The 121,896-nt window shown below is 44.2% G+C and overlaps 1 protein-coding gene across 1 annotated transcript; it reads left to right on the top strand.

The window, feature by feature from the left end:
• The first annotated feature begins 22,876 nt into the window (after positions 1-22,876).
• Positions 22,877-79,203, top strand: SH3TC1 (SH3 domain and tetratricopeptide repeats 1). Its single transcript, XM_075857560.1, has 18 exons — positions 22,877-22,968; positions 26,660-26,969; positions 32,034-32,126; positions 34,921-35,042; positions 37,095-37,200; positions 39,882-40,025; positions 40,684-40,876; positions 41,076-41,146; positions 42,895-43,093; positions 43,563-43,699; positions 50,147-50,182; positions 59,995-61,674; positions 65,421-65,601; positions 68,599-68,749; positions 70,271-70,393; positions 75,294-75,444; positions 76,577-76,773; positions 78,732-79,203. The coding sequence occupies exons 2-18, from the start codon at positions 26,711-26,713 to the stop codon at positions 78,978-78,980; spliced, it is 4,092 nt and encodes a 1,363-aa protein (XP_075713675.1). The 5' UTR covers positions 22,877-22,968; positions 26,660-26,710; the 3' UTR covers positions 78,981-79,203.
• The last annotated feature ends 42,693 nt before the right edge of the window (positions 79,204-121,896 follow it).

Genomic DNA, 121,896 nt, shown 5'->3' with positions numbered 1-121,896 from the left:
AGTTATGCCCCTGCTCATGCACATTTCAGAGCCATAATATGGCACCTATGGAAGTTTATAGGGCTCTACTGTCCCTCTGTATCTCTCCAATTTCATATCAGAATCATAACATGTTCCATTGCATTCCGTATTACGGAGGTGTTCCCCCTTTGAAGTATTTCTTCCAATAGGGAATATTTCTGTAGTATTCTGTCCTTCGGAGGCATGCTATGGCGACACACAGCGTGCCTATTGCTCTGTGGCACAGAGCTGTAGGGAATCTCTGTGCCGCTGTACAGGTTTTGTGTACCCGGCTCTGCTATGTACATGAGGCTAAAATGATAACTAACTTTTCAACAAACTTTGCATAAATCAATAGTAGAAGCAAATATAAGAAACTTTGTAATGTATCTTATTAGAGAAAGTACCTTTTTCTCCACTTATCAGGCACCCCCTCCCCCCATTCACGCACTCCGAATTTACTGATTTTACTGTCTCCTCAAGACAAGACTGGCTATTGCTCACGGAAGGATAAGGTTACTGCTGCCTATGGAAGTCTATGGAGAGGTGATGGGAGGGGGGGGGGGGAAGCAGAAGCAGAGAGGAGACGAAAAACAGGCTGCTGGTAAGTATTATATGTCACACCAGTGCTGGAATCCTAACTACACTGCTAAATATGGCTGTATAATCTCCTCCATGTTACCACAGCTTCTAGTAAGTGTTCTAACTCACCCCAGTGCTAGAATCTCAGCTACACTGCTCATTACAGCTGTGTAATCTTCTCCATGTTGCTGCAGCTTCTAGTAAATGTTCTATCTCACCCAAGTGCTGGATTCATAGCTACACTGCTCCTTACTGCTGTATAACCGCCTCCTTCCTGCTGCAGCTTCAACATATATGATAGACAGAGATAGGAGAGCTGGATTCTCATATTCTATGTGCTGTGTATAGACGACATGATAGCAGTTGGGCTCTGGCCACTAGCTCATAGAAAACAGAATTAGAGATAGAGCCTGCAGAGGGGAAAACTGCTAAAAACTGCAGAATACAAGTCATGTAATGGCCAGAAATAGTGTTATTCCCATACCTCCTAACACTCCCAGATTCAGGAGGACAGTCCCAGATTTCGGGCGGTGTCCCAATGTCCCGGGTGGCCTGTGTTATGTCCCAGACTTCCGATGTCAACTGTGTCTGCATCCTCAGGACGCAGATACAGTTGAACCCAATGCTGAAGCAGGGAACCATCAGCTCCCTGCTTCAGCATTAGTACAGAGGATTCTCAGGCACAGCACTACTTTAAGCTCTGTGCTCATGGAAGCCCTTGACGTCACTGTCCATATATGGACAGTGACATCAGTAGCTCCTCCAGGAGTGGAATCCCCTGGCAGAGTGTTGCTGACACTCTGGCCGGGGATTCCGCTCATAGAGGGAGTCCCTGACACCACTGTCCATATATGGAAAGTGATGTCAGGGGCTCCTCCTGGAGCGGAATCCCCGGCCACAGCGTTGCCGATGCTCTGGCTGGGTATTCCGCCAGGGGGTCCCAATGGCTACAGGGAGGGGGAAGTGCTATCTACAGGGGGGCTGACACTATCTTTAAGAGTGTGTGGCACATAGGCACTGTAGCACTATCTACGTGGGCACTGACACTTTATATATGGGCACTGGCACTAGGGGCAGCTAGGGGGAATTATACTGTATGGGGGCAGCTAAGGGGGCATTATACTATATGGTGGCAGCTAAAGGGGCATTATACTATATGTGGACAGCTATGGAGGCATTATACTGTATGGGGGAAGCTATAGGGCTATTATACTGTATGGGCAGCTGTGGGGGCATTATAGTGTATGTGGCAGCAATGGGGGCATTATGCTTTATGGGGCAGCTATGGGGCATTATACTGTATGGAGGCAGCTATGGGGGCATTATACTGCATGGGGGCATCTGAGTGGACATTATGCTGTATGAGGGTAGCTGTGGGGTATTATGCTGTATGGGGGAAGTTGTTTTGGCATTATACTGCATGGGGGCATCTGTGTGGCCATTATGCTGTATGGGGTATCTGTGTTGCCTTTATACTGTATGGGTGCATCTATGGGGGCATTATACTGTATGGTAGCAACTATGGGGGCATTATGCTGTATGGGGCAGCTGTGGGGACATTATACTGTATGGGGAAGCTATGGGGCATGATACTATATGGTGGCAGCTTTTTGGAATTATACTGTGTGGGAGGCACTATGGGAGCATGATACTGTGTGAGCTGAACCGGGTGTGTATGGGCGGGGATTGTCCCTCTTTGCATTACTTGAAAGTTTGCAGGTATGTATTCCTCATGTACACACATATGACAGCTTATTCTGAAAAGTCACCCGAGGTACGCTTTAACACGTCTCTCACAAACTTCCTCCTCTGTTTCAATGAAATCATTCTTCTGTGATAAGATGGAAATATTCTGCGTATCTGCTGTTTTTGCGCAATTATTTTTTTTAGAAAACATTGCACACTTACAATATGTGACTTGAAATAATTCGAAAATATTTCTGTTGCCACTTTGACACCAATCCTAACAAAAAGACAAAAATTCTCTACCTCACCAAGCCCGGGGTTACATTATACATTTTAAAATTGTTTGTAGTCTGGCCTTAACATATTGGGGAAGATTTACAAAAAACGTTTGTATGCACATTAAGACTGGAGTTGTACGAAGGTTGCCGTTTTCATTTAACAATCTGACTTAGATGAGGACTGTAATGTGATTGTCTGCCACAAGCTGCACTGAACCATTTCTTCCAATATTGTCGTGTTTTCTCCGTGTAGCAGTTGTTCAATAGCAGCTGCAAGTGTATAAATGGCAAGCTAAATTAACCAACTGGTTTATACCTTTCACCCCTTCTTTAGGGAGAAATAGCAACATATTAGTCATAGGATAAAATCTTTCTGCCTCTTGCTGCCACTAGGGGGAGCTCCTTCAGAGTCTGAAAATCTTCACATGCCGTATATTTGTCAGGGCTGCTAACAGTTTGCTACAATGGTATCCAGTCTAAGCAACATCTGAGCTAAATAACCAACAAATTAAACTTCTATCCTAAGGGTTTGCTACAACAATGTATCAGCGTAAGTAGAATATATCAGCCTGGAGCCCAGGATGTTTCAGCGGATTGCCTAGGGAAGATAATACCTAATATCCCTTGTGATCTAGGGTGGTTTAGGGGTTAATACACATTATATGTAATGCCGGCACTCTGCGCTCGTCGGCGTACTACTTCTCTCAGCAGGCACAGCTGTCATGTTACCGTTGGTAAAAGCTGTACACTTCTTGGATCTCCACACTCAAGGCGGGCGCGGGCTCATTTCCTGCATCTTATACGGCCAGCGGGCTCACCCAAATTCATCACTATCCAGTCCCTGTCAATCACTAGGTATATTAGTCGGCTTCAATGGACACACCTAGTTATCCTGCGAAGTTTCCTGTGTGCGCATCTGTTTCCAGTCCGCTATTGCTCTTTGATATCAGCCTGTATCCAGCTGTCCGCTACAGCCTGTATCCAGCTGTCTGCTATAGCCTGTATCCAGCTTTCTGTTATCAGCCTGTATCCAGCTCTTTGTTATCAGCCTGTATCCAGTTATCCGCTACAGCCTGTGTTCTGTTATCTGGTACCAGCTTGTTTCCTGTTCTCTGTTATCAGCCTGTGTCCTGTTACCCACTGCCAGCCACTACTCTCACTGGTGGAGTAGCCCAGTGGGTCCACAACCCATAACAGCTGATCGCACAGGGGGAAGGGGTCAAGAAGTCGAATCCACAGCCATCGTTGCGCCTCCTTTTTGAAAAGGGATTATCTTCATGAGGCAACCCCTTGAAGTGGTTATCCCGGATGTAAAAAAACATGGCTGTTTTCTTCCAGAAACAGCACCACACATGTCTATGGGTTGTGCCTGATATTGCATTTAAAATCTATTGAAGTGGATGGATCTGATCTTCATGACCACATACAACCTGTGGACAGGTGTGGCACTGTTTTTGTAAGAAAACAGCCACGCTTTTCTAATCCAGGACAACACCTTCAAATTATTGTATCCCTGGAAGCTCGCAGGGGTACACTAAGCCCCTATGCACCTTTCTAGATGTCGCATTACATTACGGCTTAATACAGAACATAACCGTAATACAGTCGTGTGCATGTGGCCTTTGGCGATCACGTTTAGCTCGGCCTTCCTATTGGGTACTGACCACTGAGATCAGCGCAGGGCAGGAGATAGATATGATAAGTATATGAGCCGCGAGGTGCTCTCTGTGGTCAGGTAAACGCACAGTATACGAGCACTCTGCCCGGGCACTGTACTGGGGTAGGCAGCTGTGCCTTTCCTCAGAGATACCTGTGGATGGGGTAAGAGAGGAGGGTTGTTATATGGGTTCCCAGCCACCCATGCAATTATGAGCTGGAAGTATTTGTAGCCACGTGACCTGTATTCTTATGGGCTAGCAAAGATCTAGCACGCACATTACCCAGCGGAAGGAGTTGGCTGCCATCTTGCTTTGAAATAAGGGAATTACAAGTATGAAAAATGAATCTACAACATTCGAGTTTCTGGTTGACATGTCATTTATATCCAGATATCTATTATACTGAAGATAATAAATCAATCCTCTTACGTATCTACATATCTGCCCTGGAATAAGTGATGACACGGTGGGCCTTTATCTCTGTTATGCACTCCAGTGTCCAATGTGACTGTTGCCTAAAAGCAAGTAATAATTGATAGCAGTGATATAAAAATGTCCAAATTAATATAATGCTCCACTCGCCCCTACTAAGAGGGTAGCTGACTATATAAAGCTGCCCCAGAACTAAATGGGTACTCTTGTTGTGGCATTTACCAGCATCATGGTCAGTCCACCACTTGTATAGGGTGTATGTTATAAAAATTGCAATTCCGTGTTCCAGCCACTGGGGCGCTATTTCCTTCTTAGCACTACATCAACAATCTACACTCCAGCAATGGAGCATTGGTATAAAATACAGTATCAATATGCACTACTACCCCTTCTGTTGTACAATAATGCCAGCTACGGATCTCCACAGGAATGAGGCGCCCCCTGCAGGTGGCTGATCTGTTTCTCACCAAAAACTTTCAGTCTGAGAGTCTCCCTACTAAGCAATGAAACCGTGAAACGTCTGTTTCCATTTAAAGAATGGCTACTGTATGGTTTGGAAATATGTAAGTCAGTATATGAGGGAATTGCCTTATTGCCAATTCCCTAATAGGCTCAGTTCACACACAGTGTAAATACTGCAGATTTTCTACAAAGGATTTAGTTGCAGAAAATTCGCAGCATAATACAGTAGCAGAAATGTGGGTGAGATTTGAACAAATCTCATCCACACGCTGCATAAATGAAAACACAGCAATGACTTGCAGTGCGTTTTTTTAAAATCCGCAGCATGTCAATTGTATTTGCGTAACCGCTGATTTTTTATTGCGAATTTTCCACTTTGAATTCAATGGGGGAGGTAAAACCTGCAACAAATAGCAGACGTTGCGATTCCGCGGCAAAAATCGCAGCTCAGGAAAATATAAAAATCGTGCACTTACCCAGACTTCTGTGCTTCTTCTTCCAGGCTTGCCTCCTAGGATGATCATCATCCCATGTGACCGCTGCAGCCAATCACAGGCTACAGCGGTCACATGGGATGAAACTTCATCCCAGGGCTGCAGAACGTCAGGACGTCGGAGAGACGCGTTGCCATAGTAATTATGTTGATTTTTTATTTTCGTGCAGGATTTCTGCAGCGGACATTACAGACGAAATTCGGCTGGAAATCATGTAGGCAATGAACCGTTTAGGAAAAGCGCCAGGGTCTGCAAGGGATGGAGGAGGAGAGGAGAAAAGTTCATGAAATGTGCAGGGATCCAGGATTGGTTACAGGGTGGTACAGGAGTACAGCCGCCCTCCCTCCCTCCCTCCCCTGTGGTTATGACGGTTTTGAATGATAATGAGTACAGTGGTTTTGGCGTTTTCCTTCGGCTCTTTTTCTTGTTGCAGATGTCCCAGCTGGCGGAGTTTAGCCAGGAAGGAGGTTTAGTACCCTACATGCCCGCTGGAATAGCGGTTCGATGGCATCTCAGGCTTTGGAACAAATAACATTGAAGAGGATAAAGCCTTCAAGCTGAATTTAAGTGCTAAATTATTCAAATAAAGTGTTTTGAAAATAAAGCTGTGGCCACTCCACTTCCCAATAAAACGTGTCCTAGTTTTATTATAGAATAAAGAGTAAAGGACCCTGGGCGGTGTGATGGTATGAAGGTGGATATCCTTGCAGTCCTTGAGACCTGGTGTGAACATAGCCATATAATTTAATTAGCAGAACCTGCAGCTGTCGAAGTTCCTGTCGTTTACCATAAGGCCGGATTCACACGAGCGTGTGCGTTTTGCGTGCGCAAAAGGCACTTAACAGCTCCGTGTGTCAGCCACGTATGATGCGTGTTTGCGTGATTTTCGCGCAGCCGCCATCATTATGACACCCTGTTTGTATGTTTGTAAACAGAAAAGCACGTGGTGCGTTTCTGTTTTCATTCATACTTTTCACTGCTGTTGCGCGAATCACGCGCGTCCCACGGAAGTGCTTCCGTGTGGTGCGCGTGATTTTCACGCACCCATTGACTTCAATGGGTGCGTGATGCGCGAAATACGCACAAAGAACGGACATGTCGTGAGTTTTACGCAGCGGACACACGCTGCGCAAAAATCACGGACTGTCTGCACGGCCCCATAGACTAACATAGGTCCGTGCGAGGCGCGTGAAAATCACGCACGTTGCACGGACGTATTTTACGTTCGTCTGAATAAGCCCTAAAGTTGATAGATCCTCATATCATGATGCAGCTATCAAAGATGTAGCAATTTTTTTCATTGTTCTGAGGGCCATCATTTTTTAATTTTTCCGACAACATAGCCATATTAGGGATTGTTTTTTGGGTCATGAGTTTTAGTTTTTAATGGCACAATTGTAGGGTACATATAATGTATTATAAAGCTTGTTTTAGCTTTTTATTGGGGTGGAATGGAAAAAAACATCAATTCCGCCATTGTTTTTTGGGTTTTGTTTTTACAGCGTTCACTGTGCGGAAAAAAAAGACGTTAATTTTATTCTGCGGGTCCTTAGGAATACAGCAATACCAAACGTGTGTAGATTTTTTTAATGTTTTACTACTATCACACAATAAGGATATGTTCACACGATTCCCTTCAAAACAGCTCCTGATTTTCAGACGTTTTTTGAGCAACTCGCGTTTTTCGCTGCGTTTTCACAGTTTTTTCGCTGCGTTTTTGGAGCTGTTTTCAATAGAGTCTATGAGAAAACGGCTCCAAAAACGTCCAAAGAAGTGTCCTGCACTTCTTTTGACGAGCTGTCATTTTATGAGCCGTATTTTGACAGCGACGCGTAAAATGACAGCTCGTCTGCACAGAACATCGTAAGACCCATTGCAAGTAATGGGCAGATGTTTGCCGACGTATTGGAGCCGTCTTTTGAGGCGTAATTCGAGGCGTAAAACGCCTCCATTATGCCTGAAAAGAGGACGTGTGCACATACCCTTATAGCACATTTCACGGGAATAAAAACGTTTTTACGTCGCCACATTTCAAGAGCCATAACTTTTTATATTTTTTTGTCAGTGTAGCTATATGAGCACTTGTTTTTTTGCGGGATGAGTCATATTTTTTCATAGAATCATTTTGGGGTACATATAATTTACTGATCAACGTTTATTAATTTTTGGGGGTGGAATGGAAAAAAAGCAATTCTGCCATTGTTTTTTGTGTTTTTTTTACGCTGTCCGTTGTGTGGTTTAAGTAATGTGTTAACTTTATTATAGGGGTTGTTACCATCGCAGCAATACCATATATGTGTATTCATTTTTTGTAATACTTTTGGTAAATAAAACAATTATTATTATTTATTTTTTTAAAGACGTATTTTTACTGTAAACTTATTTTTTCCTAATAAACTTTATTAAATTATATTAATATTAAGGCCGGGTTCCCATGGGTCGGTTGCGCTGTGTAAAAATCACGTAACATGTCCGAACATTGTGATGCGGTTTTTCGAACAGAATTTCCGCTGCGGAAGAAGGCGCTCATACTTATCCCCTCCCTCTTCTCTGCGCATAGTCCGGCCTCCTACGATGATGTTGCAGGCCATGTGACGCTACAGCCTGTGATTGGCTGCAGTGGTCACATGATATGAAACGTCATCCCATGAGGCCAGGCTGCAGGAAGGAGGGTGTTCTGGGTAAGTATCATTTTTTTTCCGTAGTTGGGATTTTTGCGGCGATTACGACGCAAAAGTCGCAATACTTGGCTTTTTGCTGCGGGTTTTGCATACCCATTGAATTCAAAATTTAATTAAAAACCTGCAACAGAAAATCAACAAAAATGCAGCATAAATTGACATCATGCGGAATAAAATTCCCCACCGCAGGTCAATTTATTATCGTTTACACTGCGGTTTTTTTCCGCAGCGCGGGCATGACATTTTCTGAATCTCACCCACTTTGCTGCTACTGCAAATGCTGTGGAATTTTCGCACACAATTCCGTTGCGGAAATTCCGCAGCGATTACGCTACGTGGGAACCCGACCTAAAAGTAAAAAAAAAAACACCTTTTACCATTTTTACTCTAGTAATGTAAAAAAATTAACAAAATTGGTATCGTTGCATCCGTAAAATGCAGAACTATTACAATATACCATTACTTAACTCACACGGTGAACACCGTAAAAAATAAAAAACTTTATGGCTCTCAGAATGTGGTGAAACAAAACAATTTTTTTAGCAAAGTTTTTTTTAGCAAAGTTTTGGTATCACCGTAATCGTATTGAGTAAAGTTAAGTTGTCCTTTTTACCACACGGTGAAAGACGTAAAAACGAAACCCAAAAAAACAAGGCGGAATCAAATTTTTTTCCAATTTCAGCCCGCAAAGAATCTTTTTTCAGTTTCCCAGCACATTATATGGTACTTTAAATGGTGTCAATAGAAACGACAACACCTACCGCAAAAAATAAGCCCTCACACCGCTCTATTGATGGAAAAATAAAAAAGTTATGGCTCTTAGCAGGCGGGGAATGAAGAACGAAAATAAAAAAAGCAAAAAAAACAGTTTCAGTGCAGAAGGGGTTAATCAGCAAGTTTTATGGTTAAAAAATATGTAGTAAGAGGATCTGATAAACAACATGTAGGCAATTTTGCAGCGAAAATAATTTTGACAGTATACAGATTGGTTAAATTAAAATGCAGCCTGCCACAAACCTGCCACATGTGATCGAATTTTTGGAACCCCCATAACGGTGCCGGTTTATGTCACGTGACCTCTGCAATGATTGGTTGGCATAGTCATTATTCAGGTCAGTAGGAGCCATATACAGCTGTATACTGATCTGCCCCCTAGTGGTGGTGACAGCCAGTGGAACAGAGCACCATACCCATACCAAGTATTTTTGGATTTATTAAGAGAACGCTGCACAATGAAAGAGCGAAAAAAATGCACAGCTCTTACCACAAATTAAAAAAATAGACATTTATCTTTACCACAAAAATATTCTTTGTTGATGAGTCGCTGTGTATTGGGGGTCCCTAAAATAAAGGAATATTAATAAATGGCATCACCAACAATTTTCTGATATATTGTCAAAAACAGAAAAACTGGGACTTGTATCTGGTGCCGGCAGATATTTCTCTGGGTGTTATTCTGTATTTTGCTGATCGAGGTATCGCCAGAGGAATGTGACAGGGATGACTTCTTTTCCTGTTTATGGAAGGACCAAGACATTTCCAGGATTGAGCAGCTCTTTCAGGAACCTCGTGCTTTATTTGCTGAGTTTGGAGCTTTGAGAACAATGTCTGGATGTTCAGGATTTGCAGAATAGCGATGACTGATAAAAGTCATGATCCTGCAGATTTTGTACGTGCATTGTAAGGGATGGATGAGATATTTTAAGAATGTTCTCAGATGCCCTTATTCGTGTGTCAATGAGGGGTAAGGCTTTAAGGGGTTCTCCTGGCATTTTATATTGATGACCTATTATTAGGATAGGACATCAATATCAAACTCCAACTCCTGGCACCCCCGCCATAAGCTGACCGAAATGGCTGTGGCATTGGTCGCCGCAGCCTCTTCAGTGTTTTCCAGGCACAACACCGTACACATCTGGAGCGGCTTGCCTGGGATTGCAGCTCAGTCCCATTCACTAGAATGGGATCGGTACTGCTATCCTAGGTGCAGCCGGTACGGTAGTGTACGGTGTTGTGCCTGTAAATTATAAAAAGGCTGTGACGCTCGGCGCTGATTGGCAGGGGTGTCGGAAGTCGGACCCTACCGATCTGATATTGATGGCTTATCCTAAGGATAGGCCATCATTTTAAAATGTGCGGAGAACCCCTTTAAGTTTTTATTAATTTTCAGTAAAATTCCTTTAAACTGAGGGTCTGGGAATCCCATATGTACTGCGGATGTTCCCGATGTATCTGTGGAGTGGGCTCAGGAGCTGAGCCTGCTCCATACGCAGCGGTTTTCAGCTGTATATTACAGATTACAGCCTTCTTTAACGGCCGGGATTGGAGATAACTCCGATAACAGCCGTTTAGCTACTAAAATACCACGGCAATAAAATACCACGGCATCTAAGTGTATAGAAAGTGGGGGCGACACTGGTGGCCCATAGGTTGTCATAGCACCAGGGGGCCTAATAAATGCCCTTATATCTGCAATTGTGGTCCTCCTATTGCCAGAGGCAGGGTATTGCAGAAGTCCGCTAGTGGAACAAAAAAAAATAATTAAAATAAGTTTAATAAACGTAAGAATATATATAAATAAACATTAAAAGTTGAAGTTACAAAGACCCCCTGACACAAGTGACAGCGATAGATACAGGGATCTATGTCTTTGTGCTAGCAGTACATATTCTAAATACTGACTTTTGAAGGTCTGGACAAGGCTGTGGCTTCCAACATCCAGTATAGGCATGCAGGATTACCACGGCGCTATACTGGATTTTTTTGCAATGGTTGCAAGGGAGGTTTCAGTTGCATCTAGCATTTTAATTGCGTTGCCAAAGTGTGTAAAGCCGTTTCACTGTGCAGGCCAAACCTTTATTGGACACACATATAGATGAACAACTTGAATGAAATCTTAAGGTTTTGGCACCTCTGATTACCTATAACAAGATGAAACTATTATGGTATTAGGAATATAACCAATGCAGAAGAGTTATATGATAAAATTCTGACTGCCTGAAGCCACCACTAGGGGGAGCCTAGGAGCTTACTGCATTCTGTTTTATTATTGAGTTCAACTGAAGCATTATAAATCCTGGCAGCGGGGACGAGCACCTTTATTCGAGTGATCAGTGCATGTCCCGGCTCAAATATCCAGTGATAATATTTTCTGACATGTCCCTATATTATATCACAAGATAGGGAGAGGTGGACTGTGAACAGTACTGACTTTGAAGAAGAGGAAAAGCAGAGAAAAAGGCGAAGGTCCCATAGTTGTATGTAGAAATTAATAATCTATAGCTTTCTAGTGCTGTTTCCACAGTTGTATATTGATCACTATTATGTTGAGTATTCATCATCGCAAGAACCTGCATTGCATCTAAAGGAGTTGACAAGTTTTAAAAACCTGTTATGTTAAAAAAAAGCTCCCTAATTAATAGGAGTCTAGGACCACACAACTGGTATCGCTGGGTGAAATGAGCAGAATTGTGAATGCAGTTCTGAAGTACAATACAGTCTGTAAGGCCCCATGCACATGAACGTGCTTTTGCGGCCGCAATTCCCCTGAAAATCCACGGGAGAATTGCGGCCCCATTCATTTCTATGGGGGATGCACACAACCGTAGTTTTTACGGTCTGTGCATGGCCCGGACCGCAGAATGAATGGACATGTCTTATTACGACCATCTTCTGCGGTCCGGGCTCATTGAAGATAATGGCCGCGGCCATGTGCATAGCCCGCGATTTGCGGGCAGCTTGCGGCTGACAGTCCGCTGCCGGCCAACCTGAAAATCACGGGCATGCACATTGCTACGGTCATGTGCATGAGGCCTTACTCAGGAATACTGCTACATAAGTAGTAGTTATTCCCAGGACCATATTTAGAGTTTGTGCTGCCCTAGGCACTTTTAGGGATAACACAGCTTTTCCGCCACAAAAATCGCAACATGTACTAATTGTTGCGGCTTTTACCTTCCCATTGAATTCAATAGGGAAAACCTGCAACAGAAAACCAGTGATTCCACAACATAAATTGACATGCTGCGGATTAAAAAAAAAGCAATGCAGGTCAATTTATGAACAGTTTTTCGGTGGGTTATTTACGCAGCGCGTGGATGAGATTTGTTCAAATATCATCCACTCTACTGCTACTGTATTATGCTGCAGATTTTTCACAACGTGATCCGTTGCGTAAAATCTGCAGTGTTTACACTACATGTGGACATACCCTAAAAGAAATGCTTAGTGCTACTCCATTAACATAATTCATTTAGGAATTTAGAGGCACATTTTGAATTGACAGCGTTGTTTGACTTTTTTTTTAGGGTATATAGGGCCTCGTACCTTGTGGTGCGGCCTCTTTGCCGGAAATTCTCTTCCTGGACATGGATCGTCAGGAGCTCCTTCAAGCGCTGCGGGGCACAATCGCCGCGGAGGCGAGTGAGTGGCTGCAGTCCCTGCTGCGGGAGACGGCTGCTTCGGCTCCCTCCCAGCTAGAAGGTTGGCGAAGCTCTGCCAGGTCCTCTCGTCCGCCGGTCCGGCTCTCTCCCTCCAATGCCGGTAGGTTGCGGCTGCGGGGGTGCCGGGGGCCGTTGTGGGGGACGTGGTTCCCCCGACACAGGGGACCAGTGGATCCACGGGTGTGGTGGGTCTTAGGCGCGGGGCTCCGGAGGACAGACCTTAGCCTCAGCCTCAATTTTAACAGCGGCGGCTGCTTCTCCAGCAGGAAGCGTTAGGCTGGGTTCACACGAGCAGATTAACGTCCGTAATGGACGGACGTATTTCGGCCGGAAGTCCCGGACCGAACTCAGTGCAGGGAGCCGGGCTCCTAGCATCATAGTTATGTACGATGCTAGGAGTCCCTGCCTCTCTGCAGGACAACTGTCCCGTACTGTAATCATGTTTTCAGTACGGGACAGTAGTTCCACGGAGAGGCAGGGACTTCTAGCATCGTACATAACTATGATGCTAGGAGTCCGGCTCCCTGCACTGAGTTCGGTCCGGGACTTCCGGCCGAAATACGTCCGTCCATTACGGACGTTAATCTGCTCGTGTGAACCCAGCCTCACACTGCTCCTTGTCTCAGAGGGGAGAGCCGGAGAGTTGGGAGGTGAGGAGAGGGGGCCTGATGAAGAGTGGTGGACTATTCGGGGAATGAGGACGAGGGCTCACAAGACGGCTCAGAGTTATTTTTCTCTGGCCGGTCGCTTAGGCGGGTGGCCCGTCAGGCGGTGGCCCCTCCCGCTGATGTGGTGCACGTCCTGCCCGGGCCTTTGGCGGTGGCCACGGGCTCTTCTTTGCGGCCCGATTCAATTAGCTCGCAGCGCTCCCATAGCAGACATGGGGCTAGTAGGTCTGGATCGGGTCGACGCCATGTTCCGGTCGAAGTCGGTCGCGGCGACATCGGCGTCGTCACTCGCGGAGGTATAGGTGGTCCCCATCTGTCTCGTCGTCGTCAGACGTCTCCTGGGATAGTTGGCGGGCAGCACGGAGCGGTAGCAGGAGTATTCGCGCTGCGTTCCTCGGTTGGAGCACCAGGTGTCGTGCCCCCTATGCCAGATGTGGTTTCGGTGGTCCCAGCTGCCACACCGGCTGAAGTGTGTCCGTCCGCGCCAGGAGGTGCGTCTGCTGGACACGGTGAGTATGCCTGCCTTCGGGCTTGGAATGCTGATAACATGTCTGCCATTGATTTATTGTCTGCTGTGCAATCTCTGGTGGCAGGGGCCGTTTCTTTGCCCGCGGGACCGTCGTCGCAGGCCGTGGTTGCGAGGTCCACGGCGGAGGCGTCCACTTCCATGTCCACTCCTTCGGTCCCTGCTTTCAGAGATTCTTATTTTTGTAGCGTGTCTCCCTTGGGTGCTCATGTGTCTGAAGAGATGCGTGAGAAAATCGGGAAGTATGATTACATTGATATTTGGTCTCTTTTGTCGGTCGACTCGTCGTCCGGTCAACAAGGAGCGGGGGGTGTTGGGTAAGCCTAAGGTCGTGCGGTCGTTTAATAATTGGGTGCAGGCCTTTGCTATTTGGGGGGGGGGTGTTTAGTAAGGCTCGGCCTGAGTGTGCGGGGCAGTTGTTTGTCTATTTGGACACTATTTTTAGCGCGTATAAATCGCATGGTGGCACGGCCTGGTGGCGGTACGATGAAGAGTTCCGTAGGCAGCTGTTTCAGAGGCCGGAAGTCGGTTGAGATACGAAAGCGACTGATGTTTGGTTGCGATTGATGATGGCGCAGCGGCCCTTTCAGCCCGCCGCCCCCGCATCTTCCCCTTCCGGGGTGGGCGGGGTTGGTGGGGGGGGGGGGTTGGGGGTGTCCGGAGAGCCTGTTGGCTCTTTAATGAAGGACACTGTAGATTTTATACCTCTTGTAAATTCCGCCACGAGTGCTCCTCACGTGGAGGCACCCACGCAGCGGTTCGGTGTTCCAGTCGAGTTGCGGCTGTCGCCCGCCCTGCGGGTGTTGGTCGAAGAGAGGACGCCGGTACACGTGTCCGCGATGCTCTTGTGGCTAGACCGGTATCCCAAGATGGCATAAGGCACCCTGCTTAGAGTTGTTTTTTGTTTTGGGTTCTTTATTCCGTTTACTGCGCAGGCGGACCCGGTTATGTCACGAAATCTGAAGTCGACTGAGGAGTTTCCAGCTGCCAAGAGGGAGAAGGTGGAAAAGGAAGTTGAGCTTGGCCGGATGGCCGGCACATTTTCTGCTTTGCCCTTTCCTAATCTTCGGGTGTCGCCCCTGGGGGTGGTTCCTAAGAAAGAGCCTGGTAAGTTCCGTCCGATTCACCATCTGTCCCATCCTAAGGGGCGGTCGGTGAATGACGGGATTGACAGTGAATTGGCGACCGTCTCCTATGTTTCGTTTGACCGGGCAGTCGACTTGGTGTGTCGGGCAGGGGCGGGTGCCCCTATGGCCAAGTCCGATATTGCGTCCGCTTTTCGTTTGTTGCCCGTTCATGCGGATTGTTTTCATTTGTTGGGCTGTGTGTTAGAGGGGTTTTTCAATTATGATATGTGTTTGCCTATGGTCTGTTTGATTTCTTGTTCTTATTTCGAGGTGTTCAGCTCATTTCTGGAATGGGCGGTGCGGGATCTTACTGGTTCTGGGTCAGTGACTCATTACCTGGATGATTTTTTGTTTGTAGGGCCTGCTTCTTTGGGGCAGTGTCTGTTTTTGTTGAGGTCCTTTCAATTTCTTGCTCAGCGTTTTGGGGTCCCCCTTTCTGAGGAAAAAACGGAGGGTCCGGTGACGGTATTGTGTTTTCTGGGCATTGAAATAAATTCTGTTGCTATGGTCTTTCGCCTCCCGGAGGAGAAGGTGGTGAAATTGCGTGCCGCATTAGATAGGGCTTTGGCTGCGCGGAAGTTGGAGTTGTGGCAGATTCAATCTTTGTTGGGATTGTTGGTCTTCGCGGGTCGTATTATGCCCATGGGACGGGTGTTTGCCAGGAGGTTGTCCTTAGCTACAGGGGGTGTTTCGGTGCCTTCTCATCATGTTCGGATTTCTAGTTCAGTTAAGGCGGATTTGCGCGTCTGGCGCACTTTCTTGGAAGATTACAATGGGCGTGCGTGTTGGAGGGCGCCGGCGATTTATAGCGTAGACCTGGAGTTGTTTACGGACGCGGTTGGTGCGGTGGGATTTGGGTCATTGCTGGGTTCTGCGTGGTGCTTTGAAGCCTGGCCCGATTCACAACGGTTGGTGTGCAAATTTGACATTGTTGGAGCTCTTTCCCATAGTTGTCGCCATTGAATTGTGGGGGGCGCGCCTCTCCAACAGGTCTGTGGTGTTTTGGTCTGATAATATGAGCGTTGTTTTTGCTGTTAACCAACTTACTTCATCCTCAGGTCCGGTTTTGCCTTTGCTTCGTCACCTGGTGTTGCGTTGCTTCGAGTGTAACATCCGTTTTCGAGATCGCCATATTCCAGGGGTTCACAATGTTTTTGCTGATGCTTGATCTCGTTTTCATTGGCAGGTTTTTCGCTCCCTTTGCCTGCAGGCGGAGCTGGAGGGAGCCAGCTGCCCGGAGTTCTTGTGGAGGCTGCTGGATCGGAGTTAATGCCATTGGTGAGGTCGTCACTTGCGTCCTCTACCTGGGCTACTTATGGTAATGCGTGGAAGGAATGGTTGAGCGCTGCGGGGGATAGACTGGTTTGGGGAGGATCTGGTGCTGCGTACGACCGTGACGCTCGAATATTTAACAGCTTTGCACGAGCGTGGTGTTTCAGGGGTGGTGGCGCAACGGCGTCTGGCCGGGGTTGCTTTCTTTTCTAAGTTAAGGGGGTGGTCGGAGGGAGTCGCGTCGTCCTGTGTCCTTTTCTTTATTGCAGGAACTTATAGCGGCGCTGCCGTCGGTTTGTTCTTCCCCTTATGAATCCGTTTTATTTTCCGTTGCGTTTTCGTTGTTTTTTTTTTGGGGCTCTGCTTATTTCGGAGCTAGTTCCGATGAGGGCGGCTTGTCCGGGGGGTCTACTTTTGGAGGATGTAGTGGTTTCTTCGGTGGGGGTTCGTTTGCATATACGGCGTTCTAAGACGGATGTGTTTGGACGTGTTGTTGGGTTTCGCTTCGGCCTGTCCCGGGCGCGGCTTGTCCGGTTGCGGCGGTGTCGGCTTTCCTGGGGGTGCGTAGATTGGGGGTTCAATTTTTAGCACATTCGGATGGTAGGCCTCTTACTAGGTTCCAGTTTGCATCGATTTTCCGTAAGGCTCTTGTTCAGGTTGGTAAGCCTCCAGGGGAGTACAGGACTCATTCTTTCCGTATTGGGGCAGCCACTATGGCCAGTGAATTGGGGTTATCTGATGAGTCAGTGAGGCGCATCGGTAGGTGGAAGTCGAATTGTTTTGCTGGTTATATTCGCCCTGATCTTATTTTGCATTAATTCAGTTTTCGTTTTAGGTCCAAGACCATCGGTGTGGATTGTCGGGCACTCCTATGTGTTCTGGGTGGAGTGTCGGTCTGCTATACGCCCTGGTGGACGAGCGTTGGGCTTTGGAAGTGCCGTAGTCTACTGGAGAGGTTTCCGGGGCCTGCGCTGGTTGCAGGCACTGCCCGAAGTGGTCGACATCGGCTGGTACCAACTGTTTTGGTTGTGCATTAGGGAGGAAATGATTTGTGTTCGGTTAGGTTGGGAGAGTGGATCTCGCTGATCCATTTGGACTTGGAAAGGTTCGCTTCTTTTTTCCCCCGATTGGTCTTAGTGTGGACAGAAATTATTCCTCGGTTGGTGTGGCTTGGCACGAGGAATGTGAATGCCATTGAGCGGGCGAGGAGCCTATTGAATACCAGGGTGTCTCGGTTTGTCTGAGCGAGAGATGGAGTGTTGGTTCGTCATCGGGAGTTGGAAGGTGACAACAGGGGATTGTTGCTGCCAGACGGGGTGCACCTGTCGGACATTGGACTGGATATTTTCTTGTCGGGGTTGAAAGATGGGGTTGAGCAGGCTCTATTTTTGACCGTGTAGTTGAGGAGTACACGGTCACCTTATGGCGGTATTAGAAGGGGATTTACCTACATGTCCTTGGGATAGGCAGTCATATGGTTATTGACCTTTGTTAAGGTCATTTAGTTATAATTTTTGGAAAATGTTATTTAATTTTGTATTGTATTAATAAAGCTGTTGCCAACCCCCGGGTCAACCCCACTTTCAAAGAGATTTATGTGTCGGTGGTTAATTTATTTCGAGATAATGGAGAGGAGACTAGTAGGGGTACATAGATTGCTATATGCATACAGTCCCACATTTTTTCTAAGCCGTTGAAGCGAATGCAAAAACCGCAGACAAAAAAGCACCAAACGAGCGGCGCAGGTTTTTTCTGCCTCCTGTTAATTTCAATGGGAGGTCAGAGACGGAAACCACTTGAAGACACCCACTCACAGTAATGACCATCACCCCCCCACTCACAGTACAATGACCATCAGCCCCCAACTCAAAGTAAAATGACCATCAGCCCCCCACTCACTGTAAAATAACCATCAGCCCCCCACTCACAGTAAAATAACCATCAGTCCCCCACTCAAAGTAAAATGACCATCAGCCCCCCACTCACAGTAATGACCATCAGCCCCCAACTCACAGTAAAATGACCATCAGCCCCCAACTCACAGTAAAATGACCATCAGCCCCCCACTCACAGTAAAATGACCATCAGCCCCCTACTCACAGTAAAATGACCATCAGCCCGCAACTTACAGTAAAATGACCATCAGCCCCCCACTGTAAAATAACCATCAGCCCCCCACTCACAGTAAAATGACGATCAGCCCCCAACTTACAGTAAAATGACCATCAGCCCCCAACTCACAGTAAAATGACCATCAGCCCCCCACTCACAGTAAAATAACCATCAGCCCCCCACTCACAGTAATGACCATCAGCCGCCCACTCACAGTAAAATGACCATCAGCCCCCCACTCACAGTAAAATGACCATCAGCCCCCCACTCACAGTAATGACCATCAGCCGCCCACTCACAGTAAAATGACCATCAGCCCCCCACTCACAGCAATGACCACCAGCCCCCCACTCACAGTAAAATTACCATCAGCCCCCCCACTCACAGTATAATGACCCCTCAGTAAAGAGACAATAAGCCTCCTCCAGTAAAGTGACCATCAGCCTCAGCCCCCCCCCCCAGTAAAGTCACCATCTTTTCAGTAGAACACACCCCCCCCCCCCCGATAAAATTACCATCTGCCCCTCTAGTAAAGTGACCATCACAGGCAGAAAGTGTGCTTACTCCTGGGGAGGGAATAAATAAGGAGGTATAAGAACAACAACTCTCAGCATGTCCAGGCTATTATTATGTGATCTCAATGGACATTACAGGGGGGAGATATAAGGGGAGAGAACTACAACTCCCAGCATGTCCAGGATGTTATGTGATATCAGAGAAAGTCTACAGCAGGAGGAGATAGAAGAGGAGAGAACTACAACTTCCAGCATGTCCAGGATGTTATGAGATATCAGAGGACACTACAGGGAGGAGGTATAAGAGGAGAGAACTAGAACTACCAGCATGCCCAGACTGTTCTTATGGGATATAAGAGGACATTACAGGGAGGAGGTATAAGAGGAGAGAACTACAACTACCAGCATGTCCAGACTGTTATTATGGGATATCAGAGGACATTACAGGGAGGAGGTATAAGAGGAGAGAACTACAACTCCCAGCATGTCCAGATTGTTCTTATGGGATATCAGAGGACATTACAGGGAGGAGGTATAAGAGGAGAGAACTACAACTACCAGCATGTCCAGACTGTTATTATGGGATATCAGAGGACATTGCAGAGAGGAGGTATAAGCGGAGAGGACTACAACTTCTGGCATTCCCCTGGCACCATTTCTCAAACAACTGCTAACAAACGAAAGAAAAAAAAATACTTACCCTGCACAACGTTAATGACTCCTCTCCCTCCGTCACGCTTCTAGTGGGAAGCGGTGGGCGGTACTCGTAACAGACGCTTGCGCGTCACGTTTTCTACAACGTCGGGGGCGGAGCTTGTAGCAAAAAAATGTTTCTTTTTTTTTAACTTTTTTTTTTTTGCAGTGGATGAGCGGAGTGCCGCGGCACACCGGAACGGTTCTCGCGGCACCCCGGTTGGGAACCACTGGCTTAGAGCTTAGTTTACTGTCACAGACTCAGGAAGGTAAGTATAATAATCGTTTTGCTTTTTTAGTTATTAGTGTTACTAATGTGTTTTTTAATGTGTTTTTTTTACAAGTTCGGTTGTTGGACTACGTCGGATTCGAGAACTACTTTGATGACGGCGTTTTTATTTTCAATAAAATGGTTAAGGAGGGTTGAGTGGGGGCTTTTATTTCTATAAAATATTTTTTGTGTGTAGGTGTTTTTTTAACTTCTTTACAACTTCCTTAGTAATGGCAGCTGTCTGAAAGACAGCGTCCGTTACTAAGGTGGGGCTTAGTGTTAGCTAGTGAAGATGCTAACATTAACCCTCCCCATTATTACCCCGGTACCCACCGCCACCAGGGGTGCTAGGAAGAGCCGGTTACAGTCCAGTACCCGACCATCTGAAATGATGGTTGGGTACTGGGGCGGATGCAGGCTGGTATTATTTGCCTAGGAAACTATTTTTTCCCACCCTGGTAATGCTAGGATGCAGCTGCTTTATTGTATCTAGCTGGTTATGAAAAATAGGATAGCCACCATTACTAAGGCAGTAGTAATATAGTTATAAAAAAAAAACAGACACAGAAAAAATATTTTATTGAAATAAAACCCCACACACAGCCCTCGTTAACCAATTTATTGAAAATAAAAACGCCGTCCTCTAATCCGTCGTAGTCCAACGACCGAACCTGTAAAAAAAACAACACAAAAAAACATTTGTAACATTAATAAGTAAAAAAGCAAAACCATAATCATACTTGCCTTTCTGGGACTGCGACAGTTAACTAAGCAGTGACAGCTTGTGGCTGTCATTGGTTAATTTACATCATGTGGTCCCAGGTTACCTCAGTTCATTGGCTTACTTTTAAAAGTAGACCAATGAACTTAGGTAACTGGTCACCACATGGTGTAAACTAACCAATGACAGTGACAATGACAGTGGCACACGGGTGCGTGTGCCACTATAAACCTAGAGCGGGGGCTTCAGGGACAAAGGAATCCCCGCACTAGGAGTTACTGGGCTCAGCAATAAAGTTTCCGTTGATGCAGGCCTGGTCTTTTCTGATCAGGCGTGCTCCAGCGTAACGACGGCAGGGGGCGCGATAATGTCATCGCACCGCCTGCGCCACAAGAAAGCGTTGAATGATGAGGAAGGGTTCTAATGGTTCCTTGCTTCACCTGCGCTTTCAATTGTATCTGCTTCCTAAGGATGCAGATACTATTGAAGACAGTATATTACATTAGGGTTCTCACGATACCAGAATTTTGACTTTGATACCGATACTTTGTGTAGTATTGCGATTCTCGATACCAAAACGATACTTTGCCAACAATAATAAAAAAGTTCTTCCATTTTCTGAAGTGGGTCACTTCGCTTGGGAAACACAACATCTCATGAAATAATGTAGTCGCACGCCCTCTCCAGTTCTATTTACAACGTGGAGCAGAAAACTGAATCCCATATTTTGGATGTGGTCTAACTGTTATATAGAGTGGTAATATTACATTGGGATCACAGGTTTTAATTCACAAATCAAGCTGGGCCGAAAAAGTCTCAGGAAAAATCTTCTCCTCTAGATGGAATTTTTTTTCCATTGTCTTGGGAGTCAAGGAAAAATTGTTAAAGGAGATTGTCCGGGCACGGGGTGGTTTTTCATACTGATAACCTATCCACAAGATAGGTAATCCGAATATGATCCAATACCCAGACCCTGCATGATTAGCTGTTGCGGCAGCCAGAATAGCTGATCAGTGCGGGGTCCGGGTGTCAGACCCCCACCGATCATATACTGATGACCTATCCTGTGGATAGGTCATCAGTATAAAAAAATGGTCCATGCTCGGACAACCGCTACAATATCTGCAATGACAATGGAGCTGGCCATAGATGAAAGATTATTGTTACCAATTCCAGTTATTTTGATATCATTCTTGGTAATCGTTGCGTCGACGGTCCTACAAACAATCCGTTCCAACTGATGTAAACCTGCCTCAGTAGTTAAAACATTTGTCGTTTCAATATTTTTCTAGTCATTAGTGGTTCATTGTATAATCCCAGCTTTTACATAACTCTGTGCTGTCTATGAATAGATAAAAATGTCTGCTTCCTTTTTTTTTCAAGAAACAGCGCCACTCTTGTCGAAGCACCGAGTCTAGTATTGTAGCTCTTCCCTATACACTCCAATAGGGGTGTGCAATACCACACACAGCCAATGTACAAAGGATCCTCTTTAGTAATCTTGGACAACCACTATAACATAATAAGATGATTGTCCATGAAGAAAAGAAAAATTCATTCCAATCCTGCACGCTCCTTTCCAAAAATTGGAACTCTCATTATTTTGGAGGTAAACTCCATGGTAGCATGTCCCAATATCAATAATCAAAGTGTTTGTTCAGATCAATATCTTAGCGTACGACAAATTACCTGGTTGCCAGCGGCTGCGGAATTATCTTCAGAGAATTTTTGTGGATTTTTACATGTATGACCATCACTCATGAAGACAACCCCTTCCATAAAGACATCAACTCCTGGAAACTTAATATAGTATTACATACTGGTCACTCAAATGAATGGCAACCATGCAATACCTGGATAGACTGACTCCATCACAACAGGAATGGCTCTTACTTGGCGGCTCTCCGCTCTGGCTCATAGGGTGTTCTGAGCGGGGGTCCCCTTTATGACGTCTATATGCCCTAATAGAGCATATGGAAAGGGGTTGTCTTAATGAGGAAACACCTTTAATGCCTCTGCATTGGGTACATTTACATTCCACTGTAACTAGGTGCCCAAATCTTGCCCAGAGCTTGTGTAAATTGGACATTTTGCAATGTATAGTGAAAGTTAATGCAATATAGTGTAAATGCCATGGTCACCTGGATGAATTGTTAATGGTCAACTCTTTGTTAGTTCAGGGAGTCCGAGCTAAGCTCCGGGTAGTTCAGTCAACAGGAAAGGTAAAGAGGTCACACAGGAAGGGAAGTATCACAGGCAGTTCCTGCAGTCCTGTACACAGCACTGTGCTGCAGAGCTGCCCTCATACTTCTCAGTCTGTTACTGGGAGCCAGCACAGAACAGCAGAGGTAAGCGATAATCATTCTAAATTAAACCGAATCCAACCTTTAGATTCAGCAAAGCTGAGTTTGTCAGCGGTAGGAGGCTTTGGTTTGTCATTTGGCACAACATATGATGTGGTTTTACATAGGACTGCAGGTAAGCCAACTGCTTTACTTTACCTTATCCTCATGCACAACAATAGAAATTCTGAACGTTACCCTATATGCACTGTAAAACAATAGTATATTAGAAGTGTAACTGTTACTTTAAAAACAAGTCAGAAGTTTTGATCGGTAGGGATCCTGGTGCTCAGACACCGATCGATAGAGCAATGGCCAGGAGTGTCATGCACAATGTTTCTGCCCCTTCCTTCTAGAGATCATGGGGGTCCCAACACCCAGACCTCCACTGATAAAAACTACCAACATATGACAAGTCAGAATGTATTTTTATAAGACAGGTACAAATTAAATCAAACTTATGTTATATGCTATGGATACAGATATAGCAGAGCTGAATTTGTCCACTCTGATAACTCACTTAGCATGATGGTTAGCATAACGCAATATGTTTACTTGCAGTTCTATGGAAAGTAACTTGTTACAAATTATGAGTTTATGAGGAGTATTGTAAGACGACAAACTCAGCTCTGAACATCCGTATTTGATACATTCATTTCCTATGCGTCGATATAGTGTAAAGCGGCCTATACTAATTTGAGTTGTCAGCAGATCCTCCCATCTTTAGCACTATATGACAACCATCTAATGTATCAACCCCGCGCCGTTCATACGTATAATATTCTCGTGTAGCCATGGTGATGGGGGATCAGACGGCAGTTGTGGGAAGTGTAAATTTTGGGTCCCATTATCTTAATGGTAGACTGTAATGCTATAATCTACAATTGGCTGTACTACATCTGGAATCCAGTTATTTCGAAAACTTTTTTTTTAAATGTCCAAAACTTTCCTGTCACGCTAAATAGTCTGTCCCACTATATCAGGATATAAATAAATCTGAATTATTTGTTATTCTGCTGTTTGTTACTGAGAAGCAAATAGACAAGTTAAAGAATAACCGCAGGAAGAAAACATTAGCAAGTTGCCGTTGTGAGATTAATATGTAGCAATGTGTCGCTGCTTTCTATTTGTTTAATAGAATAAACTGCGAACGTGAACATGTAGAGGGAAGCCGGGTCAATGTCGCACTGGTAAAGGGAAGGTTAATGGATTCTGGAAACATTTGTGAGCTTGATTATATTAATTTATACTTGCAGTCCTATGTAAAGCCACAACTAACACATTGACAAACCTAGCACTGCTACATCTTACAAACTGAGCACTTCTAAATCATTCCGCTTTCTATACCTGACAAATTCAGCATTGATACACCTGACTGACTCAACTCTGCTACACCTGACAAACTCAGCAATACTACATCTAACAAATTTAGCACTAGTACATCTGAGTCATAGATAGGATTTACTTCACTGAGTTTTGTTACCCTAGCCCTGTATCTGAATCTGAATGGCTTGTTGGCAAACGCTCATTCATCTGAATGACTGAATGGCCGCCATGTAATACTACATTTCTCCTGCAGTGGCCGCTGCAGAAGAGATATCTGGCTGGTTGAGGCTTCAGGAGCTGAATCCACGGTGATCGACTGATTGATACACCGGCTCCAATATGAGAGGGGTTTTCTGTGATGAGACAACCCACTTACCTTCCTCTAAGACCAAATTATACCCTACAGTATACAAAGTTATTTAGTTGTCTAAATTATTTACAATATGGACCCCAAAATGTCGCACAAAATCAGTTGTAAGTTCAATGGTTCAAACTGTAGAGAATCAACGACAAACATTTCTAGAAAGAAACAGAAGAGCCAAAGACCTCTCCTAAAAGGTGGGAATCCCAAGTTTGGACCCCCACCTATAAGACACTTATGGTGATGATATACATTAGTCTGACTACCCCTTTGAGTAATTTCATAGAATGTAGAACTTTATTTTTTTTGCAACTTTCGTTTTATTTAGCAATTTCCTTATTAAGCAAAACACAATGAAAAACTAAAGATGTAAAAACATTTCCTATAATGACAGTACTAAGAAACATTCCTTCAGAGACAGGAGCATTTCCTATAGAGACAGTACTAGAGACATTTCCTATAGAGATAATACTAGAAACATTTCCTATAGAGACAGTATTAACATTTCCTATAGAGACAGTACTAGAGACATTTCCTATAGAGACAGTACAAGAGACATTTCCTATAGAGATTGTACTAGAAGCATTTCCTATAGATATAGTAGTACGAACATTTCCTATAGAGACAGTACTAGGAACATTTCCTATAGAGACAGTACTAGGAACATTTCTTATAGAGACAGTACAAGAAACATTTCCTATAGAGACAGTACTAGAAACATTTCCTTCAGAGATGGTACTAGAAACATTTCCTATAGAGATTGTACTAGAGACATTTCCTATAGAGATAGTACTAGGAACATTTCTAGAGATAGTACTAGAAACATTTCCTATAGAGACAGTACTAGGAACATTTCCTATAGAGACAGTACTAGGAACATTTCCTATAGAGACAGTACTAGGAACATTTCCTATAGAGACAGCACTAGAGACATTTCCTATAGAGACAGTACTAGGAACATTTCCTATAGAGACAGTGCTAGGAACATTTCCTATAGAGTCAGTACAAGGAACATTTCCTATAGAGACAGAACTAAGAATATTTCCTATACGGACAGAACTGAGAACGTTGCCTTTAGAGGCAGTACTAGGAATATTTATTTTTATATAAAGACAGTACTAAAAACATTTCCTATAGAGACAGTGCTAGGAACATTTCCTATAGAGACAGTGCTAGGAACATTTCCTATAGAGACAGTACTAGAGACATTTCCTATAGAGACAGTACTAGAGACATTTCCTATAGAGACAGAACTAAGAATATTTCCTATACGGACAGAACTGAGAACATTGTCTTTAGAGGCAGTACTAGGAATATATTTTTTTTATATATAGAGACAGTACTAAAAACATTTCCTATAGAGACAAAACTGACAACATTTCTATTTACTATCAGTTTCTGAGAAGATAGTACAAAAGTGACAACCAGTATCACTGCACTTCCTGTTGTTACTTTTACAACAAAACAGAAAAAGAAAGATGTGATTATGTCTGTACTAAGAGAAACATGATGACCCAATTTGACATCTGATTTACTAATATATGAACAATTTTGTGGGTGTTCATTGGCAAATTAGGGGTTTACAAATCTTTTGCTATTTGGGATTCAAATGTTGCTTAATCTGAAGCTGTATACTCATAGTTATCTTCTGATGACGTCATCATTGTCACTTCTGGACATGCAGAAACAACAGTGTGTGAGATACTACAGTTTTTGCTTTCAGCAGGGGAACTAACCATTAGAATACTGCAGTGAATTGTGGGAGAAGAAAGAATTATTGAGCAAAAAATATTAGTCAGTAACTTATTCTATCTAAATAACGCATTTCACTCAGGGTCATTTATAATGCTCTAGTTTAGTGTTGACTAGAGGTGAGCTGTAACGTGGTACAGAGAATGCTATTGATTGGTGTCCAAAGATCTCGTCCTGTATTTAAAGATCCTTTACTTCATTTTCTTCATTATTTTCATGATACCTTAGTAAATGGACAGGCTGATTTTCAATTTACAGGCCAGATCTGTCCATTATTACAATGCAAATATCGTAAGGCCAGACTAGACGATGGAACCCGATGTTGTAGATGGCATCTCCACTTATACCAAGGTTCACATACTTCACCCAATTGAAGAAGACGATTCAGAAGAAATTGAACCACCGATGGAACCTGCAAAACGATCATTATCAGACGCTAAGCGTCCAGAACATTTAGAAGAATGCGCCAATGGAGAAAGTCAGAGGTGTGGAGATACAGCGACTGTTCAGAGCTCCCGATCCATTGTTGCTTCGATTCAAAAAGTTATATCCTCCCTAGGACCCAATGGTAAGAGATTGGGCTTCATACTTAATGATTATTATTATTATTTGTGTATGCATTTTTAACAATGGCATTGAAGAATGGATGCGGACCAGCACTCCAGCCATCCGCTGTAGGTGTAAGTAGCATTTGATGACCCTAGTCACACAACTCTATGGTCATCTAAGTTTGGTTTAGTAGACCCATGGGTGTTGCAGCTGTTATATGGTCACTAAAATGTATGACGGCCATGTGAAACCGGAGTTTTTTTTGTTTGCCAGTAAGGACAGAGCCTTAGGCTTCATGTACACGACCGAATTACGACTCTATACATCCTCCAAGTTGTACTGAGACATAATTGGGCACGTATAGAAATCTTTGGGGCCTTACTATACTTCTGATATCAAACAGAGATGCCTGGAGGTCTTTTTTAAATGATTCCAAATTGTGCCATGTGCCACTGTATTATGGAGGTATGCTCCCCTAGAAGCAATGCTTCTAGGGGAAAAAATATTCAAAATACTGTTGTATGGAACATCTTGTCGAGGTACACAGAGTGACTCCATACAGCCTCCTGTCGCGTGTATGAGGTATAAGACTGTTTTTGGGTTAACAAAAATCATAGACAACATTTTTTTTTAAAAAGTATGCACTACGTCTTCTAATTCTGATAAGTAAATCCGCTATACAACAATCCAAAAATTCCAATAGTCTGTCCAATACCCCTTTTAAACTCCAGTCAAAAACGAAAAATTTACATTGGTTTTCATGAGACACCTGCAATTATGTACAGGTAAAAAAAAACTTGTAATATGTCATAGAAAGTTCTCATTGACGGTAGTTCCAGCACTCTGATCGTCACAATAACTAGAAGGAAGGAGCTGCAACGTTCTTCAGAGCACTCTGCCCCTCCGGCTCAATCAGCTGCGAAAGGGGTTTTCCAGGATATAACATTTATGGCCTTTCCTTAGGATAGGTGATCATGGTATGATCGCCGGGGGTCCCACCAGTTAGCAGAAGAAAGGGGAAGCGGCGCTTCAATGAATGGGCTGAACCTGGTTGAGCTGCCGTACTAGGGAGAGCCACACTCATATGGATGTTGCTGTGCTGGTACTGCAGGGAAGGGGCTGCGGCACTTCATCTAGCGCCACTGCGCCTTTATTCTGTTGATCGGTGGGTGTCCGTGGGTTGGTACCTCCACCAATCATACAATTATGGTTATATTCTGTAAAACCCCTTTAATGACGATTTCTAATGATATGAGGTTTTACATAGCGCTTGAATATTGATAAACCCATCCCATTGTGTATACATGTAATCCCTCTAAATCTTCCATGTGGGCCACTCCATTGCTAACACTAATTGGGCACTTGCAGCAGTGGGTTTTATGGATGTATGAATCTTAGACTTTTTATAACAGTTCATATACAAGGAGCTTTCAATCTAGAAATCCATCCATGGTTTGGGGTAAATTGTGGGAATGTATTTTTTGCCAACTGTGTTTTAAAAATAAGCAATGGGACTGGGCTGTTCATGATTAGATTGTATAGAAACATCTGTACGGGCTGTGCAGATAGGGCAGAATTTATTGGCTTCTGTCCTGTAATAACAGCATATTCTGCATGGCTGCCAGACTATAGGACATCTGCTTAGGTTCAGTTTAGCTGACACAACTTTGTTTTTGTTTTTCTGCTCCTGATAAGAAAATACTGTTGGATGTGGGAGAACAAGCTCTGTGTGAACCTTCTTGAGCTTTACTTTTTGATGACTGCATACACAGTATATGTTCACCTTTAATCACCATTTTAGTTATGGAATTAATCTACATAAAAAAGTTCATTCACTTTATAAATGCATTACATTATTTATTTTGTTTATCCTGAGTTACATCCTGTATTATACTTCAGAGCTGCATTCACAAATCTGCAGTCTTCAGAACTGAAATTTTCCAGCATCGGAGGTGTAGGTGCGGTTAAAACCGAATGTAAAATACACACACGAAAACTGCATGCATTTTTAACCGCAATGTAACACATCAAACCATGGTAAAAACGCATGCGGTTTTCGAAAGTGATTTTTACTGCACCTCAATTGCAATGTCTGAATACACCCTAACAAATGTCTGTATGCTAATCGAGCCGGACATGTGGCTGTATTCACATTACTTAGGTGCTGTGGACACGGTCATGTAATCCTGATTGGCCAATCAGCCAAGTGGGATGGAAAACTAACGTACAAAGTGCACTCAGGAGATCAAGACGCCACTCAGTGTGTGCAGTAGCACCGGCTGGCCGGTTTTTCTTAGGGCATCTGTCAGATATAAAGTCCAGACACCCTAATGGGGCATATGTACATGGGTTGTTATGAGACAACCCCTGTAGTCAAATGTTGTACACCATTCCACAAGGGTCCCACCTCTTTGCCTAAATGGGGATGTCTGGTTTTATCAAATTAAAGAGTTATTAAACTTTTAAAAAACTTCTGACATGTCTTAGTGACATGTCAGAAGTTTTGATTGGTGGGGGTTCGAGCACTGAGACCCCCACCGTTCGCTAAAACGAAGTGACAGAAGCACTCTGGTGAGTGCTGAGCCGCTTCTTCGCTGATCGGTTTTCTCGGAAAGCCGAGTAATTGGTGTAAGGACTCAGTAGAAAGTCTATGGGCCCGTACACCAACTGCTCGGCTTTCCGAGAAAAGCCGATCAGAAATGAAGCGGCTCAGCGCTCACCTGAGCGCTTCTGCCGCTTCGCTTCCACAATCGGTGGAGGTCTCTGTGCGCGGACCCACACCGATGTCAGAAGTTTTCTAAAAGTTTAGTTACCCTTTAATGTTATCTTTTTTTTTATAATTAAAAGTTATACAATTTTCCAATATACTTTCTGTATTAATTCCTCGCAGTTTTCATGATCTCTGCTTGTTGTTATTCAGTAGGAACATTTCCTGTTTACTTCCAGTTGATACAATTCTGTCCATGGTCATGTGATGGACACACAGGTGCAGGGATCCTTAGAAGACACAGCTCTGATACACAAATTGTAACGAGCCGTGCACCAGTGTGGCCATCACATGACCATGGACAGAATTTTATCCACTGGAAGTAAATGTTCTTACTTATTAACAACAAGCAGAGATCTTGAAAACTCGAAAGAATTAATACAGAAGGTATATTGGAAAATTGTATAACTTTTAATTATACAAAACATAACATTCATTTGCTGAAACTGGACAACCCTTTTAAATGCGTCTCAAAGAAAAAAGGGAGAAAACGGAATGATAGAGCGAAGATATTGAGCAGTTGTGTGTCTCACTCTTTTGTCGTATTACCTACAATGAGATTGTGGGAAAACTCTGCCCAAATCTACAGTGTCACTACAGCAGTAACACATATGGACTCACATGTGATGAGTGTGTATAATCATGGCCGCCATCAGGAAATTCTAAGCCCCCTACAGCCAAGGAGTCTGAGCCTACCGCCTCCCATCATTACTGGAGGGGCAACAGAACGTGGCGGGAGGGGAGTCAGGGGTAAGAAACAACCTGTGGAGGGGCAGGGCAGAGACAATAGGGGGTCAGGGACTCTTGACTAAGGGTATTTCCGAGTCATACCGAATATGAGTTCTACCTATCTCCCACACCACCCCTTCCCCTGTAAGCCCCAAACTTTCATGAAGCAATAGACAGACACGCTGAGTGACAGTGGAAATTTATGGCCACAACAGCCTCTTTATTAAATTACAACCATTTGTAAATAACCATATATAAACACAAAACAAACATATATACTGTATATCTCAAAACATGTAAGCATTCACAATATATATACACACACATAGCAACAATAACTACTCCTAGGGAGGTCTATTAGGGCACCTTGTTGCATAGTACCAGAAAATTGCCCCCCCCCCAGCCGCACCGCTCCGACTCGGGAGGTTGACAAATATGTCGCAGGTACTGCACACTTTTAACCCCAGTCCCCCGGGAACTATCCCTGTGGGGAAGACCACCGTTCCGTTACAATCCAAAATCCACCAGCAGGCGGCCCCCTTTCCAACAAACGGCTCTTTTGAAAGTGCCCTGAAAGATCTCCCTAATGCAGGCTGTCATGGCAGGAAGATGGAGATGAAAAGCCCTCACCCGGACACCAAGATGCTCAAACCACAGGACGGGTGGGCTGTTGCTGGTCTGAATGAGCTGCTGCTTCTTTCCTCCTGCATAAGAAAAAGACACAAACAAAGAGAGAAGGGGGCCAGTTTCTTACTTCTTATTAACCAATACCTTCTCTCTAGCTCCCCCTCCTGCTACCCCTCCCTGACCTGACCTTGCCCTGACTTACCTAAAATTGACCTGGCTTAAACCTCTATTCCCTGCTAACCCAGTCATGCCGGGCCTACACTATACTGCGCTTGTTCTGTGCCCTCTCTTTCAGGGGGCAAGGGGTAGAGACTAGGTGGCAGGACTCTTTCGGGTGGTTGGAGAGAACTGGAAGAATAGAAAGTAGGTGGGGTGGTAGGCGGGCCGGGGAAGACGCAAGCAGTCAGGGGCTCTGTGGAGGGTTGGGGGGGACGACAGTTGGGCAGGAGCTCTGTGAGATTGTAGGGGGGGGGGACATTGAAAAAAAAATCATTGCACTGTACCTCCTGCATGTACAAAGCCCAATCAATCACCAAAGTCTTTGTCTCCTCCTCACAGATGGCACACTCACATCACCTGCGTCGACCCAGACCACATGCCAAAATTAATTCAGAGCAGCACCCTCAAAAAATTCAGACCCCAGACCAGTCCCCTATGTACTTACCGCTCCTGCTTCTGATACTGGGCCCGTTCCTTTATCCTAAATAACTACTGCTGGGGCTCTGCTAAAAAGTTTCACAAGATACTAAAGTTACATGCGGCGGCGGGTGGCCCTCTTTTTTTAAATCTTTGTCATCGGGTCCCTGATGGTAGTACCAGCCCTTTTTCCCTGATGGCGGCTCTGTGTATAGAACGTATCTTTCCACTACTAATATTAATACCATGTGACTGAGCAGATACATTAAATGAGTTCCACCATCTTAGAAGATGTCTTACCAAGTCTAACATTTTTCTTTACAGCTGCCTCTTCAGTTCCAGATTTCATTCACATTAATGATTGCTTTAAAGATAGGTCGGAAAAAATCCCTGATCAAAGAGATGCTTTGGTATCAGGTAAAGATTTTCTTATCCATAAATTTGGAAGCTTCTGTTTCTTAGCCTCAGTGTGCGCCAGTTACCTGATCATTTAATTTTTCTGACTGCTAGTTTGTTGCTTGTAATAACCTGCTGTAATGTAATGTAAATCATTTCTCCATAAACTGATGTCCTGGGGAAATTGCGCATGAACAGTCAGTCTAAACATGTAGAGCTGTAGTGTAAAGCATGAGGGATGGACAGCAGCAGCCTAAACCGCTAATGAACCAAGAACTATTATTTAGAGTTTCCTACACCTCCCTTAGATAATGCTGCTAAGTTGCAGGTAAGCAGGGGTATTTATTTTTGGAGAAGTCTGGCAGGGCGTATGTCCTGGGCGTTGGTAGAAGCTTCCACCTCTAGACTATCACTTATACATCATAGTGATCATAGAAAAAGGAACTTTCCCATAAAGGAATATTTTTTAGGGTATGTTCTGTGGGGTGACCTGGTGTTTTAAAGATAAAGGGAACTTAAGATGAAAATCCATAATTGTTAGAAGGGTCCCTTGACAATAAGCTGTTCACCAAGATCATCCTGAACAGAGGACCCCCCTCTATTAATTTAGAATTCCCTAATAGGATATATGAAAAAAAAAAGAACATTTAAACTGGGGAACCCCTTTGACCCAGACCAACAAAATAAATTATTAAAATGTTGCCAAAATACATCAGAGGACTTTTGGTACTTGTAATATACTGGGATTAAACTGAGATTTGCATGTGGATATTTTGCCTTTTATATGTGTGCAGGGTATAAAGTTGGCCAATATTTCCATTATATCACTAGTGTCCCTCACTTCATTTCAAAGAAATACAGAGATTTTCTCTTTGTCAGATGTAAATCAGACATGTCCTAAAACTGGTATTGGTGGATTCCCACTTTTATTGGGTAAATGGCAGTGCATGTACTCGGCCTTAATGGGTTGAACACCGCACAACACACTTTAAAGGGTATTCCCATCGTAGATTTTTATGCCATATAAACAAAATATGCCATAAATGTATAAGTACGGGTCCCACCTCTGAGGCCCGCTCCTATCTCCATTCAAGATTCAGAAACTCCCATATTAATTTGTCGTAAATGGAGCCACATTCTGCACCTAAATAACAACGAGGCAATGAGGTGGGACAGGGGTCGGGGACCCCTGTTCTGAGCTACGGTAAGTAAGGGTCCCAAATGTGGGACCCACAGCTATTAGACATTTACGGCACATCCTGTGTATATGCCATAAATGTCTATGATGGTAATATCCCTTTAATGATTGATATGAAATTACAATTAGGAGCCAAAGGTCTTTTTTGAAACTTCGGGGGCCCCAATGCAAAATGTAAAAGGGGTCCCCACCTACCATGTGCAATTTATAATACATTGTGGCAAAGGGGCCTTTGAGCTCTCACAGGCACCAGGGTCCATGTGCAATGGCTACCACTGTACCCTCTATACCCCCAAAATATACAAATTCATGCTCAGCTTGCAGTGATAAGAGATCTGCACGGCTACATCCCACAAGATTAGGAGAACTAATTTATACAGAAAAGGAAGTGTTTTTGTCATTAACCTCTAAGGGAAGGAAACTGGCCAGGAAATTAATGTATTTCACAGGTCCTGATATGACACAACAGTCAGTAAGTCTGGTAAACAATGTAAAATGCTGACAAATATAGTGTCTTGATCGTATATAATAGTATAATACCTAGAGACCCAGTGCAGTAAGATATGCATAAAATTAAAAAAAACATATACTCATATGCTGCAGTGATTTCAGAAAGTATTTACCCTCTTTCAGATGTTCTTATTTGTTACACTTAATCTTGGTCCTTAGCCTGGGGCTTCGTGGGACTTTTTGTAGCACAAATTTCCCAATTTTAACTAACTATCCGGCCATATGATTATAATATTCCTGTGGACTGCAGCTCGCACTCGATGGGAGTCCCATAGCAAAAAAAACGAAATTGGGGCCATCTGCTGTGGCTGATTTATGCATCATCCTTGCAGTAGGAGGGCCTGATGCTTGATGCCCTCCACTACCCCATTTGCCATCCCTCAAAGTAGAATAAAAGGACAAGACCTTTAACCCTTGTGAATAGGAGGAGCCTCGTGGAGGGAAATTTGGGTAAATCTTACCTTTACCGGTCTGCCCCCCCCCTCCCATTTCCCAGGGCCCCCATAGCAGATGCATTCTTGGATGCAGGTAAGGAATCCATTATCTGGGATTGTATAGAACCTAAATAGATTGTCAGTAGTCACCAGATCATTCTCCATCTCAACCTGTCTTATTAAAGGGGTTGTCCACTTTCCGAAAACTGATGACCTATCCACCGAATAGGTCATCACTATATAATTGGTGCGTGTCCGACATCCGGACCCCGCACCGATCCTCAACTCCAGCTGCCTCAGTGCACCGAATGTTTGGAACGGTATGCAGTAGATGGAGCCGGAAGTAGATGGCTCCAAACACTGCATATCGGTGGTACGGCAGAGCGGCAGCTCTGCTCCTATGCACTTGAATAGGAGAAGAGCTGCAGCACTGCAAGCTCAGCCGCTATTCTTTGACCAGAGCCATCTGCTTCTGTCAACATCGTCCGGCGTCCAGAGGCAGCTGGAGTGGCGGATCGTTGCATGGTCCGGGTGTCGGACACGCACCGATCATATACTGATGACTGATCCAGTGGATAGGTCATCAGTTGTCAGAAAGTGGAAAACCCCTGTGATGAATTTTTTCTAAAAATAACATGTTGCAGATAATACAGTCAATGCTCGTTTCTCATAGATCTCAACATCCATCTTGTTATGGTTCGAAGAGGTGTCCCTGATCCACAACTGCAAGAAGAGCTCAGGAACAGACTCCGTCTACTGGAGAATGACAACAAGGAGGTGGCGGCAGTCTTCTGCGTGAGTTCAGATGTTTCTATGATGGGGCCTCTCATATCTTCCTACTTAATAATCTTGAAGAGAGGGATACAATGGCAGCTGTCAAGACTGGAAGTGCTTGCGGCAAATATTATTGGCTAAAGCTACGTTATCTGCTGTTTTATATGGTGCCAACTCATTTTGGAAAATGTGTTTTTGAGATTTTGATTTCTTCAACCATTAATGGAAAATTACATCAAGGAGACAGAAGTCATCACTTTTACCCAAGTCTAAAGCACCTGCATTATGTACACTAGTGCTGGGTAATGGTGGCCATCTTCCCCTGAGAAATCCAGTGGGAAAACGTTAGAGGTGCATCATAAAGATCAAAAGTTTTGCAGAGTAGTAGATGTTAATAAAGTGGAGAAAGGTGCTCTGAAGTTCTCCCCAGCTCCCTACTGTAGGTGCTTATAATTTTTGGACTTAGCCTAGAAAATAGTGTGCAATGAAACTGTTCGTTAGGCAATCTAAATTACTTTTTGTGTAAAAACAATGGAAATTCTGTTTTAATAGAGTAGAACCCAGTCCAGTATCCTCATCCAAGTAGCTGCAAATATTGTCTCTCACCCTGGAGGAATCAGCACAACGATGCATTACACAGAGAGCCCATTGAATTAAAGAGGCTCTGTCACCAGATTTTGCAGCCCCTATCTGCTATTGCAGCAGATCGGCGCTGCAATGTAGATTACAGTAACGTTTTTATTTTTAAAAAACAAGCATTTTTGGCCAAGTTATGACCATTTTTGTATTTATGCAAATGAGGCTTGCAAAAGTACAACTGGGCGTGTTTACAGTAAAAGTACAACTGGGCGTGTATTATGTGCGTACATCGGGGCGTTTTTACTCCTTTTACTAGCTGGGCGTTCTGACGAGTAGCATCATCCACTTCTCTTCAGAACGCCCAGCTTCTGGCAGATCACGCTGTGACGTCACTTCCCCAGGTCCTGCATCGTGTCAGGCGAGCGAGGACACATCGGCACCAGAGGCTACAGTTGATTCTGCAGCAGCATCGGCGTTTGCAGGTAAGTAGCTACATCGACTTACCTGCAAACGCCGATGCTGCTGCAGAATCATCTGTAGCCTCTGGTGCCGATGTGTCCTCGCTCGTCCGACACGATGCAGGACCTGTGAGTGACGTCACAGCGTGATCTCTCGAGAACACGGCTGTGTCTGCACTGTCAGAAGCTGGGCGTTCTGAAGAGAAGTGGATGATACTTCTCGTCAGAACGCCCAGCTAGTAAAAGTAGTAAAAACGCCCCGATGTACGCACATAATACACGCCCAGTTGTACTTTTACTTTTCAACACGCCCAGTTGTACTTTTGCAAGCCTCATTTGCATAAATACAAAAATGGTCATAACTTGGCCAAAAATGCTCGTTTTTTAAAAATAAAAACTTTACTGTAATCTACATTGCAGCGCCGATCTGCTGCAATAGCAGATAGGGGTTGCAAAATCTGGTGACAGAGCCTCTTTAAGTGGGAACTGCTGTAATGCTTATTTTCTCCTATTGTGGCACTGCAGGGAAATTGAACACTTCCTGATGGATTCCTTTACAGATTACAGATGATCGCTGGGGGTCCCAGTAGAGGGCCAACTTGTAAAGAGTTAGAAGGTTCTTCTAATAAAAACGTATTGTCCAAAGCAGATAGCCCTTTTAAGTTTAAAATAATATAAACCGAAAAGCCTCTAACAAGGGTAAAAAACGGGAAAGATTTTCAATGAGTTGTCTAAAACGTCATATATTCTTCCTATGAGTACTGTCGCACTCTTCAATGCAACATTGATGGGTTTTTCCACTGAACCAAATTGAATCAGATTGGTGGGGTTACAGCAGCTATCCTAAAAATGTTATCTGTTTTTTATTAGTGAAATTTATTAAATAGTACTCTAAGTCTGCTGCTACTTCTCCTTTCCAGCTAGTGGATTATCAGGTGGTTTCCTAAACTTTACTTACCAAGAATTAAGTTCATTTATAGTTTACACAGGATGTTAAATAAAAGTTCATCAAATATTGTCTGTTTCTATTTTATAGGAGCTTTCGGCTCGCCTGTTGTCTATTGAGAGTGATAAGGACTTAATAACTGTGACATTCAGAACGTTTGAAGAGATATGGAAATTTTCCACCTACTATTCCCTAGGTAAAGAAAAAAATAATAATAATTTTTTTATCAAAGACCTCCAGTGGAAACACAACTTTTCATGTCTGCATTTCCCCCCTGACTGTATATCACACTCTACACGTCTTTTATGTACACTGTACTTACTTTTTCCACTGCTGCCTTGTCTGTGCTTTAAAAAAGCCTCCATCTTGATTCTTATATTTTCCCAGCTTTCTCTTCCTCTCTGCTTTGCTATAAATCCTATGATGCTTCAGCACAGGATCACATGACCAGCTAAGGACCATACCATTCCTGCATGCTGGGGAACACTGTAATCATCATTCTCTCTATATTCTCCCAAATACGCTGAGAAACCATAAGTATACAGACAGGGAGGCTGCACTATATTCTTCTACATTATACCTGTGTGACAGAAACCTTTCTGAGTATCAGTGGTGGCTGATGATAGAAGTTTCTGTCCCCCACTGTGCAAAACTAGTGTGGTACAGGAACTGCTGAAGCCTGTGATGGGTGACACATAGATCTCAGACCTCCATAGACTCAAGTAGAGAAAGCGCGTTACCGAGCCGGATTCACACTGCTGATAAGCAACCATCCCAGTCTGATATATAGAGATAGAAGCAGCAAGAAAAATAATAGGTGAGAGACTCACACATGGAATACCAGAATGGTACACGAGTATTCGTTTGGGAAAGTTTAGTTTTGCCGGAGTGTCCCTTTACAGGATTATTCCCACCTGAGACATTTGTGGCATATCAACAATATATGGAATAAATGTTAGATAGATGCGAATCCTGTCTTTGGGACCCACACTTATATCGAGAACGGAGGCCATCCAACCCCCATCCTGCCTGGTGAGTCGGCTTGGCTGTTTCCATTACTCCCTTATAAAATAATGGAGAGACACGCATGCATGCATGGCCCCCTTTCCACATAGTCCCTGCCTGGAATCAGCGGCCGGTGGCCACCTCACTAGGCGTAACGGGGGTCGGGTGACCCCCATTCTAGATATAGATGTGAGTGCCAGAGGTGGGACCCGCATTTATCTGACATTTATGGTATATCTTGAGAATATGCCATAAATGTCTGAGATGGGAATAACCCTTTAAATTAATTGAATCAAAATTCTATAGTACTTGTACTAAATCTTTCTTAGGACTCATGCACATACCAGAGGGTATTACCTCCATATGTCTCTGAGGTTTCTTATGTCAGGTTATGTCTGAATTCAACAGTTAAACAAATTGTGGTATGTCCTATTAGAACATTTTTGTAATACAGCTCTGTATGGTGGCACCATACAACGGCACACAGAGTCCCTATTTTTTACACAACATTATGACTGCTGTACATGTACACCATGCTTAGTATATCCCCCCAATATCTATAAAGTAGGCCAGTGCTTCTTATACTATGGGGTGGGCCTTAAGGTGGCCATACACTTGCAATAGCTGACGACCGACAGTTGTTTTTTCCAACCTCCCCATACACATGAATGTGTTCTCTATGGAGAGAGGGGAATAAGCCGCTGCCAGACACCTCTGCTGGTTGCTTATCTGCTTTGAGAAAAAAGAATCAGGCATGTTAAAATTCAACAAGCCCGATCCTTTTTTTGCCGACATCTCCCGAACGAACATTGGGCGAATATCTAGTACACATTAAATGGTCGGCCGCTTTCGCAGATTCGATTAGTATAATGGTTATGTCCACCTTTACTGATGAGGCGCCCCTCAATTGTTGGTGAGGTGCAGCCGTGGAGGCAAATTTGACAGAAGTGATTTTATTTTGCACAGGCATTTTTTCTGGTGGCACCAGTCTCTGATTGAGGAACAGAACTGATGCATTTTGTGCTTATTTTAATGTTTTACTGGGTTCTGGAGACAAATGAAAGATAAATTAAGATCAATTTTGGAACTCGATCAATGGTAAGGCCCAAATGGAAAATTATTGAGAAGTATTGATGTAGACAACATACATGTTAGGAAAATGCCTGTTCCCTTAAGATCACCATGACTACTGTTCTAGCTTCTGGGCGGTTCTGTTTTACTTAGAGCCTATCTCTTTTCTCCAATTAGGTGTGGGGTTGTATTTATATCTGGCTTCCCCCACTTGGTCTTTGCTTGTAATTTTCCTAGTCTTCTGGTGTTCTGATCAAGCTCTGACACTCCCTGTACTTCTGACTTCTGGACTTCTTAGAAACTGACCTCGGCTTGTCTCTCGTTTATCCCTTGTTTACAGTTTTTAATTATCTGCTACCGGCTGGTTCTGACCTCTGCTGTACCTGATTTCCACTTGCCCTGTTGTGGACTTTCTGTTTACCCTCCAGCTGGCTGGTTCCTGTTCAGGTTTACCTGCATTGCACCTCTTATCCAAAACTGAACTCTTCTAAGGCAAACTGGGTTCTAGGCAGCAAAGACCATCCCACCTTGCGTTCGGCCATGGCGAAAACCTTAGAGTAGCCTTAGACTCTGTTGATCAGAGTTGTGACGGATTTGAGGTTGCGGTTTTATTTGCACGCTCTCTCCCGGCAGTCTCAAGCAGCCTTAGGGGAATCGCTCAACTTGCAATTCCATAACAATACAGTGGTGACCACAATTTTCAGACTCATTAGTGGATTTGCGCTGACTACTATATGTTGGATTTTGGGTGTTATATATTTTTTACTTTATATTTAATCAGTATTTTGTCATTACACACAGGATTCCTCAATCATTGCATGGAGAACATATTTTTAGACCAGTCTTTTTGGCTGACTTCTCCGGAAGAAGATGATGCTGGCATTCGAGTACTGTTGAATGAAGGGTTTCTAAGTCTCATTTACAAGAGTCTTTTAATGGAAGAAGGTTGGTAAGACTTTCAATAATATATCTTGAGAAACTATAATAGGTCAAGTCACTCATTTCAGTAAAGCTTTAAGTTGAGCGAATTGCTCCTTCGCCCGAGAATCTAGGGAGTGGACCACTTTAAAGATCGGAAAACTATTTTTTGAAAAACCCTTTAAGTCAAAATTGGAGATCCAGATGCATGATGGGGTGTGGTCATGGACGGCTTTAGCCTGGACATATTTGGGTTGCCGCTTAGCAAACAGTTAGCCAAGGGATTACTAGTGTGGAGTCGAAATAATTCCCTTAATAATAGGAAAAATAGGGAAACTATGGTGTTCACTGGAGTTTTCATTTTAACTACAACTGATAAAACCATCAATGAGAAAAGATTTAATTATCTGTCTTATTTTATCTATCCTGATAGCCGTTATCTCCTGTGCTCATGGTTGCCCCCTGCTTTGTATGACCTGCCGGGAGGAGTGGGGGAAGGGGAGTGACAACTGCTCTGATCCCATTTTGTAGCTCAATTGGTTTTCACTTCTCAAGTCCATTCACAGTTAGTAGTATTTTTTACTACACAAGCTACAGTAAAACTGCCCCCTATAGCCAAAAAATTTAACCTGAATGTGTAGAAAAACTAATTTCTGACATTGCATATATGCTTGTCTTTCTGTAGGGATGTACTTTGTTCTTGGTTCTGACAATTCTATACAGCAGGCTGTGGTTATCGATGGTACCTTGCAGATAATTCAGTCCAGTCCTGATGTTGCTGATCCAAGTACCGGATGGACACAAGCGGATCCTTCCACAACTGATGACAGAGCATTAAGTACGAAGACTATCTTTGAGCCACTATGTCCATTCCATCAGTAGGTAGCTGCTTTTTTTCATTTTATTCTTTCTTTCCTGTAACGTTGGGAGAATGATTGATATACACCAAACATTCCTAAATGAGGCGTTCCATGCTTGTATAGTGTTTAATTCAGCGTTATTCCTATATAGAACCTAATATGGTGAATGTCTAGTAGATTGTATGATACTATAAACCCTATTTTTATTATTTTTTAGGTGGTTCCTAAAAACTAATTTAGGTTTTGATATCATAGGCATAGCTGGGTCTGAACTGGGAAATAAGATTGGTAAGTTCAAAACATCATCTTTTGGTTATTGCTCCTCATTGTAATATAATTAAAGTGACCCTCCTGTCAAAGTAAAAATTTAACTACACATTGCAAATGTATAGTCAATATACCTGGTGCCCTTCTCCTGAACGATCCTGCCCTGTTCCAGCATTCTGGTCTTGTGCTTAAATCTTTCCAAAATGGGCATTACAGTCTCAGATTTGCCTTTCTAGAGCGTTCTTAGGAAGTCTTAAACACACACCCTCCACTGCCCTCCAATGGACCAGCACCGATGAGATCATCTGTGCTATGAGTCATTCGTGCTGGTCCATAGGTGGGCAGTGGAGGGGGGCATCTCAGACTTTCTAAGAACGATCTGCATACAGAAGTCTTTTTGGACCATTTTGGAAAGATAAAAAAGGGGGACTGAAACTTAGGAACAGCAGCAGGATCTGTATTGATAGAGGGTCAATTTCCTCTAGTGGGCCCAAGGTACTGTACCCTAGTCTGGCATTGTGTAAAAATAATAACATATTTTCAATATCTGGCAGGTGTCCATTTCCTTCTAATTAAACCCCTGAATAAGGGGTGGGGCTTAGATAAAGGGGTGTTGTTTGCTAAACCAGGTCTTAAACACCTAAGGTTAAATTTGAGCTATAGCTATTAGTGTATATAGCCTACGGTTGTACAAAACACCAGTACTGCTGCCTTTCCTTTCCCTATGTGATATTAAAGAGGCTCTGTCACCAGATTTTGCAACCCCTATCTGCTATTGCAGCAGATAGGCGCTGCAATGTAGATTACAGTAACGTTTTTATTTTTTAAAAACGAGCATTTTTGGCCAAGTTATGACCATTTTTGTATTTATGCAAATGAGGCTTGCAAAAGTCCAAGTGGGCGTGTATTATATGCGTACATCGGGGTGTTTTTACTACTTTTACTAGCTGGGCGTTCTGACGAGAAGTATCATCCACTTCTCTTCACAACGCCCAGCTTCTGGCAGTGCAGACACAGCCGTGTTCTCGAGAGATCACGCTGTGACGTCACTCACTTCCTGCCCCAGGTCCTGCATCGTGTCGGCCACATCGGCACCAGAGGTTACAGTTGATTCTGCAGCAGCATCAGCGTTTGCAGGTAAGTAGCTACATCGACTTACCTGCAAACGCTGATGCTGCTGCAGAATCAACTGTAGCCTCTGGTGCCGATGTGTCCTCGCTCGTCCGACACGATGCAGGACCTGTGAGTGACGTCACAGCGTGATCTCTCGAGAACACGCTGTGTGTCTGCACTGCCAGAAGCTGGGCGTTCTGAAGAGAAGTGGATGATACTTCTCATCAGAACGCCCAGCTAGTAAAAGTAGTAAAAACGCCCCGATGTACGCACAGTTGGACTTTTACTTTAAACACGCCCACTTGGACTTTTGCAAGCCTCATTTGCATAAATACAAAAACGGTCATAACTTGGCCAAAACTGCTCGTTTTTTAAAAATAAAAACGTTACTGTAATCTACATTGCAGCGCCGATCACATGCAATAGCAGATAGGGGTTGCAAAATCTGGTGACAGAGCCTCTTTAAGGCAATTGGATCAGACTTCTTGGGGTATGAACATATTTCATAGGGGTTTTTTGTGCATGCAGCTACTAATACTATCTCTATGTATGTCGCCGTGTTATGAATGCGAGGCATGAGCTGTATATATTGCTCTTTTTTTTCTATGAATGAAAATGTTGACCATGGACATTACTTATATAAATATGTCTGTTAGTATCTACAGGTTGGGTGGAAGCCGTAGCAAATAATGAAAGTGAATCCCCGGATGAGATCAGCTATCAGAGTGGAGACATGATAGAAATAATCACCACTTATATTGAATGCATGGAGTGGTTTGTAGGAAGAAATGTAACCACTGGGAGTGTTGGATTTGTAAAAACCTGCAAGATGAAACCCTATATACCAGACAAAGGGTAAGAAATATGGTCAAAGTGAATTCTGGAAGACCTTGTGGATGCTGTGGGGTCTACGTTGAAAGGGAAGTGGGCAGCACAGGTTTGCCCTGTCCCAATTTCTTATGGGCAATGTGAACCTATATACAGTAGCAATCCTTCTGTCCACAGAGGTCAATAAAGGAAGGAGGAACCGGCCTCAAGGATATGCTGCCCTTCTCTACTACAACGGTTGGGGGGAGAATGATCATCAGGACTATGGGAGGGTACTAATTTAAATGTTGTTAAGGGTACATTTACCTATATAGTTGTCCTACAGTTTTAAATTCTATCCACACTGCGGTATTCACTTCCAAAGATTATATTAGTGATGCGTATGTTTTGCTGAGGTTGTCACCACAAATACATTGAGTATAATTGATGTGTGAAGATGATGGATCCATTCCTATATAATTTTCCTGACAGTATTTTCTAATGTCTTATTATGCAGTCAGAAGAGCACGTACTTTCCCATAGATGACAATGAACTAAGCAGAAGAAGCATAGAAGAAGACTTTGACTTTGAGGCAGCAAAGACTTTACTGCAAAAGATAACACAATCTGATGTCTGCTACTTGTACAAACTCGGTACGCCTCAGTAACCGGTAGGCCCCCGGGGAGTGGGGGCTTGGCCAATACAATTCCACTGCGCTCATTATAGATGATATGTGCTATCGGAGGTATAGGCATGCATTCCCTCTCTGTAGTTGCCACATGGCCTTTACATATTATTCATCCTTCCTAATTCATTTAGATTAAATTGGTTGGGACTCAAATGTGATTTTGTAATACATCAAATTATAAATTTGGAAAACAAGAATAACAAAAAATATTTTGTTAATACAATGGTCACAGCAGGAGAGGGTCACAGAAGCCAAGGGCACTTTACAAATGAATAACTAGCAATTCTATATTCTGTGAATCAGTTAGCTACTTAAAGAGGCTCTGTCACCAGATTATAAGTGCCCTATCTCCTACATAATCTGATCGGCGCTGGAATGTAGATAACAGCAGTGGTTTTTATTTTGAAAAACGATCATTTTTGAGCAAGTTATGAGCAATTTTAGATTTAGTTTCTTAATGCCCAACTGGGTGTGTTTTTACTTTTGACCAAGTGGGTGTTGTAAAGAAGTGTATGAGGCTGACCAATCAGTGACCAATCAGTGACATACACTTCTCATTGTTCCAGCCCAGCTTCTTTTACTGCACAATCTCACTGTGCTGTGGATCATGCTGGGCTGGAACAATGAGAAGTGTATGTCACTGATTGGTCACTGATTGGTCAGCCTCATACACTTCTTTACAACACCCACTTGGTCAAAAGTAAAAACACGCCCAGTTGGGCATTAACCCCTTCCCTCTTTAGCCACTTTTGACCTTCCTGACAGAGCCTCATTTTTCAAATCTGACATGTTTCACTTTATGTGGTAATAACGTTGAAATGCTTTCACCTATCCGGGCGATTCTGAGATTGTTTTCTCGTGACACATTGGACTTTAAGATAGTGGTAAAATTTGGTCGATACATTCAGTATTTAATTGTGAAAAACACGAAAATATAGTGAAAAATTGCAAAAATTAGCATTTTTCTCAATTTAAATGTATCTGCTTGTAAGGCAGGCAGTTATACCACACAAAATTGTTGCTAATTAACATCCCCCATATGTCTACTTTAGATTGGCATCGTTTTTTGAACATCCTTTTATTTTTCTATGACCTCACAAGGCTTAGAACTTTAGCAGCAATTTCTCACATTTTCAAGAAAATTTCAAAAGGCCATTTTTACAGGGGCCAGTTCAGTTGTGAAGTGGTTTTGAGGGCCTTATATATTAGAAACCCCCAAAAAGTCACCCCATTTTAAAAACTTCACCCCTCAAAGGATTCAAAACAGCATTTAGAAAATGTCTTAACCCTTTACACATTTCACAGGAATTAAAGCAAAGTAGAGGTGAAATTTACAAATTTCATATTTTTTTGCAGAAATAAATTTTTAATACAATTTTTTTTATAACACAGAAGGTTTTACCAGAGAAATGCAACTCAATATTTGTTGCCCAGTTTCTGCAGTTTTAGGAAATATCCCACATGTGGCCGTAGCGTGCTACTGGAATGAAGCACCGGCCTCAGAAGCAAAGGAGCACCTAGTGGATTTTGGGGCCTTATTTTTGTTAGAATATATTTTAGGCACCATGTCAGGTTTGAAGGGCTCTTGCGGTGCCAAAACAGTGAAAATCCCCCAAAAGTGACCCCATCTGGGAAACTAGACACCTCAAGGAAATTATCTAGGGGTGTAGTGAGCATTTTGACCGCACAGGTTTTTTACAGAAATTATTGGAAGTAGGCCGTGAAAATTAAAATCAACATTTCTTCAAAGAAAATGTAGGTTTAGCGATTTTTTTTTTCATTTCCACAAGGACTAAAGGAGAAAAAGCATCGCAAAATTTGTAAAGCAATTTCTCCCGAGTAAAACAATACCCCACATGTGGTAATAAATGGATATTTGGACACACGGCAGGGCTTAGAAGGGAAAGAGCGCCGTTTGGCTTTTGGAGCTCAAATTTAGCAGGAATGGTTTGAGAGGCGATGTCACATTTACAAAGCCCCTGAGGGGACAAAACAGTGGAAACCCCCCACAAGTGAACCCATTTCGGAAACTACACCCATTGAGGAAATTATCTAGGGGTATAGTGAGCGTTTTGACCCCACAAGTTTTTTGCATAAATTATTGGAAGTAGGCTGTGAAAATGATAATCTAAATTTTTTCAAAGAAAATGTAGGTTTAGCTAATTTATTCTCATTTCTACAAGGACTGAAGGAGAAAAAGCACCGTAAAATTTGTAAAGCAATTTCTCCCGAGTAAAACAATACCCCACATGTGGTAATAAACGGTTGTTTGGACACACGGCAGGGCTTAGAAGGGAAAGAGCGCCATTTGGCTTTTGGAGTTCACATTTAGCAGGAATGGTTTGCGGAGGCCATGTAACATTTACGAAGCCCCTGAGGGGACAAAACAGTGGAAACCCCCCACAAGTGACCCCATTTTGGAGACTACACCCATTGAGGAAATTATCTAGGGGTATAGTGAGCGATTTGACCCTACAGTTTTTTTGCAGAAAATATTGGAAGTAGGCCCTGAAAATAATAATCTACATTTTTTCCAAAAAAATCTAGGTTTAGCTAATTTTTTCTCATTTCCAGAAGGACTGAAGGAGAAAAAGCACCACAAAATTTGTAAAGCAATTTCTCCCGAGTAAAACAATACCCCACATGTGGTAATAAACGGCTGTTTGGACACACGGCAGGGCTTAGAAGGGAAACAGCACTATTTGGCTTTTTGAGATCACATTTAGCAGGAATGGTTTGCGGAGGCCAGGTCACATTTGCAAAGCCCCTGAGGGGACAAAACAATGAAAACGCCCAAAAAGGGACTCCATTTAGGAAACTACACCTCTTGAGGAATTCATCTAGGGGTGTAGTAAGCATTTTGACCCCACAGACGTTTCATAGAATTTATTAGAATTAGGCAGTGAAAATCAAAACAGTCCTTTTTCTTCAATAAGACGTAGCTTTAGCGCAAATTTTTTCATTTTCTCAACAAATAAAGGAAAAAAAGAACCCAAAATTTGTAAAGCAATTTCTCCCGAGTACGGCAATACCCCATATGTGGTCATAAACTGCTGTTTGGGCAAACGGCAGGGCTCAGAAGGAAAGGACCGCAATTTGGAGTGCAGATGTTGCTGGATTGGTTTCTGGGCGCCTGTGGGCCCAAAACAGTGGAAACCCCCCAGAAGTGACCCCATTTTGGAAACGACACCCCTCAATGCATTTACCAAGGGGTGTAGTAAGCATTTTAACCCTGCAGGTGTTTTGTAGAAATTAGTGTTCACTCGATGTTGCAGAGTGAAAATGGGATTTTCTTCCATAGATATGCCAATATGTGGTGCCCGGCTTGTGCCACCATAACAAGACAGCCCTCTAATTATTATGCGGTGTTTCCCGGTTTTAGAAACACCCTACATGTGGCCCTAATCTTTTGCCTGGACATATGACAGGGCTCAGGAGTGAAGAGTACCATGCGGAGTGGAGGCCTAATTTGGCGATTTACAAAGTATTGGTTCACAACTGCAGAGGCTCAGATGTGAAATAATAAAAAGAAACCCCTGAGAAGTGACCCCATTATGGAAACTGCACCCCTCAAGGCATTTATTAAGAGGTGTAGTGAGGATTTTCACCCAACAGGTCTTTTCCATAAATGATTGCGCTGCAGATGGTGCAAATTAAAAATTTATATTTTTCCCTAGATATGCCATTCAGTGGCAAATATGTCATGCCAAGCTTATGACACTGGAGACACACACCCCAAAAATTGTTAAAAGGGTTCTCCCGGGTATGACGATGTCATATATGTTGAAGGAAACTGCTGTTTGGGCACGCTGTAGGGTTCAGAGCCGAGGGAGCACCATTTGGCTTTTGGAGAGCGGATTTTGCTTGGTACTAAATTTGTTTGAGTATTGCTGGTGTTTTATAATGTGGGGGTACATGTAAGCGGGGCGGAGTATATAAGGGGCATAGTCAGGTGGTATGAAAAAAAATTAATAATCCATAGATGTGTGTTACGCTGTGAAGCAATCCTTTCCGCACAGGCCAGTGTCGCACTGATAAATGGTGTCATTTCTTATCCCCCTTTTGGTCCACACTCTGCACCTTTGTAGTTTGAGGAATTTTGCTGGGAAGTGTTGTCCTGGTATAATACGGGCACCGTCGCTTCCAGCGGATATGTTTGGGCCCTCCCTTTCCTGGTTCCCTAATTTTAGGTCCTTGATAAATCGCCTCTTCAAACAGAAGAAATGTTCCCCTCGGGCACAACTGCATATTTTTTTATTTCCTGACTTATTGGAGCCATAACTAATTTTATTTTTCATAGACGTAGCGGTATGAGGGCTGGTTTGTTGCGGGATGAGCTGTAGTTGTTATTGGTACCATTTTGGGGTACATGTGACTTTTTGATCACCTTTTTATCCTATTTTTTGGGATGCCAGGTAAACAAAAAAATGCAATTCTGGCACAGCTTTTTTCGTTTTTTTTATACAGCGTTCACCATGCATTATAAACTACATGTTAACTTTATTCTGTGGGTCAGTACGATTCCGGCGATACCAAATTTATAGCATTTTTTTATGTTTTACAACTTTTTTCACAATAAAATTACTTTTGTAAAAAGAATGTATTTTTTTTCTGTTGCAAAGTTGTGAGAACCATAACGTTTTAATTTTTTTGTCGACGGAGGTGTATGAGGGCTTGTTTTTTGCGGGACGAGCTATAGTTTTTATAGGTACCATTTTTGGATACGTGCGACTTTTTGATCACTTTTTATTCTAATATTTGTAGGGCAAAGTGACTAAAAAACAGAAACTCTGGTAACGTTTTTTACGTTTTTTTTTACGCTGTTCACCGCGTGCAATAAATAATACAATATTTTGATACCTCAGGTCGTTACGGTCGTGGCGATACCAAATACATATGGTTTATTATTATTTTTCAATAATAAAGGACTTGATAAGAGTAAAAGGGGGATTGTGTTTTATTTGATTACTTGAAACTTTTATTGTTTTCAAACTTTTATTTTTTGCACTTTTTTTTACACTTTTTTTATACTTTTTTTACACTTTTCTTCAAGTCCCACTAGGGGACTTGAAGGTCCAACGGTCAGATATTTTTTTTTCTAATACATTGCACTACCTATGTAGTGCAATGTATTAGATCTGTCAGTCATTCACTGACAGCAAGCCGATTAGGCTTCGCCTCCCGGCGGGGCCTAATAGGCTTCCGTAATGGCAGAGCAGGAGACCATTGTGTCTCCTGTTGCCATAACAGCAGTCGCCAGTCCCGATTGCCTGTCAGGGCTGGCGATCTGCTAGTAACCGCTACGATGCAGCAATCGCTTTCGATTGCTGCATCGAAGGGGTTAATGGCAGGGATCGGAGCTAGCTCCGGTTCCTGCCGTTACAGGTGGATGTCAGCTGTACAGTACAGCTGACATCCACCGCTGATGACGCCGGATCAGCTCCTGACCCGGCGCCATCTTGCCGGCAGCTACGGAAGCCGATCAGGCTTCGCCGCCGGGCGGATCTTGACCGGCTTCGGTGCTAGGCAGACCGGGAGGCCAGTATTAGGCCTCCGGTTGCCATTGCAGCCACCGGAACCCCGGCAATTTCATTGCTGGGGCTCCGATGAGCTGCAAACACCTTAAGTGCAGCGATCGCGTTTGAGCGCTGCACTTAAGGGGTTAATGGCGGGGATCGAAGCTAATTTCGGTCCCCGCCGTTACAGTCGGATGTCAGCTGTAAGATACAGCTGAGATCCGGTGATGATGGCACCGACTCAGTTTCTGAGCCGGTGCCAAACATTTGACGTACATGTACGGCATTTTGCGGGAAGTCAATGCTTTCCATGACGTACATGTACGTCAAATGTCGGGAAGGGGTTAAGAAACTAAATCTAAAATTGCTCATAACTTGCTCAAAAATGATCGTTTTTCAAAATAAAAACCACTGCTGTTATCTACATTCCAGCGCCGATCGGATTATGTAGGAGATAGGGCACTTATAATCTGGTGACAGAGCCTCTTTAAAGGCTCTGTACACCTCTTCCTCCAAAAAACAATTTTGCAAATAGTCTTGGTTAAAAATCTTCAATCATTTGGTGTATTCTGCTCATGTACAGACTTGTGTCTCCATGGTTACAGACTACAAACAGGCCCTTTGTGTAGTCCTGCAGTTATCTGTTACTTTCTTCCATCTGCTTCTACTGTCTGTAGGTTTGCAAGCAGAGATATTTACTACACTTGGTTACTGTCTATACAACCTGATATTTGAATCTTATATACCCTTTCTATCCTCTGCTACATAGGCGGACACATGTACTCTCTCCCTTATAAAAAAAAACAACAATATAAATGAGTGTGGGAATTGTATAGGGAGCTCTGAAAATAATCTGATGATATTAATATTCCTATTGTAATTATCATTTTTCCCAGATCAATCTGAGGTAGCAGAAATGAGCAAAAATAAAGGTAAGTTTACAAAGCAATGTAATTCACATATGAAATATTTTTCTGTTAGTCTTGTTTATTCTACTTGTACATGTGTAAGGTGTAGGTGGACAGGTAATATGTGACTAGGCAGTGTATTACTCCTATCAACAGTGACATCCGGGATACTGCAGTACTTTGGAAAGTCCCTGGTGCTCTTTTCTGTATGGATGCCTGCTTCTGCGATGCAGCCACTGTTTTGCTTGAGACCTCACTCTGGCGCTGACCCCCCTCAGATCTCTGGTATCTGGTCGTTTTCTCTCCTCAGCTTCGGCTCCACTCAGGGTACTCACTGGCCTGCTCCTCTGCACACAGCTTCTCTGCAGACAGCTCACACAGGCCACCTCTGGAACAGTTCTCCCCACACATGCACAATTCATACAGACCCACTTCTTGTCTGAGATTAATCTCCTTCCCCAGAAACAGACTCTCCAATTACAGTGCCTGCTTCGGTAGCTTATAGACGAACAGTTATTTGTCTCCCCCTGTGGGGAATGTGGGTTACATGTGCAGAGAATGTAACCTCTTAATGTCTTAACCAGAGAATGGTATAGCTATAGGGGCTGCTGGTGTATCAGTCACACTCTTGTCCTGATGCCTGAGGGGACCCAAAAGCCCCTCTGCCACATGAGAACACACCAGCATTATGAATAGCACATGGTAAGTGGGGGCCATGTTAAAGATTTTTGCATTGTGGTCCTGGAACTTCAACTCACACCTCTGGTCTTATCAATAGTAACCATTAAAACCAAATAGTCATATAAGAATTAACACAAGCTTGACCAATGTATGGGCTACCTTGCTCCATCTAAAACCTCTAATCTAAATTTTTCAAATAATACACAGAACCCTGAGATGTGGTATAAATTTCGGCCAAGGCTATTTATTAAATTGTAAACCAATTGTTCCTGCATACGAAATCGTTAGCCAGCCATCTCAACTGTATACATTTTGTTAACATAAATAAAACATTTAAATTAATAACATAACGGAAGGGGTTCGTCATCATGCCCCATCCAGTTTTACCAACTAAGTGAGCATGCGCTCAGACTCCCCCCATTTCCAGCCTAAAAACACCCCCCAGGCTGACTACCCCTTCCAAGAGCCAGTCGTATGACACCTCAGGCCGACCGCGCTCCCCCACCAAAAGCCAAGGCCGCCTCAAGGCCATCCTGCAGCCCCACATTGAAGATATCCAATCCAATTTCCGTCAGATATACCCCATCTGGACGGAACAAACCGATCGCCACGCCTTCCAATAGGCGGTGACGCACCCCCACACCCCCAAGGAGACGAATAAAGGCCGCAATCTTCTTGTTAACCTTGCCGCGAGACCTAGCCAGCGCCAACGGGTCCCTGGCTTTTCGCCACACCAACCTCGGCACCATCTCCGACCAGACCAATCGTACACCTGGCAATAGACCCAATAAGCGAACGACATCCCTCTTCATCGCCTTCAAGAGGTAACGCTGAGACAGTTTTCCGAGGTAATTACCACCAATGTGCAGCACCAAAATCTTCAGAAATCCAACCATCCTGGATAGGCGAACCACCTCCGACACCAGCGTGTCCCATCGAAGACCCCTGCAGCCGAACTATCTCAGATCCATCTGGTCCTTCGAAAAGCCGTGCCGTTCTCCATTCTTCCTCACTCCAGCTCTCTTATGTGCCCAATAAATGTACGAATGTCACACGATCCATGGCCCCACAGGGCATGCGGCTGCGGAGAGATGTACCAACGAAGAACTTAAGCCCTGCAACAGAAACTACTGACCCCCCACCCTTTTTCACCCATCACCAGGCCAGTCACCCTTTCAAGGCACCCACACTCGTCCTGGGCGTACATACCTCTTATAGGCACCCGATTTCCAACCGCCAATCCGCTTTACGTGATTCACACTCAGACCAACACGAGATACCTCGGTGGCGGCGCCCACTCTAAATTAATGGGTGCCGAACTACCCCGACGCACCCCCTAGACTACTAATATACTTCTGAAGAACCGCCAGGAATTGAAGGCATGACAGAAAAGACCCGTCCGAATGCACAAAAACAGGATCCAAACTAACCGGAATCCTAATCTTGCGAAAGGAAAGAAAAAGAGCAACCGGACATATCCGGACAATGCGGACAATGAAATTGACACTCCCTTTCCTTCCTGATCCATCTTGGAAAAACGCAGCCAAAATGTCACCGAGCCAGACTCCCAATACACATCCTCAAACAATACACCTCCCGGCCTACACTTGTTCGTGCTGACCAGTTCCCCTACCCGAAAGGCACCAAAAAAGGCCCAAGAGAAAATCAAGGAAAACATCCTTGCTTCATAACTGGACGAACAGACCTCACCCAACACTTCTAACAATGTCCAAGACGCGCCACTGAAATCAGCCATCTAGAATCCGCAGATTGTCTTTGGTGGTTCAACCCCTTCAGGGCCTGCCGTACCCGAAAGTCCTTTGTCACATCCGGCCTCCCGGTTAACTTGAAATAGAAGGCCAAAGCAGCCAACCGCTTACCCACGGCTGATGCCGACACCCCCAAGTCCACGAACTTTACCACATAGGCTTCAAGCAGTCCAACCAACCACTTAGGCCGGAAAGATATCAGCTCCCCACCAGACGACATTGCTTCAAACTACCGCCATGTCTTCTTGTAACACTGCAGGGTCCACGGTGCTAGCGACCTCCGTATCAATTCAGTCATCACGGCTTGACAATGTCCCACAGCCGGGCAGGGCAGGCTTCCCCCGTCTCCATGGCATCCGGAGCCTCCGTCCGAAACCTTGCCCACTGAAAACGGGAGAGAGCAGCCACATTCAACACCCCGGGCACATGTGCCGCCCGAAACAACAGATTCAGACGAAGACATTGCAGAACCAGCACCCGCAAAAGCCGAACCACAGGATCCGACTCAGCAGACAGCTTGTTAACCGCATGCACCACTCCCATATTGTCCGACAGGAACACCACCCTCCGGTTGCAAAACTCATCCCCCCAAATGTGGACTGCCAACACTATGGGGAATAGCTCCAAAAAGGTCAAATTATTCAACAACACCGAATCATCCCATGAAGATGGCCACCTGGCGGCACACCACCGCCTGCCGAGCAAGGCCCCAAATCCCACACTAGCAGCCGAATCGGTCTGAAGACCCAATTCCACTGAATCCACCAAATCTGACTGAAAAACTGCAATACCATTAAACGATGACAAAAACGCATCCCACACCTCCAGATACTCACGATGCTCTTTTGCTACCCTGATAAAAAGATGTGGCTCAAAAATGCCTGCCATAGCCCTGCTCAAACGTCTGCTAAAGATCCTCCCCATTGGCATCACCCTGCATGCAAAAATCAGTCTCCCTAATACTGACTGCAATTCCCGAAGCCTCACTTTTTTCAAACCCGCAAGACGTTTGATCGCCACTCTCAGATCCTCCAACTTATCTGCTGGTAGATGGCAGATCCCTTTTTTTTCGAGTCGATCTCCAAACCCAGGAAAGTAAGGCAGCACATAGGGCCCACTGTCTTGTCCGCTGCCATAGGAATACCAAATTCCCTTGCCACCTGCATCAACGTGTCCAGAATGTGACTGCAAACCTGGGACCGAGCTGGCCCCACGCACAGAAAGTCGTCTGGATTTTGATACTACCAAATTCAGACGACTCCCTTACCACCCACTCCACAAAACTGCTAAATGCCTCAAAGTAAGAGCAGGACAGCGACAAACCCATGGGTAAACACAGGTCAACAAAATAACTACCCTCAAAAAAGCATCCAAGGAGATGGTGGCGATCCGGGTGAATAGGGAGCAGCCGAAAGGCTGCCTCAACATCCACTTTTGCCAACAGTGCCCCCGGCCCGGCCTCCCTCACGAGATCAACCGCCTTATCAAAAGAAGCATACGACACAGAACAAAGTTCCTTATCTATACTGTCATTCACTGATAGCCCTTTTGGAAAAGACAGATGATGAATCATCCTAAACTTTCCTGGCTCCTTTTTAGAACAACTCCCAACGGCGAAACATGAAAATCAGAAAGGGGCGGGGATGAAAAGGGGCCCGCCATCCTGCTCCTTTCCACCCCCGCATAAATTTTTTCCCAAACCACCTCCGAAAACGGCACAGCCGATTTTACGTTCACCGGAACCACCCGTACTCAACTAAACCGGAATGGGAAAACCGTTCCCAAAACCATCCCTTAGTAAATTCGCATGCACTCTATTGCCATAGCGCTCTAGCCATGGCAGCATCACGCCGAGCCTCACCGGGGTCATCCCCTTTTCCAGCCGCACCCCCCGGTCATTTTCCTTGACGCTTGAAACAGCGGGAATAGGGGTGCGAAACCCCACACCCTGAGCACTCATGCTTGAATTTACAGGCCAAACCTGCTTTGCAGTGTCCCTCATTAAAGGGCCAACACACTCCTTTCTTGTTAATTGCTGGTTGAGCAGAACCTTGCCCCCGGCCCCTCCGTGAAAGGGTGCAGGTCGCTGCGACATCATTAGCCTCATCCATAATGGCAGATCCAACTGATCCCACCTCATGGCAGGGCACGCCGCCAGCCGCTGACGAAACTGTTCGTCGTAGCGCCACCACGCCAGACCACCATAGATCTTACAAGCATCCCAAATACCTTCAATGTAACAAAACAAAGATGCACAATGATCCGGGAATTTAGCCCCCCAAACGCTCGCATAAATACAAAAAGCTCTCAACCAATTCCCAAATGTCTTCAGAATCTTCCTGTACCTACGTTTTCTTTCTTCCTCCTCCCGCTTCTTCATCTTCTCGCCCGTATCCGTTTCCTTCGTCTCCGGGAAGTCTTCCAGCGGTAACAGCGAAAACAGTTCCACATATTCCCCATTTTCAATCTTCTGTCGAGCCTCGTCCTTCAAATGCGCACCCAGTGGGCCTGCAAAGGCAAAGTAAGAACCCCTGGGCGCCACATCCATCACGGGTCCCAAACCTGACACCGGAGGACCTGAAATCCCCACCTGAGAGCTGTCTACCGCTGAACCCGATGCATCTCCCCCTCCAGCCGTACAACCCATTGAAGAAGAACGCACTGATTCCCGAACTTCCCTCCAAGCCCCCTGCTGCCCCAACAACATCCTGCCCCGCCTCCCGGCCCACTTTTGCAGCCAACAAGTCCTTAACATCCACCAAGACCCACAGAAAATCACCCGCAGACACACTCGACTCACCTCCCGATCTTGACGACAACCCAGCCGCTGCACTGCTTCTCTGCAAAACGGGGTGCGCTCCTTCGTCCTGCTCCACCATGTCCCAAGACACGGGCAATACTCCCGCTGTCCCGTCCATCCATGAGGATCGTCCCACACTTCGACCCGGTGATAAGGCTTCCCGATTCGATCGAGCTGAACTTTTCCCGTCATCCAACCGCCCACGATATACCTCCGGATCACGGCGGCGATCCGACACTGAAGACTCCTGATATCCAGCCCCACGCCTCCCTTCTTTCTTCCTCCTCCCGCTTCTTCATCTTCTCGCCCGTATCCGTTTCCTTCGTCTCCGGGAAGTCTTCCAGCGGTAACAGCGAAAACAGACTCCTGATATCCAGCCCCACACCTCCCTTCAAGAGCTGGCCTTGATCCCGACCCCACATCCGGGTACTGGACCTCCGACACACACTTCCCACCGGCAAGCGGCGCAACAGCTCCCGCCGTCCCCGTGACCTACGGGAAAAAGGTACCACGTCATCCAATCGATCCCATTCCACTGGAACCAGCTGCACACTTCTCACTTCCACCGCTAACCCCTTATCGGGGGCCCTGGTTGTGGCCTCAGGGGCCCAACTGTCATCTTCCGCCGCTCCTCTCCGAACCGATGCTTAAGACCAGTCGCCAGCCGTAAGGCTGCACTTCCCCGATACTCCCGCTCCCGATAATTCATCTAGCAGCTCTGAGGCGTGCCCTGCAGTGTTTTCCTCCACTTGCCTACCAGATGCTGATACCGAGTCTCTCCCGTCTCCTGCTGACTCCTTCCCGCTGCTCTGCTTCTTCCTCCTGTCTGAGGCATGCTCTGCCGCGTTCTCCTCCACTCGCCTGACAGTTGCTGATCCCGGATCTCTCCTCTCTCCTGCCGCCTCCGTCCTGCCACTCACCGACATCCTCCTGTCACAGGTGGGCGCACTCCTCTTCCGCCCGCTTACTCGACGAGCGGGACTTGAACTCCTCTGTCTCCGACCAGGCCGCACCAGGCTGGGACTCAGCCGGACAGGTGGCCTCATCTTGCGCACCGGCCGTGCACTGACATCCGCCGCTGCCTGCATCCAGGACACCTGCTCCGCCAACCAGACCGCTCCTTGGCTAAGGTCCTCATGCTCTCCATTAGTTCTTCCATCTTCAAACAGGCGCGAGCCCTCCGCAACACTTCCTCCTTCTTCGCTCGTTTGGCGCCTCTGCCCAAACTCCGCCTCCTGACGTCAGACGCTACATCCCCCCACATGGTCAAGCCGCTCCTCCTCTGACATGCCGTTGTTCCGGAGCTTCCCTTACTGTCTACACCAATATGTATTTCACTTTACAAAGTGATAATAATTTGGATAAATCTTGTGCACTGCTCAGACAAGCAAATGGAGTCACATCAGCAGGTGGCCTTTAAGTGTGAATTGAATTTTATTTCATAGGGACAGCTATTAAATATATTTTGTTGCTGATGGTACCTTTAGGAAGTATGACATATTTTCTGCTGCCTGTATCACAGTTTTTTCGTTTAATAAAAGACATTTACTGGTCAATGATGTTGAACTTTGGTGGCCATATTTGTGCAGAATGCTTCCTATCATGACATATACCAGGGAGGTTATTCAACTCTAACTAATACTAATGGACAACTTTCTTATTTCTCCCAAATTGGTCTTTACAGGCAAAGCATGCCCTGAGAACGTTCACTCCACTTTTGCCGATTAGACATGGAGAAGTCTTAGACAGAGAAGGGTCTTTACTCTTATAGGTTTTTAGCCAAACACATGATGTGTAAACAATTGTATTTGTCATACAATCAGCTAAAAAATGTCTTCTCTGCCTTGGACCTTTTCATGCAAAATTGGAATAAATAATGGAAAAGATATCACATAGACCAATTTAGAAAATAGAAAAATTCAGGCAATTGATGTTTATACGATGGAAATGGTGATGGGTCCTCTTTCAGCTTCCGTATTTGACATACATGCCAAAATTAATATAGTTCTACCCATGGGTGGTACAAACTGTCTTGATGCCCAAGGCAGGGCTTTCAGAAAATACCCATCCTCCGCCACCGTTGATCCTAGAAGCCCAGTAAAAAAATAGTCAGATGGACAATCACTCATTGAATTGCCCCATGTTGCCCCTGCTTCCTCACCAATACCTTGCTTTACTATTTATAAAACATACTCCCCATTTCCCTCGTCCACTCCACACATTCTGAATTCAAGGCTGGCTAGCCACCCTACCACATATCTTGTAGGACCCACTGACTTCTGCAGCTATCCTCCAGCTTCATCTTTTACCTCTGTTATATGGCACTCATTTTCTCGCTGATTGGTTACACTAAGCCCTTATTCACACGACAGGGTTTTCCGGCTGGGTGACGGACGTTCATAAATCGGCCGTCACCCGGCTGCAGTAGGTACAATAGACCCCTAATGGGGCTATTCACACGACCGATTTTTTGACGGCCCGGGAAACCTGGCCGTCAAAAAATGGGACATGCCCTATTTTCGGCCATTTACCCGGCCGCCCGGCTCCCATAGAAGTCTATGGGGCCGGGTAATACACAGCCATCACCGGAATGTGTCCCGAGTGATGGCCATGTATTCCGTCGCTCGCGCTCTCTCTCCTCCTCACAGTGCAGAGTGCATGTGAGGAGGAGGAGGGTCTTTTTTTGCTCCCTGTAGGAGTCGGAATCCCCAATCCCGGGCCGGGGATTCCGCTACAGGAGAAGTGAGTGACTACAATGTCCATATATGGACACAGCGACGTCACTCACTTCTGAAGCGGAATCCCCGCCCCCGTGGCCGGGGATTCCTCTCCAGGTGAAGTCAGTGACTAAACTGTCCACATATGGACATTGAAGTCAGTGACTTCTCCTGGAAGGGGGGTGCAACCTACAGGGGGCTGGGTGGAATTACCTACAGGGGACTTGGTGGCATCACCTACAGGGGACTTGGTGGCATAACCTACAGGGGGCAGGGTGGCATTACCTACAGGCGGCAGGGTGGCATTACCTACAGGGGGCAGGGTGGCATTACCTACAGGGGGCAGGGTGGCATTATCTACAGGGGGCAGGGTGGCATTACCTACAGGGGGCAGGGTGGCATTACCTACAGGGGACTTGGTAGCATTACCTACAGGGGGCTGGGTGGCATTACCTACAGGGGGCAGGGTGGCATTACCTACAGGGGGCTGGGTGGCATTACCTACAGGGGGCTGGGTGGCATTACCTACAGGGGACTTGGTGGCATTACCTTCAGGGAGCTTGGTAGCATTACCTACAGGGAGCTGGGTGGCATTACCTACAGGGGGCAGGGTGGCATTACCTACAGGGGGCTGGGTAGCATTACCTACAGGGGGCTGGGTAGCATTACCTGCAGGGGGCTGGGTGGCATTACCTACAGGGGACTTGGTGGCATTACCTACAGGGGACTTGGTGGCATTACCTACAGGGAGCTGAGTGGCATTACCTACAGGGGGTAGGGTGGCATTACCTACAGGGGGCTGGGTGGCATTACCTACAGGGGGCTGGGTGGCATTACCTGCAGTGGGCTGGGTGGCATTACCTGCAGGGGACATGGTGGCATTACCTACATGGGACTTGGTGGCAGTACCTACAGGGAGCTGGGTGGCATTACCTACAGGGGGCAGGGTGGTATTACCTACAGGGGGATGGGTGGCATTACCTACAGGGGGCTGGGTGGCATTACCTGCAGGGGCTGGGTGGCATTTCCTGCAGGGGGTGCCGCTCGGAATATGAACACTGACAGATACACAATATAGGAGCTCTCATGTTCATAAAAGCTACATTCTTGCCAGTTTATAATCAATAGGACTGTTTGGCAACTTGTCATATTATCAAAACATATATAAAAGGAGCAGCTAGACCTGCCGATACTAATGTGTTTCAAACAGAATTATATGAATAAAATATACATATTGTAGCTTTAACTGAGAGCATCTCCATTGTAATGGGTAAGAATCTATGAACCCAAACTTTCCGCTCTATTCCCATTTAATTAATTATTAAATATTTCTGCCTCAAATGGTAAATCCTGAGTAGAGTACCAGGCAGTGAAATACAATAAAAAATGAAAATAGTAATTGATAAATAATATATGGGAAATGTATTATAGGGTGTTCTGAACTAAGGGACCGCTCACCCTATAACCCTACTGGGCAATCTGTGCCTACTAGAGCTGGCTATTATTGACCAACAAGATGAAATGATCCAATCGCTTCTTGCCCTTCTTTTCTCTTTTCCACACTCCCTTTTCCCTTATTGATGACTTATTATTGGTGGTGTACCCCAGGGTAGAATAAGAAGTGCAAAAGACCCCAAAAGGGGCAATTCCAACCAAGCCAGAACATTGTTTCTTAATCTATAAATTGTCCCTTATATCCATTGGCACTCCTAGTGTATTCCTACTGCCTACCCTTTGCCCCTTCCCTGGTTCAAATTTATTTCAAGTACAAATATGTTTGCTTATTTTAGAGGATAGGCGTAAATATAGACAAATCATTTTATTTAGATATTTGCAAAACTAACTTAGAATTTGTTTCTTCAATTTTAGAAAATGCACATGCAACATCAATTAGTGATACCAACAACTTAAAAGAAAAGTTGGGGACATTTATGAGCGAGTCTGCCACTCGTCCACCTAGTTTGGATACCTCCAGTGACCTACAAGATATTAGCACTGCTTCTACCCAAATCCAGACCACTCTTGACGAATATAAAGACCCCATCTTCTGTATTTGTGTGGAAGAGGAGAATCTTGACTCACTACAACCTTTGCTCTCATTTCTAAACCGTGAACAGTACCAACCAAGCTTCAAAGATCTTTACGATGTCTCCTATTCATTCATGCAAACCTTTTTTCATGGATACAATGAAGTAGAAGAGTTGGTTCGGTACCTTAGTATAGCACGAGGAACAGCTAAGAAGTCCTGTATGAAATGGGCTCAGGCAAGAATCTGCTTTCTTCTGGGCAGGCTATGCACCAAGAAAAACAAATTCTCCCAAGCTCGTGTTTACTTTGAGGAGGCCATGGGAGTTATTAATGGGGATTTTTCGGATATATTTCTTTTTGCCGCTGTCCACATGAACTTAAATGCTATTTACCTAAAACAAAAATCGAAGGACAAATGGTGGCAAATGATCGACAAGTCTTCATCATTACTCCTTGGACTACAAGACTATATAAGCAGCACAGATATGGAATCCATGATTCTGAAATATGCTATGAAAAAGGCAATACTGTGTCAAGACCAGAAGAGTGAAATCAAAGTGTGTCAGCATCTGGCCAAGACTTTCATTGACTTGAGACAACATAATGAAGCTTTGCCATTCATAGAGAGGCTACAAGTCTTGGACAACTCAATGGACTCCAGTGAGACTTTTTCATCGGGATACTATCTCCAGTTGGCTGATATTTATAATAAAAAGTGTTTGCCACACTTGACCTTAAGTTGCATCAAAGTAGCTTCTTCGGTTTCTTGTAGCACCATGGACTCTTTGAGAAGAATTTGTTTCATTACAGAAAATACATCTACGCCTTATGGAGTAAAAAGGCCGGGGAAGATATTTCCATCTCAAGTTGCATATCATCTAAGACATGCCCTTAAATCAGTGGTCACCGACCAAGACCAGGAACTCTGTTGTTTTATATATCTGAGCTTATCGGACATATGCACAAGTCACAGATTGTATAAAGAGGCTCGCTCATATATCTTGATGGCAATGGACACTTTTCCCATGGATATGAAGCATAGGACGGATATTTTGGTATCACTCGCTTGGCTCTACATGCTTGATGGAGAAAACAATGTTGCTCTTGACATATTGAACAGTGTGGTGTCATTTTCTGACTGTTCACAACACCAGCTTGGGATTGCACACAACCTTATTGGTATTGCTCTAAAAGGAGAAGATAAAATTGAAGAAGCTGCTAAACACTTCTGCAAGGCTTTGCAAATCTCAAGAGAGGTGGACAATTTGCAGAACCAGGCAGCTGTATTAGCTAACTTTGGTGTGTTATTCTCGCATTTAAATTCTCGGATTCTGGCAGAAGTGTTTTTGGTAAAATCTGTAATGCTTTATTCTGGACTTCCAATTTTGGAAAATGGTGCCAATTTTATATGTGTCTTATTAATGCTCGGAAGCCACTTTATCACAGGAGACTATAAAGAAAAGGGAAGATCTTATTATGAATGGGCCCTCCTTGTTGCAATGGAAACAAATCACTTGGAAGGTAAGTTATAATAAATCTCAGTTTAGCAATGGCGTCAAGTCTCATAGATTGGTTTAATGGATAAAATCCTATTGAAGGGAATGTGTTGCGCATTAATTTTTTTTTTTTAAAGTAAGTTACTTTTTATTATATTTTTTTAGTTTTTTTGTGTAATTTTTTTTTTTTTTTTTAAAACGACTTGGGGTCACCCCCATTTTTATAACCAGCCAAATACTACAACACAGCAGCAGCCTAGCACTACCAGGGTGGTTGGCCCTTCCCAACCTCATAACACCAGCACGCGGCCGCGCCAGTGGCCAACCGTCATTACAGATGGTTCGGTACTGGATCGTACCCGGCTCTTCTCGGCACCCCTGGTGGTGGTCGCTACTGGGATAATAATGGGGGGTTACTTGCAGACTTTTTACTGGCTCACAATAAACCCCCGCCTTAGTAATTGATGTTGTCAAACAGACAACTGCCATTACTAAGGCGCTAATAAATTCTTAAAAAAACATAGAGGCATAAGAAAATATTTTTATTGAAATAAAAGCTCCCCCACACAACCCTAATTAATTATTTTTATAAAAAACAACAAAAAAAAAACGCTGATCAGAGCAGTAGTCCACCGAATCTACGATGTTGTCCAATATGTCCAGCGGAACCGGTAAAACAAAAAAAATAAAGTTAGCAATATGAAAAATATAAAAACTTATTCTCACCTACAGCAGTCTTCTGTCTTCTCCCCACAATAAATACTAGAGGTCCCCTCAAGCACCCTGCATGCACCCCCCCCACACACGCCCACACAAACCATCACACAACCCCCGCACAAGCACCCTGCACGCACCCCCCACAAGCACCCTGCCCACAACCCCCCCCACAGACACCCCCACACACCCCCAACAGGTGTCCTGCATGCACCCTCCCCCCACAAGCACACTGCACACAACCCCCCCACAAGCATCCTGCATTCACCCCCTACAAGCACCATGCACACAACCCCCACCAGCACCCTGCAAACCCCCACAGACACCCCCCAACAGGCACCCCCATAGAGGGGGTTTGTGTGTTGGGGGGTTGTGTGTGGAGGGGGATTGTGTGTGGCGCAGTTGCATGTTTGGCGGGGTTTGTGTGTCTGTGGGGGGGATGCTCGACCGAGCAGTGGTGCTCACCGCTGATTCTTCAAAACAGCTGATCAGTGACTATGAATAATCAGAGGCACCCATACGCTGCTGATCCTTCATAGCCGACAATCAGCTTTTTTGAAGAATCAGCAGCTAGCACCGCTGCTCCATCGAGCGCCACCCCCCCATACACAAACCCCCCCCCCCAAACATGCAACCGCGCCACACATGGTTTGTGTGTGAGGGGGGATGTGTGTGGCGCGGTTGCAGGTTTGGGGGTGGACTTTGTGTGTGAGGGGGGCGCTAGACGTAGCAGCGGTGCTCGCCGCTGATTCTTCAAAACAGCTGATTGTCGGCTATCAATAATCAGTGGTGCCCATGATCCTTCATAGTCGACAATCAGCTGTTTTGAGGGAACAGCGGCGATCACCATTGCTCCGTCGAGCGCCCCCCTCACACAGACACCCACCAAACATGCAACTTTGCCACACATGAACCCCCTACCCACACACAAACCACCGCACGCACAAACCCCACCCAGCGGCGCGCACACACACGCACGCACACACACATACATACACACACACACACACGCACCTTACCTGCAGTGCGGCCGGTCTTCAACAAAATGGTGCGGGCTTTCCCCCTACAAACCAGCTTCTATGGTGGGTCTCTCTCTGAACTTCCCATGTGCGAGACGGCAGAAGCGCAGGTTGTAACGAACGTGTCCCATTCATTGTGTCCTATGCCCTGTAGCTGCCATATTCCATCTGTGTATGTGTCGTTAAGAGACACATACACAGATTAAATAAAACATGGCAGCCCCCAGTGAAGCAAAAAAGAGTTAATAAAAAAAAAACATTTTATGTGAAAAAATAAATAAAGTAAATATAATATTTAATTAAAAAAAGAAAAAACATAAATTAATAAAAAAATAATAATTCATGACACCTTTCCTTTAAGACCCTTCCCATCGAGTCCTAAAAAGGTCTGTAGAACAATGCTACTATCTTACATGGGATTACAGCTAAGAAAAGATTGAGAAGCTGTGATTTCTTGCCTACTGTATATAAGTAGCCGCCCTTTTACATGGGCCAATGATCAGGTGATTGCATCTTTTATGCGTTGCTAGTCGGCAACACATCTGCATGTGTAAGGCACAAGCGGATGTGCTGCTGACGCGATGCAAATGCATGGGGACGAACGATCGTAGTAATGATTGTCCCCATACTTGATGATCTGTCTAAAGGCAGCAAACGAGTGCCGATCGGAAAGCTGTATTGTTGATCAGCGCTCGTTATATAGGTGGTAAACACTGGCGTTATCGGCCCATGTAAGGTCCTTATAGTCCTTAGTCTGAGTCGTCAATAACTTGTTATTTCATCTGTGAAATTAATTGTGGTACTTAAAGCGACCCTCCGATCCTGCGACAACATGTTCAATATTATGGGGTATATAGAGTAATATTACCTGATGTCCTACAGTTGCGCCCCTCTGCTGTGGATCCGCCGTTTTAGGGTCCCAACATGGCTGCAGCTCTTCTTAGACTGCAAGCCCGATACGCTCGCATTGTTCTCGGATTGGCCAGAGCTGCTCACGTGAGCAGTTCTGGACAATCTGAAAACAAAGGGAGAGTCCTAGACTCAGTCTGTGAAGTGCAGTGGCCATTTTGGGACAACACAGCGGGGACCCTTAAGCAGCAGATCCATGGCAAAAGGGCGCACCTGGAGGGCACCAGGTAATATTAACTGGGACCGAAGGGTCGCTTTAAGTCAAATTGAACCTGTCACATTGACCGTGTAAGATCTGCAGGCGTCATGAGGAGCTGAACAGATTGATATGTGGTTTTGTTGGGTACATTTAGTACAACTTGAAATTTATTGATTTAAATGGTATTACTCAGGATATACCACAAACGCCTGATATATGGTCCTACCTCTGGGATCTTCACCTATCGAGAGATTGGGAGAAATGCTTCACATGGGAATACCCCTTTACATCCTTGTTCACTCGGGGCTTATGAGTCCAGAGGGCGGTGCCATTCAGTGAGTGACAACCGTTCCTGTACATAAGGAGATCACTGTCAATCACTGAGTAGGACCGCCCACTAGGCTCATAAACCCAGAATAATCAGGAATTGAAATAAATAAATTCCAAGATAAATGAAATTCTTTCCCACAGGACTATATATCAATCTTCTCCTGCTGTTTAACATGTTCTATGCATGTATATATGACTGTTTGTTCATCGTGGCAGATTTTCTTTAGAGGGATTAGTAAATTAAATTTTAGACTATACCATTCCACTATGGGGTTGTACAGAATTTAAAAAAAAACCATGGCTGCCCCTTCCAGAAACAGTGCCACATATGTCTATGGTTCTTGTCTAGTATTGCAAGTCAGCTCCATTGAAGTGAATGGGACTGAGCTGCAATACCACATACAACCTGTGGTCAGGTGTGGCACTGTTTTCGTAATAAATCAGCCATGTTTTTATAATCCTGTACAACCCCTTTAATTAGCTCCAGGAATAGACACTGGAATGGTTTCTATATATATATGTATACATTAGAAAGGTCATATTTCTGTGATGGTTGAGGATTTTGATGGTGTATAAGTGTTCCTCTCCTTTCTCGGATAGGTCAGCTTCGTGCCGTCCGGCTCCTATGTCATTTTTACAACACACTTGTAGTCAATGAGGCCCAATGCATCATTTATAATGAATACAAGTTGTCCTTAGCCAGAAAAATGTCTGACAAAGTGTTGGAGGGTCAAGTCCTTGAAACTATTAGTCAGCTGTATTTATCTTTAGGTACTGAAAGGTAAGTGGGACAGTAAAAATAAACATATGTCCTTGTAATTGATTTTACTTTTGATTGTGAAGATCAGTGTCTTTCCAAAGGACATAAATTAATAGCGGTAGTGGCATTATAAATCTTAAGACGGCATTAGACACCTATTGTTGAGGCATCTCATTGATCTAAAACTTCCAGGTATTAGGCTATGTTCACACAGGGTATTTTGCCGAGTTTTTTGATGCGGAAACCGCGTCGCAAAACTCGGCAAAAACGGCCCGAGAACACCTCCCATTGATTTCAATGTGAGGCGTCGGCGTCTTTTTCCCGCGAGCAGTAAAACTGCCTCGCGGGAAAAAGAAGCGACATGCCCTATCTTCGGGCGCTTCCGCCTCTGACCTCCCATTGACTTCAATGGGAGGCAGGAGAAAGGGTATTTCTCGCTGTTTTATGCCCGCGGCGCTCAATGGCCGCGGGCGAAAAACGGCGCGATAATCACCACGAAAATCGGCGTGCAGGGAGAGGAATATCTGCCTCAAAGTTCCAAATGGAATTTTGAGGCAGATATTCCTCCCCCAAAATACTCCGTGTGAACATAGCCTTAGTGTCCAGTCCTTTGTTGGAAGGATTGCATGTTCCAAGGCTCTTTAAATGGGTATTCCCATTGTATGGTATATCCACGGAGTATGCCAAAAATGTCTGATTGATGTAGGTCACAGTCCTGGGACACGAACCTATCTCTTGTGGATATGCCATAAATGTCTAAGATGGGAATAACGCTTTAAGGGTAACTAAACGTTCAACAAAATTCTGACATGTCATAGTGACACGTCAGAAGTTTTGATCGGTGGGGGTCCGAGCACTGAGACCCCCACCAATCGCTAAAACGAAGCGTCAGAAGCGCTTGTGTGAGCACTCAGCCACTTTGTTTCTGTTCGGCTTTTTCCCGAAAGCCGATGTATCGTAGTACAGGCTCATAGACTTTCTATTAAGCCTGTACTCCGCTACATCGATTTCCGGAAAAAGCCGAACAGAAACCAATCGGCTCATCGCTCACACGAGCGCTTCTGCTGCTTCGTTTTAGTGATTGGTGGGGTCTCAGTGCTCGGACCCCCACCAAGCAAAACTTCTGACATGTCACTATGACATGTCAGAATTTTCTTGAACGTTTAGTTACAAGATAATCACCAATTGGTGGCACTAGAGAGACAGTTTTCTTCCTTATGGATGAGAGCTATACTGAATGCTTTTCCCATGAAGCATTGCTCTAAAAGCTCTCTACTAGCTGAGTTGGTATATTCCAAAAGATAATCTCACAGGGACATTTGCCAAGCTTCCCAATATCAAAAGCGCTCAATATTCACTTTTGTGTAGTCTGATACTTGGATTAGTAGTTGTAATAGCTGACAAAACCCAACTATGTAATGTTACAACCCATGTGCCAATCTGTACTGTAAAAAAAGGATAGGATTGGAGCTACTTACCAATCAATGTAGATGCAATTGCACCAATGCTTACACTCAAGAACAGTTATGATGCTGTATAAAGCCGGCATGTAGCAATCCTGGGCACAGAGGAGTTCTACTTGACTTCTTCAACAAATTGCACAAGAAGTTACTTACTTGTTATGCTGTGTTCACATCAGCGTTGTCTTTCCGTTGAGCAGTTCCGTCTGAGGTTTCGCAGTCGACTGTGCTATTGATTCCGTCAAAACCAATGGAACCCTGTCACAACAGTGACAAACGGAAACCATTAGCAAAGTTTCCATCACCATTGAGATCAAGCTAAGGTTTCCGTTTGCCTTTCCATTGAGGGGTTCCCCTGGCGGAAACCTGAGACAGAACCCCTCAACGGAACACAACGCTGATGTGAACAGGGCCTTATAGGTTCAAAAAGACTCACTTGTCAAGTAGACCCTCCTTTTTCCAGGAGGACCAGCATGCATCATATACACAGATGGCAGGAGACCATTTCTGATGTCAATCTTGGAACAACTTAAAAAAGGAAAAGATCATCAGCAGAACTATCCACTTATATTTGTCTTGGAGACATTGGTGATAGATCCTTTTTATTGTAGAAATTACTCACCCAACATAGAGACCTGGTTGGCTCATGGGCATAGGTTATGGACCCCTTACCTACCACTATAGCTATAATACATTTGGGTTAGGTATTTTAAGGGGTTCTCCACTTTGGACAATTCCTACTTGTTAGAAGGGTCCCTTTGACAATAAGCAGGTTCCAAAATGTGCCCCTGCTGGGACCCCGGGTGATCAAGTATAAACTGTGGGGGAACCTGGCAGTAAGTGTTCAATTTCCCTGCAGCGCCACCACAGGGGAAATTAAGCATTACACAGCGCTTATTCAAATCAATGGGTTGTCTATGTTATGCAGGAGAGGACAGGTCCTCCAGAGTGAGAGACACTCTTTGTAGCCACTCTCCACTTTGGCCAAGAGATAAGGATCCTAAATAGAAGACCCTCCTTTATTTACTCAGATTTCCCTAATAGGGTATACAAAAATGGGTTTCCTAAACTGGACAATCCCTTTAAGAAGTACTTATCACTTACATCTTTGTTTTTGCAGTCTCTGCTCTCTAATTACATAGTTAGCAAAAAAAACATATGTCCATCAAGTTCTACCAGGGGAGGGGAGAGACTGTGGATGAAATGAAGGGGAGGGGTAAATCTTAAATACCAGCGGATACCAGCGGCGCCCGACTGACCCTATTGACATTTAAAAAGGTTCATCGGGTTCCATCATGGTGTCCTTTGTTTTGATGGGAAGAAGAGCGCTGATGGAATCTGCGATGGAGTCTCCAAACAGAGAATTTGATGCAGATGTGAGGAGAGCCTATGGCATTAGCCACTCAACCCCAAAATTGATAAAGAGGCTGTCCTAATCCCCACATGATGAGTCTGCCCCTGCACAGTGGTGACATTTTAGTTAATGGATCTCTGGCAATCTATTGTTTGTTTGTTTTTAACATATTTGAAGTTGCATTGCATCTTGTCATTGGTCTAGAGCCTGTCGATCAGCGCTGGAATATACTAAAAGAAGTCTAGGCATTTTTATTGATCTTCAGTCTAAAGAGAAAGAAGCTTATGCTTGGTTAACGGCTGGGAAGATATATTATATTCTGGGCCAGAACGAGCTGGTGGATCTGTATATTCAGGTATCTATAGTGACATTGGTGGCTTCATATGACTTTTCTCCATTATTTTCTGAGGGGTCTTTGAGTATTAACTCTTTTTCTTCCCTTCACTACTCTTTTCCCTAAAGATACGACTATCACCCTCTCACGTTCTTAAAGGGTAACTAAACGTTCAACAAACTTCTGACGTGTCATAGTGACATGTCAGAAGTTTTAAATGGTGGGGGGTCCGAGCACTGAGATTGGTGGGGGACCAATCGCTAAAACGAAGCGTGTGAGCACTGAGCCACTTCGTTTCTGTTCGGATTTTTCCGGAAAGTCGATGTATCGGAGTACGGGCTCATAGACTTTCTATTGAGTCCGTACACCGCTACATTAATTTCCAGAAAAAAACGAACACAAACGAAGCGGCTGAGCGCTCACACAAACTCTTCTGCCACTTTGTTTTAGTGATTGGAGGGGGTCTCAGTGCTCGGACCCCCAACAATCAAAACTTCTGACTTGTCACTATGACATGTCAGAAGTTTGTTGAACGTTTAGTTACCCTTTAATTCCATTTTGAATGTTAGACTGTCTCACTGACTATTAAATTCTCCATTGATGAAAGATAATACTTAGAGTACTTGAGGTGCCCATACACATTACACATTAAAAAGGTCCGCCAAACCTGCCTATCTAATGTGTATGGGGGTGTTTAGATTTTAACATGCCTGATCCTTTGTTTCCTCAGGAGACAAGTAGCTGTCAGAGGCGCCTGGCAGCAGCTTATTTCCATCATAGAAATAAACATGCATGCTCGGTCAAGACAAGTCGTGAGAAATAGTTTGGTTAGGTTGGATGGTGCCCTGTGCAGTACTTTATATTGATGCCCTCCTCCTCCCCATGGTGTATCATATAGTGCCCAAATAATACATTCATACAGTGTACAAATAACATTGCCATAAGTGCCCAAATGACAGTTGCCTAAATAATACCCATTTGCTGATTCAGTAAGCTAGGGAATGAAGTTGCATTCTGTTCAGCTACCTTCCCATAGATACGGGCACCAAGTGTAGGATGGGGGCTCCAGCATGTTAACTGCTTTCATCTGTTTTAGAATTAAATTCAGAAACCACAGATGTTCAGACGACCCAAAAAACAAGTACATGTTCTGCTATCAGTGGATATCCAAAGACAGAAGCCCCTCCCCAGAGGAGCACTTGATATAAGAAGAGCAGTGATAGGCGGCTGCATCCATCTAAAGAACATTGGATGGGAAACAGTTTATATTATATCAGCTTGAGATATGACTTTTCAAAACCCCATTTTTACATTTACTCAAAAATTCTTACATTTGAATGTGACAACTATGGCAAACATGGGTGGGAAAAGATCCCTGAAGATTGGCATGATAGCTCTCCGTTGGACAATCATTAATTTAACTTTGCCTTATTGTCCTCCTTTCACCTATGTGCAGATTTCTGTAGATTATAATCCATTTCTTTCTGAGGATTATGTACTGCGTATGATGCGACATGTGAATAAAGAATAATCTCTTTCCAGGTAGCGCAGAATGTAGCTCTGTGTACGGGGGATCCACAACTAGGCATGCAGCTGTATGAAGCTAGCGGAGATATATTCTTCAATGGGACCAGTGACAGAAATAAGGCAACAACCTTCTACAGGGTGAGTATAAAATAGCGTTCTTCATACTGTATGATGTGCTAAACAGCTGTGAGAGTACCCTAAATTAAAGAAGTTTACCCCTTTAAATCATTATAAGAATGGTTTTATTACTTATATAGTTGGCATTGTAATTCACAGCCATTCATTCTTGGTGACTGTTAGGCCTTGTATACACAGTGCAGATTTCCTGCAGATTTTGAATGCATTTTTTCAGCCAAAACCAGAATTAGATCCAGGAGAGGAGACACTTTAAGAACTTCCTTTATATATCTCTTCTGTTTAGGTTCTGTTCCTGCTGTTGGCTGAAAAATACATGCAAAATCTGCAGCAAATCTGCACTATGTGAACAAGGACTAATCTTTATTAAATACATGCTTTCTCTAGGAATGAAACTTTCTGGCCAGCAGGGGGAGCTAAAACTTTTAGAATGTAATCTCTTCCCTACAATAGTTATTATTCGGCCATTCTTTTAAAATGGCCACAAACTAATTTCAGACATGAATAATCAACTTCCCTAATGTATGCAAATGGCCGACAAATCGCAAACCATTTGATGAATCTGCGAAACAGTGAAAAATGTGCTTACTTCCAGTTACTCATTTTATTATTACTTCTACTTCGGCGCTGTTCACACTGCTATCAGAGGCTCCATCAGCAGTTCTGTCATATTCGACGACAAGAAAAGCACAGCATATATCGATATTCTTCCTGTCACAGCGATGGAGACCACAACAAAACCCAGATGGGCCCCATTGTAGATAAAGGGGTCTGTTGAACACCATGGGGACACTATTCCTATTTTTCATAATTACATTATATTATGTAGTTGTTGTTTAAGTAATTGTCTGGATTATTTGTTAGCATGGTTCCAAATGTGATGCTGCATTTTAAGCATGACAAAAATATGACAAATCATAACCCCTTCCAGGGTCATATATAATAAGAGTCCTTTAATCCAGAATCTAATAATCTAGAATGTCTGATAATCCGGCACTTGTTTGCATGTTAGCATAGAACTGCAATATAATGTGGTATTGCACACGACCACAACGTTTTATACCCTTACTAGTCAGTTTTATGTACATTTTTATTATTATCTGATAATCCGGATCTTCTTTGTATGTTCAGGCAGCCGTGGGGGTCTTCGAAAGGGCTCCAGTACTGTCTGATCAGATTGCCTGTCATTAGGGAATTTCATGTTTTATTTTATGTTCTGGAACTTAAGAAAATAAAAATGTGAAAGATTACCTCTTCGCAGGCATGTCTCTGCATATTGAGAGGGATGCATGGGAAAGGGGTTGTCTCACAGTGATTGGTTGCCATGGAGGTCTAAGAGAGGGAGAAAAGGATAGACTTAGGCCGGGTTCACACGACCTATTTTCAGGCGTAAACGAGGCGTATTATGCCTCGTTTTACGCCTGAAAATAGGGCTACAATACGTCGGCAAACATCTGCCCATTCATTTGAATGGGTTTGCCGACGTATTGTGCAGACAACCTGTCATTTACGCGTCGTCGTTTGACAGCTGTCAAACGACGACACGTAAATTGACTGCCTCTGCAAAGAAGTGCAGGACACTTATATACATTATATGCAGGACACTTCTATACATTATATGCAGGGCACTTCTTTGCAACGTAATTTGAGCCGTTCTTCATTGAACTCAATGAAGAGCAGCTCAAGATATACGAGCGTCACAGACGTCTCGTATATTACGAGGAGGAGCATTTACGGCTGAAACTACGCAGCTGTTTTCTTCTGAAAACAGTCTGTCATTTCAGCCGTAAATGACAGCTAGCGTGTGCACATACCCTTAGACTTGCAGACAGTGGCGTAACTACCGCCGTAGCAGCAGTAGCGGCTGCTACGGGGCCCGCGGCATGAGGGGGCCCGTGTCGCCCGCCAGCACGGGCCCCCACCATGGCCGGAGGCTCCGCTAGCAGCCGCTATGGCTGCTACAGCGGGACGCCACTGATCACTACGGCAGAGCGGGGAGGTATCTCCCCGCTCTGCCACTAACTGGTTCCCGACCGCTGGCTGTATTTTTACGGCCAGCGGTCAGGGACGGGTCCTTAAAACCCGAGCCATAGACTTTCTACGGCTCGGGTTTTAACTTGCTGCCCGCGCGATCGGGCAGCTGAATGTCGGGTCTCCGGCTGTCAGTGACTGCCGGGGACCCTGAGGAGAAGACAGAAGCAGCTTTCGCTGCTTCTGTCTTCTCTGATGACTTGTACACAGCGCTGAATGCGCGCTGTGTACAGGAATAGAGACAGCAGCAGCGGCGCCGTCTCTATTCCTCCCGGTGATCATGTGACTGGTCACATGATCACCGGGTACCGTTAGTGGCAGACTGCTGCTGGGTCTTACTAGACCCAGCACAGCCCTATTAGTGACAATCGTCACTATGAGAGGGCTGATTTCACCTGTAACTGGGGCTGCTGTGCAGCTCCAGTTACAGTGGAAAAACATGGTGTAAAAGAAAGAAAAAAAAATATATAAAGTTCCCCAAAGGTCTTTTTTGACCTTTGAGGAACAGACCATAGTAATAAAAAAATAATAAAGTGCAAAAAAAATGTAAATAATAAATACACATAAAATACCCACCCCAAAAAAAAAACGTTCCCTCCGCCAATCATTGTTGTAACGCTAGCACTGACCCAATTACGCTAATATAGACATGTAATATATAAAAATTTACGGTAGACAATGACGATCACAAATAAAAGGTCTATTTTAGGGTAAAACTATATTACCAAAAACAAATAGCTCAAACGTAAAAAAGCTTATTTTTTTTACTATTATTTTGAAACTTTATGAATAAAAATTCTAAAATAGCAAAAAAGGTGTGTATAAAAACGATAAAAAAAGAAACCTGCATTGTCTACGGAAAAAAACGTCGTAAAAATCATGTCGTTAGCCCAACAAATAAAAACGTTATAGCCATTTAACTAACACGTGCTAAAAATGGCTAAACGGTGTCTGGTCCTGAAGGCGCAAAATAGAGCAAAAGACGTATCCCCCCCCCTCTCCACAGGACATGTATCCCCTCTCCACAGGATCTCCACAGGACATGTATCCCCTCTCCACAGGACATGTATCCCCCTCTCCACAGGATCTCCACAGGACATGTATCCCCCTCTCCACAGGATCTCCACAGGACATGTATCCCCTCTCCACAGGACATGTATCCCCTCTCCACAGGATCTCCACAGGACATGTATCCCCTCTCCACAGGACATCCACAGGATAGGGGATACATGTGTGATCGCTGGCAGCGATAGGGAGAACGGGGGACTGAAAGTCCCCTGAAGTTCTCCATCACAAACCTCAGACTTCCGGGGTCTATGTCGGCTTCTCCGTAGAAATGAATGGAGCGCCGGTCGTGCTTGTGCGCATGCGTGACCAGCGCTCCTTTCATTTTTATTGAGCTGCGCAGACGCCGGAAGTCAGAGGTTAGTCATGGAGAAGTTCAGGGGACTTTCAGTCCCCCGTTCTCCCTATCGCTGACAGCGATCACTCATGTATCCCCTGTCCTGTGGAGATCCTGTGGAGAGGGGATACATGTATTTTGTAGGACACACTGTAGGTCACATTTTTGTTGGGAGGGGGGACGCTGTATGGCGTTCCCTACGGGGGGGGGGGTGGCTGTATGGCGTTCCCTACAGGGGGGGTGGCTGTATGGCGTTCCCTACAGGGGGTGGCTGTATGGCGTTCCCTACAGGGGGGGTGGCTGTATGGCGTTCCCTACAGGGGGGGGGTGGCTGTATGGCGTTCCCTGCAGGGGGGGCTGTATGGTGTTCCCTACAGGGGGGCTGTATGGCGTCATCTACAGCGGGGGCTGTAAAAATGGCACTATCTACAAGGGGGGGGGGTTGTGTGACACCCAGGGGAGGGGGGGCCCCAGTCAAAAGTTTGCTATGGGGCCCAGTCTTTCCTAGTTACGCCCCTGCTTGCAGAGTTGGTGACCAAGTGACAGAGATATTATCCCCTATGAGAAGTAAAATGGCTGACAGGAAGTAGCTGTATAATCTATTACCAAAAGAATAGGCAGCACAACACAGGTTCCAATTCCGTGAAAAACGTTTTATTCACCCATACGACAGTGCAACGTTTCAGCCCCCATGGGCCTTTCTCATGCTTGAGCAAGGCCCATGGGGGCTGAAACGTTGCACTGTCGTATGGGTGAATAAAACCTTTTTTCACTGAATTGGAACTTTAGTTGTGCTGCCTATTCTTTTGGAAATACAAATGTGGGACTGGTGTCTGAGGTCCTAAGGCTTGTGCACGCACAATTATATTTAGTTCAATATCTTTTGTGCTGCTCTTATTTTTCTTTTTGTATATTCTATTAGAAACTGAAGACAGAAGAAGTCTGGAGCACAAATAGCTAAGCTACAAATGAAAGACTGCGTACAGCCGGGGTGAGCAACCTTCGGAACTCCAGGTGTTAAGAAACTACAACTCCCAGGATTCCCTGACAGACAAAGGCTTTATTATTCCAGCCAAAAGCTTTAGGGCATACTGGAAATTGTAGTTTCACATCAGCTGGAGTGCCAAACGTTGCTGACCCCTGCTGTTCAGTTACTGAATATAAGTTTTAATTTTAGCAGCAGGTACGCTATAAACGGGTTGACTGAAGAAGACATTCTATTTTCATATGCCCTATTTACATGCAAGTGATAGAAAGAGCGGCTCCGACTCTGGCAGACTCAACATGGCCATTTGTTTCATAGTTGCCTATTCATTTGAATAGACGCCATGTAATACTAAATTTTCCCTCTAGTGGCCACCGCAGGAGAAATGTGTGTCCAGCCTCACTTTTCCCTATAACGTTTTTACATGGTAGAAGTACTGATGAGTATATGAGATTTACCCACATTATTTGACATATCGCGTGCAGGACTGCGCTCTGCCACTAGCTGTGAAGACCGAGAATGTGGCGGCTGAACTGCGACTATGCAATAAACTCACAGAGCTACTGACGAGCATGAAAAACTACAAGGAAGCACTGGAACATGCGAAAATGGCACTGGCCCTGAGTGTGAACATAGGTAAAAATCTGTCCTGTTTGTTTTATCACAGATCTGCAAACTAAAGGCCCAATTACACCAGCCGATTTTGGGAGCAGCGGAAGCCTATCAACGAGACAGCTCATTGATTGGCGCTCGTTTGCTCCTGTCACACGGATCTATGAATGTGGATGAGCGGTCGTTACTCCGCTCGCTCATCCTCATACATTATTATCATGTCGGCAGCGCGTCTCACTGCTTACACACCAAGATGTGCTGCCGGCAACGATAATAGTTTTCTTTTTTAAAACGATTCGATCAGTAGATGATCGAGCGTTTGCTCGTTCCTCTGCTGATCACTGCCCTGTTTACACAGGGCAATTTACGTCAACGAACGCTCTATGAACGATCGTTTGCCCGATAATTGCCCAGTGTAAAACCCTCTTTAGGGAGGTTTTCCTAGTACCCAGATACCCCCCTCTGAGCTGTTTGGGAGAAAACATTGAGTTAAATATAAATTAATAAGCATCAACCACTAAATTGCTCTACGATATTAAAGGATGTTAGACATTAATTCATAACCATCCTAAAGGATATGAATATTAACCCCAACATCACCCTAGACTACCAGGGATACTGGGTAGTAACCACTAAGCCACTCTAGACCCCCAGGGATATTACAGGAATAATATCAATAACCCCTAAAATGGGTTGTACCAGAATCGACAATTATCACCTAATTGGGTATGTGATAATTGTTGGATCGCTGGGGGCCCCAATGCTGGGACACCCATCGATCACGAGAATGCAGCTTCATTCAATGTTCCCCTCACTATGGTCGAGCAGTGTGGAGGAACAGGGGGTTTGGGACCCCTGTTCTCGGGATCGGTTGGGGTCCCGGTGATGTGGCCCCCAGCGATCAGACAATTATCACCTCTCCTGTGGATAGGTGATCGTTACTGATTCTGGGAATATTTCTTTAAGAACCCTATGTAACAGATATGTGATGTAATACATGAAGTCAGTTGGGAAAGTAAGGTATCAACACACCTGGAAACCCACCTATATAAATCCGCTTCAATATGGAAATGATAACATCCACAATAAAGGAAATCCGCTTCTCTGCCTCAGTTAATACTGTATATAATACCGGTACGTGTGTCTAATATTACAGAGGATCAGCTGAATGAACGGGTCTCGTATCACAGATTAGCCGGGATTTACAGCCACCTGAATCAGTCAGAACTTGCAGAGCATTTCTACCTGAAGGCTCTTTCTCTTTGCTCGTCCCCCCTGGAACTAGAAGAGGAATCGATTTACTACATGAAAGTTTACCTGGTCCTAGGGGACATCATATTCTATGACCTGAAGGTGAGAACCCAAACAAGCGTGGGGTGGACAAATCACATTCATCAAATTACCGATAATTTTACGTTTTTTAACACTAAGGGTATGTGCACACGAGAAATGTCTTTTACGTCTGAAAAGACAGACTGTTTTCAGGAGAAAATAGCTGCGTCGTTTCAGACGTAAAAGCTCCTCCTCGCATTATGCGAGGCGTCTTTGACGGCCGAACATTTGAGCTGTTCTTCATTGAATTTAATGAAGAACGGCTCAAATTACGTTTCAAAGTGTCCTGCACATAATGTATATAAGTGTCCTGCATATAATGTATATAAGTGCCCCGCATATAATGTATATAAGTGTCCTGCATATAATGTATATAAGTGTCCTGCACTTCTTTGACGAGGCAGTCCTTTTACGCGTCGTCGTTTGACAGCTGTCAAACGACGACGCGTAAATTACAGGTCGTCGGCACAGTACGTCGGCAAACCCATTCAAATGAATGGGCAGATGTTTGCCGACGTATTGTAGCAGTATTTTAAGGCGTAAATCGAGGCATAATACGCCTCGTTTACGCCTGAAAATAGGTTGTTTGAACCCAGCCTAAGCCAAAAGTCTATCTACTCTTCATCATCCATGCATTATAGTAAATGCAATGACAAATTGGCGTTACCATTGCCCTGGTCGATAGGGTGTGTCCCTACACATCTTGGACAGTGTCAAATTGTGTAGGGACACGTCCCATTGACAAAGGGAATGGTAACGCCCAGTTACAGGAGGAATAACAGAGGAATGACACATTACCGGCTCCATTGCTGGACAAAAGGTGCTACAGAATTATGGGGAAAGCTACTATCTAATAAAACAGACATGTCAGGGGAGCGGTCAGGTCCCCTTTGACGCAATCTGCTGCATTGTTCTCTGGTATTAACCCTTTTAGTCTAGGGAGAGGCTGACTGGTAACCCTTTCAGTCTAGGGAGAGGCTGACTGTAGGATGAGTGCCCCCATGGTGACCACTTTAACCCACATATCTCCTGTGCTGAGAACCTCAAGTGGCATTTACATACATATGAGTGACTGATATTAGCTTTAGTGGCCCTAATTAAGTTTTTAAAACTTTTTTAGAACCTGTATAAAAAAAATAAAGATAAGAAATATGAATGATGCTGATTGGAGATCTCAGCTAGGGTCAGGCCAGTTGGCGAAGCAATGGAGAAGAGAGTTTTTAAAGGGGAATTCCATATAAAAAAGGGCTGTCAGTTGCCCTAATAAGGCTAACATATCCAGGGTAATTACCAAATAGTGGACCGAAATAAATGACATCACACTCATGAACATTCAGAAAAGTGTTTACTGTTTAAAGTGAATGTCCAACAATGAACACTATTTTGTGTTAATTTTGTTTAAATAGGTACAAAATTATGTGGTAATAAATGTCTTAATATGGGCTGGAGCTCCATTTTACTGATGCAGATCTTCATGTCCCCTGGATAGACAAAGATAAATGATAAAATTCTGTCTGCCTGCAGTCACCACTAGAGGGAGCTTACTGCGTATATTGCACAGTATGCAGTAAGCTAATAAGATCCCTCTAGTGGTGGCTGTAGGCAAGCCACAATTTTATAAATTAACTCTGTCTATGTGGGGGTTTTTGAGCTCTGTATCAGAAAAATATAATTAATAATATATGAAATAATTATTTAGCGCAGAATGTTGGACCTTAAAACAACTTAGTGTCAAAAGGTCGAAACTAAGTTTGAAGCTAATTCCGCTATAGGTCTGACAAACCATGTCGCTTATATATTCAAAGATGTAATAAACTACTGCCCCCTATGGCCACGAAAATGGATCTGAACAAATAGGAGAAGTTTTATACCTGATTGGAATTGATCCTTAAAATAATGTGCAAAATGTGCTTTTATCTTACATGTTGGTCATGACTGAGTTGAGGTCTCATTTATGGTAACATTGCTGTGTATTGTAGGATCCCTATGATGCGGCTGGATACTATCATCTCGCCCTGGCCGCTGCTATGGATTTAGGCAACAAGAGGTCCCAGTTGAAGATTTACACCAGACTTGCCGTCATTTACCACAATTTTCTAGTTGACCGAGAAAAGTCACTTTACTTTTATCAAAAAGCCCGGACCTTTGCCACAGAACTTAATGTCCGAAGGATAAACCTGTCTCCAGGGCAGCAAAACCAAAATCAAGGATGGACTCACATCAACTGAATGGGGAGAGGAGAACAGATTTTTTTAACGACAATATTAGTTTTATTATTTTCTATTGTAAATTTGGTTTTTCAGGATTATTTTCTTCAGTGTACTAAAGCCAATTGATACAATCGTTCTCTCTGTGTAATGGTACATTGGACTGCCTGAGACACCAAGCCTGAAGATTTTGGGGGTAGTGTTTAAAATTTCCCCTCAAATAAAAAAAAAATAATCTCAGCTATTCCAGATTCCTGAACAGTAAACCTGAATAGTAATGTAGTGATAAACCCACCGCTTTTAAAGATGATTGTTTGATAGATGATGGTTTGAAAGGGGTTGTTTGGTTTAGAAATTCCATTTTTAAATACTCTTTTAGGGAATTTTAAGTATTGTTCAAGATCCTACTTTATTACAAATATTCTATAAAGAGCTTCTCTCTTGCTCTGGAGGACATGGAAAGTTCCTTGATATAAATAGGAACTGTGTAATGCTTAATTCACCCTGTGGTGGCGCTGTAGGGAATTTGAACACTTGTTGCTAGGTTCCTCTGCTGATTACAGCTGATCGCTGCTGTCCCAGCATCAGAACAGCCAGAGATGAGCTTATCATCGGAGGACAGAGATTGTCTTACGCAGACAGCCCCTTTAGGGCAAGTTCAGACGTGGCGGACAATTTTTGCTGTGGATTATGCCGTAAACAAATCCACAACGGATATGTATCAAAATCTGCGTATGAAACATGCAGATTGTATGGTGTCGTCAGCAGCGCAAATGCCACAACTTTTATCCTTTGCATTGCAAAGGTGGATAACCGCAGTGAAAACCTGGTGCTTCTCTGCAACACACTGAGCATGTTGGGGAATGTAAATTTCACTCCGTAACCGGTTTTCTGCCCCAATTTTTCCGCAACGTCTGCACTAAATAAACTTAAAAGCTATAGAAATCAAAGACAGAAAAGTCTCCTGGTAGGTAGGGAGTGCTATTATTTTTCTTTTAAAGAGTGGATGCCCCCCCCCCCCCCCCGGCTGCAGGGCCCCTGTGCCGCTGCACAGGTTGCACATATGGTATGTTCGCCCAGTATAGAAGGTATAGTTGTGCTGTAACAGACTAAATGATAGTGTTTGTGTACAGACACTGAACCAGCAGGGGCTGCAGTGAGATGTAAAGTTGTGCACCTGAGAGTTATAAATTCCCCTCTGGTTGTGATTTGGGTAGCGTATAAATAATGGTCAGTAGTAAGATAAGAAAATCCTTATGCACATGGCTATATTACGCCTCTATACAACATTCGAGTTGTACGGAGTCATAATACGTGCTGATTGTATGGGGGCTCTACAGTACCTCTGTATGCCTCCAATATCATACAGTCACACAGAGGTTTTTTTCTGTTAGATTCTTCCATAGGATTCTCTGGTGGGCCCAGGCGTTGACACATGACTGGCCTAAGTAGAGTCATGCCATGTTTTCCTAATGAACCTGTTCCCCTTTTTTCCTGCCCATCTCCCAATAACGACACGTGACAACCGAGGTTGGATATGAAATTGGCCACAGCAGCCGTTTATTTATTTACATTATTTAAATGCAATTTAATCCGAAACATTCGGATAACTCCACTTCCAATTCACATGACCCAACATGGGTCAGAATCAGAATTAACCATAAACATATTTTAATACTTTAACAGAGCAGGGGAAGTCCTTGAAGCCATTTTAAAACCGAATCTTTTTCCTTTTTAAATTAGCCATCTGCAAACCACCACCAAACTCTTTACCTCCAGCCGTAAACCAGCTCGGAAGCACCGCTCACCTCTGCAGATGGCTCCAACCACCAGAAGACCACTTCAAAGGGATAACACCCGATGAAGTCTTCAAATGATATACTTTCCACCAGAAGACCACTTCAAAGGGGTAACACCCTATGAAGTCTTCAAATGAACCGTTTTGGGGGACGCATACCCCCGATGCGACCCCCCCACCATTTTGTACTGACCAACCTCAAGGACTCCCCCCGCCAGCTGCCATGACATCCGAACCTGCTCAAAAGAAAATGAGAAACACAAGTTATGAAATTATACAGCATAAATCAATAACAAAACATAACACCCCGATCCCCAGGCCAACCCCTACTTAAGGGCGGGAGGGTGGGAGCTCAGCTAACTACCTGTTGTTCCTCCCGCTGCTTCCGGCTCAATGCCGAAACAGCGGGAAGAACAGACAACTCCCCCCCGTCCCCTCCCCTCTCCCAACTACCTCATCCCCTATTGGTTCTCTTCCCTCCTATGGCAGTCATGGAGGCTTCCCCTTAAGCCCTCCGTGCTGCCGTCCAGCCTCTTCTTGACTGGCCTAAGTAGAGTCATGCCATGTTTTCCTAATGAACCTGTTCCCCTTTTTTCCTGCCCATCTCCCAATAACGACACGTGACAACCGAGGTTGGATATGAAATTGGCCACAGCAGCCGTTTATTTATTTACATTATTTAAATGCAATTTAATCCGAAACATTCGGATAACTCCACTTCCAATTCACATGACCCAACATGGGTCAGAATCAGAATTAACCATAAACATATTTTAATACTTTAACAGAGCAGGGGAAGTCCTTGAAGCCATTTTAAAACCGAATCTTTTTCCTTTTTAAATTAGCCATCTGCAAACCACCACCAAACTCTTTACCTCCAGCCGTAAACCAGCTCGGAAGCACCGCTCACCTCTGCAGATGGCTCCAACCACCAGAAGACCACTTCAAAGGGATAACACCCGATGAAGTCTTCAAATGATATACTTTCCACCAGAAGACCACTTCAAAGGGGTAACACCCTATGAAGTCTTCAAATGAACCGTTTTGGGGGACGCATACCCCCGATGCGACCCCCCCACCATTTTGTACTGACCAACCTCAAGGACTCCCCCCGCCACAGCGAAACAGGCCTTGACTACCTTAAGCCTGTGAGTTCCTCCACACCACCACCGCCCTCTCAATTCCTTCTGCTAAGGCCAAGCTCCACAGATCAATTCCAACCTCGGTCAAATGCACCCCATCACTACGCCAATAGTTCCCAACCCCGGACTCCAGATCCCTGTGACGAACACAAATGCCCCCATTCTTAGCAACGAATCGTGACACCGCCCGATTCACCTTAATGCGGGCCTTGTTGACCCTTTCCACCGACCGTGCCAGGCGCCAAGCCTTCCTCGGAACTATGTCCGACCAAACAATCATCAAGGACGGATGAGACGCCCACAAACACAGCAAATCATGCTTTATATCCCGCACTAGCTCACGAAAGGGGCGTACCCCTAGATCATTCCCCCCAACATGTAACACCAAAACCTCCGGGACTCTATCCAGGCGAGCATATGTTTGAAACTCGGCCAATACCCGGCTCCATAACATACCTCGAAATCCCAACCAATGTAACACCGCATCCTGACGCGGAATGCGAAGCTGGCGGCCATCAGGGCGCACATCCGCCCGCAGTGCCCCCCAGTGCACAAAAGAATGTCCTAACAGCCAGACCAAACATGGGTGATGATCTGAAAGAAAGGCCAAGAAACTCACATATCATCAGAAACAACATACAAATTATAACAAATGAGGGCGCACGTAAGACCTAAACCTATTGGACTCCCAGCGGCCAATCCGCCGCACGCCCTCATCATCCAATCCCCAACGCCCAGCTTCCGTAGCCGCGCCAATTCTGAACGAGTGAGACGAGTAGCACCCGTCCCCCACCCCAACCACAGCCAAGCATTTTTTGAATATTGCATCAAATTGATACTTAGACAAAAACGCGCCATTCTCATGACGGAGCAATGGCGCCTCCGGCACCCCTCCCCCCGGCCTGAACGCACCCATGCAAGCGACCGGACACATCATTGAACCAGGGAGAGCAAACAACACTATCCGCTTACCGCGACCCAACTGATCAGTCTTAGACCGCCGCACCAACAACTCAAGTCTATCCCGATAGAGACCAACATCCGCCTGTCGCAACCCCCCAGCCTTAGCCTTACTAGGAGAGACCAACTCCCCTATTCGGAGCGCCCCAAAAAACGCAAGGGAAAAAGCCAACCTAAACAACTCTACCTCATAAGGTGACTTGCAAACCGCCCCCAGCGATGCGCCCAGTGAACCAAGGAGGGCAAAAGACACCGGTCGCCTCTGATCCGCTTCCGCCCTGCCTCTCCGCAATCCTTTCAACGCCTGCTTCACTAGAAAATGCTTGGATACATCATGGAAACCCCGTAATTTGAGACCGAACGCCAGACCTGCCACGAAACGATTTACCTTAGCCAGCGAAAACCCCGCCTCCCAAGCATCACCCAACCAATACAACAATGCCACCAACCTGTCTTGCTCCGTACGTACGTTGCCCAATACTCCTACCCACTCCTCCCATTGCTGCCAACAAGCCGCATAAGCGTTCCAAGTCGCCTTAGCCAGCGACCGCTCAATCAACCCTTCCACGGGACCGAAACCAGCTCCCAGAGATGTTCCGGGCACGCCCAGCCGGACGCATCCGCTCCCGGTGCCAATTGACGAAAGCGATCCCACTGTGAGCGAGAAAGAGCATCAGCAATACAGTTGGACACCCCTGGCACATGCACCGCCACCACCCATGCGTTCAACGACAAGCACAACAACACTAGATGACGCAGCACCTGAACCACCGGTGGAGATGATGCCGATAAGTTGTTAATTGCTAACACCACTCCCATGTTATCACAATGAAAACGAACCTTTTTATCCCTGAGCCTGTCCCCCCAAATGGTCGCTGCAACCACGATGGGAAACAGCTCGAGCAGGGCCAGATTTCGTGTCAGCCCACTGCTCACCCAGCTGTCCGGCCAGCTCCCCGCACACCATTGACCCCCCGCATATGCGCCAAAACCCCCGGACCATGCCGCATCCGTAAACAACTCCACGTCACTCATTTCTTGCACCGGGGACATCCACAACGATCTACCATTATACTGCCCAAGGAACTCATCCCATACCTGCAGGTCTGCCTTGTGTTCCCCACCAAGCCTCACAAAATGATGGGAAGCCCTGATACCCGCCGTCGCTGCCGCCAAGCGCCTACTAAAAATCCTGCCCATTGGCATAATCCTACAGGCAAAGTTCAACTTCCCCAGCAGCGACTGGAGTTCGCGCAACGTAATCTTTTTCAGTTGGCAGGCCCGCCTCACCTCCTGCCTCAATGGACGTAATTTATCCTCAGGCAGCCTGCACTCCATAGCGACTGAATCAATCGCGATCCCTAAAAAACAGATGGTGGAAACTGGGCCCTCAGTTTTTTCCGGTGCCAACGGAATCCCGAAATCCCCCGCAACCTTCTGCAAGCAATACAATAGGTTACCACACACCGCAGAACCGCCAGGGCCAACACACAAAAAGTCATCCAGATAGTGTATCAACGAGTCCACCCCCGCTACACCCTTCGTCACCCATTCCACGAAACTACTAAACGCCTCAAAGTATGCGCATGAAAGAGAACACCCCATTGGAAGACACCTGTCGACGTAAAACCCCCCGTTCCAGAAGCAACCCCACAACCGTTGGCTTTCTGGATGTACAGGCAGCAAACGAAAAGCCGCCTCAATGTCTGTTTTTGCCAGCAACGCCCCTTGTCCCGCCTCTCGCACCAACGCCACCGCTCTGTCAAATGACGTGTACACCACCGAGCATAAATCATGATCAATCCCCTCATTAACCGATGCTCCCCTGGGAAACGACAAATGGTGAATCAAACGGAATTTATGTGGCTCCCGTTTCGGCACGATTCCCAAGGGGGATACAACCAAATCCCCAACCGGAGGCTCGACAAAAGGACCGGCCATGCGCCCCAACGAAACTTCTTTCAACAATTTTTCTGAAACCACCGACGAGTGCAAATAAGCCGACTTAAGATTACGCCGCGTAACCGGCACCTCATACGGAGGAGGGGGAATAACAAAACCAAACGAAAACCCCTCCCAAATTAACTTGGCCGCAGCCCTATCCGGATATTCAGCTAGATACAATGCCATTCTTTCCACCCTCACTGGGGACCGACCCTTGACCAGCGGAGGATGAATGAGGACCTGACCGTTTTCCTTTTCGCATACATTTTGCGGCCCCATGAGAGGACCCGTTACACTCCGAACAGACATGTTTAAATTTGCATGCGGCCCCGAACTTACACTGGCCCTCATTGAACTGCCAGCAGAAACCCAGCTTTGAAGCTGAACCCTGTCCGGACTGACCCGACTGACCTCCTTGGCCAATGCTCCCGGGAAAGGACTGCTTAACTGGGGCCGTAACCCTTAACCACAGCGCAATATCTTTTTGATCCCACCGGATCGCCGGCCGAACCGCTTTTCGCTGCCGAAATTGCTCATCATACCTCAACCACGCCTGCCCACCATACGCCCTATACGCCTCTCCAATAGCATCGAAATAACAGAACAACGCCGAGCAGTTTTCCGGCGCCTTCTCCCCGATCACGCTCGCCAGAATAGCGAAAGCTTGCGACCAGTTCACGAACGTCTGCGGAATAAGCCTATACCGCCGGCGTTCCTCCTCCTCTTTTTTACTCTCGTCCCGCTTGCCTTTATCCAAATTGAACTTTGCAAGCGGCAGAAGAGAAAATATCTCCACATATTCATCATTCCAAATACGGTCCCTCACTTCCTGCTTCAAATGAGCACCTAACGGACCTTCAAAACAGACATACACCTCCCCCCGTGCGCGATCATCAAGCCTAATTCTAACCCCATCCTTCTGCGCCTCAGTTTGAACCGACACCGCTACCGCTTCTCTTGACACCCCCGCAACATTACTACCCACGGACCGCGGCAATACATCACGCTGACCTTCCCATACCACCGCCGGGGACACTACAGGAACTACAGGGGCCGCTGCCCTATCTAAACGCCCCACTAACTCGCGCAAACAGCCCACCAAATCAGCTAAGCCATCGCGCCCGACTACACCACTATCAACAGCCGCAACTTCCGCGCTTGCTAACCCCCCCTCACAACCCGACATGAAAATTGCTGGATACGGTAACGTTGGAGTTACACACTCACCGGGCTGCCCAGGCGCTGTATTCCCGCCAGCCGGACAATCCTGACCGCGCTGCGTCTCATCCAGCTCTCCATCTTCCAAATCTTCTCTTGTTGCTGACTGGTTCTCACACCGACATCTACGACATGGAGACCCCGACATGCTGACCGAAGGGCCGGCCACCTGCCGCCCGACTGTAGGGATCCAAACCTCCGACCGAACTTGTTGCCTCGACGTCGGCGTTGATCTTGTCGTCCTCCCCGATGATCTCGAAGCAGCCTGCCCCCTGGCCGGTACATCACCATGCGGGGCGGCCGTGGATTGCACACTGCATACTGTGGCTGAAGGCGGGGGTGTAATCGGGAGCCCGGCCTGCGGCTCCCTGTTAGCCGCCAAGCCCCGTCGCGGCTGTGGATTCCTGCCAGGACGCAGGCCCTGGGAAGAGGCGCCCATCCCCACAACCTGGCCTGCAGCGTCCTTAGAAGGGCTCCCCCTGCGACGCCGAGCCCGCGGGGCCATGTCTGGGCTCAAACGCTCTGGTGGACGGGACCGCCGAGAGCGGCGTGGTGACCTGGCCTGAGCCACCGCTCCCGACGACGCCACCTGCTTTATTATAGCAGGGGCCGCGGGGATTATCTCTCCCCCTGCTGTGGTGACATTACCGTCCGTTAAAAGAGTGGGGGAAGGGGGCGCCTCCCTGCCGGATGCCGACAAAGAGCGCGACGGGCCTGCCTGAGGGATCCGGGCCAGCCCTGCAACTGTTTCCTCCAACCAGCCCGGATCATGAAACGCTGCTGCAGCCTGCAGCTGCTCAAGCAATGCGGCCGGGGAAGCCATTCTAACACTGCTGCGGGAGGTAAGAAAACTAACAGTGGGAGCTCAGCTAACTACCTGTTGTTCCTCCCGCTGCTTCCGGCTCAATGCCGAAACAGCGGGAAGAACAGACAACTCCCCCCCGTCCCCTCCCCTCTCCCAACTACCTCATCCCCTATTGGTTCTCTTCCCTCCTATGGCAGTCATGGAGGCTTCCCCTTAAGCCCTCCGTGCTGCCGTCCAGCCTCTTCTATAAGGTCCCGCAAAGATTCAGCAGAAGATAATGTATTTAAAGATGAGTTGGAGCCAATCACTTGATGCTAGGGTTTATTTCTTATGCAATGATGTACAGATAAGTCAGCAACATCATTAAGGGGTTAATATGCACGAAAGGAACCGGAATTATGTGTAAACTATATTTACATGAGACATAAATTCAATGGGGGAGATGTACAAAGCAAAATGTGCCGGAATTCTGAAACAAAATGTGACAAAAAATAGCCGTACATGGTTTGCACCAAATTTATTATGTGTTTTAGACACTTTTTGCAACTTCTTAGACAGATTTTCTGTAGATATTCCATTGCAGAAAATCTGCAGCATCTCTCATGGTTCTACATAGAATAAAAAACCTCATGAAACTCATCAGTCTCCGACCAGATGTACTGAACCTTCTTATTTCTTATTAGTGGGACACTGGAGGGTGACTCACTTTTTCCATGCTCCGTAATGTTTCTTACTAGCTCTGGACCCAGCGTCATGGATGAGACACAGGAGCCTCCTAACTGATGCCACGATGCAGAAAACACATGTACGATTGGAATATTCACTCCCAGTATTTATTATGTCATGAAGCAGTGACCTCTGCCAGGCATTTCATAGCCCAGAGCTCAGACCGAACCGCTCACAGCTTTTTGCTGAGTGATTAAATAGCGGGAGCTCAATTACTATTAAGGGAAACTCAAGTTAAAATATCAATAACTAATAAATTCCCACAACCACATCCCTACACTCTGGAGGAAAAAAATTTGATGGGAGAAACCATCCCACCTCTGGGAACCAATTCCCAGCCGTCCCCTAATCACGTCCACGTCAGCTGTCCAGTGGGGCAAGTTACAGGTGACTTCTGGTCTGTGGCCCGGGCTGTCTGTGGCTCCACGCAGACTAGCATGATACCGTAAAAAGAAGGCGCATAGTACTTCCAATTTGTTGTGATTTTAACAAAGCATACCTCCCAACCATCCCAGATTCAGCAGGACAGTCCCGATGTCCCGCTGTCCCAGACAACTGGTGGTATGTCCCGGTGTCCTCAGGACGCAGATACAGTTGAATCCAATGCTGAAGCAAGGAACTGTCAGCTCCCTGCTTCAGCATTCAACTATGGAGTCCCCAGGCAGAGCGACACAAGCTCTCTGGCCGGTGGGACTCCTGTCTCGGGAAAGACCTTGACGTCACTGTCCATATATGGACAGTGACGTCAGAGGCTCCTCCAGGAGCGGAATCCCTGGCCAGAGTGTTGCGGGCGCTCTGGCCAGGGATTCCGGCATCTTAAAGCCCTAACATCACTGTACATATATGGACAGTGACGTCTGGGGCTTCTCCAGGAATGCTCTGGCCTAGGATCCCGCTCCTGGAGAAGCTACTGGCGTCACTATCCATATATGTCAAAAACCAAGAATGGGCAGGCACACCGCCTATCTATGGAGTGCAAAGTCCCTAGAACAAACGAATAAAACTACCAGAGAAAGTAGGGGAAAAAAACTAACATGCACCTCCAAAATTGTATCAAAATAAAAAATTTATTGACACCAAGGAGAGGACCTGCTGGACACATAAATGGCCTAATAAGGATCCCACTTCAATACATGTGGAAATACCTAACATAGGATAAGATCATTACGTTCATTAATGAACTTATCCTATGTTAGGAATTTCCACATGTATTGAAGTGGAATCCTTATCAGGGCCATTTATGTGTCCAGCAGGTCTAATCTAGATTGGGGCTCGTGCACACTTTACGGCGTATGTTATTATGGATCACTGTTTGAATTTTTGTATACAATTTGTCCTCTCCTTGGTGTCAATCATTTTTTTTTTCTATTTTGATACAATTTTGGAGGTGCATGTTAGGTTTTTTTACTCCGGCTGCAGTCCCAGTGCTTGTTTACATGCACGTAGCATGTAACCGCTGCAGCCAATCAGTGTGTTATTTCTAGTACTATGCCAGAAATACGATCCATCACCAGAGGGCTCCGTTAAGCCCTCTGATTGGCTGCAGCGCTTACATGCTACATGCATGTAAACAACCATCGGGATTGCCGCTGGAGCAACAGTGTCGGGGAAAGACTAGGTAAGTATTGCTTTTTTGTTTTATTTATTTAATTTGAAGCCCCTAAGAAAAAAAATTCACTTCCGGATAAAACCCCTTTAAGATAAAAGCTGCACTGTGATTAGTTACTAAAATTTTTGATAAATAAGGCCCAATATTTCCAATGCAGGAACCCTATACAATAATTTGTCACGTTACCTTTTTGCCCTGTAAATGATGATGCCATAGGAGGCCCATTTTCAGGAGAAATCAGTGAATACTATGTTAACTAAGATTAAGTTAGTAGGAGCGTCAAAGACAGGTGGGTCCTCAGGGCGTACATATATGTTTAAGGGGGCCATCCAGACATTAATAATATGTTGTGCTGGGTTTATATACAGAAAACATACATTGGTCTCTGGTCGCAATGAACCTCATTTCCCCTACCGTGTAGACACTTACATGAGGGAACTATTTTTTAACCAGTTAACATACAATATATAGGTTTTTCCACTATAGTAACTTATTGCAAGGAATTGCCATCACTCACTAATTGGTAGGGGTCTGACAGGTGGGGGTTGGGCTGCTGGCCCCTTAAAGACCACTAGAATGAAGGCTCTGCAGGTGGAAAGTGACCCCTATGGATTTTTATCCTTGGTCTGGGCATTGTACAGAGTCTGTTTGGGAACAGCGCAGAGCAAAAGTCAAGACGGTAAAGACACTTTTGTCTAAGGTGGTATGTACCAAACAATGGTACCGATAAAAACTGCAGCTCGTCCCACAAAAAATGAGCCCTCACACCGCTCAATCCACGGAAAAATAAAAAAGTTCTGTCTCTCAGAATGTGGTGAAACAAAACAAAGTTGTTTTTTTTAAAGTAGTAAAATATAAAAAAACCTGTATAAATTTGGTATCACCTTAATCGTATTAAGCCACAGAATAAAGTTAATGTGTCGTTTTTACCGAACGGTGAAAGACGTAAAAACGAAACAAAAAATACCATGGAGGAATTGCAGTTTTTTCCAATTTCAGCCGGCAAATAATTATTTTTCAGTTTCCTAGTACATTATATGGTACTTTAAATGGTGTCAATAGAAACTACAACTCCTCCCACCAAAAAAATAAGCACTCAAAGCACTCTGTTGACGGAAAAATAAAAGAATAAGGATATGTTCACACGCAGTGACCAAAAACGTCTGAAAATACGGAGCTTTTTTCAGGCGAAAACAGCTCCTGATTTTCAGACGTTTTTGTAGCAACTCGCATTTTTCGCTGCGTATTTTACGGCCGTTTTTGGAGCTGTTTTTCAATTGAGTCAATGAAAAACGCCTCCAAAAACGTCCCAAGAAGTGACGTGCATTTCTTTTTTACGAGCGTCTTTTTACGCACCGTATTTTGACAGCGACGCGTAAAATTAAGGCTTGTGGGAACAGAACACCGTAAAACCCATTGAAAGCAATGGGCAGATGTTTGTAGGCGTATTAGGGGCGTTTTTTCAGGCGTAATTCGAGGCGTAAAACGCCCGAATTACGTCTGAAAACACTGCGTGTGAACATACCCTTATGGCTCTTGGAAGACGGGGAGTGAAAAACAAAAATGAAAAAATGTCTCATAATTTGAGGGGTTAAGTTACGCCTTTGGCAGTGGCTAATTGAGGGTAGGTCCTGTTTGTGGACAGGCTGAATTTTTCTATTATTACCCAATACAAGGACATTGCTTGATTGGGTAATCCATTGGATGGATTTGCTCTTTACTACATGAGCGCACGGTATCTGTGTCAGGGTTATAGTTGCAATTATTAAGCAGCATCATGTAGAATATTCTGCAGACATTGTGGTCCCAGAATGCACAGCACGACAAGGAATGGAACCGATCATAGCACTATTCTAACACTTATCTGATTTCGGGCAAAAAAGTACATTTCATTAGAAGGACATCCATCTCCGTAACCGGATAAATACAAAAAACAGCCTGGAATGGAAAATACGCTGAGTCCGTTAAATGTTTTTTAAACAATTTCATCTCATATTGACATAAATGGAGCCGCTGGCAGGAGACGTGATCTCTGGGCGGGTTCATTTAGAATAGTTTTTAGCTGTTGTGTCTCAAAATAGGAATAAATGTTTTTAAATTGTTATCTTACATTACAAGGAGGAATCACAAAAAAATGTTCTCAGTTCTATTGCTGGTGTTTCTTAAAGGAGTATCAATTGTGTATAACACTGTATAAGACCCCATGCACACGACTGTATTTACAGACCCATTCATTTCTATTGACCACGGACACTTTCCCGTATATTTACAGGAAGGTGTCTGGGCCGTAGAAAGCCTTCACAAAAGATAGGACATGTCCTATCTTTTGCCAAAAATGCAGGTGGCTGTCCGCGGACGGGCACATCCGTGTGCATGGGCCCTTAGGAATGGTTCACGCTGCGCCACCTCATCCACAACGTTGTTTGGCATCAAATTCTTGGCCGCTGCTCTGTTCTGAATCCTGCCACACTGCTCCTGGGTTGCGTGTAGGCGCTGCTCCCAGCCTCTTAAAGGGATAGTACACTCAGACCCCAGCCAATGCCGATGTGTTCATATCTTTATAAGGACCCCTTCTATTGTGCAATAAGGTCCATTTGGTCCCGATCCTGCTTGTATATTTGACCCCGCCAACCCATCTGCTGCCCATCCTGACCTCTGCCTGTCTAAACTTTTCCACTGAAATCCGCCTGCCTCGACCCTTGCTCTGTCTGACTATGATTCCTACCTACTGTTTTGGTACCACGACATGGTCTTTAGATTATCTACGCACCAGCCAACGACGTCTAACCATTCTATCATCTATTTCTCAATTTTTTTTAATTTCTTCATGTATTGGATTATATTGTTATTACTATATACATGTCGGAAATGAGATATGATAACTGCCAACTTTTTTTTATTATGTGTGTAGATATACTTATATGCATTTGCGGGCAAAATCCCTTTAATTTTGCACTATAAAGATGGGACAGGAGATCCTAGTGCACATGCGCCTTGAGAAAGTCCATTGGGGATGAAACATGTTAGTGGTGACATAAGACGCTACCCCCACGCGTGGAGATGCCGGGCTTTACGCTGGGATGAACTTTATCCATAGATTCCATACTGCCTAAAAAGGGATGCCACAAAACTGCCCCATATTGGACCATTTCAGGAATCTGATCTGGTTCATAGTATCAGAGCAACTTTTTGAAGATTGTGGCTACTCTACTGGACCGAGGGCTTGTGAGTAGCAATGAAATTAACACTGCTCAATGTTTGATGCTCGCTACAATATACGCTACGGCATGAAGAACTCCTGTGCGCTCATATTTGCAGCTGGACAATATTGCCCTTTTGACTACTTAATAGTATATATCTGTAACGTCTATGGCCACGGCCCATCGTTCTGACATACCCCTTGACGGCCGTGGATATGGACATGTGTGTTCTCTGCTGTGTCATCCCCCAGTGAGGCGCCGGCACTCACTTCCTGGTAACGAGACTGTCTCCCGGAGGGCGCGCGCGCCCGCGCATGCACGGTCTTAAAGGGCCAGTGCGCGCATAATTGCAGGAAGTCTGCAATCAAGCCCAGAATGCCACTGGATTATATAAGGAACTCTGCCCTCTTGTTCTTTGCCTGAGCGTTGTTCGTTACCCAAAGTTTGTCTTGCTAATGGTCTCCTAGTGTCTTCCAGTTTCCAAGTGTTCCCTGTTCCTGTATCCTGTATCCGGTTTCCCGTGCTATCCTGATCTAGTACCGTGCTGAGCTGTTGTCGTGTTGTGCTGCATTCCACGCCTGTTCTGCTATGCCATGCCTGACGTCTACCTGCCGCCTGGTGCCAGCCTAGCCTGCCTTGCTACTGTCCGAGTTGCCACAGGTACCCTCTCTGTACTATAGACTCTGTACTATACCTGTTTGCACAACCAATGCGGAGGACAACCTAGATACCCCTTTAAAGTCATACAAAATAAATTGCTTCAAATAGTATATTATATATTGAGTCAAAACCAAACTATTATGAAATTTTTTTATTTTTATTAATACATAACAAGACAACAATCAATGCTCACATGTTAAAAGACAATGATGACTACCACAGTTTGAGCATTCATTGTTGTCTTGTTATGTATTAATAAAAATTACTATACCTGTTTGGTCAGCTGCCGTCCCGCTACGCGGTACGGTCCAGTGGGTCCACCACCCGCATCGTGACAATATCATGTGGGGTGACTACGGGTCTGGCGATCATGTTGTGACTTATTATGTACATTGTCTTCTCGCTATATGCCGTAAGCAGAGCAAGTGCTCGCTTCCCTGTTATGGTCATCCTACTACGCTATGTTTATGTGGACATTGAATAATATCTTTTTCCGAGCAATAGGATGCCATATCCCCACAGCCTAGGAGGAATACACATTGCCATACCCTGGGAGGAACACGCTGGTCAAGCGTACGAGTCCAAGCATTTTGGAAAACATCATATTGGACCCATGGAAGTGATGACACAACATATGTTTCATGTTATTTTTTTACATAAATATAATTAGTTGGGTGTCGTGTACCATATGCAAGAGCTCTCCATACATTATGACTGGTTGATTGAACTTAGATCACAATAGAATCCTATTGGGTTCAGGGGAATGGGAGTTCAAGTGTTACGTCCAAAATGTGGACAGTTAAATACAGGTGTAGGGCCATAGCTATAGTGGTGCAGAGGTAACAGTATTATAAATGGAACATGGTAGGCGAGTGCCCTGTTACAGATTTTGCATTTAGGCTAAGCATCTTCAAGTTAAGGCCCTATTAAAATTTTGGCCGGTGCAACAAGCGCCGATCAAAGAGATCTGATCGCTCGTCCCCATACATTATTATCATGTCGGCAGCGCGTCTCCCTGTTTACACAGGGAGATGTTGTCACGTTGGGTGCGTGGACCCACTGGGCTGCTTGGCTTCCTTTTATCTCATCTGCACTAGGGCAGAGCTGTGACCTGACTACAATTTTGATGCAATGCCTACTGGGAGTCTGAGGTAGTCTGAGACACACCTCCTGTCTCGTTATTGGTTCAAACTGCTGCTCTGTCCCTCCCCCTGCAGCTCTGACTCTTCAGATTGGCTGCTGTGTATAATTACAAGTTTATCACATGATCACCAGGACGTCAGCGCATGGAGAGTTGATTTCTTTCAAGAATATAATGGTTTGTAAAGCACAGGTTACTAAACTACTAGTGAGAATAAGATGAATATCACATAATTGCCACAGAAATACTGAAGTAAATAAGTCTTTGTAAGGAAGAACCTTAGCTGGAAGAATAAATGGTCTTTCATTTGTATACTTTTTTGTGGACTTTCCACCAAGTAGGAACCATTTGTAGGGTTTGATATTTTTTTAACCAGCCCTAATTCCACATTTATGTAGGAATATCAATGTATGAATATGTTTAGTGAAGAAATGCTTGAAAGAGCCAACTGGATGAATGTCGTCTAGAGGGCAAATAATGGAGACATCACTCAGGATTAGGTTTATGAATTATAACCTTTGGATCAGGTGCCTTCTTAAGCTTTCCCACAATACCTACATTGTTGGCAGCCATGGAAAAGGGATTGAAATGGTTAACACGTGTAGAAAGGTTTGAAGTCCCATTATTGCGCCGCATTCTGCAGTGCTCCTTCACTTTGGCTTGTTTTGTTTGGCGATGGACTCACATTCCTCTATAATCTCGGCATGTTCCTGGTTAGTAGTGAGACCTTCTCTAAAACCATACAAAATAACAGTATGGACACAATGTATGTACGTGATCCAAGTAGGTAGCCAGAATTAAGAGAATTAAAAGTGCTTGGCCGGAATACGTTGTATCGATGATCCAGCCAGTATCACACTTGTAAGGCTGTAATACAATGTCTGCTCCTTAGTAGCAAGTGCTTTCTTAGGGCACGTTCAGACGTGGCGGAATTTTTCAGCTGCAAATGTTGGTGCAGATTTGGGGCAATTACACAACGAATCTGCAGCAACATTTGCATATTTGACAGGTAATTCAGACGTTGCAGATATCACAGCGGACTTGCCACAGATTTCAGTTTTTGCATTGCAAAGGCTGAAATCCGCACTGAAATTCCGCTTCTTCTCCGCAACAGACAGTGCATGCTGCGGAGAGAAAATTACGCACCGCAGTCTATGGTCCGCAGCAGAGTTTTCCGTAATGTCTGCACCAAGATAACTAAAAAGGTGTGGAAACCAATGGACAAACTGTCTGCTAAGGATTTCCACTGCGGACTGTCCGCAGCAGAATTCCACAGCAATTCTGCCACGTCTGAATGTGCCCTTACAATGCTTCGACCTTACATGATGCATTTGGATATTTTTTACTGCCAATCAATAAACAAACTTCACTTTAGCACTTCATACAACGACGACGCATTGCAAGAAACTTAGTAGAATATAGAAAAGCATAGAAAAGTCTGTGTATGGATGACCCCCAATTTATCCAGGGAAAGCAAATGGGATCAGGACCGTGGCTCTTTAGAGCAATTCATCTAACAGATGTATCATGTATCGGCTTCAATTTATTGCTGCTTATGATATTTACAGATGTAGCAGATGTAGCAGAGCTGAATTTGCCAATAAGCATTTTTTTTTGCACACATATACTGAGCTCGTCAAAGTAGTAGAGCTGAGATTGGCACAAGCCGCTATGATATTGCAATGTGCTTTTTAAAAGAACTACAGGTGAACTACTAAATTTTAAGAAAACATTGTATACATATATATGCTTGAGAAAGGCCCCATGGAGTAGGGCTGAAACGTTGCATGTGGTGAATAAATCCACTTTTTTCACTATCAAGGTGTGCTGTCTCGTATTTTGAAAGGATTTACCATATATATATATATATATATGTATATATATATATATATATATGTATATATATATATATATATATATATACATATGTATATACAAAAACAATCTTATTGTCAAATTCAGCTCTGCTACATCTCTCTCTCTCTCTTTCTCTCTCTCTCTCTCTGTCTCTCTCTCTTTCTCTCTCTCTCTCTATATATAAAAAGTTTCTTATAATTCAGTAGTTTACCTGTAGTTCTTTTAAAAAGCACATTGCAAGATCATAGCGGCTTGTGCCAAACTCAGCTCTGCTACTTTGACAACCTCAGTACTGCAACATCTGTGTTAAATCAAGAAATATAATATAACACTCAACTTTGTGTATTTAAGAGCCAAGAACCACTATCTAAAAGCTTATTGAAATAAAGCTTTACATGCCTCCTATTGACATTAGTTGTTATCCATTATTTTCCATTGGCGGTTCTATAGATTTAGGGCCACACATTGCGGCTCTCTGTTCTTACTAAGGCCAAGATCACACGCAAACAGTTTTGATGCAGTTTTTAGATCAGTTTTGTAGGTGCATCAGTCTTTTCTTTTCTTTATACCTTTCTTCCTATTGGATCCACTTCTGGCTTTGGCTTAAAAGTCAGAGTCAGAAGCTGAGGATAGGTCATCAGTTGTCCGATTGTGGAAAACCCCTTTAAGATGTCTTTATTAACATAGCCACCCCTAAAATCATACAGTGGAATATGCCACCAATAGGCTCCCATGTTAAAAAAAAAACAACATATACCACGCGGTATACATTTTTTTGTGGGATCCCACGGATAGAATAGCTAAGCTATTCCATCCTCCAAAAAAAATGTATACTGACGTATACCAGCCCAACGGAGGCCAAAAGGACAGTCTTTTGGCCTCGATTGGACTAATGGACCCTATGGACCCCTTTAAGGTGTACGTCGGGAGCTTTCCCGACGAACATGCTAAACATAGGCAAAAAAGTGATGTGCAGAGGGCTTAGATGTTTCCCTTCATCTAGAACATGCCGACACCTTCTACCACCGTGCAAACACCTCCATGGAGGAACGTGCAGACAGTAGGACCTCGGGTAACGCACTTTTAAGGTCTCGCTATTTATGGTTTTCTCTGATCTAAACCTCAGAGTAAAATATTAACAAGGTCGCCGTGACGCACAATGATTGATCTAGACTCTAGTTGACGTTACCTTGCTATAAATATTCATGTCTGTCTCTGCTACAGACACCTTACTTTATATACTGTATATTTCTTATAATCCCCAGCGACTTGTGCGGTACAGTATTTTCATATCCTGTCTTTGGTCACTGGCACCGTTGGCATCATTTTCAATGAATTTCCAGGGATACTTTACTGCTGGGTTGACATATCTAAAGCCGGCCATAGACCTGATATGAAAAAATGTAGCAGAGCTGAATTTGTCATTTAACTCTTTTATGCATTAAAATAACACAGTTGTGGTTTTTTGTTGTTGTTTTTTTTTTTATAAAACACAGATCACCATGAATTATGCCTAATGACAAATTCAACTTTGCAACCTCTGTTTCTTTAATAAAAAAAGAATAAAAAAATATACACTACCGTTCAAAAGTTTGGGGTCACCCAGACAATTTTGTGTTTTCCATGAAAACTCACACTTATATTTATCAAATGAGTTGCAAAATGACTAGAAAATATAGTCAAGACGTTGACAAGGTTAGAAATAATGATTTTTATTTGAAATAATAATTTTCTCCTTCAAACTTTGCTTTGGTCTTGGAATGCTCCATTTGCAGCAATTACAGCATTGCAGACCTCTGGCATTCTAGCTGTTAATTTGCTGAGGTAATCGGGAGAAATTTCACCCCATGCTTCCAGAAGCCCCTCCCACAAGTTGGATTGGCATGATGGGCACTTCTTGCGTACCATACGGTCAAGCTGCTCCCACAACAGCTCTATGGGGTTGAGATCTGGTGACTGCGCTGGCCACTCCATTACAGATAGAATACCAGCTGCCCGCTTCTTCCCTAAATAGTTCTTGCATAATTTGGAGGTGTGCTTTGGGTCATTGTCCTGTTGTAGGATGAAATTGGCTCCAATCAAGCGCTGTCCACAGGGTATGGCATGGCGTTGCAAAATGGAGTGATAGCCTTCCTTATTCAAAATCCCTTTTACCTTGTACAAATCTCCCACTTTACCAGCACCAAAGCAACCCCAGACCATCACATTACCTCCACCATGCTTGACAGATGGCGTCAGACACTCTTCCAGTATCTTTTCAGTTGTTCTGCGTCTCACAAATGTTCTTCTGTGTGATCCAAACACCTCAAACTTCGATTCGTCTGTCCATAACACTTTTTTCCAATCTTCCTCTGTCCAATGTCTGTGTGCTTTTGCCCATATTAATCTTTTCCTTTTATTAGCCAGTCTCAGATATGGCTTTTTCTTTGCCACTCTGCCCTGAAGGCCAGCATCCCGGAGTCGCCTCTTCACTGTAGACGTTGACACTGGCGTTTTGCGGGTACTATTTAATGAAACTGCCAGTTGAGGACCTGTGAGGCGTCTATTTCTCAAACTAGAGACTCTAATGTACTTGTCTTGTTGCTCCGTTGTGCAGTGGGGTCTCCCACTTCTCTTTCTACTCTGCTTAGAGCCTGTTTGTGCTGTTCTCTGAAGGGAGTTGTACACACCGTTGTAGGAAATCTTCAGTTTCTTGGCAATTTCTCGCATGGAATAGCCTTCATTTCTAAGAACAAGAATAGACTGTCGAGTTTCACATTAAGGGCATGTTCACACGTGGCGTATTTCCTCCGCAACTGTCCGCATCAATGCCGCACAGAATCTGCGTTGCAGATTCTGCGGCGGATCTGCCCAAAATGTGCAGTAAATTGATGCGGACTAGCTGCTGAGGACTGCGGTAAAAGTGCTTCCCTTCTCTCTATCAGTGCAGGATAGAGAGAAGGGACAGCACTTTCCTTAGTGAAAGTAAAAGAATTTCATACTTACCGGCCGTTGTCTTGGTGACGCGTCCCTCTTTCGGCATCCAGCCCGACCTCCCTGGATGACGCGGCAGTCCATGTGACCGCTGCAGCCTGTGATTGGCTGCAGCCGTCACTTAGACTGAAACGTCATCCTGGGAAGCCGGACAGGAGACAGAAGCAGGGAGTTCTCGGTAAGTATGAACTTCTATTTTTTTTACAGGTTGCTGTATATTGGGATCGGTAGTCACTGTCCAGGGTGCAGAAACAGTTACTGCCGATCGCTTAACTCTTTCAGCACCCTGGACAGTGACTATTTACTGACGTCTCCTAGCAACGCTCCCGTAATTACGGGAGCCCCATTGACTTCCTCAGTCTGGCTGTAGACCTAGAAATACATAGGTCCAGCCAGAATGAAGAAATGTCATGTCAAAAAAGCAAGACGCATCCGCAGCACACATAACATGTGCATGACAGCTGCGGACTTCATTGCGGAAATTAGAATCTCCACTGAAGTCAATGGAGAAATTCCGCCATGAGTCAGCAACCAGTCCGCCACAACATCCATTGCATGCTGCGGACACCAAACTCCGCACCGCAGCCTATGCTCCGCAGCGGAATTTTCCGCTTCGTCTAAACGAACCCTACTAAATAGAAGTGGAAGTCAATGGAGAAACGGCTCCGCTGCGTATTAACGCTGCGGAGTGTCCGCAGCGGAATTCAAGAGCAATTCCGCCACGTGTGGCTTTGCCCTAAAGCTCTCTTTTTCTAGCCATTTGGAGAGTTTAATCGAACCCACAAATGTAATGCTCCAGATTCTCAACTAGCTCAAAGGAAGGTCAGTTTTATAGCTCCTCTAAACAGCAAAACTGTTTACAGCGGTGCTAACATAATTGCACAACTGTTTTCAAGTGTTTTCTAATCATCCATTAGCCTTCTAACACAGTTAGCAAACACAATGTACCATTAGAACACTGGAGTGATGGTTGCTGGAAATGGGCCTCTATACACCTATGTAGATATTACATTAAAAACCAGACGTTTGCAGCTAGAATAGTCATTTAGCACATTAACAATGTATAGAGTGTATTTCTGATTAATTTAATGTTATCTTCATTGAAAAAAACTGTGCTTTTCTTTCAAAAATAAGGAAATTTCTAAGTGACCCTAAACTTTTGAACGGTCGTGTATATTAGCTAAGCTCAATTCTGGCTGATCCTGAGCCTGCCGTTTTGTAAGAAATAATGTTTGTGAAAATATACATGCTTCGTTTTTTAGTACACATTTTGGATTTTTCCTGTCGAATCTGACCCTTGGATTTTTGATGGAGATTTGCAGTTTAATTTGCCGCAGATCCACATTCAATGGGCTAATCTGCGTGTTGTTACCTGACGCAGCCTCTGTGCGGAATCCAAGTCACATTTTTTTCCCCTAATGCGGATTTCAAATCTGCGCTGCATGAACTATGGCACGGATTTCCCATTGAAATAAATGGGACTTGGTTTGCAGGAGGATTTTGCGTGGATTTTTTTGCGGATTCCGCGTCGAAATCTGTATGAAAATCCGTCATGTGAACATAGTCAAAGGAGGTTTTCTGGTTTTATGAACAAAAGTTTGAATATTGTAACTTTCTAGTATACATTGGGATTCATATAGCAACACTGTTGAAAAGAAAACTGACCTTGTTGCCCATCGCGCAATCAGAGAACATAGACTTAGGGTATATTCACACTGTGCAGGTTTGATGCAGTTTTTCGATGCAGTTTTTAAAGCCACAAACAGGAGTGGATTGTAAAAAGAGGGCAAGTATGAGGAAATATTCTACTACACTTCATTTTTTTAATCCACTCATGGTTGTGGTTTCGCAAACTGCATCAAAACTGCACTGTTTGAATATACCTTATTATTAGCAGCACTTCTGGGAGCTCAGAACCCGCAATGGCAGGGTTACAAATCATCAGCACATGAGAGGAAATGAGCAACAACCTCAGTCTGTGCTGAAACTAGTTTCATATATATCGAGCTGTACCTATTGAGCTGAACTGGACAGATTCCTCCAGAAGAGGGCGCTAGCATTCTGGGCCCACCTACATACAGTAGTAGCAGTCCAAGTTCCCATCATAACAAGGGGCCCCAGGCAAACCAGGCACCCTGCTTCTTTCCCAAAAGCAGCGCCACTCCTATCCATAGGCTGTGTCTGATATTGCAGTTCAAGCCCATTCATTTCAATGGGACTGAACTGCAGTACCACACACAGTCCATGCACAAGAGTGGCGCTGTTTCTATGGAAAAAAAAAAGCAGATCAATTTTTTCTAATCCCGGCCAACCCTTTTAAGATTACAATGAAGCAGAGTTGTCAAAAAGCAACAATGTCTTCCTTTATATGATTGCATTGTGGAATATATGAGTTTTATTCATTATTTTAGTCACTTTTCTGTACAGATCATCTTGTTATCACTTAATATTTTTATTTAATTTGTAAAAATTCCTTAATTGTTATAAATGAATTGTCACAAATAAATGATGACTTTATGCAGCCTTTTATACATGCGTCGCCGTCAGATGTGACTGAATGATGCGTCACATGCCGGGAATTCATTTGGGAGGGACAATATGAAGATATTCCAAACACAAGCCCTCCGCCCTCCACAAAAACGTCATTTTGCCATTATGGTCAGTCGAGGTTATGTCATACTGGAAATCTTCCAAATAAATGTTCTTCCAGTCAACAGGGTAAGAAAGTATTTTAAAAATACAAAAATCCAACGACTAAAGAGCATTCAGTTTAGGGTGTTCCATAAAATCCACATGAAATGTCATTTACAAAATATGCAAAACGTTGTTATTGGGAAGTTTGGCAGAGGGGTATATGACGAATAAGCTGCAAACGCATTATAACGTTAAAGCGTACCTAACTTTTCCTGGGACTTTTCAGAATAAGTTGTCATTTGTGTGTACATGAGGAACACTATTTCTGGCTATTATATGACTTGTATTCTGCATTATTTAGCAGTTTTCCCCACTGCAGGCTCTCTCTCTCTAAGGGTATGTTCACACGGCCTATTTTCGGACGTTTTTCAATGGGAAAACGGCGCTCTGTTCCGATACGTGTAAAAAAACGGCCGCGAAAAGAAGTGCAGGACACTTCTTGTGACGTTTTTGGAGCCGTTTTCCATAGACTCTATTGAAAAAAGCTCCAAAAACGGCCTTAAAAAACGCAGCGAAAATAGCTGCGAAGATCGCGAGTGGCACAAAAAACTTCCGAAAATCAGGAGCTGTTTTCTCTTAAAAACAGCTCTGTATTTTGAGACATTTTTGATTCTGCGTGTGAACATACCCTAATTCTCAGTTTTCTCTGAGCTAGTGGGCGGAGCCTAACTGCTGTCATGTCTTCTATACACTGCACACAGAGAAGAGAATCCTGCTATCTTATCTCTATCTATCTATTATATATATATATAGCAAAAGAAAAATTTGCAGCACTCCAATATGAAAAAAATAGTGGTTTATTCACTCCAGATACAACAGCAACGTTTCAATCCTACAATAGGATCTTTATCAAGCCTAGTGACACATCTAATACTGCAAACATATATAGGGTTGAGACCACTTTGCATAATTGGTCTCATTACAATATAATAAAGTGTTAAGTGCTTAAAAACTTGGTTAATACACGGTTTAAGGTATCATTGTACATAATAAATATGATACAGAAAGTGCACATGTGCATATACAATAGCGTGAACAACAGTACATAATACACCAATCGTTAAAAACAACTGATTAAAACATAATCATTTATGCCTCAGTGGTGTTGAGATACATCATCATGAACCCACTCACCAATCAGAACTTCAGATGTATCAGGTAAATCGTTAGCATGTAAAGCCATAGGCATACATAGTAGCAGTCAGCTGCACAACTCGTGGCAATTAGGATGTAGTGCGTCCGTGTAATCCCCAGAGGCGGAAGTGTATCGTTGCTCAGCAGCAGGACGCATCGAGCGCATCATAGTGATGTAATGCGTATCAATGCGTTCCACTGGTAAGATCATGTGTGCAGCGGCATCCCAAGTTGCCAGGCAACTGATACAAATATATCACGGATCATTGATAACAATATCAGGTAGCGTTATTGTATACAACTACCACAGATAACACGGCTATATCAGTCAAAAAGGTCCAAATGCAAGAGAGGCATATACACTAATGAATGCTCCTCGTGGTAAGTAATGGAGATATCAAAAAAAGTACTAAAGAATAACATTTATAGTATTATGTTTAAAGCAGGGGCGTAGCTAGGGGGGGCAAGCGGGGCGTGTGCCCCGGGCGCAGTCCAGGGGGGGGCGCCAGCGCCCCCTCCTCCTGCACTATAATTGTACCTGTGCCATTCAGCGCCTTTCCCCGAATGAAGCGACTGGTACCTTTTGTACCAGTGACGCTTCCGTCGATGAAAGGCGCTGACTGACTGACAGGGAAAGTCATCCTGCCCAGCCAATCAGCGCCTTTCATAGACGCTGCGTTCAACCCCCTGGAGACCTGCGCAGAAGAGAGCAGGTCTCCATGGCTGCCGGACGGCGTGGGAGCGGGAATAAGGTGAGTTTGAAATTATTTTTTTCAGTTTTTTTATTGTAATAGACGTGTGGCTGTATCTGCGGGGGGGGGGGGCTGTCTATCTACAGGGGGACTTTATCTACGGGGGGTGTCCATCTACAGGGCTGGGCTATATACAGGGGGACTATATCTACAGGGGGGCTATATACAGGGGGACTATATCTACAGGGGGGCTATATACAGGGGGACTATATCTGCTGGGCTATATGCAGGGGGACTATATCTACAGGGGGGATATATACAGGGGGACTATATCTGCTGGGCTATATACAGGGGGACTATATCTACAGGGCTGGGCTATACACAGGGGGACTATATCTACAGGGGGGCTATATACAGGGGGACTATATCTACAGGGGGGCTATATACAGAGGGACTATATCTACAGGGCTGGGCTATATACAGGGGGACTATATCTACAGGGGTGGGCTATATACAGGGGGACTATATCTGCTGGACTATATACAGGGGGGCTATATACAGGGGGACTATATCTACAGGGGGGCTGTATACAGGGGGACTATATCTACAGGGGGGCTATATACTGGAGTGGGCTGTCTATAGAGCACCATATACAGGGGTGGGCTATATAGTATATAGCCCCCTGTAGATATAGCCCACCCCTGTATATGGTGCTCCATAGATAGCCCACCCCTGTATATAGCCCCCCTGTAGATATAGTCGCCCTGTAGATATAGCCCAGCCCTGTAGATATAGCCCAGCCCTGTAGATATATTCCCCCTGTATATAGCCCACCCCTGTAGATATAGCCCCTGTCTATAGCCCAGCCCTGTAGATATGGTCCCCCTGTAGATATAGTCCCCTTGTAGATATAGTCCCCCTGTAGATATAGTCCCCCTGTAGATATAGTCCCCCTGTAGATATAGCCCACCCCTGTATATAGTCTCCTTGTAGATATAGCCCACCCCTGTATATAGTATCCCACAAATAGCTCCCCCTATAGTGCTCTAGTGCTCCACAGAAAGCCCACCCCTGTATATAGCCCCCTTGTACATATAGTCCCCCCCTGTATATAGTGCTCCACAGATAGCCCACCCTTGTATATAGTATATACAGGGGTGGGCTATCTGTGGAGCACTATATACAGGGGTGGACTATCTAGTGAAGCACTATATACAGGGGTGGACTATATGTACAAGGGGGGGCTATATACAGGGGTGGGCTATCTGTGAAACACTATATACAGGGGTGGACTATATGTGGAGCACTATATACAGGGGTGGGCTATATCTACAGGGGGCTATATACAGGGGTGGGCTATCTGTAGAGCACTATAGGGGGAGTTATTTGTGGGACACTATATACAGGGGTGGGCTATATGGGGGCACTATCTACAGGGGGCTCTATGGCAGGCACTATCTACAGGGGGCACAGTGTGTGTGTGTGGGACACGGTGTATGGTGCTATTATAATTAGAGGTGCAGTGTATGGCACTATTATATTTAGGGGCGTAGTGTGTGGTATAATGAGAACTTTATATTTATTTATAGGTGCAGAAATGTTGGAAAAGTGAGAAGCTGAAGACATGTGAGCGGCAAACTGCAGAAATGGACCGGGAGAATTCATCATAGAGGTCTGGACCAAATGGAGAAAAATAACTAGAATCTGAGACGTCACCGGTGAGTCACTTAATGTAAATGTTCACTCTGCCTCTAATCAGTAATGTAGTCACTGTATGATCTGCAGCGAGATGATTATGATAGGATTTATTTTTTGTGAAACAGCAACTCCCAGCATATCCTTACCATTGTTCGGGCCATGCTGGGAGCTGTAGTTTTACGCCGTACATACCTATACGGCAGGGGTTGCACTAAATTGAGCTGTATTTGTGCTGGGGCTGTATATATGTACTGAGCTTGTTTCTGGGGCTGTATATATGTACCGAGCTTGGTTCTGGTGTTGTGTATAGGACCATATTGCTTGTGAAATGTACAAATAATTTTATGCTCGCGTTACATAAAAAGAAATGACACGTCGATTGGTAGAGAAAACAAACACGGCGAGGGGGAAGGAGATGTCGGGAAAGAGGTTGGGGGGGGGGGCAAACGGAATCTTTGCCCCGGGTGCTGGAGAACCTAGCTACGCCTCTGGTTTAAAGTATTATGACAACTTATTGTTAGTGATCCACACGTGGGTACAAAGATCTCTGTCCACTATCACGTGTCCAGAACGAACTTATTCCCAAGGTTTCCAGAATCCCCTGGCAACGTCTTCACGTGCACAGGATGTCCCGTCAACCTCACCCGTGTAACGGACCAAAAAGTGTCACATCAGCGACATCGTATCGCAATGAAGAATATATACTTAATACTATAATATCTCAACATCACTTAAAACCAAGAATAGGAGACTAGAAAAAACTCAGTTAAATAATATACATATTTTATTAATATAATTAGGACCAAAAGAACATAACATAGCCATGCCAAGTATCAATTTCACAATAACTTTATTATTGAAAATAGTGGAAGAGATTCCGAAGTTCTGTTGGGAGTGGTATTCAGATGGAAAGATCTCCACTTATATCATTGTAAGTCGAGATAAAAGGAATACGTTTTTGCTTTCTATGTGTGGAAAATTTTACAGGCTGTAGCAAACTGTCCCTCGCTGTATTAAAAATCTTCTTCTTATGTGTCAGCAATAGTGATTTAGGGTAACCTCTCTGCAGAAAATTCCCAGTCATGATGTCTAATGATATGTCCAAATCTTCCTGTCTGTCAGTGTTACGTTTGGCCCTAATCATTTGACTATATGGCAAAGATTTGACCATATTCTTCGGATGACAACTGTCAAATCTTAATAAGGTGTTCCGGTCGGTCTCTTTAGTATACATTTTAGTTATAAGTGTATTGTTGTCAATCAGTACTGTAACATCCAAAGATTGGATGTTGTCCATATTATGTGTCATAGTAAACTTGATGTCCTCATCCAAGGAGTTAAGGAATTGGTGAAAGTCGATTAGTGTAGTAACAGTATCTGTCCAAATGAGGAAGATGTCATCTATGTATCGCCACCACCTCAAAACATGTGAGAAGTGGTGGGACACATAGACCGACATCTCCTCCATGGTGTCCATAAAAATATTGGCATAAGTTGGAGCCATGTTGGACCCCATGGCCGTTCCTTTTAGTTAAATATAATAACTATCATTAAATAAAAAATAGTTAGAAGTCAAAATGAGTTCCACCAAAGACATAATAAACTCGCATGAAGTGATGTCATAATTTGAAGTCATTAATTTACGTCTTACAGCCTCAAGTCCTTTGTTATGACTAATGGATGTATAAAGGGAAGTGACATCAAAGGATACCAAGATAGATCCCTCTGGTAAATCTACCGATCTTAGTTTTTGCAAAAAATCAGTGGTGTCTCTAATATAAGATTTAGAATTAATAGCAAAATTTCTTAACACTTTGTCTACAAAGATGGAGATGTTACTCATTAATGAACCCCGACCAGACACAATGGGGCGACCTGGGGGGTTTGTTAAATTTTTGTGGATTTTTGGCAATAAGTACAAACATGGAGGGACAGGAAATTCTACAATGAGAAATTTATATAGCATCTGATCAATAATATCTTCATCCAATGCTGACTTAATAAGTGAAGTGATTTTATTTGTAATATCTTGTCTAGGATCACATTTTAATATTCTATATACATTGATGTCTGATAGTTGTCTATAGCATTCTCTCATGTACATGTCTGAATCCATAACCACGATTGCTCCGCCCTTATCAGCAGGTTTTATTATGAGTTCATGGTTATGGATCAACTCCTCTAATGCCACAATATCAAGAGTAGTCATGTTTGGCTGTTTGAACCTATGATCACATGTTTGGGTCCTAAGTGTGGTAATATCTTTCTGCACAAGTTCTCTAAAAGTTTCTATCGCATGTGATGTTACAGGAGGTTGAAATAAGCTTTTATTGAATAATCCCAGTTTGTTAAGTGACAACATTGGGAGAGTATCATGAACTACTGCATTAATAGGTTGTGTCTCAAACCATACCTTTAATTTAATAGATCTAATAAATCTATGTACATCCAACTCTAACTGAAACCAATCGACATGTTGGTTAGGGCAAAATGACAACCCCTTAGACAATAATTGTAATTGCATATTAGACAACTGATGACTGGAAATATTTACCACTGTTTGGGCAGAGTCCTCTTGTTGCTGTCTTGCAACGGTTTCTGCCCCTTCTGGTATGTTGAACTTCATTTACTCACACTGGGACAGTATTACAGGAACAACATGATCCCACGTGGGATGAGAATCCAACTTAAACCTACCATGCATATGCAACATGAAGAATTCAGGAGTAAAAATGAACAGCTCGCAAGCAAGTATGCCTTGGAAACTATATTACTCAATATGGACTTTCTACAGAGAGATCTAGGAGGTTTAAAAAAGAAGGTTCAAGACCTGGAGAGTACCCTAAAAACGCTCATACAGGTAGAAGATTTCAACACCCATATGGATAAATTACGTACGACACTCAACAAAGTAAGGATGGATATAGAGGAAACCAAGAAAAGAAATGGTTTCGTGATCAATCAGATTACCTAACGGGACGCGTCTACACATGGGATAATTCCTTTAACTATGCTGATGGTGCCTTCAGGCGTGATAATAAAAGAAGTCGGGAACCGGTTCACAACAAGGGGGACTTTCGTACTCAAGAATATGCTAAGAAAAATCCTCCAAGAAGCGATCAAGATTTTTTAGATTCCAATTCGTTGGAGATTTCAAAAAGAAGAAAACCAGAAGAGCAGGCCGCAGGAGAAATAGAGGAAGGAAGAACCCGCTTTCAGAAATCAACATACCAGAAGGGGCAGAAACCGTTGCAAGACAGCAACAAGAGGACTCTGCCCAAACAGTGGTAAATATTTCCAGTCATCAGTTGTCTAATATGCAATTACAATTATTGTCTAAGGGGTTGTCATTTTGCCCTAACCAACATGTCGATTGGTTTCAGTTAGAGTTGGATGCACATAGATTTATTAGATCTATTAAATTAAAGGTATGGTTTGAGACACAACCTATTAATGCAGTAGTTCATGATACTCTCCCAATGTTGTCACTTAACAAACTGGGATTATTCAATAAAAGCTTATTTCAACCTCCTGTAACATCACATGCGATAGAAACTTTTAGAGAACTTGTGCAGAAAGATATTACCACACTTAGGACCCAAACATGTGATCATAGGTTCAAACAGACAAACATGACTACTCTTGATATTGTGGCATTAGAGGAGTTGATCCATAACCATGAACTCATAATAAAACCTGCTGATAAGGGCGGAGCAATCGTGGTTATGGATTCAGACATGTACATGAGAGAATGCTATAGACAACTATCAGACACCAATGTATATAGAATATTAAAATGTGATCCTAGACAAGATATTACAAATAAAATCACTTCACTTATTAAGTCAGCATTGGATGAAGATATTATTGATCAGATGCTATATAAATTTCTCATTTTAGAATTTCCTGTCACTCCTTGTTTGTACTTATTGCCAAAAATCCACAAAAAATTAACAAACCCCCCAGGTCGCCCCATTGTGTCTGGTCGGGGTTCATTAATGAGTAACATCTCCATCTTTGTAGAAAAAGTGTTAAGAAATTTTGCTATTAATTCTAAATCTTATATTAGAGACAACACTGATTTTTTGCAAAAACTAAGATCGGTAGATTTACCAGAGGGATCTATCTTGGTCTCCTTTGATGTCACTTCCCTTTATACATCCATTAGTCATAACAAAGGACTTGAGGCTGTAAGACGTAAATTAATGACTTCAAATTATGACATCACTTAATGCGAGTTTATTATGTCTTTGTTGGAACTCATTTTGACTTCTAACTATTTTTTATTTAATGATAGTTATTATATTCAACTAAAAGGAACGGCCATGGGGTCCAACATGGCTCCAACTTATGCCAATATTTTTATGGACACCATGGAGGAGATGTCGGTCTATGTGTCCCACCACTTCTCACATGTTTTGAGGTGGTGGCGATACATAGATGACATCTTCCTCATTTGGACAGATACTGTTACTACACTAATCGACTTTCACCAATTCCTTAACTCCTTGGATGAGGACATCCAGTTTACTATGACACATTCTATGGACAACATCCACTTTTTGGATGTTACAGTACTGATTGACAACAATACACTTATAACTAAAATGTATACTAAAGAGACCGACCGGAACACCTTATTAAGATTTGACAGTTGTCATCCGAAGAATATGGTCAAATCTTTGCCATATAGTCAGATGATTAGGGCCAAATGTAACACTGACAGACAGGAAGATTTGGACATATCATTAGACATCATGACTGGGAATTTTCTGCAGAGAGGTTACCCTAAATCACTATTGCTGACACATAAGAAGAAGATTTTTAATACAGCGAGGGACAGTTTGCTACAGCCTGTAAAATCTTCCACACATAGAAAGCAAAAACGTATTCCTTTTATCTCGACTTACAATGATATAAGTGGAGATCTTTCCAAAATTGTGAATAGACATTGGCCAATAATCAGTAATAGTTTTGGTCACATTGATGAATTGAACAACAATCCGCTTATGTCCTATAGACGTTCACTAAATCTTCATGACAGACTGGTGAGAACTAGAATGCCAGAACAAAAAAAAAGGGTCACAATCCATTCTTAAGCCTCTAAAACCTGGTAATATTCCGTGCTATAGATGCGTTAATTGCTCTTTGATGTGTAGAGGTGATACCTTTAGACATCCAGTTACTGGTCAACAGTTTAAAATTAGACACAATTTCACCTGTGACTCAGACTGGGTCATTTATGTTTTATGGTGTCCCTGCGACCTCCTATATGTGGGGGTGACCACCTGTGCCTTCAAAACTCGTTTAAATAATCATCGCTTCTCGATACGTAAAAAGAAACTTGACTTGCCTGTAGCTAAGCATTTCTCGGAATACGGTCATAATGAAAGGGACCTAACATTCATGATCTTGGATCATATCCCACCATTACAATTTGGCGGTGACCGACATATGGTTCTACATAAAAAAGTATTGAGGTGAATATTCCTATTAAACACATTGAAACCCTTTGGCCTCAACGTAGAATTTGCTGTAGATAGGATAGCCATATGATGCTTTCATGTCTCTGTTCCTTCTTTTAGGTTCTCTGATGTTCTCTTCTTTATAATGATTGATGACACATTAATGTTTACATTCTTTTAATAATGATTTCTTTGTCAATGTTTGATGAATACTAATGTTTACACATTTTTTGTATTCTTTCAGATCTGAATACCACTCCCAACAGAACTTCGGAATCTCTTCCACTATTTTCAATAATAAAGTTATTGTGAAATTGATACTTGGCATGGCTATGTTATGTTCTTTTGGTCCTAATTATATTAATAAAATATGTATATTATTTAACTGAGTTTTTTCTAGTCTCCTATTCTTGGTTTTAAGTGATGTTGAGATATTATAGTATTAAGTATATATTCTTCATTGCGATACGATGTCGCTGATGTGACACTTTTTGGTCCGTTACACGGGTGAGGTTGACGGGACATCCTGTGCACGTGAAGACGTTGCCAGGGGATTCTGGAAACCCTGGGAATAAGTTCGTTCTGGACACGTGATAGTGGACAGAGATCTTTGTACCCACGTGTGGATCACTAACAATAAGTCGTCATAATACTTTAAACATAATACTATAAATGTTATTCTTTAGTACTTTTTTTGATATCTCCATTACTTACCACCAGGAGCATTCATTAGTGTATATGCCTCTCTTGCATTTGGACCTTTTTGACTGATATAGCCGTGTTATCTGTGGTAGTTGTATACAATAACGCTACCCGATATTGTTATCAATGATCAGTGATATATTTGTATCAGTTGCCTGGCAACTTGGGATGCCGCTGCACACATGATCTTACCAGTGGAACGCATTGATACGCATTACATCACTATGATGCGCTCGATGCGTCCTGCTGCTGAGCAACGATACACTTCCGCCTCTGGGGATTACACGGACGCACTACATCCTAATTGCCACGAGTTGTGCAGCTGACTGCTACTATGTATGCCTATGGCTTTACATGCTAACGATTTACCTGATACATCTGAAGTTCTGATTGGTGAGTGGTTTCATGATGATGTATCTCAACACCACTGAGGCATAAATGATTATGTTTTAATCAGTTGTTTTTAACGATTGGTGTATTGTGTATTGTTGTTCACGCTATTGTATATGCACATGTGCACTTTCTGTATCATATTTATTATGTACAATGATACCTTAAACCGTGTATTAACCAAGTTTTTAAGCACTTAACACTTTATTATATTGTAATGAGACCAATTATGCAAAGTGGTCTCAACCCTATATATGTTTGCAGTATTAGATGTGTCACTAGGCTTGATAAAGATCCTATTGTAGGATTGAAACATTGCTGTTGTATCTGGAGTGAATAAACCACAATTTTTTTCATATTGGAGTGCTGCAAATTTTTCTTTTGCTATACCTTACATTCCGTCCGAGGATCGGGACGTTTTGCTGGGCACCTGGTCATTGATTTCTGTGTGAGTGCTGCTGCCTTCTCTTTTGCTATATATGTAGGTATGTGCGACCAGTGCAGTCGCACAGGGCGCCGCCTGCCGCACTGTAAGGGGGGCGCCACCGGGAGTACATGCCCCGCGCCATGGCCACTACTCGGGACGCCAGCGGGTCAGGTGCCACTCACTGCACCGACCTCATACTGACTTCCCCGCGCCCTGGCCACCGCTCGTCCACTCACCCTGTCCTGCGTCCTGAATGACGAGACAGGCGTGATGAAATTATTCAGGATGCAAGACAGGGAGGAGACACCGCTTCCAGAGCTGGTGGAGATACCGAGGGAACGTTTTCTCCAGGGCGTGTCTCCAGTTCCAGCAGGAAGCGTTTGCCGGAAGCCCAGCAGGTAAGTCACTGACTGAATGTGGGAACTGATGGGGTTCTAAAAAGGGTAATAATGGCAAATGGACAGAGGATTCAGTGCCACCTTGGTGCCCATTTGCCACTTATTGTCCCTTTAGTGTTCTTCTATTCAGTGCCCCCTTGATGCCCATTAGCCATTTTGTTGCTCCGTTATTGTTCATCTGTCACAAAAGATGCTAAAGGCTACAGGGGCAGCAAATGGCCATCAAAGGGCCAACAAACAGAAGGACGCTAAAGGGGCAATAGGTTGCAAATGGGCACAATGGTGGCACTGAAAGGCACTAAAGTGTTAATAAATGTCAAATGGGCACAGAATTCAGTGCCTTCATAGTGCACATTTACCATTTGTTGCCCTCTTAAACCCTGTTCAGATTATGTGAAAAGCTATGTACGCCTTTGAATTGTAATTTTTTTCTATAAAAATCAGTGTGTTTGGTGCAACTTTGTAATTACATTTAAGGCTTCGTTCACATCTGCGTGAGGGTTCCGTTCAGGCGTTCCATCTGAGCTTTCCGTCAGAACGGAGCCCTGACTGAAACAAACGGAAACCATAGGTTTCCTTTTGCATCACCATTGATTTCAATGGTGACGGATCAGGTGCAAATGGTTTGCGTTTGTCTCTGTGGTGCAAGGGTTCTCTCATTTTGACGGAATCAATATCGTAGGCGACTGCAGTATTGATTCAGTCAGGGTTCCGTTCGGACAGAAAGCTCAGATGGAACGCCTGAACGGAGCCCTGACACACATGTGAACGGAGCCTTATTAAACTATTTTTACTTTTTTAACCCCTTAATGACCGCCGATACGCCTTTTTACGGCGGTCATTAGTGGGCTTTATTCTAGAGCGCCGCTATTCTACGTCGCTGCTGTAGAATAAAGTAAACAGAGCAGGGAGCCGTGAAATCTCCCTGCTCTCAGCTGTCAGAGGTAGCTGAGGGCTGGGAGCGTCCCTGCTCTGTCGGGTGAGATCGATATTAGTATCGATCTCACCCGTTTAACCCTTCAGATGCGGTGCACAATAGCGAGCACCGCATCTGAATGGTTTTGGAGAGAGGGAGGGAGCTCCCTCTCATCTCACTGACACCCGGCGATAAAATCGCCGAGTGTCTGTGTCTTCTATGGCAGCCGGGGGTCTAATAAAGACCCCCAGGTCTGCCTGGAGCGAATGCCTGCTAGATCATGCCGCAGGCATGACCTAGCAGATGCCTGTCCGTTTTAAACGGACAGGCAGTAATACACTGCAATACAAAAGTATTGCAGTGTATTATAATAGCGATCAGAGGATAGTGAAGTCCCCTAGTGGGACTAGTAAAAAAGTAAAAAAAGTTTAATAAAGTTAATTTTAAAAAAAAAAGTGAAACAAAAAAAATGAAAAACCCAGCTTTTCCCCTTACAAAATGCTTTACTTTAAAAAAAAACTACAATAAAGCAAAAAAGTTACACATATTTGGTATCGCCGCGTCCGTAACGACCCCGACTATAAAGCTGTTACATTATTTAACCCGCACTGTGAACGCCGTAAAAAATAAAATAAAAAACAATGGAAAAATTGCTGTTTTCTGTTAATCCTGACTTAAAAAAAATGTGATAAAAAGTGATCAAAAAGTCGCATCTACACTCAAATGGTACCAATAAAAACTACAAGTTGTGCCGCAAAAAACAAGACCTTATACAGCTATGCCGACGCAAAAATAAAAAAGTTACAGCTCTTCGAATGTGACAATGGAAAAATGTAAAAAATGGCTTGGACATTAGGGCCCAGAATGCAAGCAGGGGGAAGGGGTTAAGATACAGCTGTTTTGTATTCTGTATACAGAGCAGCCGTATCTAGCACTGAGACCTGAGTCCGTCAGGTCAGTGGGACTGACGGGTTCAGTGTCAGCGGGTCCTGTGTGTCGACGGTTCATAACTTAGATGTGATCGATAGCAGGTGGATCCTGCGTGTCAGAGACACAGGACCTGCTGACACTGAACCCGTCAGTCCCACTGGCCTGACGGATTCAGGGCTCAGTGCTAGATACAGCTCCTCTTTATACAGAATACAAAACTGCTGTATCTCAAAAAGTAAAAATAGTTTTTAATAAAAAGTATTTATTTCGAAAGTTGCACAAAACACACTGATTATTTTTTTTTTAAAAATAATAATATTTCAAAGGTGTGCATAGCCTTTGAAGTGGTTGTCCGGAATACAAATTAAACAATTTGTTGAAGCAGCGGGAGGAGTTAAAATAAAAAAAAAATAACTTATACTTACCTCTCTCCTCCCAGACGTTCCTGCGCTGGGGGCTCCCGTTAGATCTGTTCTCTGTTTGTATATAGCGGTGACATGATGTTGACCGTACACCACCGCTGCAGCCTATTAATAGCCTCAGCGGCGTTCAGCTGAAGCCAGTAATTAGCTGCGGCGGTGATGTACTGTCGACGTGATTTCACCGCTGCAGTCACTCTGTGTACACACAGAACAGAGATGACAGAAGCCCCCAGCGCAGGAACGTCTGGGAGGAGAGCGGTAAGTATCAGGGCCGGCTCCAGGTTTATGTGGACCCTTGGGCGACACAAGACTTAGTAGGCCCCTTTGTAGGGGAACTCACGAGGGCAGTAAAATGGCAGAAAATGTCACTTTGTGCCCCCATATAGATGTTAGGCCCTGTTTATGCCCCCATATAGAAGTTAGGCCCCCAGTTTGTACCCCCATAAGTTTAGCACCCTCTGTAGATAGTGCCACACAGCCCCCACCTCCCAGGTAGTGCCACACAGCCCCCTCCTCCCTGGTAGTGCCACACAGCCTCCCTTCCTGGTAGTGCCACACAGCCCCCCTCCCTGGTAGTGTCACACAGCCCCCACCTCCCAGGTAGTGTCACACAGCCTCCCTTCCTGGTAGTGCCACACAGCCCCCACCTCCCAGGTAGTGCAACACAGCCCCCTCCTCCCCGGTAGTGTCACACAGCCCCCCTCCCTGGTAGTGTCACACAGCCCCCCTCCCTGGTAGTGTCACACAGCCCCCACCTCCCAGGTAGTGCCACACAGCCCCCTCCTCCCTGGTAGTGTCACACAGCCTCCCTTCCTGGTAGTGCCACACAGCCCCCACCTTCCAGGTAGTGCCACACAGCCCCCTCCTCCCCGGTAGTGTCACACAGCCCCCCTCCCTGGTAGTTTGAGATAAATGGAGAAAAAAAGGGAGGATGAAATTCTCCAGCGCTGTCCAAATGTTGTGCTATGCGGTGACTATTCCATAGATTCACAGTTCTCACAGTAAAGAAGGCTTGTCGTCTCTGCAGGTTGAACCTTTTGTTCTCCAGACGGAGGGAGCGCCCCCTTGTTTTTTGGGGGGGTTTTACATGGAACAGGATTTCACCATATTTTTTGAATGTGCCATTAATATATTTATATAAATTAATCATGTCCCCCCTTAGTCGTCTTTTTTTTTCAAGGCTAAATAAGTTTAGTTCTTTTAATCTTTCCTCGTTACTTAGATTCTCCATGCCCCTTATTAGCTTCGTTGCTCTTCTTTGTATTTTTTCCAACTCCAGGGCATCCTTTCTATGAACTGGAGCCCAGAACTGGACTGCATATTCTAGATGAGGCCTCACTAATGCTTTGTAAAGTGGTAATATTACATCCCTGTCCCGCGAGTCCATGCCTCTTTTAATACACGACAAATCCTGCTGGCCTTTGAAGCAGCTGATTGACACTGCATGCTGTTATTTAGTTTATGATCTACAAGTACACCCAGATCCTTCTCAACAAGTGACTCCCCCAGTGTAGCGCCCCCTAGGACATATGATGCATGCAGGTTGTTGGTACCCAGATGCATAACTTTACATTTATCTACATTAAACCTCATTTGCCAACTGGACACCCAAATACTCAGTTTGTTTAAATCTGCCTGCAATTCACGAACATCTTCCATAGACTGAACATTACTACATAGCTTGGTGTCATCTGCAAAAATAGAAATAGTGCTATTAATCCCATCCTCTATATCATTAATAAATAAGTTGAATAATAGTGGTCCCAGCACTGAACCCTGGGGTACACCACTTATAACCGGGGACCATTCAGAGTAGGAATCATTGACCACAACTCTCTGGATACGGTCCTTGAGCCAATTCTCAATCCAATTACAAACTATACTTTCTAAACCTATAGTCCATAAAGGGAATGTGTTGCGAACGAAACTTTTTTTTTTTAAGTTAGTTACTTATTTCTATTATATTTTTTAGTTTTTTTGCGGTATTTTTTTTTTTCTTCCACATGGTGGAAAGTATTAAAAATTAAATAATAATTTGACATGTTTTCTTATGTTGGCCACCAGAGGGAGCACTTCCCAGAATTACAGCAAGGTGAATAATGCAAAGCAACCTGACTCACAGCTGCCGTAAATGTGGGAGGGAATCTCACCCCCCCTCCTACAAGCCAGGAAAAGGTGTCTTCAAATTGCTAAGCAGTGTCCGGCTGCCATTTTGGGTGTGATTGTTGAAATGCAGCTGGCAGAAGCTATAGGACACACCAAAAGGCTAAGGGTATGTTCACACGCTTACTAAACAAAGGGAAAACCTCTCCTGATTTTCAGCCATTTTTTATTCAAACTCGCGTTTTTAGCAGCGTTTTTTACGGCCGTTTTTTAAGCTGTTTTTCTATAGAGTCAATGAAAAACGTCTCCAAAAACGTCCCAAGAAGTGATATGCACTTCTTTTTGGCGGGCGTCTTTTTACATGCTGTTTTTGTAAAATGGCTGCGTAAAAAAACGCCCCGTCGGAACAGAACGCTGTATTTCCCATTGAAACCAATGGGCAAATGTTTGTAGACGTTTTGCTTCCGATTTTTCAGCTGTTTTTCGGGACGTTTACAGCCCGAAAAACGGCTGAAAACACTGTGTCTGAACATACCCTTAGAATGATGAAAGTGAAGTAAATGACTTTTCAGTTGACAGGTTTACAGGGGGTGTATATGACACGTTTTTTTTGCGAATTTTAAATGCCTCTCCTGCTAAATGTCTTTATCCCTACATCCTGCTGACAGTCTCCTCCAGCATCACTGTCAGCAAGATTGTATGGTGACACTGGAGGAGACAGTCAGCAGTATTGGGTGGTGATGCTGGAGGAGACTGTCAGCAGGATTGTATGATGATGCTGGAAGAGACTGTCAGCAGGATTGTATGATGATGCTGGAGGAGACTGTCAGCAGGATTATATGGTGACGCTGGAGGAGACTGTCAGCAGTATTGGGTTGTGATGCTGGAGGAGACTGTCAGCAGGATTGTATGGTGATGATGGAGGAGACTGTATGGTGACGCTGGAGGAGACTGTATGGTGGAGGAGACTGTATGGTGGAGGAGATTGTATGGTGACGCTGGAGGAGACTGTCAGCAAAATTGGGTGGTGATGATGGAGGAGACTGTCAACAAGATTGTATGGTGACGCTGGAGGAGACTATCAGCAAGATTGTATGGTGACACTGGAGGAGACTGTCAGCAAGATTGGGTGGGGACACATCACCATACAATCTTGCTGACAGTCTCCTCCAGCATCACCACCCAATACTGCTGACAGTCTCCTCCATCGTCCCCATACAATCTTGCTGACAGTCTCCTCCGCAGTAGAGGAGACTGTCACACCACTCTGTGATAGGAATAACCATCTGCTACTGACAGTCTCCTCCCCGACCTCCTGCTGACGGATACCTCACCTCCTCACCCGATCACAGTCCGCACACCGTCCACACTGACAATACATCTAGCGACAGGGGGGGGGGGGGCGTTGGGGGTCACGAGAGCGGGGGTCTGTGAGATAGAGAGAGGGCAGACAGAGACACACACACACCTTGCCTGCAGTGCAGCCGGTCTTCATAATGGCGCCTGCTATCTCCCTACAAACCAGCTTTCCTGCTCTGTGGCTCTGAACTGCGTCTTCACAGTACAGAGCCAGATAGCAGAAGCAATGAACGGCTCACGTTCACTGTGTCCTATGCACTGTGCTGCCGTATTCCATCTGTGTTTGTGTCGTTAAGTGATACATAGAAAGATTAAATAAAACATGGCAGCCCCCAGTTCAGTAAGAAAGTGTCAATAAAAAAAAACTTTGTGTGTGAAAAATTAAATAAAGTCAATATAATATTTTATTAAATAAAAACACATAAATTAAAAAATAATGACACTTTAATTTACCCATTAGACATCTATGAGGGACAGTGTCAAATGCCTTTGCAAAGTCCAAAAACACTATATCCACAGCGGCCCCTCTGTCTAGGCTTCTGCTCACCTCTTCATAAAAACAGATCAGGTTGGTTTGACAGCTTCTGTCCTTAGTAAAACCGTGCTGGCTGTCGCTTATAATGCTATTTATTGTCACATAATCCTGTATATAGTCCCTCAATAGCCCCTCAAACATTTTCCCCACGATGGATGTTAAGCTTACTGGTCTATAATTACCAGGCGAAGACCTAGAGCCCTTTTTGAAAATAGGCTCCACATTTGCCATGCGCCAGTCCCTTGGCACTATACCAGTCACTAGAGAATCTCTGAATATTATGAAGAGGGGGACAGAAATAACTGAACTAAGCTCTTTAATAACTCTAGGGTGTAGCCCATCTGGTCCCGGGGCCTTGTGCACATTTATTTTTATTTTTTTATTTAGCTTGGACCATATCTACATTCATCCAATTCAGTATATCAACTGATATATTAACAGCACTGGCACCGGCTACATCAGCTGCTCCTTCTTCTGTTGTATATACAGAGCTAAAGAACCCATTTAGTAACTCTGCCTTCTCTTGATCCCCTGTGACCACCTCCCCATTACCACTATCTAGGGGTCCTACATGTTCAGACCTTGACTTTTTTACATTTATATAATTGAATAATTTTTGGGGATTTGTTTTACTATCCTTGGCCACCTGCCTTTCATTTTGTATTTTTGCTGATTTTATTACCTTTTTACAGATTTTATTAAGCTCTTTATATTTTACAAAGGCTACAGCTGTACCCTCAGATTTGTATTTGTTAAATGCCCTTTTTTTGTCATGTATTGCCTTTTTTACAGAAGGTGTAAGCCGTGTGGGGTTTAATTTTAGTCGTTTATACTTGTTACCTATAGGAATAAATTTTGCACTATAATTACCCAAAGTAGATTTTTAAATCTCCCATTTATCATTTGTACCATTATTTGACATTAGTTCTTCCCAGTCTATATCCTGAATTGCAGTCATCATCCTGGGGAAATTGGCCTTCTTAAAATTAAATGTTTTTGCCCTCCCAGCCGGTTTGTTTTTTACAGTATAGGTAAAATGTAACTATATTATGATCACTGTTACCGAGGTTTTTACGAACATTGACATTCCCAACAAGATCTGCATTATTAGAAATTACCAGATCCAACAGAGCTTCACCTCTAGTCGGGTCTTCCACAAACTGGCCCTTGCTGAGTCACACTTTCTCTCTGCTCCCTCCTCCTGCTCTGCCTCTCCCTCTCCATAGACTTGTATGGTCAGGTAGTGAGGAGACAGCCCCACCCCCACCTTCTACAGCTGTCTCTTCTGCTTTGTCACCAGGGACGGCCAATACTTGACAACAGGGGGTGGACAGCAGATTACAGGAAGGGAGACACCTAGTGGCAGTAGCTACACACAGAATTTGCATGGATATAACAACTGAGTTGTTTGAAAAGCTAGTGTCCATTTAAATATACTTTTTTGTTTCAGAAAGTTATATTAGTTCAGGGGTCTGGGAGCTGGGATGCTCTAAATTAAGTGGTCAAAGCAGGGTGAGGGAGGTTCATGCCCCCAGAGAAAGTATAAAAATATTTTTGCTGCCATTAGGGGATCTAATTGCATTTGGCTTTACTATTTATTTCAATGGTAGTTGTATAATTCCATAGGCAGTGAGCTGCAGAAACAATGTAATCATTTATCTAGATTTGGAGCTCTGCATTAGAAAAACAAAGCAATGACACCTATAAAGAATTGTGGACCTATTCTGACTAAATATAATTAAATATACATTCCTTCCCTAGACCACCATCATTAACCCATTCACATCCTAAATGTTAACCCTTAAACCCTCCTAAGTTTTCAGGGATATTAAATATTAATTTATAACCACACTTGACATGAACAAAGGATATCACCCTTATAGCAGGGGCGTAGCTAGGGGGGGGGGGCAGGCGGGGCGCAACTAGGTGGTAGGGAAGGGGGGCGCCGAAGAGCAGCTGATCGCTGCTGATAGGCGCCCCGTATGTCGGACACCTGCCACAGCTTTAGGAAGAGCCAGGAAATTACGGCGTTCTGACTGGGGTCTGTGACGGCCAGGGAGTGGACCAGTCCAGTCACCTTACCTGTCACCTGACCGCACGTCAGTGACGAGGTCAGATGACTCAGGTCAGGGGACAGGTCCACTCCCGTGATGCAGCCTTCCAGCTCTGCCTCTACTCTGTGCTCTGCTGTTACACACACCGAGAAGCAGAGAATAAGCTCCGCCCACAGCCCGTCCTGACCTGTCAGCAAGGAGACATGGTGAGTGTCTGTGTGTGTGTGTGTGTAGTGTGTCTCTGTGTTTGTATGTGTATATGTTACAGTGTGTGTGTGTGTGTGTGTGTGTGTGTGTGTGTCTCTCTCTCTCTCTGTCTGTCTGTCTGTGTCTCTGCATGTGTTTGTCTCCTACATCTACTACATTATCTGTACTCAGAGAGTAATCACTGTGTTATCTGTGGTGTTACATAGGACTGCAGGCAACAGCTACTACATTATCTGTACTCAGAGAGTTATCACTGTGTTACCTGTGGTGTTACATAGGACTGCAGGCAACAGCTACTACATTATCTGTACTCAGAGAGTTATCACTGTGTTATCTGTGTTGTTATATAGGACTGCAGATAACACTACTATCTGTACTCAGAGTTATCCCTGTGTTATCTGTGGTGTTACAAAGGACTGCAGGTAACATCTGCTACATTATCTGTACTCCGAGTTATCACTGTGTTATCTGTGTTGTTATATAGGACTGCAGGTAACACTACTATCTGTACTCAGAGAGTCATCACTGTGTTATTTGTGGTGTTATATAGGACTGCAGGTAACATCTACATTATCTGTAATCAGAGCGTTATCACTGTGTTATCTGTGGTGTTGCATAGGACTGCAGGTAACATCTACATTATCTGTGGTGTTACATAGGACTGCAGGCAACACTACTACATTATCTGTACTCCGAGAGATATCACTGTGTTATCTGTGGTGTTGCATAGGACTGCAGGTAACATCTGCTACATTATCTGTACTCAGAGAGTTATCAC

The sequence above is a fragment of the Rhinoderma darwinii genome, chromosome 1, assembly GCF_050947455.1.
Source record: "Rhinoderma darwinii isolate aRhiDar2 chromosome 1, aRhiDar2.hap1, whole genome shotgun sequence".
Lineage (NCBI taxonomy): Eukaryota > Metazoa > Chordata > Amphibia > Anura > Rhinodermatidae > Rhinoderma > Rhinoderma darwinii.
Note: the sequence above shows the minus strand (reverse complement) of the source record. Positions and strands in the feature narration are given on the sequence as shown.

Excerpts from the sequence above, each read along its gene's own strand:
- SH3TC1 (XM_075857560.1), top strand. The coding sequence starts at position 26,711 with ATGGAACCCGATGTTGTAGATGGCATCTCCACTTATACCAAGGTTCAC. Across the intron at positions 35,043-37,094 it reads AGGTGGCGGCAGTCTTCTGC|GAGCTTTCGGCTCGCCTGTT; the intron begins GTGAGTTCAGAT and ends TCTATTTTATAG. Across the intron at positions 75,445-76,576 it reads GGCCCTGAGTGTGAACATAG|AGGATCAGCTGAATGAACGG; the intron begins GTAAAAATCTGT and ends CTAATATTACAG.